Raw genomic sequence first — 123,920 nt, 5'->3', positions numbered from 1 at the left:
AGATAAAGAAGTGGTAACTGTTTGTCTGCTTGGCTGCCGTCCATTTCTAACTCTTCTGTCTGGAAGGATGAGCGATCAAACATTTTAATCATACAGCAAAAGCACCCTCCCACGAGGTCTCCTCCAAAAAGAATGCATTTTATCTTCTTCTTTAAAAAAAACATCAACTCGTTATTATTATCTGAAGGCGAAACTTTCTCTTCCCTAGCTGGCTGAAAAGCAGCTTCTATCCCAGGGCAGTAACTCTACTGAATTCTACTGTATAGTGCAATATTCATGCAACATCAGGGTTTTCTTTTTTCTTTTTCTTTTCTTTTAAAAACACCTTCATTGAAAATTTAAAACATTAAAATACAAACACAATACCAATATTTAAAATGAAAGTGTTGTGTATATTATAATCCATTTTGACAGTTGCTTACATTTCAATTGTTATTCCAGTGCATATTTTACACTCCCATTTGTTCTTTTGTATATATCTCTACCTTTCTTAATTATACATTCCTTATTTATTCCATTGCTTATTTCTATCGTTTATCCAACGGTACCAACTTTCCCATGCTGTGTAATAAACGGAGTCTTCCTTCTCTTTTAATTCTAATGAAAGTTTGTCCATTTCCGCGCAATCGAAAATCTTTTGGATAATATCAGGGGTCTTCAGTTCAATGTATAGAATGTTTATTTGTGTTTATTTTCATGGTCATAAGGTACACTAAAGACGGTGTTTAATTCCATTGTATAAGGTGCAATGACAATCAAGTAAAGTAAATTAAACTAAAAACACAACTAACCACATCCTAGGGAGCCTGGCATAACTAACTGGAGGATAGGTTGGGTACATTGCTGTGATGGTACAATTCTAAATTAAGAGGTGTGGAGTTTATAAGCAGCCTGGCCTCACTTGCTCTCTGCCCTTTACACTGTAACAGCTCCAAAGCATTTCTGAGGGTGCACAACCGGTCTCCCTTAATGCCCTTAAAAACAGCGCCACAGAATGATACCCATTTTATAGATGAAGAACAGAGGAAGGAAAGCAAAATTTGCAAAGGAACCAGTCTGGGTTTAATTTTTAGTTTACTTTATGGTCACTGCACCTCGTACAACGAAATTAAATGCCATCTTTCGTGCACATTATTACCAGGGGTGGGCTGGTAAGGGGTTCTCTGCCAGGTGGCTGGGTGGGCGTGGCCATGGGTGGGCGTGGCCAGCCAGGAGTGGGATTTGAGGGTTCTCCCAGCTGCGCAGAATCTTAGCTAGGGGCTCCCCCGAACCCCTGCAAACCCCCAGCAGCCCACCCCTGTTTATAACTATAAAAATAAAACACAAACACACCTCCTTCGCATTCTATACAATTGAATTGAAAACCTCTGATATTGCATTAATAGTGCACTGTGCCAGTGGGTCGCCAACCAGTGGCAGCCAGGGATCACTGGTGGTCCGCGAGAAAATTTCAGTAGTCCACAGAGAAATGTCACCCCCAAAGCAATTAATCCAGGCTGTGTGGGAACACAAGGCTGCGCTGCCCACCTGGCCTGCGTCACTTGCATTGTGAACAGCATGAGGTAGTGAGGGGAGGGGGGGCAAAGGGCAGGGGGGGGACTTGCCCCACTTGCCCCACTTGCCCCAAGTGCCTGGCCTGGCCACCAGGCTGCTTCTTTCCGCTTCTTTCTTCTTCTGCTTTTGGCTGCACGCAAGGAAAGCAGCAAAAGTCTTTCTTTCTCTCCCCCTGCCAGAAATGAGTCTTTGGGACCCTGCAAGGCCTCCTGCTCCAAGAGGCTGAGCTGGCAAAGATTCATTCCTGGCGGAGTTTGGGGGAGAGAAAGAAAGACTTCTGCTGCTCCTGCTGCTTTCCTTGCATGAAGCCAAAAGTCTCCCTCTCTCCCTCTCTCCCCCCACCCCCGAGAATGGAGCTGGAGATGGTATCCTGCAATCCAAAATAAAGAATGATTGGTTGGGAGGAAAACGGGATGTGGAATTTTCCTGCAGACTTTTTTGGGGGATTTTCCACAGGGTCTCTGGTCCGCGGGATTTAAAATTATGAGTTTGGTGGCCCTTGAGGTCCAAAAGGTTGGCGACCCCTGCACTATACAGTAGAATTCAATAGAGTTACTGCTCTGGGATAGAAGCTGTTTAGTGGTTAAAGCACCAGACTAGAGACCACGATAATTGTGAGTTCTAGTCCCTTTTTAAGCATGAAAGCCAGCTGGGTGCCAATCACTGGGAGACAGTGAGCTCTAGTCCCACATTAAGCATCAAAGCTAGTTGCTCAGTCACCCCAAAGTTGCTCCTGGACTTACGTCACCACGGAGCGCAAAATTTCCCTTGCCAAGCCCAGAAGTGAGTTGTGGTTTGTGAAGTGAGTTTTGTCCCATTTTACAACCTTTCTTACCATGGTTGTTAAGTGAATCATTGCAGTTGTGAAGTAAGTAACGGGGGTTCTTAAGTGAATCTGGTTTGTCAAAAGGTCGCAAAAGGAGACAATGCAACCGTCATAAAAATACGATTTCAGTTGCCAAGCATCTGAATTTTGATCCTGTGATCACGGGGATGTGGGAATGGTCGTAAGTGTGAAAAATGGTCCTTTGCAAACCAAGGACAGCTTGAATTAAAACTCATTTCATCCATTGGACTTGCGCTCTTTTTTTTTTAACAATTATTTTTTATGTTTTGTATACAATAAATCCATTCCATTTCAACCGTGCATCGATTAGGTACATTTTCATGTGCTTACAGATTATAATTAATAATGTTCTTATCAGTATAACAAAACAACAATGATCGCATTTTCATATAACTAATATCCAATGTATCTGTTTTACAACCTCTTCTTATTACTTTATATATGCATCTAATCCATTTTATTTTATTTTCTAAGCATTGGTAAAACAAACCCCATTCCTTATAGTACTCAAAGTCTTCTTTTTCTTTAATTTCCAATGTTAATCTGTTCATTTCTGCACATTCAAATACTTTTTCAATTACTTTTCCCTCTATTGGTATCTTGTCAACTTTTCCAATTCTGAGCAATTACAATTCTAGCTGCATACATGTATGATTATTATTATTTTTTCTTTACTATAACCTTCAGGTACCATTCCTAATAAAAATATTTCCAGTTTCAAATCTATATGTTGTTTGATCATTTTTTTCCAACCATGTGTAAATTTTTGTCCAGTATCTTTTAGCTTCTATGCAAGACCACCACATATGGTGCTATGTTCCTGGTGTCTGATGACACTTCCAGAATTTAGTTGATTTATCTTTAAACACTTTCGCTAGTTTTGCTGCTGCTAAGTGCCATCCATAAAACATCTTATACAACTTTCCTTTATATGCTGTCGACATTGTTAATTTATAATTCCTGTCCCAGGACTGGTGCTCTTTAATCAGGCCTTGGTCTCCTGGGTTGGGCGATAAAAAAAAAATAATCCATTTACATGTGCAAGGAAATAAAAAAAGTAAAATAAAAAAGAACAGTGTCCTGAAACCAAGATGCCCTGGATATTGGAGAAAGTATCCAAAAATTAATTTTTAACAAGGACCGCAGTAAGTTTTTGGCTCCCGAGACGGGGAAGTAGAGGCTGAATCAATAGGAGGCGGGATTAATATGTAACTGAAGAATAAAGCAATTGACTTTGAATTTTGTTGGCCCGCACCCAATCACCCCTAAGATAGACGGAAATCCAAGGAGCTCCAATTTCACATCAGGTCCAAAAATTGAGAGGCCCCAAGTGGGAGGGAAACATTTCTCCTTTCCTCTCCCCCAGATGGGTCCATTGCCCACCGGATTCGACAGGTAAACCACGACTTACAACAACTTGTTTAGTGACCGTTTCCAAAGTTACAACGCTGTCACTGTAAAAAAAGGTGACTTAGGACCGTTTTCCCCACTTAGGACTGTTGTGGTATCCCCATGTGATCCCCTTTTGTGACCTTCTGTTTGTATGGTAAGAAAAATCCACCCAGTTGCTATGAAAGGGAGCTGAGAAGAAGCCAAGTCCCCTTTCCCTTCAAGGACCCCCAAAGGCAGAGAAGCAATGGAGGTGGAATTCCCTCCTAGGAGGAAATGCAGACGGACACTCCATCACTGGAAGTTTTTAAGGAGAGATTGGACAACCCTTTGTTTGAATTAGCATAGAGTTTCCTGCCTGAGCAGGGGGGCTGGACTAGAAGACCTCCGAGGTCCCTCCCAAGCTCTGTTATTCTGTATTTCCCTAGGCTTTAAAATCAAAAGTGAACACGGTTTGTTGGTTCGGAAATCCCAACTTTCTTCTGGTTTCAAATTCCCAACGGAGGCAGGCTGGGTGTCCATGGCTCTCTTAGGCCCCGAGGTTCCCAATTTGGACCATTTTGAAGACCTATGGACTTCAATTCCCAGAATTCCTCAACCCAAATATGGCTGGGAAATTCTGGGAATTGAAGTCCAGGTGTCCTAAAGTGGCCAAGATAGGGAATCCCTGTCTTAAGGATAACTGAGATCCATTTGCAAACTTATGGGTAAGGCAGGAATAGTTTCAGTTTTAGTTTTAATTTTAATTTTACAGCTTAAAGATCCTCCCCACCCACAGAAAAGGGGGAGGGAGAAGGAAGATGGGGGGAGGAGCCAGTTGGGGCAACCTGTGTTTTTTTTTGGGGGGGGGAGGTCAAAACCTTCCAATCTAGAAACGGGCCGTTCCGCCTGCGAAAAGTGGAAGGGGGGAAGGGGCGTTTCGGCTTCAAGATCAAAGCTTGCCTATTCTCTTTATCCCCTGCGCACGTTTCTTTATTCTTATTTTAGGGAGGGAATAAAACAAACAAGTCCCGGACGGTTGACCGCCCCCCCTCCTCCCCAAGACGGGGGCTGCAGGTTGGGGAAACCCCCGTGGGGGATGCTGGGGGGTGGAAAGGAGGGAGGGGCTCCAGAAACTGCACACCTGCACACCTGCAGTTCCCCAAACGCGCATCTCTCCGTCCCTCACGCGTCCACCGGTCTCTTCCTAAGGAAGGCTAAGGAAAATAAAAATAAAAATGAAAGCAATGGAGAGGGGGAACCCAGAGGACATCTCCTCTCTCCTCCTGCCCCCCGCATCTTTCCAGCGCTGAGGGGGAGGGATGCTCAATCCCGACTCGCTTAAAGCTTTCTGGTTTTGCTCCGCAGAATAGATAGAATAGAATAGAATGATGGCATGTACAATAGAATAGAACAGAATAGAAAATAGGCATAGAATAGATTAGAATAGAACAGGGAATAGAATAGCATAGAATACAATAGGGAATAGAATAGAATAGAATAGAATAGAATAGGAATAGAATAGAATAGAATAGAATAGAATAGAATAGAATAGAATAGAATAGAATAGAACAGAATAGAAAATAGGCATAGAATAGATTAGAATAGAATAGGGAATAGAATAGCATAGAATACAATAGGGAATAGAATAGAATAGAATAGAATAGAATAGAATAGAATAGAATAGAATAGAATAGAATAGAATAGAATAGAATAGAATAGAATAGAATAGAATAGAATAGAATAGAATAGAATAGGCATAGAATAGATTAGAGTAGAACAGGGAATAGAATAGCATAGAATAGAATAGAATAGAATAGAATAGAATAGAATAGAATAGAATAGAATAGAATAGAATAGAATAGAATAGAATAGAATAGAACAGAATAGAAAATAGGCATAGAATAGATTAGAATAGAACAGGGAATAGAATAGCATAGAATACAATAGGGAATAGAATAGAATAGAATAGAATAGAATAGAATAGAATAGAATAGAATAGAATAGAATAGAATAGCATAGAATAGAATAGAAAATAGGAATAGAATAGATTAGAATAGAACAGGGAATAGAATAGCATAGCATAGAATAGGAATAGAATAGAATAGAATAGAAATAGAATAGAATAGGAATAGAATAGATTAGAATAGAACAGGGAATAGAATAGCATAGCATAGAATAGGGAATAGAATAGAATAGGGAATAAAATAGAATAGGGAATAGAATAGAATAGAATAGAATAGAATAGAATAGAATAGAATAGCATAGGGAATAGAATAGAATAGAATAGGGAATAAAATAGAATAAAATAGAATAGGGAACAGAATAGAACAGAATAGGGAATAAAATAGAATAAAATAGAATAGGGAAGAGAATAGGGAATAGAATAGAAAATAGAACAGAATAGAATAGAATAGAATAGAATAGAACAGAACAGAATAGAATACTTTATTGGCCAAGTGTGGAATTTGTCTTGGTGTGGAATAGCTGGCTTTGCGCGGGTTGTGTCCTCCGCAGCCCGGCGCGACCCACGCGTGGCTGGAGGGCGCGCGTGGGAAAGCATTCCTCCCACCCACCCACCCCCAGGGGAAAAAAACACTCCCCCACCCGAGTCTGGCCGCCAAGTGCCACCGCCGCCTCGTAACCATGGCGTTTTCTCCTCCGCCTAGCTAAGCAGCAGGTGGGCTCCTGAAGGGTGCGACAGCGGGTGTGTATCTGTGCGTGTGTGCGTGTGTGTGGGGGAGGGAAACCTGCCCCGCACCCTCATACCTCCCTCTTTCCCCGCGAAGAGGCGGCTGCTCTCGTTCGCCGTCGCGGCTGCGGAGGACCGCGGGAGGGGAGAGAAGGAAGAGAGAAATTGGGGGAGGCGGGGGGGGAGAAGAGGCCGCGTCTCCCCGCATCTTGACGCAAAGTAGTTGGGGCAGTTCGCAAGGCGCGTACTTCGCCTCCCCACCCTTCTCTCTCTCCTGCCCTACCCCCTTTTTACGCTCTTTTTGGGGCGAGTGTGCCCGCGTGTGTTTGTGTGCCACCTTGGTGCAGCGCCCAGGGGCGTGTGCGTATGTGTGTGTGTGTTGCTCTCTCTTCTTTCTCTCTCTCTCCCCTCCCTCCCTTTTCTACCTCCCTTCCTTCTGTTCCTCTTTCCTTCCTTCCCTCCTTCCTCCCCTCCCTTTTCTACCTTCCTTCCTTCCATTCCTCCCTCCCTCCCTTCCTATCATTCCTCCTTCCTTCCTTCCTTCCTTCCTTCCCTCCCTCCCTTTTTTCTACCTTCCTTCCTTCCATTCCTCCCTCCCTCCCTCCCTCCCTTCCTTTTCTACCTTCCTTCCATTCCTCCCTCCCTCCCTTCCTATCATTCCTCCTTCCTTCGTTCCTTCCTTCCTTCCTTCCTTCCTTCCTTCCCTCCCTCCCTTTTCTACCTCCTTCCTTCCATTCCTCCCTCCCTCCCTCCCTCCCTTCCATTCCTTCCTTCCATTCCTTCCTTCCTTCCTTCCATTCCTCCCTCCCTTCCATTCCTCCTTCCTTCCTTCCTTCCTTCCTTGATTTTCTTCCGTCTCCTTTGCCACAACAACCCCGCGACCCCTGGCGCTGCGTTTGCAGCAAACCCCACACGCCCCGCTCGCGCTGGAGCTGCCTGCTGCTGTGGGAATCGAGCAGGGTGGAGCGTGCCCTGGGTGGGTGGGTGGAGGAAAGAAGGAAGGAAGGAGGAAGGAAGGAAGGAGGCGCCTCGCCTGGGACAGGAGGAGGGCGCCCCCCCCCCATCGCCACCCTATGGCGGCGCGCCTCTCCCCCAGGGATCTCTCCAGCGCATCCTCTTCCATCTCCCCTTTCCACCCCCGCCCCGAAATCTCCTCCCCCCATGCCCTCCGCCTGCCCCCGCCTGCCCCAAATTCCCCAGCGGACCCAACCCTGTTTGGGCGATTCCCCCCCCCACATATACCCCGCCCGCCCCCCAAAAACACTCAAACCGAGCCAAGCCTTTGCAGCAGCAGCTCTTTGGCTTAAAACGAAAGGCGGGGAGGGAGGGAGGGAGGGAGGGAGGGAGGGAGAGGGAGAAAGGGAAAGGGAGTGAAAGTGAATCCGAGCCGCTTTCGCTTCCGAAACCGCCGCGTTCGACCCCGGCCGCCCTTTGATCTCAAGCCTCTCGGTTCTGCAAAATAAAAGACGATACAATAAAATACAACAAAATAAAACGCGGATGCCAAGCGGGCGGCCCGCTGCCCTGCACCTTCCTCTCCTCCCGGGGAAGCGGGGCGGCCGCGCTGGAGAGGAGGAGGAGGAGGAGGAGGAGGAGAAGGCTGTCGGATCACCTGACGGCCCTTCCTGGAAAAATTCCCTCGCCTTGCCCGGGGAAAAGGCAGGCTGCAGTGCGCCCTCTTGGGTTATATTTTGCTTTCTCGCTTTCTCGCTTTCCTCCCTTCTTCCGCCCCCCCTCTCCTTTTGGTGTTTGTGTGTGTGTGTGTGTGTGTGTGTGTGTGTTGAGGAGCGGGGGGTGGGTGGGTGGGAAAGAAAAACCCCACCAGGTTCTTCTCTTCTCCAGCTTCTCTTTCCCCTTCGCTGCTGCGCTTTGCCTCCTGCTGCTCCGGGGTGGGTCGGTTGGGTGGGTATTTGGAAGGGGTGGGGAGAGCAGGGAGGGAGGGGGGTGGGGGAACCGGGGAGTGGGAGGGGGGAGGAAAGGAGGGGACTGGCAACTCTTCGGCTTGTCTGGGAAAAGGCGAGCGGCTCGCAGACAGGTGATGGACGCCGGGCCGGCTCGCGCCTCCTTCTCCTCCTCTTCCTCTTCCTCCTCTCTGCTCGCCTTTGACTTCGTCGCCCTCCCGGCCAAGATGTAGAACTGACCGCTTCGTCGCTTCGTCCAGAAAGCCCGAAGCAGCTGCAGCGGCAACAGAAGAGGCGGCGGAAGCGCTGGTGGCACCTCGGGAAGGCGAGGAAGGAAAGAGGGAAGAGTCCGGTGGGGGCGTCCGGCTTGCCGAAGCGCCTTCCTTCCCTTCGTTTTCCCCCCTCTCCCCTTTCTCTTTTTTTGCCCCCTTTGGCTTCGGAAGCGCGGAAAGAGCTCCAAGGGGACCAGCCGCCTCCCCCCCCGCCCCCCAGCCCTCTGCAAGGAGACACACACACACACACACACACACACACGCGCGGAGCCAACCGCCGAGAGACCTTTTTAGATGCCCTAGGAGGGACTTCAAGGAGGAGCGCCCTCTGTCCAGAGTTCGAGCCCGGAGGACAACTGCCCCCACCCCGGTCCTCCGCCCAGCGCCGGTGGTGGCTCCTCGGCCCCCCTCCCTCGAGGGATGGTTGTTATTTTCCCAACCCAAGGAGGCGGGGGAGTGCGCCTCCTGCGCTGCACCGTTGAGTCGTTTGGCCGGCCGAAGTGATGAGCCCGCAATGAGGATCATCGGCGCAGCATTCTGGGTTATAGGCTTTTGCTACCTCGTGTTGGCAGAGGTAGGTGCACACCTGGGCAAGGAAGGTGGGAGGCGGGAGAGAAAGAGAGAGAGAGAGAGAGAGGGAAAGGAGAGGAAGGAAAGGCAGAAGGTTTTCCCCCCCTCCCCTTTTTAAATTCTCCAACTGATTCCAAAAACCAATTTTTTTCCCCCCTTCATCTTTGGTATTCTTCCTTCTTTCCTTCTCTCTCCTCCTCTTCCTCCCTCGACCTGTCTGTACCTTTCACCTGCACCCCCTCCTGTGCGTGGGTTTGGCTTCACCTTGGACCCTCAGGAGGTGGGGGGAGAGAAGAAGAGGGGCTCCCTTCCCCAAATTGCCCCCCCCCCCCGCAAGACCGAAGGGATGGCGCGTGGGAAGGCAGCCCTTTTTCCTCGCGCGGCTAAACTGCCCTTGCCCCCAAACAGCGTGGGCTCTCTTCCTCGTCCGCCCCCCACAGGAGCACCTAGGTCGGTTGAATTCCCCAGCCCGTCCCTTTACCCTGCCTCGTGTCTCCTGTGGCGCGCGTGCAGACGTGCAAGGAATGGGGCGGGTGTGTGTGTGTGGTGTGTGTGTGTGTGGCGGGGAAGAGGGGAGCTAAAAACGCGCCTTGCGGGGCGAGCCAGCCTCTGGCGTGTGCGGTTTTTGCATATGTGTGTGTGTGTGTGTGTGTGTGTGTGTTTTTGCAAAAACGCAACGCCGGCCTGGCCGGAGAGGGTAATAATTGGATGGGAAAGGCGAGAAACGCGTGGGCTTAAAAACCAGCCAACTTCCTGCTCCTGGGAGAAACTACCCCACGGAAAATAACATTTCTACATTTCTAAAATAGGAGAAGGAAGCAATTTACAGTAAGAACGCTGCCCCTTCGGAGATGCCACCGCGTGTTTAATTCCACCCCCCCCCTTCAAACTCCTCTGCTCTGAAAATTCACTTTATAAGGTTATCCACAGAGACAGGGAGGTTGGGGGAAGGAAAGGAGACCCAATTGTATATCCCAGCTTGACTTTGGCACGTTTGGCTTAGAAGTTAAGGACTTTTGTCTTTTGAAAGGCGCTTGTTTCCTCTCTCTCACGCCCCCACCCCCAGGGACCGCGTTCAGACGACCCGCTCAACCCAGGTGCGTTTCCACAGTAAGGGGGTAAAGAGGTCTCTCCTTGCAGGAGCGAGTTGGGTGGCGAAGGAGAATCGTAGTTAGTTGTTTTTTTTTCTTTTTTTCAGCAGCCGGAGGGGGAAGTTGGGGTAAAGGAGGGCAGTTGCCCGGCCGGGGCTCTCGCCTCTTATCTGGTTAGCTTGTGGCTCGGGGCGTTTGAAAGGTAGAAACTGGGTTAGTTTGAAGGAAGCTGGTTCGGGTGGGTGTGTGCGTAGCTGCGAAGGTAACCCTTTGGGATTGCTGGGTATAATCTCTGCTTTTGCGGGGGAGCCTGGGAGAATAAGAACGTAAGAAACGGAGCCTAACGGTGGGATTTACACCCGCCTCCTCCGCTTCCTCTTTGCCTTCCTCCCCCCATCCTCAAATTGGAGAGTCGTTTCTGGTAGCCAGTGCGCAGCGTGGGAATTCAGTGGCCCAAAAGAAGGGAGTATATTGTCCAAGCAGGAGTTTTCTGGCTCTTAAGAAGGGTGCTGGGGGGAAATAAAAACGAGGCGCTTTGTGTGTGTGTGTGTGTGTGTATGTGTGTGCTGATTTTCAACCTGTAGGATTCGGGCCCGCCCACCCACTCGGGGAAATTTTGGGAGAAAAGTGGGAAGCCAGAGCCAGGAATAATGATAATAATAATAATAATAATAATAATAATAATAATAATAATAATAATAATAATAATAATAATAATAATAATAATAATAATAATAATAATAATAATAATAATAATAATAATTAATTTGCAGGCGGAAACTTGCAAGTTTCTTTTATTTTCTTGCAAGTTTCCTGCTTATTGCAAAGAAGAAGAAAAAAGAAAGTTGCCTTGGGTCAAAGCTTTCCTTACGCCTAACAATGGGACAAAGGAGAGGGAAAAAAGAAATTCTGGGTTCTTTTATCTCATTCATGTAGAACAAACTCCATAAAGTCCAGGGAATTCTTTTCTTTAAAAAAAAAGATGAGCTGGAAAAGAAGGTTGCAAGCACTTTTTTTCCGGGAGGGAGAGTGGAGAGGAGGAAGCAGCCTGTGGAATGGTACTGACAATTGTGCTATGGCATATTTCAACTTGATCTCTAGTCTCTCTGTCTCTCGCTCTGTCTTTCTGTCTCCGGCTCTCTCTGTATGTCTGTCTGTCTCTGTCTGTCTGTCTGTCTTTCTCTGTCTCTCTCTCTCTCTGTCTCTCTCTGCTCTCTCTGTATATCTGTCTCTCCCTCTCCCTCTCTCCTTCCCTCTGTCCCTCCCTCCTTCTCTCATGCCCCCTCTCTCATAGCTTTAGGAAGGTTGGTTTCAGGTACTTAACCCCCTCCCCCAAGACAACCCCTGGAAGGCAAACCATAAATGGGATGGTTTTGTAATTGTAATGGGATGGTGGGCCCAAACAGCCCCCCTCCTGGTGATATTATGGATGTTTTTAAAGCACAGCCTGCTCCATTTTTTTTTTTAAAAAAACAACCATCTCAAACTCTCCAACTTTCCCAAAGATTTGAGCCACTGAAGGAATGCTAATCCCTTCTTCCAAGATACCAGCTCCCCCCCCCCCCCCCACACACATGATAAAGGGAGATAAATAAATAAATGAAAAGGACAGAATTCTCCCATATCACAGTGTGGGGGGGAGGGGGGGAGGAGAAGGAACGGATGTTAATGGTGGGTTGCAGGGTGTTGGGGGAAAAAAAAGAATTTTTTAAAAACAACAACATTGCAGTCCTTCCTTTCTCCATTGTTCCTGAGCACCTGGAGACGGAAGCCGGGAGCGGATCCAAGATTCCGCTTCAGAGTGGATCAAGATCTGCTCCAGAGGTGATTTGGAGAAAGGCTTGACTTGGAGATCTGGTGGTCTGAGTGGCTAGACATCAAGATCTGGCCTGGACATGGTTTGGAGAAAGAATCCCTAGAGATCTGGTGACCTGATTGGTTAGAAGGTCAAGATCTGGTCCAGAGATGGTTTAGAGCAGGGGTGTCCAACCTTGGCAACTTTAAGACTTGTGGACTTCAACTCCCAGAATGGAGTGGAGAAAGATCGAGATCTAACCGACTAGGGATCTGCACCAGAGGTGATTTGGAGAAAGAATAACTAGAGATCTGGTGATCTGACTGACTTGAGGTCAAGATCAGGTCTGGACATGGTTTGGAGAAAGAATCCCTAGAGATCTGGTGACCTGATTGGCTAGAGGTCAAGAGATGGTTTAGAGCAGGGGTGTCCAACCTTGGCAACTTTAAGACTTGTGGACTTCAACTCCCAGAATTCCTCAGCCAGCTTTGCTGGCTGAGGAATTCTGGGAGTTGAAGTCCACAAATCTTAAAGTTGCCAAGGTTGGACACCCCTGGTTTAGAGAAAGACTCACTAGCGATCTCGAGTTCTGACTGATTAGGGATCTGCTCCGGAGGGGATCTGGGGAAAAAACCTGACTAACCGGAGGGCCTTGTTCTCTCTTTCTCCTCTCTTTCCAAAGGAAGCAGAGATCCCTCAAGAGTTGATCGAAAAGCTGGCCCACAGCGAGATTCACAGCATACGGGATTTGCAGCGTCTCCTGGAAATTGATTCCGTAGGTAAATTATTCCCTTGCATTTCTTCCTATATCCCAACCAAAACGTGTGTGTGTGTGTGTGTGTGTGTGTGTGTGGTGGGGGGTGGTGGTTACCAAGAGAGAGGGGGGGTGGACTCCTCTTGGCAAATGGCCTGCCAAGAGCCAGTTTTAGAAATGCAAAAACCCAGGCCTGCCAGTTGGGGAAGGGACAGGGAGAAAAATCCACAATGGATTGGGGAGGGGGCTTCATTCTTTCTCCTTTGGGGAAGGGAAAGGGGTTTAGGAGGAGGAGGAGAGACTGAGTTTGGCTCCACCCCCCACACAACTTCCCAAGCCACCAGAAAGGGTTTGTTTCCCCCCCACTCCCTCCCTAGGGGGCTGTCCACTTGTGTATGATATTCCTTTAATTCCGGTTTAAAATCTATTTGTGAAAACCACACAGAACCGAAGGACCTCCTCCTTCCACTTCTTGCACATTTGCCTGGGCCTTTTTTTTTTCTGGTTTGGTGGCAGGTTTTTATGGGTGGAAAAATACAGCCTTCCTCTCTCTTCCATTGCCTCGCACCTGTCCCCTTTGCTAGTAGGTGAGAATTCAGGGATACAAGCTGCCACTGGCTGTGGAAGTTCCACCGTTCTGGGTTATGCATAGCCCTTGATTGCGTTTGACATCCAAATGGCTCTGGTTTGTAGTGACCCCCTCATGGGGAAAACACTCCCCCCATTATTTTATGAATTGTATTGCCTTGTTTTCTAGGTGGGTGCATTACCTTTTCACAAAAGTATTTACTGTGTGTCAGTTGGGGTGTTTGTCTCTCCCATCATTCTCTTTTTATGGTTTTAAAATATGGGATATTGTCATGCCCTTGGTAGAATTGGACTCTGAGGGAGAGGAGGAACAGCCAACAGGGAGTGAAGCTGTGGCTCCGGAGGTTGTAGAGGAGGCTGGGGAAGGGCTGAGCAGTCAGAGGAGGGCCCAGGCTCGTCCCCTCTCCATCCTAGGGCACGCAGGGAAGAGAGGATAAGGGAGAGACGTGGTCTCCTCGGGAGGAGAGAGCTTTGATCCTCTTCATGGGCTGCAGCTGTGACAACTGAATAAGAGGATGGACATGCGTACGGGCGAGTGCTGGAAACAAAGCATGGAAATATCTCTAGTTTATTGTTCCTCTCTGAGTTTGGCGTCCTTCCCAGTGCGTTACTTCCCAGTAAGTCCTCCAGCCCTTATCTTGCCTGGTTTGTGTTGCTTTTTTCCTTCTTTGTGTAACTGTTTGTGTGGGAGGTTTTTGCCTTCCATCAAGAATATGCAGAGCTTGGAAACAAAGTGAAGGAATAAAAGGAGCTTCACCTGTTTTCTGTGACTGTGTTTGTTTTGTATTCCACCCTGGGTCATCATAGATATACAGTTGATTCCCTTTGTTGAGTTCAGGAGTACATTACTCCTGCCAAGGGAGGCTGTGTACGCTCCCATTTTACAGATAATGGATTGAGGCAGAGTTTTCAGAGAAATTTTGAAACGAGGCTTTGAAATTTTACTGGTACGTCTTACTGATTAAAAAGACAAGTCAAAAAGTTTGTCACTTTGCATTGGGACACACCTGGACTAAGTACTTGCTTTTTGGAGAGATTATTAACCCTGGAGGTTCCAAAGCTTGCCTCCAGAAATTGTGGGTGCTCCAACACTGGAAGATTGGATGATCATTTGCCTGAAATTGGTATTGGGTTTCATGCTTGGGCGGGGAGGGGGTTGGACTAGAAGACCTCCAAGGTCCCTTCCGACTCTGTTATTCTGTTGTGATTCTGCTTTCCAGTTCAGTGGGGACCTGTTTCTGGGTAAAACATGAGTAGAATTGCACTGTTGGGTTGTTTGATGAATGCCAAGTGGAAGTGTGAAACGTCCAACAAACATTGCACTGAAATTGACTTGCCCTGTTGACATTGACTTTGAAATTGACTTGCCCTGTTGATTGAGATGCTCAATTGAAATTGACTCGCCCTATTGAATTGACTTTGAAATTGACTTGCCCTGTTGATTGAGATGCTCAATTGAAATTGACTCGCCCTATTGAATTGAATTGCCCTGTGACATTGAGTTGTTGTATCGAAATTGACTTTTCCTGTTGACATTGAGTTGCCCTGTTGAAATTGACTTGCCATGTTGGTATTGACTTTCTCTATTGAAATTGACTTGCCTTGTTGAAATTGACTTGCCCTATTGAAATTGACTTGTCCTGTTGACATTGACTTGCCCTTATTGAATTGACTTTGAAATTGACTTGCCCTGGTGACATTGACTTGCTCTATTGAAATTGACTTGCCCTGTTGACATTGATTTGCCTTGTTGAAATTGACTTGCCGTCTTGTTGACATTGACTTATTTTTTTATGCTATGAGAAATCTAATCTACAGCTCTGCAAAGTAAATGTCTTGAATTCTCTTTGGTCCTACAGTTTGGGAGGGGAGAGGAAGTCATTCAGCACTGTCTCTCCAGAACAGGTGACTTTATTTGATGGGGTGTGCCTATTTCAACACAGGAGGGGGACATTTATCTGGGGACATCCAAAACAGATGGGAGTTTTTCCAAAGCTATCCTGTTCAGAAAAACAGGTGGTGCCATTCACCCTGTCCCCCCTATTTTCGGCGGGTGCCTTCCCTCGCCAACTCTGCTGTGGAGACAGGCCCTTTAAAAAACAGAAGACGACTTTTCTGGTTCGGTGGGTATTAGAAACCCCTCCCCCGGATTATAACTCCAGCCACAAACATCACCAAGCTCTTGTCAGTTTTAAAAACCTTCCTCTGGTTGGGGCTATGCCAAACTCTATTTAGGAATGAAGTCCCGCCTAAAACGAGACTGGTGTCTTTGGTTTGCTGCAAAGCGAAAAGGGAAAACAAATAAATTCTTCCTTTCCACTTGGACCAAAAAAACAAAAACAAAACAAAAAACACCAACCCTCCCCCAACCAGCTCCCAAACAATTAGCCCTGCCCATCTTGCTATTGCTTTTTAATAGCCCAAGGTTATTTTCTGAATCATTAGACTGACGAATGCTTCAAAGGACCGTCCTCGCCTGTTATTAAATGTGATCTCTGCAGATTTTTTTTGCCAGAATTGACTCAAAGCGAGCATCTGTAGCGTTGGGGAGAGAAGATAGCTTTGTTTATTTGTTGTTGTTATTATTATTATTATTTTGCAAAGGTAGGAAAGAAATAACTGCGGTTTCCTTCCAACTCTTTTCTCCCCGCTCTCTTGTCTTTCTCTCTTTCTCTCCCTCCTTTTTTTTTTTTTTTTGTAAGAAGGGAAGTTTCTACCCATCTCCTATCCTGAGCCAAGAATCTAGCAAGTTGTTGCTTGCTGGCTGCTTAGAAGCAGAGCCATTCCATCAAAACAAAGACAGCCCGGTTGTTCTGCTTGTTGTTATTGTTATTATTATTATTATTATTTTAAAAAAAGAAGAATTACAAGGAGCCTTTGAAAGTTTGAACTCTTGATTTCATCAGGCTCTCTCCTTTTTTTTTTTTTGAAGGTGGAGGGGGGAGTGACTTTCATTTGGCCTGCCCAAGGCTGAATTCATCGGGGAGATTTTGTTGTGTGCTGTTTTTGTGTGTGTGTGTGTGTGTGTGTTTTCTCTCTCCCCCTTTTCATTTTGGTGGAATTGCACAAGGTGGTACGGCAAGCAGGCAAAGGCTTCTCTGAGCTGTTTCTTTTCCTTTTCTTTATCTCTTTGAGAGGGAGGGGGCAGCAGCGTGTGACTCTGCAAGGGGGGGGGGAACTCAACCCTGAAACAACCCCCCCCCCCACACACTTGTGGTCTCTCAAACGCGCCAATGAAAAATGTCATTCGGCCTGTCCTGTCCCTTCTAAAGGAAAACTTGTTATGGATCCACGCAGGCTGTTTAAATTAATCGAAAAGGAAATCTGCTTGCAAGTGTTAGATGTGTTAGTGTGGGACTTGTCCCCTTGGGGAGGCTGGTGGCCTTGGCAAGTCATTCACACAGGCCCACAGGCCCTAAAGAAAGTTGCTCACTTAATCTTAGCAGGCCTTGAAGAGCTAATCAAGGTCAGAGCTGGCTGAATTTTGGACAGGAGAAGCCCCTGGTTTTGCTCCCAAAGAAACCAGAGTGATAAATCACTTTTTCTGCCAAGAAAAATGCCCTGGACTTTTATGCAAGGGCAGCATGTTTCTTGAGCTCGCTTCTTTTCTTGCAAACCCAAGCTTGTTTCGTGACCCAAACTAGCCAATATCATCACCTAGCACTGGCGGTGTGGCCTAGTTTGGGACAAGCAAGCTCAAAAGAGCACCAAGGAAGCCCTCGTGTCAACCCTGAGCTACAAAGATTCTTCTTTATTAGTAGCACCGTGTTTGCTCTCCTTTCGTAATGCTAGTGTGTCAGGTTAGATTTATTTTGTTTCCGTGTGTTTGCTTGCTTGCTTTTTCCATGCTGCAGCTCACAGTTTCTGTATGGAATGCTTTAGCCAGCCCTTTTCAAGGTGGACTCTATGCTGGTCAGTGGGGGGGTCTTCCTGGATTGCCCACCTAGGCTTCGCCCCCGGATAATTTTGGTTTCAACCCCTTCTAACTTTGGCAGAATGGACAGAGCGCTACAATTCTTGCTGGAGGCTCATTCTCCTTGGTGAAATTTTTGGCGAACCCCGTATGCTCAACCTTCTCTTCAAGTTGCCAGTAGAACATGGATCTTTCTTAGTCATGGGGGTTGGCTTTGCAATGGGGTGTGGAGTCAGGATCGGCCAATTGTTCATTCTGTTTTTCTGCACTTCCTCCTCCCAAAGGAAGACTTTTGAGATATTCAGTCCGGATGAGTATCAACAGATGTTTACCTACGGGGAGAACGATAGGTTTAGGTTAGGACTTTAACAGGTGGCATTTCTGGACTGAGAAGGACTGGACCAGCCCTGCTGTTGGATAGGTTGAGTCAACAATTAAGGAGCTCAGGATGATGTTGGTGGAGATGTTGCTCTGATTGAAGTACAGTGTGGCCTCTTGGAGTAAAGACCACGTGTTGCATGGAAGAACTAGTCATAATCTGAATATCCACTGAAGGTGAGCTGGGAGCCTCTCACCACCTTATCCCTTCATATAAATTAACCAATGAAGTTGGCTAAAGCTGGAATGATGTTGGGCTTATTGGATTATGCTCCGATGTTGCCATACTTCACACAGTGCACCAGAGGGGTGTTTGGGTGTGCCATAGGTCTATGGTCATGAGAAGTGGCAATGAGGATGTTTATTGAGTGCATCGTTTGGATAATCAAATTGTACTCCCAATGTCTGATGCAAGCATATTTATGTCATTGTGCATTGTCCTTCCTGTAGACATCTGTGGCTTTTATGGGCCTTTAAGTGAAGCTCCATCAAATCAAGATCTGTAGTTGTCCACACTGTTCTCTGCAATACGTTGTTTGGAAGCAATTGGTATGGGCTTCAGCAAGATGTTCTGATCCACGCCCTTTTCCAACAAATCAAACACAATCCAAAGTGAACAGAAACCTTGTAATGCTTCTGCAAAATAATTAGCTGTGATAAGCACAAGCCTTGCCAAACTGTGCGAGACTTGCCAAAAGATAACAGACAAGAAATAATTTGCAATACAAGAATCTTCAAATACAAACTCAGGATACTGGAATGTCCATGAGGCTGAGTTTCAAAACATCTTTGCTTCCTGCAAAGTATGTTTGTTTCACAGCTGGTTTTTATCTTCTTGAAGGAGGGGCCATTACCTTGCAGCCTTACTCCCGAGTCGCCCTTCCTGTTGTAACTGCTCTTTCCTACAAGCAATCCTGCACGCATGTGCACTTGGCACGGGCTCCTCGGGAACCTCCTCATCACTGCTGCCAGCCCCCACAATCTCTGAAGGCAGCAGTCCACTTCCTAATGGTCCTGGCCCCTCATCTGAGTCCTCACTCTCCTCAGCCATCCACACCTGCTTCTGGCTAAGCACAACACAAGAACAATATTGTCAATCAAAGAATATATATGTACAGTAGCTCAAAGTTGCACTGTGGAGCCCTTGGTGTTCTCCAAGCTTGGTGGTTTGCCTGCAGATGTTTCATGACCCAACTAGATAATTGGACTAATTCCACCCAAAGCTGCATTATGTAAACAGAGAGCAAACTCCACACTCAGCAGCCCTGATGGTGTTACCTAGCTGGGGAATGAAATGTCTGCAAGAAAACAAGCAAGCACAGAGAGCAGCAAACCTGACACAATATCGTCGATTTGATTGTTGAGAGCTTAAGAGAGGGAACACCAGTGTACAACTGACAGGTGAGATAAGGAAGATTTAGCGAATTCACGATTAACTACAAACTTAACCGAGTTGGGGGAATACCTCCTGCAGACTTTAATGTGATCTGGAGACGATTTGGCTATGGGGAGAAGGTCGCTTTGCTTCAAACCTTCTTTTGTGAAGGAGGTCAACCCCTGCAGAAGTTTGGCTGACACCCGATCCCAAACATCATTGCTGTCTGGTGGTTGGTTGATGAGAGGCACCCAGGAGGCCCACCAACAGCAGAGTTGATACCTTTTGGGCCAACAACACATCACTCAATCATCATTGAAAAGGATCTCTGTGCAGGTTGGAGTTGATGTTGGCTAGGGTTGAGTGTGTGATTTTTTTCCTGACTGCAGTGTTTCATCAGCCACGTCAAACTCTTCGCCTCTCTCACCCTTGAGAGGCAGTGAGTGATGACCTCATCTGTATGGACTAGCTCTCTTCATTGCTTCTTTTGACATGGAGCTAAATAGATGGCTAAGAGAGACTGTCCTGGGTAAGGGATACATTATACTGTCTGGCAGAGTTTGAAGTTGGATGTCAGAAAGCTGAAGTGTCTATTGATAGACACGTGCTTGTAATTTATTGGCCTGGTTCCTGCAACGGTCTAGGCCAGAAACTCCATTTAACAAAGCACAGTAGAGGTAATTCTTGACCTACAACCATTCATTTCGCTATCCTTTCTTTCTTTCTTTCTTTCTTTCTTTCTTTCTTTCTTTCTTTCTTTCTTTCTTTCTTTCTTTCTTTCTTTCTTTCTTTCTTTCTTTCTTTCTTTCTTTCTTCTCATTCCTTCCTCATTCCTTCCTTTCTTTCTCATTCCTTCCTCCTTTCTTTCTCCTTCCTTCCTTCCTTTTTCTTCTGTCTGTTTTTCTCATTCCTTCCTCCTTTCTTTCTTTTTCTTTCTCTCATCCTTCCTTCTTCCCTCCCTCCCTCCTTTCTTTCTTTCTTTCTTTCTTTCTTTCTTTCTTTCTTTCTTTCTTTCTTTCTTTCTTTCTTTCTTTCTTTCTTTCTTTCTTTCTTTCTTTCTTTCTTTCTTGGCTGCTGTTGAGGGCAGAACCTCACCGTTTTCACATCTTCCCCAGAAATCTTTTAAGCTGTTGATGTATCCACATTTCCCCTGTGAAGATCCAGCTTTGTACTTTCAATAGATGTGGATCATTCTTGGTGTCTTCCACCTCTGTTAATTGTTACATCCTTCTTTTAAGATCTTCTATTTTCCTTCCAGCTGTCTTTCAGAAGCTCAAGATAGCACAAGGGGCAGGAGATTCTTCCTTTAATTTGTCCCATAAAAATCCTTTGATTAAGGTTGGGTTGAGAAGTTATGGCCAACCTAAAGCTATCTATCTGGCTTTATGCTCATGAGGAGCTTCCCAGGGTCTGGTGTTATTTCCTTAATCATTGTATCATACCAACCTTCCAACATGTTGATACCATCAGTATCTGTTTATCCTTCATCTGCAGTGTTAAATAATATCATTGCCTTCTTTGTGTTGGTCAGTGTTTTTTTTTCTCTCTCTCTCCCTTGAAAGCCTCATTGTATGGGTGGCCATCAATTGGCTGTTGTGAGAAAGGGGTTGATGGTCACAGCTAACAAAGATGCTCATAATGTTTGGAGCTTAGATTCAATAGCGTATTCAAAGGTTTGGAAGGCTACCATTCTGCAGAAGCTGCTCTACTTCCATCTTCTCTTTCCGCTGTTTTGCTATTGGCTAGTCTGTTTCCCTCCTTCTTGTGACACCCTGATAGTCAATCCAATGGTACCCAGAAGGCTTTGGATCAGAGTTCTCCGACCTTGGCAACTTTAAAACTTGTGGACTTCAACTCCCAGAGTTCCTCAGCCAGAAAATTCTGGGAGTTGAAGTCCACAAGTCTTAAAGTTGCCAAGGTTGGTGACCTAGATCATCTTTGCTGAAACTCAGGTTAGACTGGCATCACATGATAAACCTAGCTAAAAACATGGTCCTGTTTTTGTGTCCATTACTTTGTGGGAATCGGCCATTGTCTTCCCATCCTTTGTGAACCCAATCATCCCTTTAAGACATTGTATGGATATGTGAGGTGAACATAGGAACTGTGGTTCTTCAATCCAGATTTTGAGGGTTGTATGAAACCAGCAGGAGCTGATGGAGTGGTTCTTTCACTAAAAGAGACATCAAGGGAATCGTTAAAGGATCAAAACTATTTCAGAGCTCTGGACCATTTAATTACCTCCATCCCACCCTCAAACAGGCCTGGAATGCTGGGTCCTAGTATGTGATTTTTAATAAATGGGAGAATTCAGGCAAAAGGGAGAAATTTCCCCGTGATCCTTCAGCAAGCAAGAAGTCAGATCTTCACTTGTGTTTGGTTTATCGTTGTCAACTGTCCAGAATTTCATCCTTTCGGCAATGGGCCAGAACGGAAGTTGTAAATGCATCCTTAACAACTCTGCTTGCTGTTCACAGTGGTTTCCTACTGTAGTTTAAAACAACAATTATCGCATCTATTCTTGAGATGGGATTGCTTTTCCATGCTTGACTGGAACCTTTTTAACAACTTGAAGAAACTCCTTTCCTTCAGAAATGGAAAGGATGCTGACCATTGCTTCATTTTACCCAGAGTCCTTTAGACACACACCCTTGCAAAGGATTTGAGCACATTTATGGAGTTCACTTTAGACAAGTGTTTTTCAACCTCAACAACTTTAAGATGGGTGGACTCACAACTCTGGGAATTTTGGCTGGGAAATCCACCCAGCTTCTGCTGAGAAATTCTAGATACTTTTCACAAAAGTGGGCAATTCAAATGTGAACCTAGTTTTGCTAAAAACCCAATTTGGACATCAAGAACCATCTGGCTGGTGCGGCTCTCACAAAGTGGCTTTTTGTCTACCAGAGTAGACCTTCTCCAAATAGAGTTTTTAAACATTTCCTTATTAGTTTTGCATGGACACCTGAGAAATTGGAACCCATTGCTTCTTTTCTGCTACTCCTAGTCCTCAGTACAATTTTTCTGTCAAATCAATGATGGCGGGATTTCATTTAAATGGGGTCAAGATGAAAAGAGAAAAAAATGGAATCCTTCCTGAAGACCTTCAGAAGTTCACCAGTAGGAGCAGAGAGTTGTGGTGTAGTTGAAGTCTCGAATGAAACTCAACTTTTGTGGACCTCATGGATCCATCCAAGGAGAACTTCTTGACAACCCATGCAGAATTGATTTGTCACCATGAAGTCTATTTTGGAATGCTTTCTGATCCCTCAACTTCATCTCTAGCCCTAGAATTTTTCTGGTTGTATTCTATCCAGGTTTGAACTAGATCAGTATTTTTAGAATGAACCAATGTTTTGTCAAGATGCTTCAGCAGTTGAGAGTCAATTGTTATCGCTTCTCTTGAAATTTTGCCTCTTCAGAGAGATGCAGGAATTGTGCTGTAGGTGTGGGAAGGACCTTGAAAGACTGGGCATAGAGATGTTGTCCAGAGAAGGGAGCGTCCAGCCTGCAGATGCAAAATGGGAAGAGGAAAAAGGTTCAGAAGAAACCAACCTAGTTTCTTAGGCTGTAAAGGAGATGGTGGCTCTTTTTAGACCTCTACGAGTCTGTCAATGTAGCTTTACTATAAAGTAGAATGGATTTATATAGTTGCATTTCTTGTCTGGTCTACTTGGTAAGACTGACAATTTTGTGTTTGTTGTTCCTATTATTTAAGCCCAAACTCCTTGATGCTACACAAATAAGCTTCCTTCTGGCTATTTTAATCAGTTTCATCCTTTGGAGTTCATGCGTTTGCAGAGATTTGGGATTTGGAACCCAGAATTGGGGAAGGACGGATATGAGTCTATGCATTATTTTTTAAAGCCCGTTCAGAAATGTGAGCTGATGTGAGCAGGTTGTGTTTGTCGGAGTCTCGGTGAAAGATATGTAGGAAAGTTGGATAGGGTTCTTGCTTTAGGTTTGACTGAATTCCTCGAAGATAGAAAAAGTTAGTTGAATTTCTTAACTCTTAAAGCTTCTAGTGGTATAATGCTTCCTAATATTATTTTGGAAATGGTTACTATAGGAATGTAGCTTGCCCATGGTTCTGATGAACTTGGGAAGGTTCAACCCTCAACAAGAGTGAATTCAATCTCTCCCTTGTATTGCAAATTTCTCTGGCCTTGGTTTGCTTCCCAAATTTTGCTCAATTTCAGTTTTTCTGAGTCTGCAATGAAATCTGGATTTTGCAAGCGTAACAATGGTGGATGAAAGGTTAGCTGATTATGACAGCTTGAAAGGCATCTTTCAAAGGGTTCTTAAGGATCAACTATCATCAAAGAAGGATCTATATGGAAACATCTGTTGAGTTCAATAACTGTGACCTCAAACTCAACCATGAATGAGCAGCAGCTACGAGATCCATGAGTCACTAGGGTATCAAACAGGAGTGTAGATCCCACCCATCAGTGAGCTCATGCTTTGAAAAAGAAATTATATATAATCTAAGGAAGAAAGTACTTTTTTAAAAAGGAAAACACAGTCCCTGTGGCAAAGTTGATCAATGGCCACCATCTCCAGAAGACAACTTGTGGAGGGTGTGTACAGTGGGGGGAGGGGGGGAAGACACACCTAACAGTTTATACTAGGCAGTAGAGCATCAAGAGTGATAACACGACACTCTTACCATGGAATATACACTGTATTTGAGATCATGACCTTTTGGAGAAAGAGTTCAATCAAGATTAGATAAATTGAGCTTCTAGAGCAATGTTCCTCAACCCTGGCAAGATTGAGATGTGTGGACTTCAACTCCCAGAATTCCTCAGTCAGCATGTGGGTTTCAACTGTTGACTGGAAAATTCTAGGAGTTGAAGTCCACAAATCTTACTGTTGCCAAGGTTGAGTTGTCAAGATTGAGAAACACAGTTCTAGAGAGTTTAGATATCAGGAACCATAAGTTGCTCCTTTTCTCTGTGGTCCTGATGGTGATAGTCCTTTCTCTCTGCATACAATGTAAGGAGATATGGATGGATGGATGGATATTCCTAGATCCTAGTTCAAGGGTCTTGAAACTTGGCAAATTTAAGACTTGTGGACTTCAACTCCCAGAATTCCTGAGCTAACATGACTGGAGGAGGGATTCTGGGAGCTGAAGTCCACAAGTCTTAAAGAGGTCAAGTTTGAAGACTCCTGTCCTAGATCCTATTGGGGCTCCTGAAAATCTTCAGTAATACCATCAAAGATATCCAGAAATGGTAGCCAATGTGAAATTACTTTATGGAGCAGGAGAGGAATTATTAAATACCTTTTTCATGACTCTAAACTGCTCAAAGTCTGCAGGCCTGGAACCCCACAAGAAATGTCATTCAAATGCCAACATAAATAAAATCCTATTAACTCTCACATAGTTGTAATTTAATATCAATGCACATGAAATCTTGGCTACAGTTTGTCCTTGGGAATTCTACAGCTGAGGGAAGTGCATGAACATTCAAAGGTGGAACACGAAGAATTATGTGTTCTAACTTGAAAGAGAGTAATAAAATAGGTGTCATGGAACAGTGGTTGACAGCCATCGGTGTGCGTATCGCAGCTGGGATCCAAAAGCTAGTTAGGCGAGATGCAGACCTCTGGAACAAGCCCTGATCAACAGGATGAACCCCAATGCATCATTATGCTTAATGATGCTGGGAAGTCAATTGCTCCTCCTAATGATCCCCCCATGGATAGCTACAGACTTTAGCTAAGGGTTTAAACATTGCTCAGAATCAATGATTATTGCAATACAAGTGCCTGCCAACAGGTAAAAACCACCTTCCGGAGAAGAAGCGGTGCCACCAACTTCTTCCATGCTGCAGTTGGAAGACGGGAGATAGGAAAAGGTTGAGAAAAGTTGGGCCTTTTTTTCAGGGCTGGACGGCTGGGGGTTCGCAGGGGTTTGGGAGAGTCCCCTAGCTAAGATTCTGTGCAGTTTGGAGAACCCACAAAACCCAATCCTGCCCCTCCCAGGAGTCCCTACGTGGTCCGTTTTGCATGCAGGTAAGTGCAGGGCGTGTGCGGAGGCTCAGAGAGGGCGAAAAACGGGCCTCCAGGAAGTTCGGGAAGGCTGGAAATGGGTCCGTTTCCAGCTTCCAGAGAGCCTCCGGAGCCCAGGGAGGACAAAAACCCCACCATGGTGCAGGAGGCTGACTAGGCCATGGCCTCCTGCACCACGGCGGGAGGAAGGGTGTTTTTGTCTTTCCCGGGCTCCGGAGGCTTTCCTCAATCCTCTGAGAGGGCAAAAACAGCCTCTCTGGGCTCCAGAGGCTCTATGGAAGTCTGAAACGGGCCCATTTTGGCCTTCCAGAACTTCCGGGAAGCCTATTTTTCACCCTCCCAGAGGCTCGAAGAAAGCCTCCGGAGCCCGTGGAAGACAAAAACACCCCCTCCTCCTGCCGTGGTGCAGGAGGCCGACTAGGCCACGCCCACCCAGCCACCAGGCAGAGAACCCATTGCTCAAATGTTTGAAGGCCACCCCTGCCTTCCTTGCTAGCCAGGAGAGAGAAAGCAAAGGAGAGAGGCATTTGGCCGACTCTTTGTGTACAGGGCAAACAAAAGTCTATTGAGCGGCTGAAGGATGGGTCATCTACAGCTGTGGGAATTGTGTAGCTGTTTCATTGTGCTTGGGTATATTTTAAAGCTGTATTTGTTGCGCGCCGGGGAGAATAAGCTGAAGGAAAACACACAGGGGGGCTCACAATATAGCTTTTGAAAAACGGGTGAGCAAACCCAAAAAAACCACAGGGTTTTTTTCTCTATTAAAAAAATATATATCCTGCGTTTACCTAGTTTTAAGCTTCACTTCAGTGCCCTACAATTCGGTGTAAGCAGAAAGTACCTAGCTCTGGTCACCCCTATGGCAACTCCTAATGCAAGCGGGACTTGAGAGATGCTTGAAGGGATGATGAGCAATACTTTGACTCTTGCACTCTTCAGGATTAAAGACCCACCAGTTCAAGCCTGAGTGGCAGACGTTCACTTCCATGGATATGTATTATTTATTCCACAAACTTTGCTCTGGGTTTCGCTTTTGCTAAATGTTGCCAGACGTCCCTCCAGCCTTCTGCATGACAGGGCGCTTTGTAAAATGATGTGCCTCTCTAGCAGAAGGCCACTTCTCTGGACTTTCTCTGTCAGACCCAAGGTGCAGACCCGTTTGCAAAGTTTCTTTGGGAGAATATCAGAATAGAAATGGAATAGGAATAGAAGTAGAATAGAAATAGAAATATAGAACAGAACAGAACAGAACAGAATAGAATAGAATAGAATAGAATAGAATAGAATAGAATAGAATAGGAGAAAGAAAAAGAGAAGAGAACAGTATAGAATAGGAACAGAATAGAATATAGAATAGAATAGAATAAAATAGGAGAAAGAAAAGAGAACAGTATAGAATAGGAATAGGATAGAATAAAATAGGAAAAAGAAAAGAGAAGAGAACAGTATAGAATAGGAATAGAATAGAATAGAATATACAATAGAATATACAATAGAATGTAGAATAAAGAATAGAATAGAATAGAATAGAATAGGAGAAAGAAAAGAGAACAGTATAGAATAGGAATAGGATAGAATAGAATAGGAAAAAGAGAAGAGAAGAGAACAGTATAGAATAGGAATAGAATAGGAATAGGAATAGAATATAGAATAGAATAGAATATACAATAGAATGCAGAATAAAGAATATAATATAATAGAATAGAATAGAACAGAACAGAACAGAACAGAACAGAATAGAATAGAACAGAATAGAACAGAACAGAATAGAGAATAGCATAGCATAGCAGGAAGGGACCTTGGAGGTCTTCTAGTCCAATCCCCTGCTTAGGCAGGAAACCAGAGGTGGTATTCAGTTGGTTCTGATCAGTTCTGGAGAACTAGTAGCAGAAATTTTGAGTCGTTTGGAGAACCGGCCAATCCCACCTCTGACTGGCCCCGCCGACCCCATCTCTTCTCTGCCTCCCATCGAGTCCCAGCTGATCGGCTGGGTCTCCTTTGGTTACCCTGCACAGGAGAACGGAGCTGGAAAGCAGGTTAGCAGGGTGGGGAGGGAAGTGAGGATTTTGCAGTCTCCTTCCCCTGCCACGCCCACCAAGCCACGCCCACAGAACCAGTTGTAAAAACAATTTGAATCCCACCACTGCAGGAAACCCTACACCACTTCAGGCCAATGGTTATCCAGTCTTTTTAGGGATTTAATGTTATTAGCGGCTCTGCAAGATAATAAGAGAGAGAAAACCTCCACAAATCATTTTAGCTGTGTTTGCAAGGGCACGGTGGAACAAACTGGCTGAGCCATTCAGTGCTTTGTTGAAAATATTGATCATGCCGTAGTGAATCAAAGATTTAAGAGATTCTCCTCATTAGCTCGTTCCTGGGAGATTCATAGATATTTCGATTCTTACGCTTTTCCAGGACTGTTAACAGAGGAAGGCATTACTTCATGATTTTCCGCCTTTTTACTGGAGGAATCAATTCAATGGATTATGGTCTCAGTAAATATTTGTGTATAATAAAAATACGACAGTGGGATTTCTTTGTCTTGTTATATTTTGGTGGAGACTAATAAGGCATCCACAGATGGTTGGAAAGGAAGGCCCTTTGAGTTGTGGTCTCCATCTCAGGCCTCTAGAGCCAAAAATGTAATTTTTTTTTAAAAAAATGATGAAGTTGCAATTTGGTAGCAGTTTGAATGGTTCCCACCAGTTGTTTGATTCCAAGCTGCAGGTGAAAAATTCAGAACTAACTGCAGGCACTAACGATAAGGCCGGATTTTGCTTAGATAGTAAGAGGGTACCAATAGAAGAGAATATTTTAGCTTTAGTTGAATTGTGGGGTCCTTGGTGCTCTCTTGGTGCTTCTGGAGGTTTACTTTTCATGACCCAACACGGTTTGCCTACGGGGCATATAAACAAGAACACTCAGGAACACTGATGATGTTGCCTAGGTGGGTCATGAAATGTCTGCGAGAAAACAACCAAGCTCAGAGAGCACCAAGAGCTCGTTCTCCTCCTCTTTGCAAGCCTCACTTCCTTCTAGCACTGATGATTTTATCTAGTTGGGTAATGAAACCAAGTTCAGAGAGCACCAAGTATTCCATAGTGAGATGGGTGACATATAACTTGAATAAAACAATAAAATGTTCATGTGTCCTCTGCCCCTTCCTTCCTTCCCTCCCTTTCCTCTCTCCCTCCCTCCCTTCCTTTCCTCTCTCTCTCTTTTTCCTCTCCCATTCTTTTCTCCCTCCCTCTCTTTTCCTTCCTCACTCCCTCCTTCCCCTTTCCTTCCTTCCTTCCTTCCTTCCTTCCTTCCTTCCTTCCTTCCTTCCTTCCTTCCTTCCTTCCTTCCTTCCTTCCTTCCTTCCTTCCTTCCTTCCTTCCCTGCCTCCCTACCTCTCTTTCCTCTCTCCGGCCCTTCCCTGCCTCCCTCCCTTCCTTTCCTTTCTCCCTCCCTTTCCTCTCTACCTCCCGTTTCCTTCCTCCCTCCCTCCTTCCCTTTTCCTTCCTTCCTTCCTTCCTTCCTTCCTTCCTTTCCTTCCCTTTCCTTTCTCCCTCCCTTCCTTTCTTCTCTCTCTCTCTTTTCTCCCACCCTCTCCCTTTCCTCTCTCCCTCTCTTTTCCTTCCTCACTCCCTCCTTCCCTTTTCCTTCCTTCCTTCCTTCCTTCCTTCCTTCCTTCCTTCCTTCCTTCCTTCCTTGCCTCCCTACCTCTCTCTTTCCTCTCTCCGGCCCTTCCCTCCCTCCCTTCCTTCCTCTCTCCCTCCCTTTCTCCCTCCCTTTCCTCTCTCCCTCCTGTTTCCTTCCTTCCTCCCTCCTTCCCTTTTCCTTCCTTCCTTCCTTCCTTCCTTCCTTCCTTCCTTCCTTCCTTCCTTCCTTCCTTCCTTCCTTCCTGCCTCCCTGCCTCTCTTTCCTCCCTCCCTTTTCCTTCCTTCCTCCCTACTTCCTCCCCTTTTCTTCCTTCCTCCCCCCTTCCCTCCCCCTGATCTTGCAGTGCTTTTTAAATCACGACAATGAGTATCATAATATCAGACTTTTGGAACTAATTTATTGTAGTGGCTGTTTAAGCTTGTGCTAAACAACAGTGGAATTTTATGCTTCTCGGTATCCTGCTTGGAGCATCCAAATGCATTTAGATAGCCGGAAGGGCTGACAAACCCAACCAGACCAAACATGGTTTTTTGCGTCGAATTCTTGAACTGCACAGACGATTCCGAAGAGGGTAGCCTGACATGTCCTTCAGTTTTACAGACGCGGCTTCAGAAAGATAATTTATATAGTATGTTTTTTATGGTCGTAATCCACGAGCGTATAAAAATCTTTGGGAGACTAATCATATCCACACATTCACCATTTTAGCCAGGCCTATTTAGAAGCCTGAAACTATAATCAAAGAACAATTGTCATTGCAGTGGAATTTGGTCTGACTTCATTGTATATGCCAGACGCCTTCAAACATCCCCATAGCAAAACGGCTATAGGTCAAGGCCACGACAGTTACAATTACTGGAGTATTTCTCTCCATGTGACACTCTGACTCAAAAAGTAGGGAGAAGCGGGCATTTTTCTGCTGAGATCCAAGCGTATTCCTGGCCCCAAATCTTAAGCCACGTTTCTGTATTGTAGCTTATTTCATTCATGCTGGCCAGGGAATTCTGGGAGTTGAAGTCCACACGTCTTCAAGTGGCCAAGGTTGAGAAGCACTGGTTGGGTTTGGTTTGGGTTTTAATGTATTTGGGTTTGCTCAAGAAGCTGGCTTAAAAAAAAAAAAGAAATATAATGAGTTCAAACTGATCTGTGGGCTCTGTTGAGCCACAGTGGCGCAGTGCTCAGAGTGCAGTACTGCAGGCTACTTCTGCTGCCTGCTGGCTGCTGCAATTTCGCAGTTCGAATCTCACCAGGCTCAAGGTTGACTCAGCCTTCCATCCTTCCAAGATGGGTAAAACGAGGACCCAGATTGTTGGGGGCAAGAGGCTGACTCTGTAAACTGCTTAGAGAGGGCTGGAAAGCACTGTGAAGCAGTATATAAGTCTGCTATTGCTTGGGAAGGGAAGGGAAGGGAAGGGAAGGGAAGGGGAAGGAAGGAAGGAAGGAAGGAAGGAAGGAAGTCAGGCAGGCAGGCAGGCAGGCAGGCAGGCATAGTGGCAGAATGGTTAGAATGCAGTGTTTCAGGCTAACTCTGCCCACTGCCAGGAGTTTGATCAAGATTGACTCAGCCTTCCATCCTTCCAAGGTCAGTAAAACTGAGGACCCAGATTGTTGAGGGCAAGAGGCTGACTCTGTAAACAGCTGTAAAGCACCACGAAGCTGTATATAAGTCTAATATGCTCAAAATTAAAGGCTGGCTGAACCACAGCCGTAATTGAAAAATGATCATCAGAGTGCCTTTAAAAAAAAAAGAAAAAAGCTGGAATCATGCTGATGTAAAGAAATAGGGATCCAAGATCCATGAGGACAAAGTTCTACCATGTATTGCACAATGTTATAGGTAACCTCAGTTCAAATATTTCATGAAGTTATTGTATAGCCAAGGAGCGACTTTACACTTCTACGTTTGGTGCCTTATATGTTGACAGGAGTAGGAGGGATGGTGGCTTGCTTGCTAGCTAGTTGCTGCAGAAGAATAGAATAGAATAACAGAATAACAGAGTCGGAAGGGACCTTGGAGGTCTTCTAGTCCAATCCACTGCTCAAACTCATTTTCAGACAAATGGTTATCCAATCTCTTCTTAAAAACTTCCAGTGTTGGAGCATCCACAACCTCTGGAGGCAAGTTGTTCCACTGATTCATTGTTCTAACTGTCAGGAAATTTCTCCTGAGTTCTAAGTTGCTTCTCTTCTTGATTAGTTTCCATCCGTTGCTTCTTGTCCTTCCTTCAGGTGCTTTGGAGAATAGCTTGACTCCCTCTTCTTTGGGGCAGCCCCTCAAATACTGGAACACGGCTATTATATCACTCCATGTCCTTCTTTTCATTAACTAGATCAGAGGTCTGCAACCTTAAACACTCACAGAGCCATTTGAACCTGTTTCCCACAGAAAAGAAAACACCGAGAGCCACAAAACCTGAGTGGGCGTGGTCAAGTCAATATCACTCCCACCCAGTCACATGACCCCGCCACGCCTACCCAGGTTTTGTGGCTCCTGGTGTTTTCTTTGGAAAGTGGGTCTCCCTCCCTCCCTCCCATTTCTGTTTTTTGAGTTTTACCTTCTCAGGCTAGGTGAGGAGTGACTGATAGGGAAGGGCGAGTGGCGGGGCCAGCCAGTGGTGGGATCACTCAACAGGGAGCTACAGCGGAGGGCCCAAAGAGCCACATGTGGCTCCAGAGCTCCAGGTTGCTGACACCTGAACTAGACATAGCCAATTCCTGCACTCATTCTTTTTATGTTTAACCTCCAGTCTCCTAATCATCTTTGTGGTTCTTCTTCATTCTAGAATAGAATTCTTTATAGAATAGAATAGAATTCTTTATAGAATAGAATAGAATTCTTTATAGAATAGAATAGAATTCTTTATAGAATAGAATAGAATTATTTATAGAATAGAATAGAATTATTTATAGAATAGAATAGAATTATTTATTGGCCAAGTGTGTTTGGACACCCAAGGAATTTGTCTCTGATGCATAAGCTCTCTGTGTACATACAAGCCACAAGTGATAATCATGATCATAATCATCAGATACAATCTTCATAAATCATAAAATACCGACATAAAGTAATAGTGATAAGATATTAAATAAAAGCAATCAACACAAATCATAAGATACAAACAACAAAGTGATAGTTGGAAGAAGCTAAGGAAACAGGTAACAGGAAAGATAAGAAGGATAATAGTAATAAAGACCTTTAGAAATGGATAGACGAACATTTACAATTAAAGAAGAAGAAATTGAATATTTCTTGATATGGGACTTACTTCACCAATGGTTAGATAATAAAAAAAGGAAGTTAGAAATATGGAGATATAAAAAGGACTAATGTTATGAAGGAGATTTGTTAAAGTAGATAAGTAAAACTTTATCATTATTATAGAATTAATATGATTGTGATGAATACTTTTATAAATATTTTGATTATGATTTCTTAAAAACAATTGTACCCAGACAACACACTGTTCGATTGAAATTGAATTTTTACATGTTATATAAATAAAACAAATAATTAAAAAAAATAGTAGTAAAGCCCTACTACGTGATTAGATATCCTTAGGCATAAGACAATACTGTGGGAATTATGTCTTTAGCAGAGTGATGGCGTGGGGGAAAATTGTCTTTGTGTCTAGTTCAGGGGTGTCCAACCTTGGCAACTTTAAGACTTGTGGACTTCAACTCCCAGAATTCCTCAGCCAGCAAAGCTAGCTGAGGAATTCTGGGAGTTGAAGTCCACAAGTCTTAAAGTTGCCAAGGTTGGACACCCCTGGTCTAGTTGTTCTGGCATGCAATTCCCTACAGCAGGGGTCTTCAAACTTGACAGCTTTAAGACTTGTGTTGTTGTGGTTTGCCGGCAGCAGGTTGCGGACGGCTGAGGTCTCGGAGAGCGAGGACTCAGATGAGGGGCCTGCGTGGGATGCAGGGATGGGGCCAGAACCATCAGGGAGTGGAGTGCTGCCTTCGGAGATTGTGGAGGCTGGCCGCAGTGAGGAAGAGTTCCCCGAGGAGCCTGTGCCCAGTGCACGTGCGCGCAGGGCTGCTTGAAGGAAAGAGCAGCTGCAGCAGCATGGGTGACTCGGGAGTAAGGCTGTAAGGTAATGGCCCCTCCCTTAAGAGATAAAAGCCAGCTGAGAAACCGGAGTTCTTTGCAGGAAGCAAAGAAGTTTTTGCACTCAAGCTTGGTGGACGTTCCGAAGTTCTTGGTTGGTGTTTGGAGACTCTTTGTGTTTGAACTATTTCTTGGCAACTTTATCTAGTGTTCTTGGCAGCCTTGCACAACCTTGGCAAGGCTCGTTCTTATCAGAGACAATTAGTTTGAATCAGCCTTTTAACCGAGAAGGAACGGAATTAGCAAAGAATCATTAAAAGGTTTTGCTGTTGCCTCTGTTTTGTGTTTGTTTCCTTGGAACAAGGTTTGGGTCAGAACATGTGGACTTCCACTCTCAGAATTCCTCCTCCACAGTCATGATAGCTCAGGAATTGTGGGAGTTGAAGTTCACAAGTCTTAAACTTGTCAAGTTTGGAGACCCTCGCCCTATAGTATGGTCTTGAGAGAAGAAGTTGAAGTAGTTTATGTCCAGGATGTGAGGGTTCTGTAGATATTTTCACGGCCCTCTTCCTGGATCATGCAGTATGCAGGTCCTCAATGGAAGGCAAGCATGGGAAAATTAAGTTAATATTTTGGTCTGGGTCCAATTAGTTGCCATATCTCACACTACCTATGGTGACAACTCCACATGTCTCCAGATGCTTGGCAACTGTGAATCAATTGCCAAGCATCTGAATTTTGATCACATGACCATGCAACGGTCATAAACGTGAAAAACAGCGATAAGTCTGCTTTTTTCAGTGTCCTTGTAACCCGGAAGAGTCCCTCAATGAACTATTGTAAGTCAACCTGTAGCCTTATTCACTCTTCTTGCAGAGAATGCTTTAATTGCTGCCATAGCATTTCAGGGCATCTCGACAAATGATCCAAAGTTCGTACTACTTGATAGGTGTGGTACTGCGGTGGAATGATAAAATTGCTTGCTCCTTCTGGAGGTTGTTTTTGATCTGCTTTGTAAAGGCTTGAAGCAGCCAATCCATTTTTGGCCCGAGGCCCTTTTGAAAGTCCAAAGTTCACGGGCTGATACTATAAAATACTGAATCAGGGGAATTGCTGTAATTGGTGAGATAGCACCATGTGTAAAAGGTGATTTCTCCCCCACCTTCTGATCCAGAATGGGGGCCATTCATGAAAGGGACCCGTGACCTCTTCTGGAGTTCTAGAAGGAACAGATCTAGACTTACTCAAGCTTGGTGGGACATTATGAAAATTCCAAGGATCTTTTTGTGATAGTTCACAGGAAGAAGAAAGAAAAACAGGCTAAAACATTTGAAGAACGGGTTGCAGGAATTGGGTTGGTCTTGTTGAAAGAACAGAAGGACTAGGAGGGACATGATAGCAGCCTCCCAATATTTGAGGGGCTGCCCCAAAGAAGAGGGAGTCAAGCTATTCTCCAAAGCACCAGAAGGCAAGAAAAGAAGCAATGGGTGGAAACTCATCAAGGAGAGAAGCAACTTAGAACTAAGGAGAAATTTCCTGATAGTTAGAACAATTAATCAGTGGAACAACTTGCCTCCAGAAGTTGTGTGTGCTCCAACACTGGAGGTTTTTAAAAATATATTGGAAAACCATTTGTCTGAAGTAGTGTAGGGTTTCCTGCTTAGGCAGGGAGTTGGACTAGAAGACCTCCAAGGTCCCTTCCAACTCTGTTACTCGATTCCATTCTTTTACCTAAGGCTGTGCATTGTATTTTTCATCGTTGTATTTTATTTATATACTGTTTTTTAACATGATAACCTGCCCAAAGTTAGCTTGTGGTAAGATGGGCAGGCAATAAATTTAATAAACGATAACAAATAAATAATAATCAACCAGAATCCAGCTTGAGAAATAGTAGTGGAGGCTTTTAAGAAGAGATTGGACAACCATTTGCCTGAAACAGTGTAGAGTCTTCTCCTTAAACAAGGTGTTATACTAGAAGGCCTCCAAGATCCAGCTCTGTTATTCTATTATCTAGATAACTTTAGGACTCTAATTTAGCAGTATAATTATTTGACTGTATAGTTTTCATTGATGGCTAAGATCTATCCTTGAATATTTTGCCTTGTTTTAAAATAAAGAATCAGTTAAAAGGAAGTTGAATAATTTGTTTAAAGAGCTTTCGTTTTTGTTCTTATTTTTGTCCTAACTCTGTCTATGTCTTGGTCTCAGCCCAATTTGGGGGTTGCTTCCTTTTTCGAGGATTACCTGTACTTGGCAAAATATCTAGCGGGCAAGGTGAACCCTACACTGCAGTGTGACTTGGGAAGGACACAGCTACTTCACACTTGAAGGCAGACAGTTTCTCCCCTTGTTGAGAATTTGGATGGAAAGTTATGGTTTTTTTTTTAGGTTTGTTGGGAGTTGATGCTAGACTTTAACACCCTAGGAAGAACTTCCAAGTTCTAAGAACTGTTCAGGTAAGAAGGGAGGCATTTCTCTACTGATGTGATTTAATGGCGATGCGGCCAAAGTGAAATTAGATAGCATAATCCAGAAGTAGAAGACAGTATTTGGGAATAGAGGATGATGAAAAGATTTCATTTACAATCACGCTTGTCAACCATGCAAGGTAGGTCCAGGTAGGAAACACAACCAGTTACTAGCTCTATCCGTTATTGTAAGGTTGAATTTGTAGGAGAAGTAGTGGCAGAATTTGGAGTCAAAAGAGGGACCAGCCTAGAATCTGTTCGTAGCCACAAACAATTTAAATCCAACTCATTTTGAATTCTGTGGATCCTTATCTAACTCCTAGCAGGGGCTAATCATTAGTTAACAAAATCTTGCCAATCTGAAAATCTTTCTCTCCTCCTTTCCTTTTATTTTTTTGGCAACTGGAGAGGGTCCTTTCTGAAATGTTTCCCACGCCCCCCTCCCCCGACTCTCCTTCCTTTGACCGAGATATCGTTTACATGCCAGTTGTCCAGTCTGTGGCTTTCCCTCCTGACTTCAAAGATCATTCTTACATACCATTACATGCTAGAATAAATTTGGCTTCTTGGGAAAAAACAGCCCAAATGTTCTATTTGCAGGACCCGAAATGTCTATTGCAAGCTAAGCAGAATACTCCCTGGTGCTGATGATAGCCTGTAGTCTGAGGATGACGGCGAATAAGACTTCACCCTCCGACTACAGACTGTATCCAATACTTGCCTGCAGTTGGGTGTCAAACAATATGATATGGATTTCTGTGCCAGACAAGAGTTAAATTAGACCCACTATTATTCTGTGCTTCTCGGATTCTAGAGAGCTAGTTTGGTCTAAAGGCACCATGCTAGAAAGTGGCTGAGTGGGAGTTCTAGTTCTGCTTTAGCCATGAAAGCCAGCTGGGTGTCTTTGGGCCAATCACCAGGAGACGGTGAGTTCTAGTCCCGCCTCAGGCATGAAAGGCAGCTGGGTGACTTTGGGCCAATCACCAGGAGACGGGGAGTTCTAGTCCCGCCTTAGTCATGAAAGCCGACTGGGTGACTTTGGGTCAATCCCCAGGAGACGGTGAGTTCTAGTTTTGCTTTAGCCATGAAAGCCATTTGGGTGACTTTGGGCCAATTGCCAGGAGACAATGAGTTCTAGTCCCACCTTGGCCTTAGCCTTGAAACCCGGCTAGGTGACTTTGGGCCAGTCACTCTGTCTCAGCCCAACCTACCTCACTGGGTTGTTGTTGTGTGGAAAATAGGAGGAATTTGTTTGAATTCCTCCAACGTTCAAGGCAACTGGGCCTTTGTCATTCTGCCTTGTTTTGACAGCATCTGGCCCTCTTCCCAAACTCCTTGCTGTGTCACGCTCTCTTTCCTTTTCCGTGCTTTTTGAGGCCGAGTCTGACTGTTCTTTGCATTGTTTGTGTTATGAGATTATTGTACCAATCGGCCTCCTGGGCACCGGGGAAGCGATCAGACCGTGCAAACCTTCATCATCATATGAATTTGCTTTGGAGAATTGTGAAGTTCTGTTCTAGAATTCAAGTGTCAAAAAAACCCCCAAAAGGCTTCTTGCCACCTGCAATATTGCTATGAAGATTCCCATGGTGACACTTCGGCCAAGGATGGGATTCCAGCAGGACAAACGCTCAGGGGAGAAAGTAGGGCTGAGGAAGTTCTCCGAAAGGGAGAGAAGAAACATTGGAAAGGATGAAGGAGAGAACAAGACGTGCGTAGACGGGATGGTCCAAGAATGGTTTTCAAGGACGGAAAATTATGGCGATGCGGTGAATGCGCTTGAGATGGGCCAGTTTTTACGATGTTTCCTTCTCTTGTTTTGTGCTTTAATTCCTTTGGCTTAGTGCTTTTCTGTTCTTCGCATAATGTTGTTTTGATTGATCATATGCCAATGAGCCAGGGTTGATCAATGTGGAAGTTATTTGCTCCCAATGGTGCCCCCATCATCACGGTAATTGAATTCATCCACCTTGTTGCTCCTTTCCTTCCTTCCTTCCTTCCTTCCTTCCTTCCTTCCTTCCTTCCTTCCTTCCTTTCCTCCTCTCCTCCCTCCCTCCCCCCTCCTCTCCTCCCTCCCTCCCTCCCTCATCCATCCATCTTTTCTCCTTCCTTCCTTCCTCCCTCCCTCCCTCGTTTCCTCCCTCCCTCATCCATCCAGCTTCCCTCCTCCCTCCCTCATCCATCCATCTTCTCTCCTCCCTTTCTCCCTCCCTCCCATTCCTTCTTCCCCCTCTTCCCCCTCTCTCCCTCCCTCCCTCCATCCATCTTCTTTCCTCCCTCCCTCCCTTCCTCATCCATCCACCTTCTCTCCTTCCTTTCTCCCTCCCTCCCATTCCTTCTTCCCCCCTCTTCTCCCTCTCTCCCTCTTTCATCCATCCATCTTCTCTCCTCCCTCCCTCTCTCCCTCCCTCCCTCATCCATCCATCTTCTCTCCTTCCTTCCTTCCTTCCTTCCTTCCTTCCTTCCTTCCTTCCTTCCTTCCTCCCTCCCTCCCTCCCTCCCTCCCTCCCTCCTCTCCAATTTTCTTGACAACAATATAAAATTCCTTTGCTGCTGTCTTCTTTCAAGGTCAGCTTGACTCCAGATTCTAGCTCATCTGCGGAGTCCTGGCAGCGCTATGTCCTTGAATCTGTTCTTTTGGAGGTACAAATATTCCATCAGGACCAGAATTCCCATTCCCAAGCGAGATCGTCGTTAAGTGGCTTGCAGCCTGTCTTTTTCAATGCAGTTGTTAAACGAATCGCTGCAGTCGTTCAGTGAGTCACATAGTCGTTAAGCGAATCTGGATTGCCCCATTGACTAGGCTTGTTGGAAGCCATCTGAGAAGGTTGCAGGTGGTAATCCCATCACCCTGATCAAACACCACAATGGTTGTAAATGCACGGCAATTTTTGATCATGTGACCATGAGGATGCTGCAACGGTTGTAAGCACGAGGACCAGTTGTAAGTCACCTTTTTTTTTTCCGGGTCCTACATTTGAATGAATGGTTTTACGTCCAGGATTACTTTCAGCTGGGCTGCAGGTCACAAAAACTACAATGACAAAGCGAAAAATATTGTCACACTTACTGTTGTAGTTCGCCAGCAGCCTGCACAGACGGCAGTGGAATCGGACACTGGGAAAGAACGGGGATCAGTCCAGGAGCCTGGAGAGGACTTGGTTGAGGGTCCTGCATCCAATGCAGAGATGGGGCCAGGACCATCTGGGAGTGGGGTGCAACCTCCCAAGCCTCCGAAGTCTGGCAGCAGTGAGGCAGAGGAACAAGGGGAGCCTGTTCCCAGTGTGTGTGTGCACAGAGCTGCCAGAAGGCAAGAGTAACTGAAACAAAAGGGGTGACTCAGGAGTAAGGCTGGGAGGCGATTGCCCCTCCACTAAGGGATAAAGGAAGTGCAAAGTTAGAGAAACCTTTGCAGGAAGCAATGTTGTTCGCTCTGTTCGGATTAAACCTTGAAGCTCTGTGTGGACTTTGTACTTCATTTGGCTTTTTACAGTTAATTTGGCACTTTAGTTGTTGACAGCAATTCAAAGGAGAGAAAGGTGTGTGCTTATCTCGAGGAACTGTTGGGACTCATTATGGGCTGGGAATGAACATGGTTGTTGAAATAAAACAAGAGTTGTTTGGACTAAGCGTGTGCTTAATTAGGGTCTCAGGAAGCTTTGGGTCAGAACACTTACCTGTCTGTCCAGGTGGACATCTTTGGAAGCATCTTACAATTTGGAAATCGAGCCCAAATCATACCAGAAAATGAGAGCTTTGTTGTCATTCTCTGATATGATACGAGTGCCTAGTTTTCTATCTTGTTCTCATGGTTCTTTGATTGACGTGGCTGTTTCAGGTGCCTTTTTTTTTTTTTTTTTTGGAAAGCTCATTGTTCAATGTAAAAGTTGTTTGTTCTGGAATGGAGAGGCAGCCAAGGCAACTCCAACAGGTTGGGGCGTGTTTTCATTTTGTTCCTGGCTTTTGAAAAAGAAAAAAGAAAAAGAAAGAAAGAAAAATTATGAACAGAGGCTGCATTGTCACGACGCTGATGGAAAGGTGCAATCATCGCGTATATTTTTTAAGACTTTCAAGAAGATAGCATGTATGAAATGGCGGTAATTAAACATCATAAGTCTAGGCCCTCAGGCTGTGGATCTCCACATTTCTGAGGGGAGATTTTACTGGCTTTGAAAGGCTGCTTTCTTATTTATTTCTTCCACCGATCGGGGTACGTTTCTTCCAAGGCCGCATACGTGACTTGTTCTCTTGCCATTTTGATTTCGCGATCCAATTCAGGCTGAGAGAGAGAGAGAGAGTAACAAAGAAAAACTGGGATGAGAGATTGAAAAAAAACCAACCCACCAACTAACCAGGGAGAGCATTTAAATTGAGAATCTCCGTAGACATTTAAAATGGGGAGTTTTATTGCCTCAGAAATCACATCTGACTGACTTGAGCTGGCAGTGGGAGGCCAGGAAAAGCTACGAGGTTTAGCTTAGACCCAATAAAGACACAAGTTGGCAAGCTAAATCAAAGGCAGAAGACTTATTTTTCTGCCGTTGAGACTAAGAACAAAACCAATGGGTCCATATTTTAAGGAAAGAAAAGGGCGATTTGGCCTGGGGTTTTGGTAGAACTTCCTGGACGAGACAAGCAGTTCATAATAATAATAATTGCCTCAAAGGAGGGAGGACTTTCCCAGTCTACAGCTTTCAGAATCTGCCACCTGTTGTGAATGCTGAAGTAATGTTGGCTTTATCTCTTTAGCAAAGAGCTTGTCTTGATGCTATTCAAGGTATCTTCCAGCACATTCTCAGACCTTCTCTGGTGTCTGTTAGAACGACAATGTTAGTAGGTCGGCATCTATGGAAAAGCTTTGCTTCGCTGCCGCCCCCTTCTTTCTTTTATTGAAAACTTTAGGACTTCATCTATTTTTTTGTGACTAGAAAGATTAGTGCAAAAGGGGATAATAAATATTCAAATTCTCCAAATCTGAAGAGTGCCATAAACAAGATGCCCAAGAAGGAATTCTTTGTATGTTCTTGCTTCACATTTTGCCCCCTGTATCAAAAGTAAAATGAATTGCAGACTGTTATTAAGATTTATTTGAAGGTCATCCAGTGTTATCCTTAAATGATAGTTCTCAAGCAGGGATATGATTTGGTTTATTGTCTTTGGGGAGGCTCAAAGAAACATGAAATGCCAAGTCATTCTTGGTTCATCCAGCACATTAGTGCCAACACGAACTGAAGTAGGTTCTCTTGAGTTTTGGGCAGGAGTTGCTCCAGACTCCAACTCCAGATGGTCAGGAGTTGAAGCTGTAGCATGGAGCTGTGGACACCATTCCACCCCGGTCCATATTTTGATCATTCACTCTCCTTTCAACTTCTCCAAAGTGTGTCGTAATATTTAAAGCAAACTAGGATGCTCTCCAGATGTATCAACATCAACACTCAGAATTTTGGAACCTACAGATCCAAAGTCAATTGCTTTGTAGTGGCAGATTAGGATTTTGGAGTGGGGGTGGGGTCTCAAAGGCATTTCATGCAAGGTTTTTTTGCACCAGGAAAGAATCAGCTGTAGGCCCAGTTGTGTCCTGGGAGGGTACACACCAACTGTGGTCTATCTGACACCACAAAAGATCTGGTGGTTTTAGGTCCAGGTTATGAAGAGCTTGTGGCTAGTTCCAATTCTTTGCTTCATCCCACCATCTGACTCCTTCTTCTGCCACCCTAGAAGTTCAGCCCTTGAGGTTCAGCCAAGCAGCCAGATCAATGCAAATAAAAACAACCCCACATTTGGCTTAACCTGCTTTTGAGGAATTCGGAGTAGAGGTTGTGGTAATGGGAGTGTGCAATCAGCCTCACCTGCCTCATAAAGTCTTCTGAAAAGAACATTAAAGGCAGAAACTGTGCCAATTATTATCATATAATAAAAGTTAACTACTTGTGGTTGGATTTTGCAATAGTTATGTACCTCTAAGCATACGAGATGTCCAGAGTTATTTGAGGACGCGTTTCTTTCTTTCACATCTCATGGATATTCTCATTTAAAGCCTGTAATTGGCCCAGACCAAGGAAACAACCAAGTTTAAAGAGCGTGAAAGGTCCATGACCATCCTCCTCCATCCCACAAACCCCACTTCTTTCTAGAACTGATGGTGTTCTCTAGTTGGGCAATGAAACATTTATAAGAGAAACAACCAAGCTCAGAGAGCACTGTGGATTCTGTGATGAACATGTAATTGGTAAAATGGAAACATTTGTTGAGAAACTGTGGGTTGGACAAAAAAGCTCTTTGCAACTCTTTCTTTAAGAATCATCCTTTGAAGGTGAAACACTTTGAAGGTGAGCTGTCCAAGGTTTAACCTCAATTGGAAAAAAAACTTGAACCTGTGATGGTTTCTCTCTCTCTCTTAGCCATATCTCTGATTTCTATTAGCCATTTGGGTGATTTTGAGCCAATTACCAGGAGACTGTGAGTTCTAGTCCGTTAAGCATGAAAGCCAGCTGGGTAACTTTTGGCCAATCTCCAGGAGATGGGGAGTTGTAGTTCCTCCTTAAGTATGAAAGCCGATTGTGTGACTGTTGGCCAATCGACAGGAGTGGGTGAGTTGTAGTTCCGCCTTCAGTATGAAAGCTAGCTGGATTTCACCAGGAGATGGGGGAATTATAGTTCTGCCTTCAGCACGAAAGCTGACTGGGTGAACTTTGGGCCAATCACCAGGAGAAAGTGAGTTCTAGTCCCACTTTGGGCATGAAAGCTGGTTGGATGATTTTGGGCCAGTCGCTCTCTCTCAGCCCAACTTGTTATAGAAATCCAAATAACAAGCAAATGAACATTCATTGAAAATGAGGACGATTTCCCCCCTATCCATGGTACGGACAGAAATTCTGCCTCTTTAGTAAACCCAATATCATCTTCCCGTGGCATGGGCATATGTGAGTGTGAGTGAGTGATGGAGATCAAGATCCTAATCTAACTTAAACATAGTCTGCACCAAAGCCAAAAGGGATAACAAAAATCTGACCTCTCTGATAAAATACCTAAAATATGAGAAAAGTGCTGAAATGGTTTCATACAATGCCACCAAATCCAGCTGTACGGAGACGTGAATGCAAATACTTTTGTCGAAAATTCCTGTCGAAACAAGTCTTGATTGTTACTTGACTCCCAAATATTTTCAGACTGGTTTCTCTTGGGAGGCAGCTTCAAAGTCGTCTCTTGCAGATACTACTTGTGTGCGAGATAAATCTCCGAGCCATGATTTGCACAAGACCCCTACCTCTGAAACAGTCTTCAAAATGTGTTGCCAAATGTTTTAACGACAGGGGAATATTGTAGACTGTTGAATGGAAGAAGTATAAATGCACGAACTCAGTTCATACTCAGTTTGCAACAGTCCCAAAACCTTTTCCATAGCTTTGGTGCAGCTGGGTTGGTGCATCTTCTGATACAAGGCAAGGTCTTGTTTTTCTCAGCGGGCTGGAAGAACTTATGATTAAAGGGGGCAAAATTTGTGGCCATATAAGAGAAAGTCTTGTGTTCACAGCAGGCTGTTTTCTGTCCTGTCTCATGCACAGAGGTGGATTTGTGGCTGTGCAGATGCAGATAGATAATTCCACAAAACATCCATAACAAAGTGCATTTATTGGTACATCAGGTATCTTCATAACTCACATTTGTGACGAAGCTCTTCTACAATGACCAATCCTTTGTATATCAGCATTGCAGGTAAAATATGGCTCTTTTCCTAACCCATCACATAGTGGTAAGCTGCTTATCAGTTCATGAGTCCAGGCAAGAATGGAGGAAAACCTCCCTCAACCCCTCAAGGGTCAATTTAGTGACCAATCAGGATTACAGATGTAGCCACGTGACAGGAACTACATTTCCCAGGATACCTTTAACTACATTTACCATGATGCATTCTCTTAAGGGGACAGCTCACAATTCCTAAGTAACTAACCAATTCCCATAGACCGACTGGCACAGCAAAGGCTGGAAGAACTTCTTACAAACTAGAGGGGCAAAGTTTGTGATCAAGGAAAGGAAGAAGGTTTTCTCATCACCTGATTGATATTGTGCATGGTACTTAGGTCTTAGATCAGGCCTTCTCCTTGGAGACACTGAATCAAAGAGGTGGGAATTGGGTATAACAGAGAAGACAATTCATGATGTGGGATTGACAATTTTTTTCCAGTAGGGGGAGATGAGATGGTTGGTGGGACACTGGGCTGAAGCACATCCTTGATGAAACCCATGCTAAAATTGGGTGGATGCTACAGTTCTCCCCACTTCTCATATTCTCTGTGACGTCTCCTTCTCTCCCAATCTTCCTCTTTTGGACAGACTGCAGGAAGGGCAAAAGTCATGTTCACAAGGATCTCAAAAGAGATGTCATCATTTTGGAAGCTCATCGAGAACGTATCCAAATGTATCAGAGCCATATCTAAGGGCCTTCAGCAAGGGTCTTCAAACTTGGCAAGTTTAAGACTTGTGGACTTCAACTCCCAAAATCCCTCCTCCAGTCATGTTAGCTCAGGAATTCTGGGACTTAAAGTCCACAAGTCTTAAACTTGCCAAGTTTGAAGACCCTTGCTATAGATGAGAGAGATGAGAGATGGATGGATGGATGAGTAGACAGACAGAGATGGATGGATAGATGATATAGATAGATGAGAGATAGGTATAGATAGATATAGATGATAGATAGATACGGTAGATAAATCGTAGATGATATATAGATGTAGATGATATAGATCAAGGGTCTTCATACTTGGCAAGTTTAAGACTTGTTGGACTTCAGCTCCCAGAATTCCTGAGCTAACATGACTGGAGGAGGGATTCTGGGAGTTGAAGTCCACAAGTCTTAAAGCTGTCAAGTTTGAAGACCCCTGGCCTACAGGAAGACCATCTTAGTTTTGCTTGAAAAATGTTGCTGCTTTTAGTGTTGCTACAAAAGTTCTAGCATTGTAAACAATAATAAGAGATTTTTTTTCAATGGCCCATCTGAAAAGCAATCATTTACAGAATAATTATTACTTAAAAAAAAAGTAGAATTCGTGATGCTGGGTTTCAACCACCATTCATGATCCTGGAAGAAAGAACCAGGAAGTCAAAATATTGATTCCCCGTGGAGAAAAAAGCTGGCTAAAGAACTGAATGTTGGTTAAATGACACTTTTTTCGAATACCCCAAGAAAGTAATCCTTCATCTGAAATCCTGAAAATTTGACGTCTTTTTTTTGTGTTTGTGTGTGTTTGTGTTTGTGTGTGTGTTTTAGGTTATGATGATACAGCAGAAACCAATCTAATCTCTCGCCCCATCCACTCAGCCAAGCTGTTGCAAGACAACCACCCTAGAACTATTCGCAGAAAAAGAAGCGTTGGTAAGAATTTTATTTTTTTTAAATGCACCAAGGTGCAGGGAGTAAATCTTTGGAAGGACTTTAGTGGCTGGTGTAGAATTTAATTTTTTTTAAAAAAAAGCATAAGAGAGGAAATTATTTTACAAACAAATAGAAAAGAGAGTGCATGCTATTGTGTTTTTATTCTTCTTCTTCAGTAGTTCGGTCATCTTCCAGGGTTATAATATCCTTGAAAAATGCCTGACATTCAATTTTCATGTTCCTGCATGCTCCTGGTGAAATCTGAGCGAGAGAATGTGGTGCTGATAGTTCTTTCAGTTCACTGATTTGCAACTAACTGGGGTTCTTCAAAAAATGAACGGAATAACAAGACTTCCCTCTTGCAAGAGGGAGTGTTTGCTGACCCTTCCCGTGACTCATGGCTCACTTTCCCTTCCATTGGGAAAAGGCAGATTTTCTGCTTCCCTGGGTCCTCTTGTCAGATCTCAGTTCTCTCAGAGTGTGTTCCATAATTCTTCATTCCTTGGGGACTCTACCTGTTGTACCTCCGTCTGGGTTCCATGCTTGCCTACTTTTTAAGCAGAATGTAGAGTCTGTGTTGAGAATATAGGCAATTCCCGACTTATAGCCACCATTCAGTCAGAATTTCCATTGCTAAATTGATAAGTGAGTTGCATCCGATAATACAACATTACGAGGAGGAAGAGGATAGATCTAGTTTAATGAGAAGGAGGACAAGGGGTGTGTGTGACATGATAGCAATGCTCCAATATCTCGGGGGCTGCCACATAGAAGAGGGAGTCAAGCTATTCTCCAAAGACAGCAATGGATGGAAACTAATGAAGGAAAGAACCTAGAAATAAGAATATTTTTTTTCTGACAATTAAAAAATATTAATCAGGGGAACGACTTGCCTCCAGAAGTTGTGGATGCTTCAACACTGGAGGTTCTTAAGAAAAGATTGGACAACCATTTGCCTGAAATCATCGAGGGTTTCCTGCCTGAGCAGGGGGTTGGACTAGAAGACTTCCAAGGTCCCTTCCAACTCTGTTAATGTGTTAGATGATTAGGAAGACGAGGAATACGAACAGCCTTTGTATACCTCCTTTCTTCTGTAAAACTGCAGGGCATCCGTTTGATTGTCCTCTAGATTTACCTTCAAAAGAAACCTATGGGATGAATTGGGCTGAGAAAGAGCATCTTTGGTGATCAAGTGGAAACTTGAATCTGGCTCTTCCCAGGCCAAGACCAATATCTTCCATGATTCTTTCCAATTTTAGGAACTGGTTCAGCCACCTATTTACGTCAAATCCATTCACTGCCAAAATATACTATGATGAGAATCCCATCTCGGGGAATGAATTGCCACCAGAGTTGAAAAAAAAATAGTAGTAACAGAGAAGTAACAGAGTAGTAAAGTCGAATATAGTTGGGTGCAAAAAGAAGGGAAATTACTATAAATATATATATATTTCCAGATCTTTTGCTGTTGCTCATATAAGTTGGGGTTTTGTTCTTACCCTAGTTTGTGAAGCAGCCTATGAAGGGATGGAACAGGACAGAAGTTTCCTGGATTGAATATAAGAGAAGAACAGACAGAGCTGGAGGGCAGAGTTAAATGAGTCATCAGCCTAGAGTCCTTGCGTTGCCACAAATGATTCAATTCCAACCCCTTCTGAATTCAGTTAACCTTTTTCTGGTGCCAATTTAGCACTGAACTGTAGTTGACCAGATTCTTGTCTATAGGCATGAGCAATAAATATTGTGAGGTGCAACTTAATATGGGGTCCTGATTCTTTGCACCTGACTTAAATCGATAAAATAGGAACATGGGCACCCAGTACCAAATAGCTATCTGGTTCATCTGAATTTTCCCTGCCTTTCTTCAAGAACTCTGGCCAGTTTTTGGCAAATGAACCATGGAGCAGAACTGAACCCATGGCATTCTGTATGCAAAGCAAGTGTTCTATTATGAGCCATGGTGGTGCAGTGGCTAGAATGTAGAACTGCAGGCTACTTCTGCTGACTGCTGGCTGCCTGCAGTTCGGCAGTTCGATTCTGACTGTCTCAAGGTTGACTCAGCCTCCCATCCTTCCAAAGTTGATAAATTATTGGGGGCGATACGCTGACCTGTAAACCTGCTTAGAGAGAGAGAGAGATGTAAAAGCACTGTGAAGCTGTATATAAGTCTATTGCTATTCTTGAGTCCCAACTCCACATCACTCTTCTCATTTCACCTTTCTACAGAGGAAGCCATTCCTGCAGTCTGCAAGACGCGGACGGTGATCTACGAGATCCCTCGGAGTCAAATTGACCCGACTTCTGCCAACTTCCTGATATGGCCTCCCTGTGTGGAAGTGAAGCGGTGCACCGGATGTTGCAACACCAGCAGTGTGAAGTGCCAACCCTCACGGATACACCACAGAAATGTCAAGGTGAGGGGAAGCAGAGTGCTGTCTTATTGGGGCTGGGTATCCCACATCTGTCCTTTGAAAGAATAGCCTGAGCGCCATCCAGAGTAGCAACCCTTCACATTTTCAACATGGGCAGCTGTTGGGAAGCTCCCAGCTAGGCAGGAAGGAGGAGTCAAGCAGGGAACTAGCTTTGAATCCTTGCACAGCTGCAAGCGGCATAAGCCTGAATGTCCCCTCCAAGTTCCACGAAACCTTATCTTTTTGTTCCCAGAGAAGGCAAGTGTCATGGGTGGCATACAAGATAATTAATTAATTAATTAATTAATTGGGTTCCCCAAAACTCCATGGGGCAAATTAGGGGGAAAAAATGTCACTGCAATGAATCTCAGTGAAATCGCAGGTTTTTAATTCACGAATGCAATTGTTCCATCTAACCAGTGGTGTGATTCAAATTTTTTTTTTTACTACTGGTTCTGTTGGCGTGGCATGGTGGGTGTGGTGTGGCTTGGTGGGTGTGGCAGGGGAAGGATACTGCAAAATCCCCCTTCCCTCCCCACCCCACTAACCTGCTTTCCAGCTCCATTCTCCTGTGCAGGGCAACCAAAGGAGACCCAGCCGATCAGCTGGGACTCAGTGGGAGGCAGAGAAGAGATGGAGGTGGGGCGGTCAGAGGCAGGATTTCCCGGTCCTTCAAACTACTCAAAATTTCTGCTATCGGTTCTCCAGAACTGGTCAGAACCTACTGAATACCACCTCTGCATCTAAATGCTTAAAAAAAGGCAATTGGGAGGCAATTTTTGCTGGGGCATGGGGTGTGCAGCATTCTTTTGGGGGGCTTCCCACTAGCCCTGGTTTCTGGGTGCCATGGCTTCATAATCCGTGTGCTTCTCCCTTTTCTGCGCTAGCCCTTTGCAACATGTGAATGCAAACAGAAGGGCTAAACAGGAAACACCTTAAACACACAACCTGGGAGCGAGATAAGGTGGCTATTGTGTACTCGAGTGGCCAGTTTTGACTTCCTTGAGGTCAACCGCATTTCAAATTCGTTCTCGAGAATCTTTGCTTTCCTTTCTTGGCGGTTTCTTTTTGTAGGAAACCAGCTGCCTCTGTCGTTTTTCTGGGTGGAATTCAAATAGAAGTGTTTGGACAGCAGACTGAAGAACGTTCAACCCCTTCTGGGGGTTGTTTCTGGGAATAAATGAAGAATTAGGTTGTGCAGATTAATTGTGCATGAGTGTGTGTGTGTGTGTATGTGTGGGTGTTATGTGTTTGAGGTGGTGCTTTGCACCTCCTGGAGTTAGTTATAACCGGGGTGGGATTCTACCAGTTCACACCTATTCTCTAGAACCTGTTGTTAATATTCTAAGCAGTTCAGAGAACCGGTTGTTAGAAAAAAATACTGGCCTAATCCTGTAAGGAAGGCAGGAAGGAAACATTCTGGTGTTGCTTACAGAAACTGCCTCTCCATTAACCCTTATTACATTCTTGGCAGGACTAGACTGCCTGTCACAGGAGTTTTCCCCCCCCTCCTTTACTGGTACTTTGCTTGTGTGGAGTGACCATTCAAAGTTACAATGGCACTGAAAAAAGTGACTTATGACCATTTTTCACAGTTACGACTGTTGCAGCATCCCCACAGTCATGAGAGGCCAGGCGAGGAGATGCATGCCTTGATGTGAGTGATATTGAGTTGGCCACACCCAGCCAATAACATGACTACCAAGCCATATCCACCCAGTCACATGACCACCAAGCCACGCTCACCACCTAAGCCACACCCACAGAACTGGTTGTTAAAAATTTTTGAATCCCATCCCTGATTATAACCAGTGGTAGAATTCAGCCAGTTCGCACCAGTTCGAGAGAAACGGTTGTTAGCATTCTGAGCACTGTGCCGCTGTGGCTCATATCTCATTATCTAGAGTGCTAGATAAGAGTGAACAGAATTCAAGCTGGACTTACAGACCGCTTGTGGCAACTTAAGGAGTCCAGGTTGATGCCTTGCTTGACTCCACCCAGGCTCTGTCTGAATTTCTCCGACACTCAGTCGGGATAGCAGATGCTGAAGAAAGCTACTACACGAATTAATTTGATTGGCAGCTGTCTCAGTCTGTCCAAGCATTCCCAGACACTTCTAGCTTTAAACTAGGATAGCTGTAAACGGGAAAGGCGGTTTTTAACTGGTTGAGGACCTTGAGGACATCCAATGGGATTTAGATGTTTTTCCTCCCCCCTCCAGACTTCTCTGACGTTGTAGCGATGGTAGCACATTTTTGGAGACCCTTTGCTCTATGGTTGCAAATAGCTCTTTAGAAAATAGCTATGGGGGAGGGGAGGCTGGGTGCATGTTTTGCAGGCAAAGGATTCCACGTTCCATCCTAAGGTCTTCAGATGGCGCTGGGAGGTAGTCTGAAACCCTCAAGAATGTCTACTATTTATGGCTGATCATGCTGGACCAGATAAGCCTATAGTTAGCTTCATTTTTTTTTTACTACCAGTTCTGTGGACTTGGCTTGGTGGGCATGGCTTGGCTTGGTGGGCATGGCTTGGCGAGTGTGGCAGGGGAAGGATAGACTGCAAAATCTCCATTCCCTCCCCAGCCCACTAGCCTGCTTTCCAGCTCCATTCTCCTCTGCAGGGCAACCAAAGAAGACCCAGCCAATCAGCTGGGACTCAATGGGAGGCGGAGCATAGATGGGGCGGGGCCAGTCAGAGGTGGGATTGGCCGGTTCTCCGAACTACTCAAAATTTTTGCTACCGGTTCTGTAGAACCGGTCAGAACCGGCTGAATGCCACCTCTGGTTAGCTTGCTATGAAGCATCTTCTTGCGTTCTTCACTTGAGTGTCTCTCATCTGCTTTTCTGTGGATGCCTGATTTCTGTTCCTAATAAGAGGAGAAATGGCATTTTCTAAGAAAAGATTGCTTGGATGTCCTTCTCGGGGCTGTTTTTAGAAGCAAGCTTCTGCCCAGCGTATGAGAATTGATCTTAGTTTACTCTAAGTCACTGCCTGGAAAAAAAAAAATAACAATAGCATGCTTGCAAAAGGTCTTGAGAAAAATCCTCCCTCGGCTTAATGTTAATTAAAAAAGGAGAAGTGAAATGAGAGGGGTGTGTTTTTCGTCAGAGTTGTGACCTTTCTGTCACACCAGTGACTTCCAAAAGAAAATCCATGTTTCTTTCTTCAGTGACTTAAACGTTCTTCTCCCTTTCTCCTCGTCTTTGATATAATTAATTGTTTCACATGCTCTTTGGAATTCCAGTGGGTTTTTTTTGGGGGGGGGGGGGATGAATGAGCTCTGTGTCCCATAATCCTGAAGATTCTCTTGCTGCTCATGCAGAAAGCGGTCAAGATTTCTATTTTGCTTCTTCCCAGAAGAGCGTGGAAAGCTTGCCTTGTTCTATTTCCACTGGTTTTCAAGTTTATATTTAAACCCCTTCTACTTATTTAATTTGATAACCGAAAGCAGAAGGCCCTCTGTTTCTTAGGTTGTTGTTTTTTTGTGGACAAGATGGGGAGACAATTGGTCAGTCCTCAGTGGACTTCCCGTGAGTTAGGAAGCTGGAGAAGAAAAGCTGCTAGGCCAAAGGAAGAGGTGGAAACCTTCAGACTTGATGTCCAAAACAAAGTTTATAACACCTTTATTCCATCAAATGGACAAGGAGGAGGAGGAGGAGGGAAGGGAAGAAGAAAATGATGATGAAGAAGAAGATGAAGAAGAAGAAGGGAGGAGGAGGAGGAAAAGAAGAAGGGAGGAGGAGGAGGAGAAGAAGGGAAGAGAGAGAAGGAGAGGAAGACAAAGAGGTAAGAAGAGGAAGAAGAGGAATAGGAAGGAAAAGAGGAAGAACCTTCTTTTTTTGCATTCTTCTTTTACTCTCTAAGACCAGGAGAATGACAAGTAGGGGAAGGTTGAGAAATACAGATTTGGGCAAGATTGGGAATGGGCTAATAAGGGTGAAAAACCCATCTAGAGTGAAAAATACGATTCATGCAATTCCCCCCAACATGGACTGATACGCAGAGCCATCTCTCGTCTAAATCAATGCAGCCTTTTTCTTCTTCTTTTTTTATAAGTTGGACCAGTCGAATGGAAATGCTTTTATTCTCCTAAGATTTTAAGTGGGCAATTTGTGGTTGTGGCTTTTGGTGTTATTTTTAGGAACTGTTTTTCTTCGGTTTTGTTGCTGGCGTTTTTGAGCCTCTCCCCTGCCTTCCTCCGGAACTTCTGAATAGATGCTAGACGAAATGATTCATCCGAATTCTTCTTAAGTTCTCTTCCCCTTTCTAGGGATGCCAGATGGTTTACATTTTAACCTTCCCTGGAACAAAGACACTTGTAACCGTTGACCGTTGTCCAACTATTGACGTTGAACAGCATTGATTCAAGGATAGGGGATATAAAGCTGACATCGCACCAGAAATCTAAGGGTTAGCTGTGATGGAGGATGGTGGCAACCAAGTTTGATGGAATCATAGAATGATTCCATTCTGTGGAAAGGGACCTTGGACCTTGGTCTTCTAGTCCAAACCCCCATCCAAAGTATCCTGGACAACTGGTTGTCCAATCTTTTCTTGAAAACCTCCAGTGATGGAGCATCCACAACTCCAGGAGGGTAGCTATTCCATTGATTAATCATTCTTGCCATTAGGAAATTCCTTCTTTTTTCCATGTTGGATCTGTCTGATGAGTTTCCATCCATTGTTTCTTGTCCTGCCCTTGGAGGATAAATCAACCCCTCTTCCCTATGACAGCCCTTCAAATATTGGAAAACTGCTAGTGGAGTTGTCGTCTCCTCCTCCTCCTCCTGTTCTTCTTGATCTTGATCTTCTTCTTCTTCTTCTTCTTCTTCTTCTTCTTCTTCTTCTTCTTCTTCTTCTTCTTCTTCTTCTTCTTCTTCTTCTTCTTCTTCTTCTTCTTCCTCCTCCTCCTCCTCCTCCTCCTCCTCCTCCTCCTCTCTTTTCTTCTTCCTCTTCTTCTACTTCCTCTTCTTCTTCCGCCTCCACCCTCCTCCTCCTCCTCTTTGTTTTCCTCCACTTCCTCCTCCTTTTCTTCCTCCTCTTCCTCCTATATCTGGTGGAGATCCAAGTCTCCTAGTTCTACATCCAACAGGTCTTGGCAATGAAGATCTTAATAGCTAAATTAATGTCTACTCTCTATTTTCCCAATTGTCTTTGAGTAACCAGATCCCTCTACAATTTCCCCATCCAGCATATGATTCCAATGCTGTCTTTGGTCCTGCTTTTTTGAGAGGAGAGACGAGCGCTGTAAATCCCTCCGCTTTTCCAAACATCTCCATCAGTTAATTCCTTTCTCCCCAAAAATGTAATCCAACCACCCTTTCTCGAGATGCATTAGGCAAACAAGCTGGGCTGCTCAGCTGTTCCTTTTGTGCCTCTCTGGCTTTGTGTTGTCTATTTAAACCCCAACAGAATGTTGAAACTTTGGCCCTCTGACCCCTGCCAACCTTTTGGAATGGCCGAGTTCAATTGACTGTCATTCCCATCGTGCTGTGGTTAATCCGCTCTAGTCTTCCAGCAAGAAAATATCTTTGTAAAGAAGGGCAGGCCAGTTCTAAAAGGTCCTTCCTTAGTAAGTAGGGAGAGCTAGTTTCTTGGGAAGAAGGCAATGTTTCAGCATCCGAAGGCCCTCCAGTTGTGTGCAACTCCCAGGAATGGTTTCACAGCCAAGGAAAAGATTAAGGAAACCATAAGACTCAGCAGAAGAAAAACTAGGACCAATAAAGGAGAATATTTGCAGCTCAGGGTTGAAATCAGGAGTCCTTGGTGCTCTCTGAGCTTGGGTGCTTTCTTGCAGATGTTTCATGACCCAACTGGGTAACATCATCAGTGCTAGAAGAGAATTGCATGGGGAGGGGACGAGGAGGGGGAGGACTGTGGGTCCTCAGTGATCTCTGAGCTTGGTTGTTTTCTTGCAGACATTTCATTACCCAACTAGGTAACATCATCAGTGCTAGAAGGGAGAAGAGTTTGCTTCTTGTTTATATGTTCCCTGTCAAGACAAGCCACTAGTGTGTAACAAAAGAGCAAACCCCCCCCCCCTTTATAGCACTGATGATATTACCTAGTTGGGTAATGAACCGTCTTCAAGAAAACAACCAAGCTCAGAGCACCAAGGGCCCTTCAAAAATTAGGAACCCTCTACAACATAAATGTAAGGACAGCTGCTATGTAGAACAAAGAGACACCAATTAGCAGTCAGAAGACAGGATCAAAGCACCTTAATTTCGTGACACATGGACAGATTTCACTATAGTTTCAACCAGGCAACTCTGAGCATTCTAGACCAAGCCAAATCCAAAACCTCTAGAGAATTCCTGGAGAAGGAGGGCATTCAAGATGTACTTGCAGACTAAATATGCATAACATAACATACTCTTTGCTGCTTGCTTTCTGGGCCGCCGTTCAAGCATGTTTTCCTATAAGATATTTAGAATACTGTTATAGTCAGTGGCTTTGCATGGGAGTTGGTCAATGTTGTGAGAAAAAAAATGCCGGCATTACAACCTCATTGGATTGCAATTTATTTCAAGCGTTGCAACCTTCTGTGTGGATTGACTGCATCACTGAACATGTGATGATAGACCAAGAGTGTTACATTTCACATCAGACTCTCTTGTCTGGTGTGAAAGTTGTTTTATTACCTCTGGGGTTCAGTCTGGATCTTCGTTGGCCAAGGTCTTGATTTGTGTTTTGTTGTAAATGAGACAACTGAGTCATCCTTTGATGTTGGATGACTCAGAGTGGCACTAGATTCCTTTCCTTCTCTATTTTCGTATTGTCAGACTTTGACAGAGAAAGCAGGGGATGGGTGTCAAAGCTTCACTGACAGGTCAGTCATTCTAACCAAATACCAGTCTACCCAAAATTACCAGTTTGGAAAGGGATGCAAATAGCAATAACAAAAGGACTTAGACTTATATACCACTTTACAGTGCTTTACAGCTCTCTCTCTGTGGTTTACAGAATCAGCTTATCACCCCTAACCATCTGGGTCCTTGTTTTACCCACCTTGGGAGGATGGAAGGCTGAGTCATCCTTCAGCCAGTCAGGATAGAACTCCAGGCAGTGGGCAGACTTAGCCTGCAATAATGCATTCTAACCATTGCACCACGATGGCTTTTCTTTCTTTCTTTCTTTCTTTCTTTCTTTCTTTCTTTCTTTCTTTCTTTCTTTCTTTCTTTCTTTCTTTCCTTCCTTCCTTCCTTCCTTCCTTCCTTCCTTCCTTCCTTCCTTCCTTCCTTCCTTCCTTCCTTTCTTTCTTTCTTTCTTTCTTTCTTTCTTTCTTTCTTTCTTTCTTTCTTCCTTCCTTCCTTCCTTCCTTCCTTCCTTCCTTCCTTCCTTCCTTCCTTCCTTCCTTCCTTCCTTCCTTCCTTTCTTTCTTTCTTTCTTTCTTTCTTTCTTTCTTTCTTTCTTTCTTTCTTTCTTTCTTTCTTTCTTTCTTTCTTTCCTCCCTCCCTCCCTCCCTCCCTCCCTCCCCAAGCAATAGCAGACTTATATACCGCTTCACAGAGCTTTGCAGCCACCTCTGATGGTTTACAGAATCAGCCTCTTGCCCCCAACAATGTGGGCCCTCGTTTTACCCACCGTGGAAGGATGGAAGGCTGAGTCAACCTTTGAACTCCTGGCAGTGGGCAGAGTTACCCTGCAATTCTGCATTCTAACCACTGTGCCATCATGTCTCTTTGTGTCCCTGGTGATCGAAAGGGCAAGCACTTTATGCCCTTAGAGAAGTTGGTTTCTCAACAGTTGCAAAATTTCTGGATGACCTTCCAGTTTGAGTTCTAGGGAAGCTGCTTCTCTTTCAGATGGCTAGACTTGGTGACTTTTAATTAGTTCCCCAGTCTGTCTTTTGAGGCAACTCTGCTTCTGTCTGCATGGCCAATTATGAGAAAAATATTGCCTCAACAGAGTGGGAGTCATCCTGGCCTTCCGGTTTGTGTAATTCTATAAGGATGTATAAACATGGAAAGGAATAGAAGGGTATGTAGGAATGGCCTTGAGAGGAAGAAGAGCCACAAGCTAGACCAGAGGTCTGCAAACTTGCAACTTTAAGACTTGTGCACTTCCAGGATTCTGGAAGTTGAAATCCACAAGTCTTAAAGTTGCCAACTTTGGAGACCTCTGGACAAGACAATAATTAGATAAGAGGCAACTGAGCCCACAGAAGGAATTGAAGCATGGCAGAAGAGACCCTCCCTAGTATCTTGGACCCTATAGGTGAGGGGGGAAAAAGGTTTCATATTTGCTTTCTTTCAGAGTTGCAAGATGGGTGTAAGCTCTTCAAAACAGTCTGGACAAGAAGCACACCCAGGAATACTAGCTCTAGTCTTTAATGTAAGGTTTACGTGATCAGAATTTTGCAATATGCCAATCTGGTAAACTAACCAGGAATGGTATGTGGGAATCACCTCAGGAGACAGGAGAAAGAGCCATAAATAAGACAATGGTCAGATAAGAGACAACTTAGCCCAGGGAAGGTATTAGGACACAGTAAACATCTCAAAAGAAACCCTCCCTAATTTCTTGGATGTAAAGGTGGAGAGTGGAGAAGACGTATTTTCAGACTTGCAAGAATCTGTTCCTGTAACCTTACAATAAAATTAGAGTTGGTACTTATGGGTGGACTTCTTGCCTGGAGGACTACCTCACAAGGCTGACAAAGAGTGTGTGTAGATGTATCAATGAACCCACAATCCACCTGGGTCAGCAAAGAAATAGACGGCTTTCCTCTTTAGTTTTCAATTTTTATTTATGCCTGTGAAGTCTATTGAGCAGTCGGCTGAAAGTGTCTTAGGGTGTATTTTGCAACATTAAATGTGACTCTGGGTTGATTCAAGGCATGTTGGATGCCTACAAAACTGGATCTAAGAATGAAACTTCTTATTGGCATAAGGACAAGATGGATCTTACAGTTTTCATCCCAAAAAAGAAAGAAAGATTGCAAATCCATGACTTGTGTGACAGTGTTACAAATTCTTTGATTTTCAAAATACATCCACCCAAAGCTGGCAAACAGTCTATCACACAAGTCCACATTTCAGGATAGTAAATGCTGGTCCCTTTGCCATTTGTTTTTTTTTTTTTAAAAAAATCTTTTTTTCAAGTGTATCTTGCTTGCCAAAATACTCCAGCTGCAAGGAACACTTTAAAAACAGCTTCACTTGAACCAGGGAAGTTGTGCTAAGCTACAAAGTCAAACCTGAGCAACAATTGGCTAAATGCCACCCACGTTCATAAACGCCCGCCAAGTTATCTTGGAGAATATCCGGCTGATGAATGATCCCTTCCTTTTCCAGAACATTATGCCAACAAGCTCTTTGTAATAGAAGGGTGAGGGAGAGTTTGGGGGTAAAACAGAGGCTTTACAAGATCCCAAGTCCAAGTTAGAAAAATTCCACTTAAAAATCCAAGAAGCCCTTTTATTGGTGGTGACACAACAACTCTGTGAAGTGATGGTTCTTTTTTCCTTGCTTTGAATCTTTAAGCTCATTCTCAAAGAAGTTATTTTGGAGGCAGTTTCCTCATAGCAGTGCTCCAATTCTTGTTCTTGGCTACTGTTTGGCTAACAAGCTTCTGAATATTATTATTGTGTTTTCGTCCACTTCTAGGTGGCCAAAGTGGAATATGTTAGAAGAAAACCCAAATTAAAGGAAGTTCTGGTGAAGTTAGAAGAGCACATGGAATGCACTTGTACAATGTCAAATTCCAATCCAGATTTTCGAGAAGAAGAAACAGGTAGGTTGGAGTAGATTAAGAGACTGAAGTTGACGGGTGTTGGATGTGACAGGGTTTTCTGACGTTCTCTAGGAGTCTTGAGCATTAAGCATCTGGAAACGAGAAACATGCTTGTGATAACCACAGCAATGGAAAATAGTTCATGTTACTTAAATCTACACGTTATGAATCTTAGCATAGGGGGATACGTCTTTTTCAAGACTAATAAGTCTTAATCCTGGGCCTTTTGAGAAGGATTTTGACAAACTAGAATGGCACCAAAAAGATGGATAGGGATGGGGAAATTAAACTTTTCAAGGAAAGACAAAGGAATTGGGGCATGAGAATGCAGAATTTGGGTTTGGTGTTCTCTTAGTGGTATCCCAAAGATTTGAAGGATGGGGAGGAGCTGGTATTTAATAATTTTTATATATTGATTGATATTAAAAGTGGGCTGGTGGGTTGTCTTTCTCCTGCACTTTCTTTTTATTGTTCTGTTACGATTACTGATGTTATTATTTTTCATGTGCCTTATACATTTTATAACGTTTTGGGCAGATTTCAAGGTTTCTGATGAAGCACTAAAACTGACTCCCAATCTTTTGTTTCGAGAGTACAATCAAACCCAGCTGAGATATGTCAGATAAAATAACTTTAAATCCATTTATTCGCATGTCAGGAGGATTAAAATTAACCCCTGGGATTATCTGATATTAACTGCAGATAACCATGGGTGCCTCTTTCATCCCATGTTTAGGATCACACACCATGAATCTTGGCATGGTGGATATGTCTTCTCTAAAGCTTGTAAGTCTTGTGTTCAATTCTGCACCCTTTGAGAAGAGCTTAAGATAGAATTGAACGGACACCAACAAGATGGATGTGGATGGGGAAATGAAACTTTTCAAGGAACGATGAAGGAATTGGCATGAGGAGGTAGAGTTAGGATTTGATGTCCTCTCAATGGTGTCCATAGAAGAAGTCCATGATTTGTTTGCCGTGGTCCTCAAAGAAGAACATGGAATACAGGCACTAAGAATCCCCCAAATTCGATCTGGATGTTAGGAAAATCCTTCTAGAACAGACCAACAGTGAACAATGTAGAGAGGTGATATTCTCTCCTTCATTAGATACATTAATTTGAATTTCTACAGTGAGGAAGCAAGTAGCTAAGGACCTCATTAGCTCTTTCTAACTCTGATTTTGAAAAACTCTGTAAAAAATGATTTGTTCCAATGGTTCTTCTCTGAGAAGAGTTCATTTTATTCCTTTGCTTCCATAAATGCATGGCCTTTGTGGCTTATTTGTTTAATATACCAATGCTGCCATTATGTCAACAGGCAGACGTAGGAAAAAAGGTAAAAAACGACGGAAATGGTTAAAACCCTCCTTAAAATGGAGCTCATGACCAGGTATGATCCATATACAGAAACTGCCTTTAAGATCACAACCAATAGAAAAACAAACAAAATTGGGCTATTATTCTTCCCTTATTTGATAATTATTTAAGATTCCGGGCGTTGGCTGTTGCCGGGAGCGATCCAGCAATCAAATGTGATTGGCTAAGCTCAATCTTTTCTCCTTGAAGCTACATCTGCAGATGTTCCATTCTGAGGTGGCTATCCTTGATGCTTTAAAAATGATTGATGTGGAGGCTAATCAATGCTGATATGTAATTATTGTTGATTTGGAAGGATCAGTTGGTTCTTGAGAACTCTACGGACGGATGTCAAATTTTTCTTTTGTTGGAGATATTTTGCAGTGGCTAGATTGCTAGCCTGTGGGTTTCTGCATGTTTTTTTAAGTAATCCTTTTTAACCAAAAGAAAGCTAGGTAGAAAACTGACATGCCACAGAATAAATCCACAGTCTTGGGAAGATGTAGTCATTTGTAAAAACGGGTCCATCAAGGCTCCATCCCTAATTCGAAAAATGACGATGGCTAGTGAGCGTTACTCAGTGAAGGCCCATTTCCCTAAAATATGGGCCTAATTAAACGGGAGTTGTTGAATGTTCTCTTAGGAGGGAGTGCTAGGTAACCTTCTGATTTGGGAGCATTTTGGCCTTCGTGATGGGAAGTCCATGAGATGCCCTCAACATTTCAAATCCGCCCCCCTGGCCCAGCCGCGGGACCCTACCTGTTCCACTACCGGGTCGGTGATCATCTGCACAGCTTTCCCCACACCAGCTGAGACCTGCAGAGCCAATCATCTGAGAGGATAAAGGAGAGAAAAGCACAGAGGCAGGTGGGCGGGCCGATCATGCGCTTTTCTCTTCTTTCTCCTATCAGCTGATCATCAGAGGTGTTTTTTTTTTAACTATCGGTTTGGCTGAACTACCGGTTCAGGTGAACTGGGCCAAACCGGTAGCATACCCCCCACTGTCTTGATCCCCCACTTTCTCTGCCTCATCATCTGGACTTCCAACCTTATGACGGCCTTCAGATTTCAGTTCTCAAGTCAGGGGAATGAAGCTGCCAGCTTTATGAGCAACTTATATTTGGAGCATGGAAACAGGCCCAGAACTGATGGATAGGAATCTCTTTTTTTCCTAGAGATTTGAAACCCACTTGGATATAGAAGGTGGTCTTTGTTATATGTCCTTGGAGGCCCCAGCATCGAACTTGGGACCTTGTTAACTTTCCCTTGGGGAGGAGGAAGGGGAAGAGAAAACCGTTCGCCTGAGTTGAGCTCCCCCAGAAGTATCTATTTTGGAGACCAAGAAATTAATTCCATAGAACCACCACTTTGGAGTTTGTATTTTTGGAGGAAGTATAGTTTGTGGAACCAGTTCTGTTTTGTTGGTTATAAAATTTATTTTATTTTATTTATTTATTTGAAGCTGATGGTCTTTAGCTTGATTTATGATCTCCAGCAAATAATGATTTGATTCAACAATTCTTTAATTACGGATGTCTTTCTTTCTTTCTTTCTTTCTTTCTTTCTTTCTTTCTTTCTTTCTTTCTTTCTTTCTTTCTTTCTTTCTTTCTTTCTTTCTTTCTGTCTCTCTCTCTCTCTCTCTCTCTCTCTCTCTCTCTCTCTCTCTCTCTTTCTTTTTCTTTTTCTTTTACAGATGTCAGGTGAAAATAAGCTAGAAAAGATTTCTTTCCGGGACTCGAATGTACAGGATCTGTTACATTCCTGAACCTACGCTGTATGGTGCTTTCTGGATAAATACTTCACTCATCTTCCTATCCGGGGGGGAAAACTGGTTGATAGAGAGAGAGAGAGAGAGAAAAAAAAAGAGAGAGAGAGAGAGAGAGAGAGAAGAGGGGGGAGGGAGGGAGAGAGAAACACACAATGACACACACAGACATACACACTCACTTCACCAGAACACAAGAGACAAATGTATAGTTGTTTAAATATGACATCGCAGGAAGTACTGTAGCAGTCTGCAAAATAATACGACGTTTCCCTATCCATGAAATCGAGAAACAGTGACGTGAATGGAATGAGAAGAAGATGAGGATGAACAATGAACACTACGTGGACAGCAGACTTCCTAAAAAAAAACTGTCAATGGTGCTTTTATTTTATTCCCCTCTTGTCTGTTTTATTTTTCTCGAGAAATGTGCCCGAGGCCAAGATGCTGACGGACAGATTCAAACGGAGTTTGGAGACACATACACACACACACATACACACAAACAACAATGGCACAATGATGACAACCACCAAGAACAGGAATGTATCAAATGCCAGGGCAGAATCTAGAGTGGGTTTTTTTATTTTATTTTAATTTTAATTTTTTTTTGGCTTGGTGATTTAAAAGTCTATTAAAAAAATCCATCTGGGGCGCCTTAAGTGTTCGTTTTATTTGGGGTTGTGTTTTTTTTTTTTTTTTTACACCATCAAGTTATTGAGCTTTTCTTTTTATTCTTTTGCCTAGCATTTTATTATCTCTCTCTTTTTTTGTTTTGGACTACATTTACCAATAATCCGATATAAGAGACTGGTGTAGCGGCAATGAAATGGGATCATGCAAGACTTTGGCGTTTTTATTTCTCCTAGCAGGGGGTGCAGACTAATGAAATGTATTAAAATAAAAATGGTATACCTATGCATAATTTTCTAAATGTTTCTTGGTTTGTCTACCCTTTTTTCCTTTCTCCCCTGGCCTCTTCCTTTTTCACAATATATTATTTAAAGCAAGTATTTGGGTTTCCCCCCCTCCTCTCCTTTGCCCTTCAAAGAGTTGCTGAAGCAAGATGGTGGACAGGCTTCATTGGATTATATCATGGTTGCCATCTTTTCTTGGAGAGTATAGCCAAGAAATGATGGACAAACTGCTGGGAAGTTTCCTAACAGTTAGAACAATTAACCAGTGGAATGGCTTCCCTCCAGAAGTTGCAAATGCTCCAACACTGGAGTTTTTAAAGAAGAGATTGGACAACCATTTGTTTGGAATGTGTAGGGTTTCCTGTTTGGGAAGGGGGTTGGAGTAGAAGACTTCCAAGATCTGTTATATTCTGTTAACTGGAAGGTATTAGTTTGTGATCACTTACTATAAATCATATTTACTTAAATTTCATGGCTCAAAAGCAGAGCCCAGTCATGAGAAAACTTCAAGATTATTGGACGAAGAATGCTAATCCTTACCCTCTAGAGAACGCAAAGTTGTGTCTTCAAATGAATGTTTAATTCTCAACGGGGTGCAGAGGTTCCATAAATTCCTTGGTTTTCTTGAAGATGCAGAGTTGGAGTATAATTTTTAAGAATGTCGACAAAAGGCTTGGTGTGGGTAAGCGAGCACTAGGTTAAATGCAAGTAAAACCAAACCAAACCTTTGTGGAAAAAACCAACTCATTTTGCTGATGTCATCTGTTTCAGTGGTGTGAGATGTACAAAATTCTTCTTGTTACTCCTACTGTATTGATATCGCTGTGGCCTGGAACACCTTGCTGGAAAACATAAAATTCTTTATTTTTGGTATTAAACAAAGAGAAAAAAAATGCTTTATGTGTATTCAAAAAAATTAGTGTTTTCTTTTTTGGAGGGGGGTATGTGTGTTAAATGTGATGTTTGTATTTTTTAATCTAAAATGAATGGTTTTCTATACCCAAGAAATCCTGTTTTGTTTTTTTGAGCCAGAATATTAAAAAAAAGAAAAAAAGAATGAGATTGGGATATGCATTTTATGGACATATTTTTCTAGCAGAGATAGCTCATCTCATTTAAAGTATATTTATTTTATTAGGAAAAGGAGAAAGATGTAAGTATGGTGTCCTATATTTCCAAAGGAGGAGAAATGGGTTGGTTGTATGTGAGAATATCTCATCCAATGGTGGTGGATCTTCCATGACCTGCTTTCCACCATCACTGGTTGAGATCCTTCCATCAAGGACAGAAATGGGGTCGAGTCTTAGTCCAGTTCAATGGGCCTTGAGTTCCTTTCTCGTTGATTTTGGCTCGGATAGCTGAAGGTCAACTTTCCTCTGAAAATATAGGACTCAATAATATAGTGATAGCCCAGCTTGCCAGCTTGTTTTTAATTTGTCGGATGACCTTCCTTGACTTGGGTTACTGTGTATGGCACTGTAAAGAAGAAACCTCTAGGGGGGTTCTTCTGTTAGACCCTTTCAGCTAAAATAGCTTCAGAGTTTGATCAGGTTGGGCAAAAGGGTTGTGGTGGTAGAAAGGGAAGGAGAAAGAGATGTTTTTTTGACCAGGAATTCATGACAGAACAAGACCTCTGCAAAGAACCTGTCTCCTGGTAGCTACCATCATGGTTGTGCAGATAACAGAAGAAGTCCATAGTCCATGAGATCATGTTTCTGGGAGTTAACCATAGGGGACTTTGGCTCAATCCAGGATGCAGGAATAATAAAAGTGTTTAATTGAAGACTTCCTGTGCAATAGGACCTACGCTGTACAGTAAAGGTTAACATCCTATCTCATAATCCTCAGAATTCTTGGCTTAACTTCCCTGTGTCCTTTTTTGTACTGGAGAAGGCCGAGAAATAAGCAGAACCAGTGCAGGATGGTGCTTAATGGAGTTTGACTTGGTCTTGGGAATCTGGAACAAAGTCCTTGGCCATCCAGGGAGCTCACAGTGTGGCTAGGACCTCATCTTTCTTTCTCTCTCATCCCAGTCTACCTCGTGGGGATAAAATGAAAGGAGATGTCCCTTTAGACTCTTCTTGAGGAAAGTCAATGAATAAAGCTGAATTAAACATGGAGAGTTGAGATGCCTAGAATAGTCAGGGAAACCTCAAACCTTCCCATTATTGCAAAGAGGGCCATGGAGAACTCAAATATGGAATTTATAGACGGGAGTTGTGTTTTTCTCTTCCTCTCCTGCTCCTGATAACTTTATTATCATTGTGTTGGTTGTATGAAATCTTACCAAAACAGTTCCAAAGAAACCAATCCCAACATCTATGTCTGAACAGGTTTCTGTTTCCAATTTGTGCGTTCGGATGTGGATGTGTTTTTATGTGTCCAATGTTAAACGAACTCCATGTCCTTCCATGGACGGCAATATGACTGACGTTACCTTGATTTTATTCTTGATCAACATTGGATTTGGTTGCTGGTTTAAATTATTATTATTTGCCTCTCTTGGTGTTAAAATCGATCAAACAAACTTGGGTACTCACACGCTTATTAAAATAATTGGAATGAAAAGGAAGTTTTCCTTTTGATGATTGCTTAGATTTCAAAGTCCCATTCATTCAAAATCTGGATGTATTGAGAAAGGAAAATACCTTACTAAAAATATCTGTGGGTGTTTTCCTATAAGTGTAACTCTCAGTGTTCTGTATGTGCTATGTGAACAAGGAAAAACTATAAAAATGAATTTATATATTTATGGTTGAAATGGTGATGTTACTTTGAACTTGATTTCGCTCCCCTCGAAAAACACAACAAAACAAAACCTTCCACACACTCATTAAAAAAAAAAAATACAGGAGGCCAAAGGTTTAGAAAAATATCAATTTATCTCAAGTGAAATTTAAAATCAAATCAAGGTTGCTCATAATTTTATAGTCCATTAATTCTGGTTAGAGGGAGAAGAAAGGAAAGAAGGGGAGAAGGAAGGAAGGGAGGAAATTGGGAACGAAGAAAGGAAATGGGGAAGGGAGGAAGGGGAGAAGGAAGGGAGAAAGGGGAGAAGGGAGGGAAGGAGAAAAGGAAGGGAGAAAAAGAAGGAAGGAAGAAAGGAAGGAAGGAAGGAAGAAAAGGATCCTGTATTCTCCCATTAGAGACAATCCCTGGGAACACCAGTGATTCATTCAAAACACTCTAATTATGCAAAAGCAATGGGAAACTCTGGGTACATCCATATAAGATCTTTTCACTGCCCCCTCAGATCAATTCCAAATTTGGCTGGGTAATTCTGGGGGTTGAAGTCCACCCATCTTCAATTTCTATGGGGATTCTCCATTATCCTGGTCAAGATTGTCCCAACAGCGCTTTCCCAAAAGGCAACTGGACTTCCCTGGGTTTTTTTTCCTTTGAAAACCAAGTTCTGAAGAAGCTTCTTGGATGAGAAGCAAAACGTTTCCAATGAGTTTAAAAAAAACCCAAGCTCTGGTTCTAGGTGAGGCTACAGCCATACCGACACCTTTGGCTGCCCCTTACCTCCCCCAAACAAAACCAGGGTAGCTTTTTAGCTGAAGAACCCAACTCAAAACACGGAATGAAATGAAACCAATACCGTCTTTCACTCAAGGAGACTTCCCTCGATAAAATAAACCTTTTGTGATAGGTCCTTTTGCCCAATTAGCCCGGAGACCAATCTGGCATCTTGCTTTCTTTGGTTTCCTGGGCTGGAATGAAAATCTATACTTGTACATCTGGCATGGCTTGTGTGAAATAAGAATTCAGTTCCCAGGAGCCTGGCTGGGCCAGGCCCGGAGGTTTCATATTACGATGCTAACTTCTAACAATTTTTGGCCAGCTCTGCTGTTTCTTGATAATTTCACGCAATGCTCAGGGGATTGAAGGGATTGGTGCATTCGGCGATAGAGAGTTTCTCACAGTGAGGCTATCCTTCACGACTCTTTTTGCCCCCCCTCCCTCTCAACCCACCCCCCAAAATTGGGATGGGCAATTGACCTCCTGCAGGCTTTCTCATTGCGATGCTGCTGTGAAGAGAGGACGTTCTAAAATCTGTTTGTTGGTTTTTCTAATTGGCATTTGTAGACGTCCCAGAAATATGCAACTTCTCATATGGACACCTAAGGCAAAGCCTGAGAGGCCCTGGGTCCAAATGTCCTCAGACTTGGGGATACCCATCATCCTAGGCCATTGATGACTGTTGATGGGACATCTGGACAGCGTGAAATGTTACCTTGGCAAAGTCTTAAAAACACCTTGGTGAAGGACACAGTGGTGTCCTTAGCTATATTTTTAAGGCAGTTCAAATTAATATAAAGGTTTATTGCAAGCTTAAGCTCTCTGCTTGGTCTTGGGAATCTGGAACCAAGTCCTCACCCAACCATGAAGCTCACAGTCTGGCTACAAGCCCGTCTTTCTTTCTGTCTCAATCCAGTGTACCTTGTGGGAATAAAATTAAATATGAACTACTAGCAGTCAAAGCAAATTGGCGGTAGATAAAAGTCAAAGAAGAGATGGTTGTCCTATTCTGCAAAGCAGCAGAAGGCAGGACAAGAAGTAATGGATGAAAACTAATCAAGGAAAGAAGCAAGTAAGACTTGAGGCTAATGACCCTTGGGCTCAGCCTGGTCATTTCCTATTTCTTCCTTGGAGAGCACTGTCCTACCTATTCAGATAGTCCTGCTGATTTAAAAAAAAATGCATGCAGGGGTATCTGGATTTGTGTGGATTTAATAAGTATCAAGTTGGCATCTACAGTTGTAAACGTAATAGTTCTCAAGTTACAATTTACAATGTTTAGCAACCATTCAAAGTTACAATGGCACCGGAAAAGGTGACTTACAACCTATCCTCATATTTATACAGCTATTGCATCATCACCAAGGTCACATGATCAACATCCAGGTGCTTGCAACCAAGGTGTATTTACGATGGTTGCAGTGTCCCACAGCTAGTGGAAGGAACCTTGTCAGCTGGAATTTCTACTATCAAAATAGACGTATCTCCACGTTACAGATGCATTATTTTACCATTATATCTTGCAATGCTCATTCACTCTTCCCCTGGTTTTAAATATAAAACAGTAATATAATGAAGGTTTAGCTGCTGCCTAATTCATATATAGCTGCACTTTATGCAACAATAGGCAAAAATAATAATACTAGAATTATAATCTCTAGGACTTCCAATAACTGATACCTTGCATCCTCCGTTGAGTTATTTTGTCCCAGTTCCTCACTCAGGGCAGTTTTTAGAAAGGTGAATGAACTTTCCAAATGATTAAGCTGCCTGCCAGTAAAAGAAATTACATTCTTTTGCAAATATGGACAGCGTGAGATGGAATGGGGAAAAAAACAGACTTGCTTTATCAGAACTTGCAGCTGTCTTCAGGTAATTAGATTTTCATGGTTTCAGTGTTGAATACGTTCCATCAGGATTCTACGGTTTTGTTCTCTGGTGTCTGTGAAAATAGGCTTTGTACACAAGTGTCTGTGTTTCTAACATGTCTTTCCATATATATGGATTATCTATCTATCTATCTATCTATCTATCTATCTATCTATCTATCTATCTATCTATCTATCTATCTATCTATCATCTATTTATCTCTTACATCATCATTATCTTCTTCCTCCTCCATTATTGATTCTATCTATCTATCTATCTATCTATCTATCTATCTATCTATCTATCTATCTATCATCTATCTAATCTATCTAGCTATCTAGCTATTTATCATCTATGAAAATGTATATGGCTACCCAATTTACTCTCAGTGACTTTGGGTGGTTTACAAGAATAAAAACACAATATAAATTCAATAAAACAGCATTAACCCTCACCACGTTGGCAACAACAATCAAACAGTCAATTGACGGGCTCCATCTCATTGTTGTTAGTTGTGAAGTCATGTCTGACCCATCACAACTCCATGGACAACATTCCTCCAGGCCTTCCTGTCCTCTACCATCCACTGGAGTCCCTTTAAGCTCACGCCGACTGCTTCAGTGACTCCACCCAGCCCCACTCCTCCTCCTCTCCTGTCCTCCTCCTCCTCCTCCTCCTCCTCCTCCTCCTCCTCCTCCTCCTCCTCCTCCTCCTCCTCCTCCTCCTCCTCCTCCTCCTCCTCCTCCTCCTCCTCCTCCTCCTGTCCTCAGTCGTTCCCAGAATTAGGCTCTTCTCCAGCAAAGAGAAGTTTTCATGAGGTGGCCAAAGTCCTTGAGTTTCATCTTCAGAATCTGGCCTTCTAAAGAGCAGCCAGGGTTGATCTCCTCTAGGACTGACCGATTGGATGGCCTTGTAGTCCAAGGGACTCACCTGGATTAGCAATGGAAATTTTGATCCCAGCTGCAGTGATACATCAAGGACCGCCTGCATCACATTTTCACCCACAAAGCCTTTTTAACTTTCAAGTTTACGGTCAAGATTTGGCTTCCTTGTTCTATCTCTGAAATAGCTTCTGCAGGCATCTGTTTTATCCCTCTTCCATCTGTTCCATCTTGCAGCTTAACTGCTCGTTTGAGTAAATGGGGGTGGTTTCCATGACTGTCCAAACACTCATATTTTTTGGGGGGTGTGTGCTGCTGTTAACAGCAGGATTTGCAGCCTGTCTAAAGGAAAATATTGCAAACAGGTAAGACATATACGGAGTAGAGCCATGATATTGCAGCATGCAGAAAACACACGAAAACAGAGGACAAAAATCAGAAGACTTTATTATTATTATTTTTTAAATTAATTTTGAAAAGCATGAGAGGCAGCTCTTTCACTGAATTCCCAAGCAAAATTTCCTCTCCTGGAGTTGCCCCGCATGTAAACGGTTTCCCACGCCTGCGATTAATTTTGGACAGCGAAGAATAGTAGCCTATTATTAGAATCCTAGCTATAATTGAAAGGGTGGAGTTAAACTTGGACGGTGGCTGCCTTTGCAGAAAGTTCCATCTGAGGTTGTAGAAAAATGGTAGTTTTCATGGAGACACCCAGCTAACTCAGATTAAGCGATTTGTAAGCTGGAACCTTTACAAGACCTTAATGTGATGGGACCGAGATATGAGGCTAGAAGCTGCTGAAGATAGCATTCACCTATTAGAAATACATCATTGTTGGCTTCTCAGTTCTATTGTTCTCCCCCTTGACAATAGAGGAAGACCATTGGATGACAAATCAAAAGCTCTTCTATATTCAGGATACTGTAGGCCAATGTTTTCAGCCTTGGCCATGTGCAGGGATGTGGACTTCAACTGTCCAAATCCTTATCAATGGCCACGGTGGCTGTAGAATTCTATGGGTTGAAGTCCACAAAACTTCAACATGGTCAAGCTTGGGAAACCTTGCTCTATGCTCAAATGGAGCCCTGTTATTGGTTGAACACCCCATGGTAGATCAGTGATGTTGACTCTCAAGTAACCTGTCTCCAAATTTTTCTTCCAGTAAAAGGTTTGGGGAACAAAGACCAATCAGCAGAGATTTGGGTAATCTCTGCTGATCCAATGGCTCCAACCCAACATCTGATTGGTCTGTCTTAATAGCAAAATATCCATTGGCTTCTTGTGATTGTCCTGTCTTGACAAGACAATATCCATTGGCTTCTTGTGATTGTCCTGTCTTGACAACATAATATCCATTGGCTTCTTGTGATTGTCCTGTCTTGACAACACAATATCCATTGGCTTCTTGTGATTGTCCTGTCTTGACAAGACAATATCCATTGGCTTCTTGTGATTGTCCTGTCTTGACAACACAATATCCATTGGCTTCTTGTGATTGTCCTGTCTTGACAACACAATATTCATTGGCTTCTTGTGATTGTCCTGTCTTGACAACACAATATCCATTGGCTTCTTGTGATTGTCCTGTCTTGACAACATAATATCCATTGGCTTCTTGTGATTGTCCTGTTTTGACAACACAATATCCATTGGCTTCTTGTGATTGTCCTGTCTTGACAACACAATATCCATTGGCTTCTTGTGATTGTCCTGTCTTGACAACACAATATCCATTGGCTTTTTGTGATTGTCCTCTCTTGACATCACAATATCCATTGGCTTCTTGTGATTGTCCTCTCTTGACATCACAATATCCATTGGCTTCTTGTGATTGTCCTGTCTTGACAACACAATATCCATTGGCTTCTTGTGATTGTCCTGTCTTGACAACACAATATCCATTGGCTTTTTGTGATTGTCCTCTCTTGACATCACAATATCCATTGGCTTCTTGTGATTGTCCTCTCTTGACATCACAATATCCATTGGCTTCTTGTGATTGTCCTGTCTTGACAACACAATATCCATTGGCTTCTTGTGATTGTCCTGTCTTGACAACAAACTATTCATTGGCTTCTTGTGATTGTCCTGTCTTGACAACACAATATCCATTGGCTTCTTGTGATTGTCCTGTCTTGACAACATAATATCCATTGGCTTCTTGTGATTGTCCTGTTTTGACAACACAATATCCATTGGCTTCTTGTGATTGTCCTGTCTTGACAACACAATATCCATTGGCTTCTTGTGATTGTCCTGTCTTGACAACACAATATCCATTGGCTTTTTGTGATTGTCCTCTCTGACATCACAATATCCATTGGCTTCTTGTGATTGTCCTCTCTTGACATCACAATATCCATTGGCTTCTTGTGATTGTCCTGTCTTGACAACACAATATCCATTGGCTTCTTGTGATTGTCCTGTCTTGACAACACAATATCCATTCGCTTTTTGTGATTGTCCTCTCTTGACATCACAATATCCATTGGCTTCTTGTGATTGTCCTCTCTTGACATTACAATATCCATTGGCTTCTTGTGATTGTCCTGTCTTGACAACACAATATCCATTGGCTTCTTGTGATTGTCCTGTCTTGACAACAAACTATTCATTGGTTTCTTTCAAGTTTCTCCAAACTTGAGAGCAGGAGAAGACTTAATGGACAACTTCTGAAGGCAAGCTGTTCCACAATTAATTGCTCAAATTGTCAGGAAATTTCTTCAGAGTTGCTTCTCTTCTTGATTAGCTTTCATTTCCTGACCGTAAGAACAATTGGTCAGTGGAATGGCTTATCTCCAGAAGTTGTGGGTGCTCCAACCTCCATCTCTATTCTGGAGGTTTTCAAGGAAAAAAAGAATTGGACCAGACAATCACTTGTCTGAAATGGTGTAGGGTCTCCTGCAGGAGGTTGAATTAGAAGATCTCCACAGCTGCTCCCTTCCAGCTCTGATATTCTGTCATTCTTTGCTTCTTCCCCAGCTGGTAGTGAGATGATAAATCTGCAGAGATGGAAAAGCAGGACTTCTTTGTAGAATCATGGGCCTTTTCCCCATTTATTTGTTTTGCTCCAGCGGGTCAGCCTTGGCAAAGCGCTGCAGCAAAGACGTAAATGGAAGAGTCTTTGTGGTTCCTTAGCAACAGGTTGCCACTCTTTGAACAACTTGTTTAAATACACAGAGGGCCGGTCGCCTTTCAAGTATCAATGGCAGCAATTTCTTCATCTAAGTTGGCTTTTCATGCTCTCCCGCTTCCTAGCTCTTTTCTTAGCGGACTGAAGGCTAAAACATACAAAGAACGGTTGCTGGAATTGGGTCTGACTGGTTTAATGAAAAGAAGGTCTACGGGTGACATGATAGCAGGGTACCAATATTCCAGGGGTTGCCACAAAGGAGAGGGAGTCAAGCTGTTCTCCAAAGCACCAAAAGGTAGGAGAAGAAGCAATGGGTGGAAGTGAATCAAGGAGAGAAGCAACCTGGAATTAAAGAGAAATGTCCTAACAGTGAGGACAATTAACCAGTTGGAACAAGTTGCCTCCAGAAGTTGTGAAGGTTCCAACATTGGAGGTTTTTAAGAAGAAATTGGACAACCATTTCTCTGGAATGGTATAAGATCTCCTGCCTGAGGAGGTGGTTGGACTAGAAGACCTCCAAGGTCCCTCCCAGCTTCTATTCTATTCTATTCTATTCTATTCTATTCTATTCTATTCTATTCTGTTCTGTTCTATTCTATTCTATTCTATTCTATTCTATTCTATATTCTATATTCTATATTCTATATTCTATATTCTATATTCTATATTCTATATTCTATATTCTATATCTACTCTACTCTACTCTACTCTACTCTACTCTACTCTACTCTATTCTATTCTATATTCTACTCTACTCTATTGTACTCTACTTTCTATTCTATTCTATTCTATTCTATTCTATTCTATTCTATTCTATTCTATTCTATTCTATTCTATTCTATTCTATTCCATTCCATTCCATTCCAAGTTCTAAAAATTCTAATCTCATCTTAAAACCCTCCAGTGATAGAGCACCTGCAACTTATGACGGCAAAGTCTTTCCACTGGTTAGGATGGTTTGGGCCAGAGGTGGTATTCAGCAGGTTCTGACCAGTTCTGGAGAAGCGGTAGTGGAAATTTTGAGTAGTTCAGAATCCCACCTCTGACTGGCCCCTCCCCCACCTATTCTCTGCCTCCCGAGTCCCAGCTGATTGGCTGGGTCTTCTTTTGCTGCCTTGCAGAGGAGAACAGAACTGGAAAGCAGGTTAGTTGGGTTGGGGAGAGAATGGAGATTTAATGGTATCCTTCCGCTTCCACGCCCATCAAGCTACACCCACAGAACCGGTAGTAAAATAATTTGAATCCCACCACTCGTTTGGGCAGGTTGTTTCTTCATAGACTTCCTAGGACATAACCCGTTCATTGTGTGTGTGTGTGTGTGTGTGTGTGTGTGTGTGTGTGTTATCCTTGGAAAGTCAGGAGACGCCATGGACTTACAAGCAAGCTCTCTGCCTTTAGGATCTAGCAAAATCCTCTCCTCCAGAGTGGAAGAGAAAACAAAAGACATTCCACTCAGTGCAGACAGGCTGTTATTTCCGATAATCTATCTCATTATGGTTGCCTAGAGGCAAGAATTTTGCAGTGTTTATGTTTTGTTTTGGAAAATAAAGAGTTTTATGATCTTCACCCAGCTCGTAATGCTCTCCTTATTACTCCGCAGCCCTTGATGATAATTTGCAACTCACACACCCATCCAGGCTTATCTTTCTGCCGTTGTCAGCATTTCATTCCTTCAGGTCCACACCCTGTCCATCCCTGGCCCTTGGTTCTTCTCGGCATATTTCTTCCAGACCTGAAGATAGAGAGTCGTTTTTTTCCCCCTTCCTTTGAATTATATCAGCACAACTAACATTCCCATGGCAACCTGTTTTTGTTTTTCTAAGGGATTTTTGCATATTGGGGGATTATGATTTGGAAGGGAGGGAGGGAGAGAGGGAGGAATGTAGGAAAGAAAAGAGGAAGGAGATGAGGAAATGAGAGAGAAAGGAAAGAAGGGAGAAAAGAAGTAAAGAAGGAAGGAAGGAGACAAGTGGAGGAAAATGAGGGGATAGAAGAAGGAAGGGGGGGAGGGAAGGAGGAAGACCCGGAGGCAGAGAAGGAGGGAGGGAGGAAAATAGGAAAGAAAAGAAGAAGATGGAAATGAGGGAGGAAGAAAAAAAGGGAGGAAGGGAGGAAGGAAGGAGACAAGTGGAGAGAAATGGAAGGGGATAGAAAATGAATGAATGAATGAGATGAAATGAGAGAGGGAAGGAAGGAAGGAAAGGAGATGAAAGAGGGAAGAAGGAAGGGAGGGAGGAAGGAAGGAATGGAGATGAAATGAGAGAGGGAAGGGAGGAAGGAAGGAAGGAAGGAAGGAAGGAAGGAAGGAAGGAAGGAAGGAAGGAAGGAAGGAAAGGAGATGAGAGGGAAGAAGGAAGGAGGGAGGAAGGAAGGAATGGAGATGAAATGAGAGAGGGAGGGAGGAAGGAAGGAAGGAAGGAAAGGAGATGAAATGAGAGAGGGAAGGAAGGAAGGAAAGGAGATGAGAGAGGGAAGAAAGAAGGGAGGGAGGGAGGAAGGGAGGAAGGAAAGGAGATGAAATGAGAGAGGGAAGGAAGGAAGGAAGAAAGGAAAAGAGGTGAGAGAGGGAGGAAGGAAGGAAGGAAGCAAAGGAGATGAAATGAGAGAGGGAAGGAAGGAAGGAAGGAAGGAAGGAAGGAAGGAAGGAAGGAAGGAAGGAAGGAAGGAAGGAAGGAAAGGAGATGAGAGAGGGAAGGAGGAAGGGAGGAAGGAAAGAAAGGAGATGAAATGAGAGAGGGAGGAAGGAAGGCAAGGAAAGAAGGAAATGTAAGAATAAAGCTAATCCAACCATCAATCTAGCTGGTGTCTCTGGAAATAAATCAGCCCAAATAAATCTACTCATTGATTGGACAGACACGCTGTCGTTGTCCCCTTGTGCCCACATCCCGAAATTGTGTTTGTCGTGTGCTTGATTAGCAGCCAAGCCACTTGAGTGAAGAGGCACATTGTTTACCGAACAGCCACTATTGAGTTTTGCATGATCTGCTCCCTTGGATGTCGGGGTCCTTCACTTCAACTGTCGCTGCCTGAAAAGCCACTTGGCTGCTTGGGTACCTGTCTTGAGTGCTGTCACGTTGAAGGGCCCTGTGACTTCCGAGCGTGTGTGTGTGTGTGTGTCCGTGTCCACGTATGCATGCAAGAGAGAGAATTTTGTGGAAAGCAACCAAGCTCCAGGCAACTCACCTGATTTTCAGGGTATCAAAACCTCTCAGTGTTTCGGCAGCACGAACAACATGCTGAACTTCATGTTCTCTTGAGAACATTATATTATATTACAGCACACTCTTGGAGCTACTGAGATAACCAGTCTAGAAAAAAGGAGAAATTTTCTGACAGTGAGAACAATCAACGGATGGAAAAGCTTGTCTTCAGAAGTTGTGGGGGCTTCTTTACAACTGGAAGCTGTCAGGAAGAGAATGGAGTAACAGACTAAGAGTTGGAAGGGACCTTGTAGGTCAGTGGTCACCAACCAGTGGGCTGGGGACCACTGGTGGTCCGCGAGAAAATGTTGGTGGTCCACAGAGAAATGTCACTCCCAAAGCAATTAACCCAGGCTGTGCGGGAACACAAGGCTGTGCTGCCCACATGGCCCGTCGCTCGCATTGCGAACAACACAAGGTAGTGAGGGGAGGGGGAGAAGGGCAGAGGGGGGGGGGGACTTGCCCCACGTGCCCCATGCACCTGGCCTGGCCACTGGGCTGCTTCTTTCCACTTCTTTCTTCTTCTGCTTTTGGCTACACGCAAGGAAAGCAGCACAAGTCTTTCTTTCTCTCCCCCAAACTCTGCCAGAAATGAGTCTTTGGGACCCTGCAAGGCCTCCTGCTCCAAGAGGCTACACCGGTGTAACAAGTCTCATAAAGACTCATTTCTGGTGGAGTTTGGGGGAGAGAAAGAAAGACTTCTGTAGCTCCTGCTGCTTTCCTTGCACGAAGCCAAAAGTCTCTCTCTCTCTCTCTCCTCCTGAGAACGGAGCTGGAGACAGTATCCTGCGATCCCAAATAACGAATGATCGATTGGTAGGAAAACGGGGTGGGGGATTTTCCTGCAGACTTTTTGGGGGATTTTCCCAGGGTCTCTGATCCACGGGATTTAAAGTTATGAGTTTGGTGGTCCCTGAGGTCCAAAAGGTTGGCGACCCCTGTTGTAGGTCATCTAGTCCAGGGTCACCAACCTTTCAGACCTCGAGGACCACTAAATCCATCATTTAAAAACCTGCGGACCACTAATATGATCTGCCTAATGCCCGGCTGGGTGGGCGTGGCTTGGTGGTCATGTGACTGGGTGGGCATGGCCAACCTGATATCACTCACATCAAGGGGCATCTCACTGGCCTTTACTCACCCCTCCCCTCCCAGCCACTCCTCCCCTCCCCACCCCGTCTCCTCAGGGCCCCAATCGGAAGTGGTAGTTGGAGCTTGGCAGCCACTATCAGAAAGAGTTTGCCAAACAGCTGGCTCAGTTCAAATTGGATCTGGCCGAGAAGGAGGCTCAGCAGAAGCACCTCACTGAGGACTACAAGCATAGGCTTTCCAAGCAGAGGGAAGGCCTGCAGGAGTGCAGGGCCAGGTACCAGCACCTGGAGGCTCAGCAGGCTGAGATAGTTAGCCACTTCCAGGCCATGATGCCGTCCCACTGGAACGAGGCCCTCCAGCTCTTCGCCATCAGCGAATTCGCCATTAGTGCCATATAACAAATGCACTATAAATAAAAATAAAATTAAAAAAGGGGGAGGACATGGTGGCTCAGGGGCTAAGACACTCAGCTTGTTGATCAGAAAAGTCGGCAGTTCGACGGTTCGAATCCCTAGCGCCGCGTAACGGAGGGAGCTCCCGTTCCTGTCCCAGCTGCTGCCCAACCTAGCAGTTCGAAAACATGTAAAAATGAAGTAGAAAAATAGGGGCCACTTTGGTGGGAAAGGAACAGTTTTCCGTGCGCCTTCGGCATTCAGTCATGCCGGCCACATGACCATGGAGACGTCTCCGGACAGCGCTGGCTCTTCGGCTTTGTCATGGAGATGAGCACCAACTCCTAGATCCAGGAACGACTAGCATGGATGCGCAAGGGGAACCTTTACCTTCACCTTTAAAAAACACAAATAATTTTTCTGTGGACCCCCCTAAATTTTCTCGCAGACCACCAGTGGTCCATGGATCACCAGTTGGTGACCACTGATCTAGTCCAACCTCTCCCGCCCCATGCCGAAGCAGGAGACAATACGCTATTTCTGACAGATCTCCAGTTCTCTTCTTGAAAGCTTCCAGGAATGAACTTCCGAAGGAAAGCTGTTTTCCATCGGTTGATTGTTCTTCTAAAGTAGTGTCTAAATTCTAGTGTAGTCACATCAAAATGAATACTACGCAGTTTTCAGTCACTGGCTAAGAACACAGAAAGCAACACTTTTTTTCCAAATTAGTGCATGCAAAGAGGACTTTTCCCCCTCCAGGACGGACAAATTAAAATAATCAAAATCCCAGACTGAACTTTTTTTTAAAAGGTTACTGTAGGGAATTTACAGATTTTTCCAAAATGCCAAAGCAAACACTGCTATATCAAAGGTTATGTTTGGGGAGAGGGAAATGGAGATTTCTCTGAGGAGCAGCTAATAGCATATTTCATATTTCTTATTGCTTATTTGAGGGAGGGCTGGAAGACTGCGGAGCGGGAGGAGGTGCCTGTAAACTTTTCAATTTTTTTTATTATTATCAAAAAACGGTTTAAGGATTGCAGTGGGCTGGTCCTGGTTTAGCCTGTGTGGTCTGGTGTAGAACATTACATCACTGCACTGTATATATGAGCCGGTTGCCAAACACCCAAATTTTGATTGTGGGGATGCTGCGATTATGGCAATAGGAAGAATACAGTAGAATAATAGGGCTGGAAATCTGAATCTCTGGGCATATTTTCCTTTAAAAAAAAAAAAGAAAGATAATATGTTTCTGTAGAGCAATATGTTTTTTTTTTTTTACAAACATAATTGTCTTTGATTCCTATTTGGGCCGGGGGTTGGACTAGATGACCCACAAGGTCCCTTCCAACTCTGTTTTTCTGTTATGTTCTGACCTTGGAGGTCCACCCCACTGCCTAAGGAAGAATCCTTATATCAATCTGGACAAATGGTTGTGCACAAAGAAACAGCCGTGTTGGATCATAGACTAAGTCTATGCTAGCAACATTTTGCTTCCCAACTGCCCAGGCAAGTCCTTGACTTATGGTTGTACAACTGGGACCCGAATTTTCTGGGGAAGGCAATTGCTAAACGAGTAATTCCTGGTTGTTATTGTAAGTCACGTTTCTCAGTGCTCTTGCAACTTCAAATGGTTGTGGAATGAATGGCTGTGGGCCAAGGACTGTATTTCGCAACGTTATCTCCTTACTCTTCTTGGTCTCCTTTGAACAGAATAGAGTTGGAAGGGACCTTGTAGGTCATCTAGTCCAACCCCCCTGCCCAAGCAGGAGACCCTACACCATTTCTGACAGATGGCAGTCCAATCTCTTCTTGAAAGCCTCCAGGGATGAATCTCCCACAACTTCCAAAGGCAACTTCTGTTCCATGGGTTGATGGTTCTCATGTCAGGAAATTCCTCCTTATTTCCAGGTTGAATCTCTCCTTGTTCAGTTTCCACCCATTATTCCTTGTCTGGCCTTCAGGTACTTAGGAAAATAGCTTGACCCCTTCCTCCTCTCTGGGGCAGCCCCTCAAATACTAGGAGACTGCTGTCATGTCTCCCCTGGTCCTTCTCTTCCCTAGACTAGACAGACCCAGTTCCTGCAACCATTCTTCGTATGTTTTAGCCTCCAGTCCCCTAATTATCCTGGTTGCTCTTCTCTACACTCTTTCTAGAATGTCAACCTCTTTTTCTACAGTGTGATGACCAAAACTGGATGCAGTACTCTAGGTGGGATTCTCAGGTGCTTCTCCTGAAGGACGCTTCTTTAGAAGGTTATCAATTTACTCTTATACATTGATTTAACAACATTGAGGAGGACCAAAAGTTCTTCAAGAGAGGCAACCTATTGGAGCAATCTTCTGTTTCCAACTTCACTGAATCCAAGGGAGCCCACTTGCCTGAAAAGGGTTTCTGAATCATCAGACAGACGTAAACATGACTGTCTGGATAACCATGAGTGAAGAACCCTCAAATATTGGAACACTGCTATCTCTCCCCCCAGCTTTTTAAAAGAGGCTTCTGGCTAATTCGGGAATTTGAAAGATAATGCATGCTTTCAAACCTATCGGTGTGTCCAAAAGAGAGCGATTCCAACTCTCTCAGGCCAAGAAAGGCTTTAAAAGAAGACAGATAGCTTAAAAAAAAACCTGGCTGCAAGTGGACAGAAACAACACAGGACACGAGTGCTCTTGACACGGCGTGGGGATTTATTTCCACCCAGCTCTTTGTCGAGAGGACGGAAAAAAACCCGGCGGGGAAGAATCTCAGGCCAGTAGACGTTCTCCTTCCAAAACTCATTTCTCACGAAGCGAAAAGCAAGTGACATTTGAAAAGGGTAACCGGCCAATGATGTCCCTGGCCTCTTTGGAGAGGACGGGGGTGGGGGGTGTCTTTCAACATCAGCTCCGATGAATTTTGGCTATTAAGAGAAAAGGTCAGCGGCTTCTGTCGGTAAACATGGTTGTTTTGAAAAGCATGGCAGAGCTCTCCAGATACCTGCTGAGAAGAACTGCACCACGCCTCTTGTGGTTCAGGCCCTCTGTTCTGCCTGGTTTGTGATTAGAGAAGGGGGTTCACAGGGGTTCGGGCCCTAGAGCCCCCTAGCTAAGATTCTGTGCAGTTCAAAGAAGCCCCCCGAATCCTACTCCTGGCTCACTTCACCCCGCCCCTCCCAGGGGTCCCCACGTGGCCCGTTTTGGATGCAGGTAAGGGCAGGGCATGCACGGAGGCTCGGGGAGGGAGAAAAATGGGCCTCCCGGAAGTTCGAAAAGGCCAGAAATGGGCCCGTTTCTGGCTTCCAGAAAGCCTCCGGAGCCCGGGGAGGCCGCTTTCGCTCTCCTGAAGGCTCAAGGAAAGCCTCAGGAGCCCGGGGAGGGTAAAAACACCCCCCTCCCTGCCGTAGAGCAGTAGGCCGACTAGGCCACGCCCACCAATGCCACGCCCACCCAGCAACCGGGCAGAGAACCCATTGCTACAATTTTTTGAAGGCCTCCCCTGGATTAGACACCATCTTTCTGGGCTCCTCACTCCCCCAGAGTATGCAATAGCATCGCTCGGACGAATGAATGAGTTGGGTGTTGCCATGTTAAGTTTCCATCGGGTCTTGCATCATCCATAATGCATTGGGGAGTAGTTGGGCATTAAAGAGGTCTTTTTAAGGGACTCCAGGGGTTATTTACGAGACCCACCCCTTTGGGAAAGCTGTCCTAAGCGGCATCTCTCTGCTTCTCTGCTCCCAAGATCATAGAAACCGTGGTCTACAAGTTATGTAGGTCTAGAGCTAAGTCCTTGACTTAGGACCACAATCGAGCCCAACATCACTGGTAAGCAAGACAGTCGCTTAAGTGAGCCTCGTCCCATTTTACAACCTTTCTTGTCACCCTTGTTAAATGAATAACTTCAAATGGTCACTGCACAAACCGTTGTAAGTCGAGGACTATCAATGCACAATCTAAGACCAACCTTGGCCACTTGAAGCCTTGTGGACTTCAACTCCCCGAAGTCCACAAGGCTTCAAGTTGCCAAGGTTGGACATCCCTATCTTGAGATGCCTTCTGCAGTCAAGCAGCTCCTTTTTCCAGAATTCCACTTTATTTGCACACTATTTTCCCTCAACGGCAAGCATGCCAGCTTTCTCTCCAACCCTGGAAGAAAATAAAAGTGAGACAAAAATAACATCCCATTTTTCGACCACATTACCATATAAGGCCTTTTAAGGGTTTTAAAGATTTCTTTCAGGCCCCCCCCCTCCCCCCCCCCAGTTCAAATGAGATGACTTAAGGAGCCACATCCTCCCACATTGATAAATAGACCACGGTGGTCAGTCCGTCTCTGTGAACATAAATAATAAGCCTGGTTATTATTGATAAACATGTTATCCTTAAAAACTTCAGCTGGAAGAGAGTAAAAGACACTGCAGATATTTCAAAAACCGTAAAAGGACAGTCAAACGATAGGAAGAGGTTGTAGACTTTCTACGAGTTAATTACAATACCAGATTGTAAACAGAGAAGTTTAACTTCACAGTTGATTAACCTGTAAATGATTTTTTCATAGATAGATAGATAGAGAGAGAGAGAGAGAGAGAGATAGAGACAGAGATAGATGATACACATAGACATAGATGATAGATAGATAGATACTGCTAGATGATCTATCTATCATCTATCTATCTATCATCTATCTATCATCTATCTATCTATCTATCTATCTATCTATCTATCTATCTATCTATCTATCTATCTATCTATCTATCAATTCATCTATCTATCTACTATCTATCTATCTATCTATCTATCTATCTATCTATCTATCTATCTATCTATCTATCTATCATCTATCTATCTATCTATCTATCTATCATTTCACTCTATCTATCATCTATCTATCTATCTATCTATCTATCTATCTATCTATCTATCTATCTATCTATCTATCTATCTATCTATCTATCTATCCATAATGTATGGTAGGTCAGATTGGGTTGCAAATAGACGTGAAAGTTTATAAATCTTGGACCTGTTTGGCAAGGTGGAAAGTTATTCTTGCTGCAATATATTTGACGGAATACAGCTGGGAGGGCAGGTAATGTGTGCTTTTTTTAATCCTCTGGCTGAGTTTTCCCCACCCTCCAGATAAATCTGACTATCTACAACGTGCATCAAAAATTGTGAGAATTACTGGGTGAGCTGCAGAATGCTGCTTAATGGAAGAAGCCAATTACATCTTCGGATAGGGACATATTTTTGGTGCACAGGCCTACATACGGACCCATGAATTAACCTCCCTTCTACAGACAGCTGGGACTCTTTTTCTTACTTACCTATAAAAGGATTGAAAGAGACCCTGGAGGTCCAACTCCCTTCTTGAGCAGGAAATCCTATACCATTTGAGACAAAATGGCTGTCTAGTTTCTTTGCAGAGACCTGCAGTGTTGGAGCACCCACAATTTCTGAAGGCAAGCTGTTCCGTTAGTTGTTCTCACTATCAGGCAATTCCTCCTTAGTTCTAGGTTGCTTCTGTACGTTGAGTAGTTTCCATCCGCTGCTTCTTGCCCCATCTTCTGGTGCTTTGGAGAATAGAACAGCAGAGTTGGGAGGGACTTTGGAGGTCCTCTAGTCCAACACCCTTCTGGAGGGAAGCCATTCCATTGGTTGATTGCTCTCACCATTAGGAAATATCTCCTTATTTGTAGGTTGCTTCTCTCCTTGATTAGTTTCTATCCATTGCTTCTTGCCAGTCTTCAGGTGCTTTGTGGAATAGCTTAACTCCCTCTTCTTTGGGGCAGCCCCTGAGATATTGGAATGTTATTGCTATAATGTCACCCCCTAGTCCTTCTCTTCCTTAGACTAGACCAGGAGTAGTAGAGCAACCAGGATGATTAGGGGACTGGAGACTAAAACATATGAAGAACGGTTGCAGGAACTGGGCCTGGCTAGTCTAGGGAAGAGAAGGACCAGGAGAGACAGGAGAGCAGCCTTCCAATATCTGGGGGCTGCCACAGAGAGGAGGAAGGGGGTCAAGCTATTTTCCAAAGCACCCAAAGGCCAGACAAGGAATAATGGATAGAAACTGAACAAGGAGAGATTCAACCTGGAAATAAGGAGAAATTTTCTGACAGTGAGAACAATCAACCAATGGAACAGAAGTTGCCCTCGGAAGTTGTGGGAGCGCCATCACTTGAGACTTTCAAGAAGAGATTGGACTACCATTTGTCAGAAATGGTGGAGGGTCTCCTACTTGGGCGGGGGGTTGGACTAGATGACCTACAAGGTCCCTTCCAACTCTGATTATCTGTATCTGTAACTTGGCTCTTTTATCACTTATGGACTTCAACTCCCAGATTTCCTGAGTGAGCCATCAAAGGTTCCCCATCCCTGGCCTACTGGTTTTTCCAGTTGTGGGGGAAATCAATTTTTGACTGGAATGGGACTGTTTAATATACAAATACAAATTTAATATACAAATATCTCAAGGGTTGCCACAAAGAAGAGGGAGTCAAGCTAAATATGTCCTACATTTGTATATTAAACAGTCCCATTCAAGTCAAAAACTGATTTCCCCTACAGATGAAAAACCAGTAGGCCAGGGATGGAGAACCTTTTATGGCTCACTCAGGAATTCTGGGAGTTGAAGTCCATAAGTGATAAAAGAGCCAAGTTTCCCTACTCCTGGATTAGACATACCAAATTCCTGCCACTATTTCTCCTTAGTTCCAGGTTGCTTCTCTCCTTGATTATTTTCCACCCATTGCTTCTTGTCCTGCCCTCAGGTGCCTTGGAGAATAGCTTGACTCCCTCTTCTTTGGGGCAGCCCCTGAGATATTGGAAGAATGCTATCATGTCACCCCTAGTCCTTCTTTTCATCAAACTAGACATACCCAATTTTTGCAACCCCGTTATTCACATGTTTTAGCCTCCAGTCTCCTAATCATCTTGGTTGCTCTTCTCTGCACTCTTTCTAATATCTCCTGGTGGCAGGAAAGAGACTTGCTTTACCTAGAAATCAAGCAAATTGAATCAAGATGACTGACTTTTAAATTAACCTCAGTGGCATTTCTCCCATAAATGCAATCTCTGCAGGACACCAGAGAGGCTAATGTAAAGGGAACAGGACACTCCTCCCCTCCTGCTATATTAGTTATAGCAAGTGATGCCTTCTTCCCGGTTCTTTTTCCGTTTTTTTTTCCCCTTGGAGGACAAAATGAGATGTCCATCACCATGAAATTGCTACCTGCAGATATAATTTTTTTTTTTTGCAGCACCAGAAAATAACAGACAGATGCAATCCATTTTCACACTATTCAATGTTAGCACACATCGCTTGTGGCTGGGCAAACTTCGACGATCCTAATGCAGTTTGGGAAAAAAAACAAAAAACCAGGCAGCTTAAAAAAAAAAAATCCATTTTCCATGGGCTCCGAGCACATTCACATATGCGGCCCAAATTGAGACGCAACTATCTCCTGGCTGCCAGAAAATGTAGCTGAAGAAAAAGCTATTAAGTAAAATGTCAGCCTGGGAGCACAAGAAAGTTATTTTTCTCGCTCTTTCCATTCTACTCCCCTCCTTTTTTTTTTTTTTTTGATTAATCTGAAAGAAAAAAATAAATATAATTATCAATTTCAGGCCTTAGCAGAATGGGAGGGAGCATTTCCCAATTATAACACAGTCCAATTTGCTTGTCTGAGTTTTGGGTTTACACCTGGAGTCCGTGAGAACATTTATTTAGTTATTTACATCCGGCCTTTCTTAACTTTACAAATAACTCAAGGTGATGAACACAGCCAACACACTTCTTCCTTTTCTTTTCCCCAAAACAACCATCCCATGAGGTGGATTGGGCTGAGAGAGAGTGACTGGTAAAAGGTCACCCAGATGGCTTTGATGGTTAAGGAGGGGACTAGAACTCACGGACTCGTATTGATTGGCTCAGTCACCCAGCTGTCTTTCATGCCTAAGGCGGGACTAGAACTCACCATCTCCTGGTGATTGTCCCAAAGTCAGCCAGCCGCAGAGATGGTATTCAGCAGGTTCTGACCAGTTCTGGAGAACCGGCAGCGGAAATTTTGAGTAGTTTGGAGAACCAGCAAATCCCACCTCTGACTGGCCCTGCCAACTCCATCTATTCTCTGCCTCCTGAGTCCCAGCTGATCGGCTGGGTCTTCTTTGGTTGCCCTGCACAGGAGAATGGAGCTGGAAAGCAGGTTAGTGGGGTGGGGAGGGAAGGGGGATTTTACAGTATCCTTTCCCTGCCACATCCACAGAACTGGTAGTAAAATAATTTGAATCCCACTACTGGCCAGCCAGCTTTCTTGCCTAAGGCAGGACTAGAATTCACCATCTTCTGGTGATTGCCCCCAAAATCACCCAGCTGGCTTTCATGGTTAAGGCAAGAGTAGAACCCATATCTGCATTAAAGATGACTTTGTGGGGTCCCCTCAGGGAGGATATCTGTATGACCATTGTCCCTACACAAATCAATGACAGGGGTCTTCATGAGGAGTGGGGGTAAGTCGGAAGTTCCTGGAGATGTTGTAGAACAGAGGTCTCCAACCTTGGCAACTTTAAGACTTGTGGACTTCAACTCCCATAATTCCTCAGCTGGCTGAAGAATTATGGGAGTTGAAGTCCACAAGTCTTAAAGTTGCCAAGGTTGGAGACCTCTGTTGTAGAAGAACATGCAAAGGAGTTCTTTGAACCAATGGAAGTTTGAGCTGTGAGGAACAAACATTTAAAACGTTGACCATCGCTTCTCCAATATGGTTTGAATTTCAGCAATGAATGCTCCTTAATGAATTTACCTTAGGAAAGCTGTAAGGCTACCCAGTCAGGTGACCAACAATATAAAAAGACTCTGATACTATTCACACGCCATGTTTATTTATCATCAATTTCTAAAATTGCCCATCTTACTCACAGAGGGACAGCATGTACAAAGAAAACATTGAAAAACACAAAAACTTACATCACATTAAAAAGAGTCAAGCCATGTTCAACATTGAATGAAAAGGTGGGCAGGAGGACTTTTGGGGTATGAATGATCAAAAAAATCAATCAATAAAAATGGTGGCCACTTCTTTTATTTTAAAAAAAACACGTGTGGGGCGTTGTGTGTTTTTGGGGTCTGCTTGGTCTTTCTTGGCCCTGAATTTGCCTAAAATTCTCAGGGCGGTCCTCTTCTCAAACCCTTTCTATTAAGCAAATGCTTCTTCTTCTTCTTCTTCTTCTTCTTCTTCTTCTTCTTCTTCTTCTTCTTCTTCTTCTTCTTCTTCTTCTTCTTCTTCTTCTTCTTCTTCTTCTTCTTCTTCTTCTTCTTCTTCTTCTTCTTCTTCTTCTTCTTCTTCTTCTTCTTCTCCTCCTCCTCCTCCTCCTCCTCCTCCTCCTCCTCCTCCTCCTCCTCCTCCTCCTCCTCCTCCTCCTCCTCCTCCTCCTGGCTTTCTCCTCCTGTATATAATTCCTCAGCAAAAAGCCTCGTGTGTTCTTTCTTTCTTTCTTTCTTTCTTTCTTTCTTTCTTTCTTTCTTTCTTTCTTTCTTTCTTTCTTTCTTTCTTTCTTTCTTTCTTTCTTTCTTGTTTTTCAAACTCTTTGCTGGATTAGAGCTTCTACTCAGCGTTGTTTTGTTGCGGGAGGAGGAGAAGGAATGCTTGCCCAGAGATGCCTCCGCTCCCTTTACTCAAAAAAAAAAATAAAAAAAAAAATGCCTTGCTCCAAAACTAAATGGAGGCCTCTTTGGGTCTTTCTTCTCTATAAATTGCCTTCCCTGCCCTCACTTTAGCCTCACAAAACAAACATTAGTTCCTATCGCCTAGTCAGGATGAGAACGCTGAAGGAGAAGGAACTCAAACACTCATTTCTCTTGCTAAACCAACAATGTAAAAACCTTTAATCTTTTCTGCTGATGAGAGGAAAGAATCAGGGGGTGTTTATCCCCCCCCTTTCTTTCGTTTTTGCTTGCCAATGTTAAGTAGCAGGTTGCTTGGACGGCTCCCACCGGCCGTTTCCAGCTCCGGCTCCTTCAAACATCACTTCGCCATTAGCCCTGCGTTAGTAGTAAACATTTCCTTATTTTTCCTGGCACATCAGGAAAAAAAGCCCACCCAAGTTTAGCTGAGAGTCAGAGCCGGTTCTGCGGTAGCGTCTTCTGATCCTGCAGAGGAAAACAGAGACCGAGGTTAGGATGAGGTTGGCTTCTGCTGGTCTTCTGGGCTTCAACAACAACAACCCCATAAGACGTGTTCTCTTGAAGGCCCATCTCACCTAGGTTCGGTTTCAGAAGTGGCCAGCCAGATGTTTTGGTCAGTTCAAAAAGACAAGGAAGAGGGTGACCATCTGTTCCCCGTGTTGCTTACTTAGCAGAGACCATGTCAAATTGGGTAGCTGTGATTTAGGAGGCTGCTGACAGCTGAAAAACCAACAGACATTGAAAGGTTTGGCCTTCGGTGAAGCTGCTCAATCTCTTTCAAAGTTTTTTAAGATGGGTGACCGGCCTTGGCAGAAAACTTTACAGTTTGACTTCGAGTTGGGTGTATTATAGAAACAAAACAAGCTTTGGAAAACTTAATCCGTGAGGCATAATTCATGGTATGACTTGGGACTCAATCTGAGGACCATCTAAGGGGTTCTTCAGATGTTGCAGAAGGAACCAAGACCTAGACCTTCACTGCATGGAGTCAATGAAATCAGGGGTGGGATCCAAATTTCTTAACAACCGATTCTGTGGGCATGACCTAATTTGTGGGTGTGGCTAGGTGGTCATGTGACTGGGGTGGGCGTGGCTTGCTGATTTGGGTGTGACTTGGTGGTCACGTGACTGGCTGGGCATGGCTTGTATGCAAATATTGTAAATATTTATGTAACTATTTAATTTTTTATTAAAAAAAGAGCAACTTTTATCCAAAATCAGGCAAAGCGGATTGAGCTGCTTGTAGAATCACAGATTCACTCAGAGATCTACCTTTCTGCAATCTGCTGCCTGAGTCTGCACTGAAAAATAGAAGCTTCAGTCCTAAGGAAGGCTCAGCTCTGCTCTCAGGCCACTTCTCCCTCCCCCATCCCCCTGAATACCACCCTTGACTGGGCCTCAGGGAAGCCTCCTGGGAGAAGGTGAAGCAGTACAAGCGCAATTTAGATTAGCTAGAAAGCAAGTAATCCATTGATTTCTAGCTAATCTAAATCGCATGGCACAGCTGATTATCGGGGGGGAAGGAAAAATAGCAACTTACCAAAAATTAGGCAAAGGCACAATGTAGGCAAGTTGGATGGTGCACATATGAGATAAGGAGTGACTGGGTGGGGCGGGGCGGGGCCAGCCAGTGGCGCGATTTGCCAGTTCTCCAAACGGTGCAGAATTGTAACAACCGGTTCTATGGAACCGGTCTGTACCGGTAGAATCCCACCCGTGAATGAAATGCGGCAAATCTGACTTAACCATCGTCTCATTTAGCAACAGAAATTTGGGCTTTAGTTGCGGTCTTATGTTGAGGATGACCTGTATAGCTGAAGTTCATGAGGTCTAGAAACGGTGAACCAAAATGTTGGATTTAGTCTACCACCTTGTGCAGGATGGAGGGTGGCGGGAAGCTTCCTTGGAGAAATTTGAAATTATTCTATCCTCCTTCTCGTCCTTCAGAAATCAAAGATGATTCAGAGGCCGAGCTGATCCACATGGAGTCTAATTTAGTCACTGGTATAACTATTTGCTAACGTGTTTATAGAAACTGATACCCTTCTCTTGCCACTCCCTGTCCAAATGCCGACTCAGTTCAAAATGTGTCTCCTCGCTGTCGGTCTGAAATGGACTCTGCCAACAGATGCTCTTCTTTGGTGGTTGCATCTCTGCCCACCACTCGCGTGAGACGGAGACCAGCTGGCAAAGTTTGTAGTCAGTGATTTACCCACACACACACACCAAACCTCCAAGGGAAGCTGCACTTCATTCAGGGGAAGAGTGTAAGCTTTTTTTTACAGCTGAGATGGCGTGTTTGGCTTCTACCTCCTTGAACCCTGCCCTTTCCTGCATTTGGCTGTTTTCAAAAACAGCTTGAGCCCAATGATTCTGTTCACGCCTTAGTTTAAATCTATAGTCCTATCAAATAATTTTCTCGGGAGTCAGTCCTTTCTGTCTATCTTTTATCTATCATCTATCTTTGTCTTTCTCTCTCTCTCTCCCTCTCTTTCTGTCTCTCTCTCTCTCTTTCTCTGCATCTCTGTATATCTCTCTCTCTCATCTGTTATTGATCTATCTATGTATCTATCTATCTATGTATCCATCTATCTATGTATCTATCTATCTATGTATCTATCTATCTATGTATCTATGTATCTATGTATCTATCTATCTATGTATCCATCTATCTATGTATCTATCTATCTATGTATCTATCTATCTATCTATCTATCTATCTATCTATCTATCATCTATCATCATCATCTCCCTCCTTCTCACTATTATCTATAATTTCTCTCTCTCTCTCTATCTATCTATCTATCTATCTATCTATCTATCTATCTATCTATCTATATCTATCTCTCTATCATCATCTATCATCATCTCTCTCCTTTTCACTATTATCTATCCTCTATCTATCTATCTATCTATCTATCTATCTATCTATCTATCTATCTCTATCTATATATCTTATCTATCTATCTCTATCTCTCTATCATCATCTATTATCATCTCTCTCCTTCTCACTATTATCTATCTATCTATCTATCTATCTATCTATCTATCTATCTATCTATCTATCTATCTATCTATTTATCTATCTATCCATCCATCCATCCATCTTATCTATCTTCTATTTCTATTATCACTATCTGCCATCCATCTAATCTGTCTGTCCATCCAATTAACCATTCATCCAACTATTCACCCACCCACCCATCCATCCATCCGTCTTTCTTTCTTTTTAATCTCTCTTCTGTCTGTCTGTCTGCCTGCCTGCCTGTCTATCTTTGTTCTTTTAAGAAGTTTTTATTCATTTATTCATAAAATTTATTGGCCGCCCATCTTACCATTTGGGTGACATTTCTTTTTAATACCTGCAATTGATCATTAACATAGGATATCTGGTCTTTTACAACAGTCATGGGGGTGCAGTGGTTAGAATGCAGTCCTGCAGGCTACTTCTGCTGACTGCCAGCTGCCTGCAATTCGGCAGTTTGAGTCTCACCGACTCAAGGTTGACTCAGCCTTCCGTCTTACCGAGGTGGGTAAAATGAGCACCCAGATTGTTTGGGGCAAGAGGCTGAAAAGCCCTTAGAGAGGACTGTGAAGCGGTACGTATATAAGTCTAAGTGCTATTGCTATTCCCTCGCAGGTTCTTGGCTTGGCTGGGTGCTACTGACAACTGGGTATATAATTTCACCTCCTCCGTCTTGTGCTGCAAGGAATACAGAAATCCTGTACAGTCTATTTTGGGAAGAGTCTGATCTTTTTAACTTCAAAACTCAAAATAGTTGCAGCATGGGTGTGGGGGGAAGCAACTCCCTAAGAGGGAGAAAAAAAACTTGGCAAACTCTGCTGCTTTTTGCTCTTATTCAGGCCCGATGAGCACTAGCTTCTATTTTGAATGGCAGTGTTTAAAGATAGACTTGACCTATTAAGACATCGTGGAATCCCCTGTCAACGATATGCTGTTTCAGCATTCCAAAGACCATCTCATGAACAGATGGAGGCCTGGTGGAAAAGAAAAGGGGCAGAGATGGTCAAAAGGAAGGGAAAGAGGTGGTGGAGTCTGCTCCAAGACTTGCAAAAGAAGTCTCGTGAGAAAAAAATGTCACCTTTAATCTGCAAGTTCCTTGCAAGACAGCCCCAAGAGATTAGGCCAGTGTTTCTGAACCTTGGCACTTGAAGATGTGTGGACTTCAATCTTTGCAACTTGAACATGTATGGATTTCAACCTTGGCCACTTGAAGATGCATGGACCTTGGCAATCTGAAGATGTGCGGACTTCAACCTTGGCATCTGGAAGCTGTGTGGACCTCAACCTTGGCCACTTGAGGACATGTGGCCTTCCAACTCCAAGAATTCCACAGTTGGCTGGGGTATTCTGAAGTCCCCATGTCCTCCAGCGGCCAAGGTAGAGAAACTCTGGCCTAGGTTCATGCAGCAAAAGAGAGGATGGATGTCATGGATGTGAATTAAGAAGAATTAAACCCAGGAGGACTTGACATAGTGCATACGAAGTCCAACCTTTTGATGGAGCTTCTTACTTAGCCCAAATGGCAGGTCCCATTGGCAAAGCGGGGGAAGGATCAAAAGAGAGAAGAATTCGCCGAAGATTGGAAGAAGTAATCCAGTTCCTCTATTCATTTTACACCTCCAGCTTCTGGATCAAACTATGTTGGGTCTCCCCATTTACCCTTCAAGTCCTTAGCTATTACCAGGTGTGGCTTAGAGCCTCCTCTTCATCTAAGCCTGGATCCCAGCCATGTCTGAGTCACCCTCAAAAGAATTTTCCCGCTCCCTCTGATGTTTACAAAGACTTTGGGAAACTACTGTCTTGGGAACAGTGTCCTCTTAAGTAGCTTTCCCATAAAAGAAATCCCACAGATGTGACTTTACGTTCCTTTCATTTGTTGTCGATGCTACAAACACTGACGGCTTTGTGCTTTGTGACTTGAAAGCGAGAGAACGAGCATTTTCCCCCCCTCCTTGTTTCCCAATTAAACCATCGACAGTAGCAGGCGGGCTCGCCCCCTTCCTTTCTGCAGCGCACAATCCAGCTCGCTTGGAAGACTGCTGAGAGTTGTCTAACCAGGGCTTAAAAACCTTGAGCACGACCATTAATTCTAATCTGTCATTCTTTGGCTGCTTAATTTATATGTCTGCTGGATGACTCGGGGGTTCAGGAATGCTTTAGAAGCTCTAGACCCCGCACAGATGACAGAAATGAAATGTGTGCGTAAGGGTTCGTGCGAGTTTGAAGTAGGCTTTGCTCTCAATGAAAAGTCATTGACTGACCAAAACCAGCGGTGAGGGTCATTCCATTGACTTTGGGTCAAAGCCAAGGTCATGCAATGTGAAGAGATTAACTGAAGAGTCTAGAACAAAAAGTTTTTTTTTACATCTTTTGGACACTTGGACAAAGCTGTAGACCAGGAGTGCCCAACCTTGGCAATTTTCAGATTTGTGGACTTCAACTCCCAAAAATTCCCCCGACACTCTTTCTATAAACTATTTATCAACAATTTTGCATTCTGGAAATGTAGTTGTGGTTTTTTTTTTGGTAACCATAGTCATTGGAATGCCGAAAAACATACTTATATATTCTTGCTCCGCCTCATAATGGAAAGGCAATGAAATTCACACAGTCCAACTTTTCATCCCATCTTTAGTTTAGCCCAAAACACAGTAGATGGTGGAAACAATTCAGCTCTGCTTTGTTCAGACAATAGTTGAAATATTTCCCAAGTTTTAGTTACCAGATGTTCAGAAGGACATCTTTGACTGCATCACAAGGAAAATTAAAAAAAGAAACTATCAAAAAGCTTAGAGAATAAACTTTTTAAGGAGAAGTGGAAGGAATTGGGTACGTTTAGTGGTAGGAAGAAGTTTATGTTGCCCTATAGATGGCCGGATCCACAGATTTGAAGAACCATCAGATGGTAGATGTGGAGGAAACATATTTTATATTGTTGTATGAATATGGGAATTTTTCAGATCTTAGAGTTTCAACTCCCAGAATCCTCAAGAATAGCTACTTTTGGCTGGAAGATTCTGGGAGTTGGTGTGGTCCGGTCCAAATATTTAAAGGGTGATAAGATGGAAGGTGGAAGAAATGCATTCTCCACTGTTACACAAATACGGCAGCTTTCCAAATCTAGGATTTTCAACTCTTTGGATTCTCAGGAATGGCCACATTTGGCTGGGAGGTTCTGGGAGTTGGAGTTCACACATCCCATGGCAGAGAACGTTGGTCCATAGGCAAGGCACGAAGAATGAGGATTGGAAACCTAAGAAGAATAAGAATGGAACAATAACTCTTGTGTCATGGAACAGATTTCTAGAGAAGATGGCCGTTTCCATTGTCAGTGGTTTTTGAGTAGCGTGTGGATGGCTATTGATGTGCTATATGGCTGTGTTTGCATTGTACTCTTAACTTGCTCCTTAACAAAGTTAAGTGCTCACTTGGTTAGATTTAACATCATTTTTTGTGTGTGTATCTGTGCATGGGCCTTTGCATTTTGGATGCATGCCACCTATTTTCTTTTATAGTTCAATCTGCTGTGCAAATGTTGATTTGTTAACCTGAGTACGTGAGTTGCATGATCACCTAGTTTTCTCCCTCCCCTCTCTCTCCTCCCTTCCCTTTTGCTGTAGTAGAAAAATATGTCTTGTTATGTCTCACTGCTACTCACCTTCTGCATGTTGAGATGGTTTATAAGCTCCTCAACTTCTATCTCAATGGATCCCAGGTTCCATTCTGTATTTCTGGCTGGGGGCATCTATTTTGAGAGGTAGACTTGTCCTTGGTCCACATGTATAAGTAGGATACATTTGCTGTTTCATTTCATTGAGGAGAAGTGAAGTGAAGGACACCATTGCTGAAAGCGGTCCTCCACCCAAAAAGCTAGGTTTTCCATTAACCAAGTGGAGGTATCTGAATGTTCTTCTCTTAGATCACCAGAAATGTTACTATGATGAGGTTCCTTGGGATTCTTCCTTGAGATTAAGTTGCTGAAGCTAAATAGAGTGCAGACAGATATGGACTTTGTAAAAGGTTGTCCATTATGGTTGCAAACCAAGTTGAGGTTCCAGCTTGGCTGGGGGAGAAATACTGTATTTCTCTCCCCCATTCTCAGACATATTGCTTGGCTTCAGACAGCATGCTAAACTCCCAAGGTAGGTGAAGAACTCCTGTGTGCCCAGAACAGATGATACTCCATGAAATATGGTGGTTGAAACTGATGGTCTGGCTTACACTATCTACTAAAGTAATGGTTGGGTTTCCACAACACGTTGAACCATGAAGAAGCAATTCCATTTGAACTCGGACTAGCATATTGTGTGAATATAGGTCTTAAGCATTGAATATCTTCCATCTCCACTTAGATCAGGTCCACATGTGAAGGTCTAATTAAACTGATTTATTGCTACTTGTGCCTAAGCACAGGAATCTTCTCAACTAACTGTTAGCACCTGCTCGGAGTTAGATATGAGTCAATGGAATTCAAGGCAGGTTGGACTTAGTCTGCTTGTGGCTACTAGGCATTCTAGGCTGATTCCTCTTTTAACTCCATCCTGAGGTTCTACCACTCCTTCTCCTACATCGACAACTCATGAGACAACTTTTGGAAGGTCTTGTGGGCTTCATCCAAGCTTGAGACATGTTCTCAGGATTTTGCATGTGGCCTTCTTCAGACTGACCTCAGCATGTTCTCCTTCCCTTTACTCCAGAAGTTTGCTAGGTTGCATCCAGGGGCAATCGATCTGCCTGCCCGCCTTGAAAGGGGATCCGCCAATTTGGAATACATGGATTGCTGTCTTCAGCCTTAGGCCTTGGGAGAGGATGTATGAGTCACCAGCTCCTGAGGATGGTTGGCAGTTCTAGGGAACATTAGGTGAGGAAGCTTGAGTCACTTGAACTTCCTCTTCTCTTCCAATTAAGCAATGTTCGATGTCGGCCTCGAGTCATCCTGGCAATGAGAACAATTGCCTTCTTCCATGCAGGAAAGGGTAAATCAAGCCTTGACTAGATTCAGTCAACCCCAGGCGGCTCATTAAGCACATCTGAAGCTTGCAATATGGCATCCTGTCAACCAGGAATTCCAACATGGACGAGAGAGAAAAAGACTTTGGGCTTACATTTAAGGTTATGAGGATAGAGGTGGGGAAGATATCCACAAGTGTATGCTGATGGCGGGCTCTTTTGACCTACACCAATACAACTGGAAGAAGCTTTATTGCAGACCATTGGCTACAGTACAAAGAGCTGAAGAAGCAACGAATTGTCTCAGCAAGAGTTGCTGCCAAGTGTCCAGTGCAAGGGCTGCACAACCACGATCAAGAGTGAGTTTGAGGGCAAAATCCATTCTTGTGTTCCACCAACTGGGAAGAAAATTCCCTCAAATGCAATAGGGCCACCATACTTCACTCTAAACGAAGCAGAGTAATGCACATGAGCTGGATTGTCCCATCTCACCCCATGTGGTTGAGGTCACATAAAATGCTTTAGAGTGAACCAGACTTTATGTCAAGAGGATGTGACATCATTTGTTTGGCTCCTTGAGGAAGACATTTCTGTTTTATTTGAGATGGAACGCAGAAGATAAGAGTTCCCTTTCTTCAGCTTTCTGGTCGTTCTTTACCAAGAAGACTGTCAACACTTCCTTGATGATGGCAAACTAGCTCAACCAGTCTCAGTGGGATTTGGTAGCTCTGGTCCAATATGCATTGGAAAACTCCAAGTAGTAGTTTATCTTTTCTGGAAGGAGAAGAAGCATCAAGAAACATCTAAAACCTTCTTTCTAAATAATTTCATTCTACTGTACTTTACAAATTATTATTGAAGTTGAAGGTGATTTACCTCTGTCTATCTCCATCTCCTCCATCATCTCCTTCATCTCCATCAGTTCCATCATCTCCATCAGTCCTACCATCTGCACCTCCATTTCTATCCTTCTTCATCTTCTCCATCGTTCTATCTCCATCATTATCTTCTTCATCTCCATTTCTCTATCTCCATCTCTATCACCTCTATCTTCATCATCATCTCCATCTCTCTATCTCCATCTCTATCACCTCTATCTCTATAGCTCCAGACACACAGACACACAGACACATATGTGTACAATGCATACTTGTTCCATGAGAGTAAATATTTAGTTTTGTTTTTAATCATTTTTCGGAATGGCTTTAGAAAATTAAGAACCCCATTGGCTTGATTGGCTTCGATTAGGAAGCACTTTTTGATATGTTGCTGAATCTTTTGCTTTGACATGGGACCTTCCAACTTTCGGCATGTGGCTGCCCCCTCAAGCCATTCCCAAATCATCTAATCTTTACAGCTGCATGTAACATCACGTTTTCTTCACTGGATTGGAAGCGTTGGAAGACAGCAAAGAACAAGGAGGTGGAGAGGAGGAGGTTGGGAGAGAATGAAAGGCCTATCCCTTAATTAAGAAAACCAACACATCAGACTGTTGGGTAATTATGGCTTTAACTGCAGCTCTCACACAAGGGACTTGAACCAGGCAGTGTTTTATAAGGGTAAGTTAATTAATATTTATATATTACCTGGAATGTGCAACACGACCAAGAACACACTTAAAACAGGGTTATAAAAGAGTGAAGATCTGAAGTGGTTTTCACACCTTCTCAGCAAGTTTTATTCTCTTTCTTGAGCTGTTTGATGCAATGAATGCTGTTTTGGGGGGTGGTTGGATGCCCCTTTTGCGATGTCAATGGACTCCTTTGACAATGAGGCCTTGCAACTTCTCAGTATCTCTCTCCTCTCACTCTCTTACAGGAGGTTTTCCCAATCTTCATAATACCCACTCATGAAAAGACCCTTTCTCATCACTAGTTCTTCACTCATGGTTCTCCAGACAGTCATGTTTATATCTGTCTGCTGATTCAGACCGCCTTTGCGGACATGTGGGCTCCCTTAGATTCAGTGAAGTTGGAAAAAGAAGGTTGCTCCAATAGGCTGCCTCTCTCGAAGAACTTTGGGTCCTCCTCAGTGTTATTAAATCAATTTATAAGAGTAAATTGATATTCTAAAGAAGAGTCCTTCAGGAGAAGCAACTGAGAACCACACCTAGAATACCGCATCCAGTTTTGGTCATCACACTATAGAAAAAGATGTTGAGGCTCTAGAACAAGGGTCTTCAAACTTGGCAAGTTTAAGACTTGTGGACTTCAACTCCCAGAATTCCTGAGCTAACATGACTGGAGGAGGAATTCTGGGAGTTGAAGTCCACAAGTCTTAAAGCTGTCATGTTTGAAGACCCCTGCTCTAGAAAGAGTGCAAAGAAGAACAACCAGGATGATTAGGGGACTGGAGGCTAAAACATACAACGAAAGGTGGCAGGAACTGGGCTTGGCTAGTCTAGTGAAGAGAAGGACCAGGGGAGACAGGATAGCAGTCTTCCAATATTTAAGAGGCTGCCACAGAGAGGAGGGGGAGTCAAGTTATTTTCAAATGAAAGAAAGAAGGAAGGAAGGAAGGAAGGAAGGAAGGAAGGAAGGAAGGAAGGAAGGAAGGAAGGAAGGAAGGAAGGAAGGAAGGAAGGAAGGAAGAAAAATGAAGGAAGAAAGAGAGAGATAAAGAAGGAAGGAAGGAAGGAAGGAAGGAAGGAAGGAAGGAAGGAAGAAAGGAAGGAAAATAAAAGAAAGAAAGAAAGAGAGAGAAGACATGTCTAGTTTAAGGGAAAAAGGATGGGGTGACATGAGAGCAGTCTTCCAATATCTCAGGGGCTGCCACAGAGAGAAGGAGGGAGTCATGTTATTTTCCAAAAGGAAGGAAGGAAGGAAGGAAGGAAGGAAGGAAGGAAGGAAGGAAGGAAGGAAGGAAGGAAGGAAGGAAGGAAGTACACCGAGCAAACCATGGGTAGACAGTAGACATGTCTAGTTTAAGGAAAAGAAGGGATGGGATGACATGATAGCAGTCTTCCAATATCTCAGGGCTGCCCCAAAGTAGAGGAGTCAAGCTACTTTCCAAAGCACTTGAAGGCCAGACAAGGAATAATGGATGGAAACTGAACAAGGAGAGATTCAACCTGGAAATAAGGAGAAATTTTCTAATGGAACAAGCAACCAATGGAACAGAAGTTGTCTTCGGAAGTTGTGGGAGCTTCATCCCTGGAGGCTTTCAAGAAGAGATTGGACTGCCCTGTCAGAAATGATGTAGGGTTTCCTGCTTGGGTGGGGAAGTTCGACTAGATGATCTACAAGGTCCCTTCCAACTCTGTTAATCTGTCTGTGTATCTTGAGCTTGGATGCCTTGATAAATAGACCCTCTGGAGACCTCTGGCCCAAGACAATTCACTAATGGCCTAGATTTGTTCTCTCCTCAGTTCTTCTGGTTCTGTTGACTTCACTCTCAAGATCAAAGTCTTCAGGTTCACTTCCCCTCCCCAAGGAAGATAGCCTTTCCTTATATTAGATTTGCCACATCTTTCTGGAAGAGTCACAAAAGAAGATGAAAAGATCTGAGAACGTCCTTGATCATTTGACAGCTGACATTTTGGTGGTTCCAATTCGTTCCCGTACCCGTTGCCTCCTTTGGGTGCCCTTAAACACAGTGTCTTTCTTGTGCTTAGGCGCAACCATTGAGTAAATTTCTCAAACCACTAATTACAGGGAACGAAATCTAGTCTCTTTCATCCTGGGAGCTACACGGCTGCTGGAAGGAATCAAAAGGGAAAACATGAGGCATTGAAATGCTCCAACAGCTTGCTGATGTCTGTTGGCATCGAGAGCGATAGCTTTTCTTCTTCTTTTTTCTTCTTTGTGCAAATTTCCAGAGGAGCTAAGTGCAACAGAAACAAAAAAACAAAGCTTACTTTTTCACTTCTGGCAACAATTAGAGAAAGAGTTATCCACTTGATTTTTTTTTTTCCTGGTATGACGATCCACAATCTCTGGAGAAGCATCGAAGTCTTTGATTCTAAGAGACACTGATTTGTGTTACTGTCTCTAGTTACCTTGGCAGGTAATTGTGGCGGATAATTATGGCCAAAATTACTTGGATGTTGGGCCAGTCTTTCAACTTGAACTATTATGTGGCAACTTATCCTAGATTTCATCTTAGCTTCTTATTTCCTCCCCCACAGGAAATATCTTCTAGTCAATCTAGCACTCATCATTACAAGACCAGTAGCAAACCATCGATGGAGATTGTTAAGGAAAGTTTTTCTATTTCTCTAGTGTTGCTATTTAGTTGTGCGTTTGATTTCTGGAGGGGCTGAAAATCAAATATGGGAAAAACAACCATAGATTTGAAACCAACTTTGCCCTGAAGGCAGATGAGATTAGCAGACAGAGTCAAAGAGTAAGCAGTAAGTTAAATACGTGTTGGACAAAGCAAGAAAACACAACAGGATCTCAAAATGGAGGACAAAATTCTGTGCAAACTCCAAGCTGAAACTAGTGAATAATTTAAAACTTTCAAAATGGTTATTTTTTTTAAAGAAAAGCTGTGTTGTAATTATGAATGATAACTGAATCATTTTAAGAAATTGCATTGCTCGTTTTTTTTACTTTTGCAATGTGTTTTGAAGGCCTTGTTAAAAAAAGCAAAGGAACCAAGGTGACCATTGACTTAAAGCTGAAGAGACCATCAAATAGCTTGAAGCTTAGTAGATCCACCATTGTATCTTCTCTATCTCCTAAGGTTGTCCAAAAGGTAAAACATAGAGAAGACATGACACTTCACTGTCTTCAACTTCAACTCTAGAAATACAATGAGTCACATTATTTAAAAGCAAGCCAAGATATTTCAAAGTATGTAGAGCACAGCTGGAAAATGAAAAGGTCCCACTGAAATCAACAGATATAGTTAAGCATCCGTTCCCGTGATATTTTTAAACATTGATCATCTCAGATTTATGGATCTCAACATCGAGAAGATCATCATTCATGCACATATCTCCTTGCTCCTTGGCCCAAGGAGCTTGTGAAGCAGAGATGAGTGTTTAAGGCAATCCCAGAGGCAATTTTTAACAGTGTGATGAGTTATTGCAGATTTCTGACCACCATATTCATGGCTCTTGATGGCCATCCAAAGAACCAAGCTAAGATACAGGTTGCTCAGGTGGCTGAACCCTCAAACAATGCCCAACTCCAAGCCCAGGTCCACCTCAAACTAATTCCTTGATTTTTCTTCAACTAGGTTAACAAAACAGCAAGAAGCAACATGACGAGGACAAGAAACATGGCCTTCAAACCATCTCTTTGCAAGCTTGGTAAGACCTCACAGCCTCCTTCCTAAATTCAAGCCAGGGTGCTTCCACCCACTTGGTTAATTTGCTGTTAGCAAGCCTGGCCTTGTGGTGGGGTTAATGATTCACTTATTGAGCTGATTGGCTTTTTCATATCAGTTCGCCCAACCAATCGGGTGCTGAAACTGGACAGTTTATTTGTTCAGCCATTGACTTTTGGAGGTGGTAACTAAGAAGCTTAAGAGCTCAGGCGTCCAAAAAATTCCGGAGATGCTTTCCTTGGCTCATTAAAGGAGAACTGTTTGGGAGTTGACAAATGAGAAGATGATGGAGGGCAATTAGCAAAGCAGAATAATGTGCTGCCTTATCTGTAAGCAATGAGCGGGGGGAGGCAAGAATTCAGTGGGCAGGTTAAAACCATGGACTTCTGACAATGAGTAACTTTTGTCTCTGGAAAGTGATTAGCACTCTGTGCTTCCTGCCCAGTTATAAACACACCTATTTAGGTGGAATTCCATCACCGATTTATGGCTGAAAGGAAGCTAAAGGGAAGCCCATTCTTCTTCTCCGCACTCAGAAGCTGCAATGCATGTCCGTGAGTGCAACACACATTCCAAACCACACAATTAGACCTGATTTTGTTGTTGTTGTTGTTTTGAAAGGGTGGGATTGTGTTGCTTCCTCCTGTCACCTGCTGGGCCAACACATCAACGTTCACACTGATTGCTAGGCGGTAGCCACCCCTGATAGACTCTTATTTATGTCCTTGATGTTCACCAGAGGAGGACAACTTAAGATCCTAGAAGGCATATATGGCCACTGAAAGCCTTAAGCTCCACCCGGAGTTCTCTGAATATTGTTAAGATGGTTAAATAGGTGGCAAGGTCAATGGGCTAATTAGAATAGAATAGAATTGAATTCTTTATTGGCCAAGTGTGATTGGACACACAAGGAATTTGTCTTGGTGCAACTGCTCTCAGTGTACATAAAAGAAAAGATACATTCGTCACTATGAACTCTTTCCACACAGTCTCCATTGATATATAGTAGGAGAGGCTCTGCTTTGCATCTTCTGAAGTCTATAATCAATTATTTGGTCTTTTTGATGTTCAGGGTGAGGTTATGACTCTTTTGCAACCTTCCAAACAAGCAAAAGTCGAAACGGGGAAGGCAAATTCACTTCACAGCCAACTTAATCATTGCAAGTGATTCACTCAATGACTGTGGCAAGAGGTAATAAAATGGGGCCAATTTCACTTGACCCATGTCTCATTCAGCAAGAGAAATGTTGTGGCTCAGTTTGTGGCCATAAGTCGGAGACTATCTGTCTCCATGGAGATCGTTGCAATTCAAAATAGTTTTGGATTCGGCCCAACTGGCTTTGGAGGGTGTGTTACGTCAAACGTATCGCACAAGGAATGTACAGCATCGACATGAAAGGAACAGGCAGCTGCAGAAATTCAAGATGATAGAAACGGCCATCCCAGATTTCCTCCTTAAAAAAACTGGGGGAGAAGGCAAATAAATTCTTCCAGCTTATAATTTAATGCAAATTTCTTTAACTCATGCTTCCCCTATTTTTTATATTTTCTGGGAGATTAGTGTGACCGTTGATATGTATGCGCTTTTCCAGATGTTAATTTTCCAAAATAACGAAATACAACGATGCAGTAGTTAGGGAAAATGTGGCCCTAGTCTAAAGCATGTCATACTGAAAATATGTACATTATTTTGGTGGAAAGTTGGTGAAAAGGTACAACACAGGGGAGGGGGAAGAATGGCTACATACGTTGGGTGGCGGGGAGGACATCCTAAAAAAATATACATAAATTTGAAATGCAGAATTACCGGTCAAGAAATTCGGGCAGAAATGAGATGGGATGAACTTAAGGCTAGAAAACAAATCCTTGAAATTATATATATATATTTTAAAAAACTCTTCTTTGGGTTTGTCATTGATGTGATGGCAGGTTGTTGTGATGGCAACCAATCAATGGGCAAAGTTTCTTTCTTGATAAATAAAATAGTTCTTCATCGGTAGTTTGTGAGAAGCAGAGCGAAGGGGAGATTGGTTGGGGAAACCCGATATTTTTCTTCGCTGAAATAGGATTATCTCTCTTTGCATACTGATTTCGTGAAAATGGGGAAATAGGTCGTGTTGTAAAGACGAACAAATGCAGCAATACACAAAAGAATACATGTAATATAGTGAATATCGGAGTGAACCCTGTGGCTTCTTTGGGACAAATATGTCTCCTTCAGAATAACGGAGTTGGAAGGGACCTTGGAGGTCTTCTAGTCCAGCCCCCTGCTCAAGCAGGAGACCCTATATCAGTGGTGGCTAACCTTTTTGGACTCCTGTGCCAAAAATTGTGCACACGCTTGCGTGCGCGCACTCACATGTAAGCACCCAGAAGACAACGTGTGCGTCCTCCACGTGCCCTGCACATGCATGCACAATCCTCCCCATGCCCCCCCAGGACACCCCCTTACCTGCACTGTACCTCCCAGCTGATTTTCGGCCTGTTTGAGGCCTTTTTCGGCCTTCCAGAGGCTTGAGGGAAACTTCTGCAGCCTTTGCAGGCCGAAAAATGGGCCTGTTTTGTTACTTCTGGTATTTCCAGAAATAGAGGAAGTGATGAAACGGGCCTATTTTTCGGCCTGCAAAGGCTTTCCTCAAGCCTCTGGGAGGCCGAAAAAGGCCTCAAACAAGCTGAAAATCAACTGTGAGACGCACGCAGGCGCAGTGAGGTAAGTTTGCCTGCGGCTCACGTACCAGCACAAATGGCTCTGCCACAAGTTCACCATCACGGCCCTATATCATTCCAGGCAGGTGGCTCTCCAGTCTCTTCTTAAAAACCTCCAGTGATGGAGCACCCACAACTTCTAGTGGCAAGCTGTTCTACTGGTTTATTGTCCTCACTGTTAGGAAGTGTCTCCTTAATTCCAGGTTGCTTCTCTCTTGGATTAGTTTCCAACTATTGTTTCCTGTCCTGCCTTCAGGTGCTTTGGGGAATAGGTTGACTCCCTCTTCTTTGGGGCAGCCCTTCAAATATTGGCAGACTCCTATCATAGGTTGGCATGATCCATAGGACCCAAGAATTTGGCAATAATCCTGCCTAAATAAGACCAGGTCTAAACTGAAGCCTCTTGGTTTAGTTCAGTAATTCATTTGTTCGGTTAGAGACTTAGTATAACACATTTCCTCTCCATGGACCCAATGAAGCCCAAAAAAAAGGTCCAAATTTAGCAAAGCCCCAACCCCTAAAATGTCACCCACCCTTCCTTTCAAGAAAAATGAAATCTTGGTTTCATTAGGCTTAGTTCTGTGGGAAGAAATATCCATCTGGTTCAGTTCCAAGCTGGGAGAAAGACACTGGAAACATGGAGGCTGAAGATGGTTTAATGATGAAGCAGAAGCCTATGGATTCTGGGCAGCTGACCCCATGGAGTTGAGAGTTGGGGAGTGGGGGCATTTATACCTTCTCTTGGGCTTTGCAATTGAGCTTCCTGTTCTTGTGCAAGAACATCTCTTCTATTGGTTGTTGTCAGACTCCCATGGGGCCATGTACAAATCTTAGGAGTTTGTCTGAGCCAAGTTTGGTTGAAGTTTGAACTGCTGGGGGTGGTGCACCTGAGATGATGCAATGAAGGGGCTTTGGGCAATTCCTATTGTGGCTGAGGGCTACTCCTACGTGGATCTTGGGTGAGGGTATTTGCTTAGGAATAGAGCTAGCTGTCTCTCTATCTCTTAAGTGCTGACATCTGCTGAGGGCTATTAAGAAAGGTGGAGGACTGTGCTTTCTATCTGCAAGAGCATATTTCTCCCTTTAGGGAAATGTAATATTCTGCTTTTTTAATATTTCTGAAAACCTTTCATTCTTCTAGGAGAGGGGTGGGTGTTAACTTTCTACCATTCCTTTATTCTGTATTTCCTTTTCCTCTTGATTTTCGTCTTCAGTTCATGGTGGGCTCCCCTTTTTGGTTCCTTAGCTCTGCTTCATACCTTGATCCTCAGGTATGACTCCTGTGTTCCTCATTCTTCCTCCTGTTCAAAGAAGGGCCTCTGGGTGAATTCCTGACCTTGACAGATGATACAGTCGCATCACAAAGGGCTCTTGATTTGCCCACCCAACCAAACGTTCCTGAGAGGCGTCTTGCTTGCAACTCTTGTGATTCTCAGTGAAGCATGTCACATCTGTCTCAGTTCCCCCCCCCCAACCTTCTCTTTTCTTGCTCCATTTATTTTTGTTCCCCTCGGATTTCTCACAGCCTTTAAACTTAGTGACAGAAATTCTATTCTGGTGTGATGGATCTTCTAAGGTCTAGGAACCTTCCTCCCTCCCTTCCTCCCTTCCTTCCTTCCTGCCATTAAGGCCTATCTGCCACTGCAAATTAAGCTCTTCAGAACTTCATTCGCAGGGCCATATATCACCATAGAATCGGCAAACTGAGCTGTATTAAAAACAGATTTTTTTTTTCCCTAAAGGACATTTGGAAACCCAAATCATGGAGACACCCAATGTCATTGTCCCTGCAATGCATCCTGGGATTGTCAGGCCTTTTATTGCTTGTGGTGAAAGATGAGATGGGGGAACACAAACACCCACCCACTCATCAGTCCAATTAATCAATACTGCTCAGATAATACTACTCAACTGAAGCTAAATCTGTTTAGGTTGGTTTCTGAAGACTCTGGTGGCATACACCATTTTCATCTCTGAGGTCTTTCTGTTCTTTACCCCCGCTACTATACGTGATCCCAGCTCAGATTCCTTGTAGAATCAAACTATGATGTCATTGGGATGGATCACCCATTAAGAAGCAACACATCCCCCATATCCTAGAAAAGAATAAAAATTTAGAAGAATGCAACTGTGCAACGTGTCCGTTAGAGATGAAGGAACTCTACCAACATGTACTTAGAAATAGACTGGAGGCTACAAGATCTGGCAACAACAAGACAAACCATGAGTAGGGATGAAGGACATGTAAAGCTTAAGCAAGATATAACTCTACAGGGGCAAAATGACACGCAAGCTAAGGCGAGGTGCAACTCCATAGACAAATGGACATGTAGACTAAATACAAGAAAGGGCACCAAAAAAGGTAATAGCTTTGTGAAATGTTACTTTCCTATTTCTGGAAATCAGCTGTATAAAAGATGGTGTTACGGTGTTTCTTCAGGGCCTCAACTTTCAGATTGGACTTTCAGTTTTTTGTAAAGCTGTAGGCGAAGAAGCTGTTGGAAATCAGGACGTTGCTTAAGTAAACATTCAGATTTCTTAAGGTGCTAGACAGAAATGATCTCACCAATTTTATCATCATAATTTGTAAGATACCGCAATGACTATCCCTGTCAATGTACCGCAATGATTATCCCTCAGAGAAGGAAGCCTTGAAGTCTTGAAGTCACAAAACTTAGGTTATCGCCAAAGGCTTAGTCAGTTTCTTCTAGATCTTCACTCAGTGGAGGTTGACCTCTTTTGTGGGCGGGAAGTCCTAGGATCAAAACTCATCATCTCCAGATAGGGCTGGAAAACATCCTTCCTGAAACTCTGCACAAAACTTTCCACCAGTCTTGTCTGAAATGAGCTAGTATCTCAGTGCCTGGGGAATTCTGGAAGTTGAAGTCCTACGCTTCTTCAAGTTGTTGAGGTTGAAAGTTGAGGATGTCTCTAGAGATAGCAACGATAGTCTGGGTCCCTAGTTTTATAAGAAAAAAACAACAACAACCAAGGACCAAGAAGAACCAAGATTGCTTGGTAGACTTCTTTTAAGCTTGGAAATGAAAGGCAGCAAATGCTTGTGTTGGTAAAGACACACAGAACTGGGCAGCAATTCAAAAAGATAGGGAATTATGTTGGAGGAAGAGACAGGAAATGTGTTGCTATGCTCATCATGTGTTGCTGTTATTAAAGCACAGATAAAGATGTGAAAGGACACCTTTATCTATTTTATTGCCACCACAATGAAGAAGCAGAATTTGGGTAGCTTCGTTGCAAGAAAGGAAATATTAAAGGTAAATATTCCCCTTGCACATACGTGCTAGTTGTTTCCAGCTCTAGGTGGCAGTGCACAACTCCGTTACAAAGCCGAAGAGCCAAGCGCTGTCCAAAGACGTCTCTGTGGTCATGTGGCCGGCATGACTAAACATCCAAGGCGCATGGAGGAACGCTGTTCCCTTCCCACCAAAGGGATCCCTATTTTTCTACTTGCATTTCTTTTACATGCTTTCGAACTGCTAGGTTGGCAGAAGCTGGGACAAGGAACGGGAGCTCACTCCGATACGCGGCGGTAGGGATTCGAACCGCCGCACTGCCGACCTTTCTGATCGACAAGCTCAGTGTCTAAACCACTGAGCCACCGCATCCTAAGGAAATAGTAACCTCGTGCAAATCGGAAGCCTGAAATTTGGGAAGTGAGTGGGTGGGATGATAGCCTGTGAAAATGGCAACATTATGATTTGAAAGATATCTGTTTTTCCTCCACTGGTAGAGAAGAACCAAACTCACAGACCTCCCAAATGGGAACATCGCAGAATAATAGAGTTGGAGGGTACTTTGGAGGTCTTTAAGTCCAACTTCCTGCTCAAATAGAACTCTATCATTCTGCACAACTGGCTGTCCAGTCTTTTCTTAAAAACCTCCAGTGACGGAGCACCCATAATTCCACTGATTCATTGCTCTCCCTGTTAGGAAATGTTATTTCTAGCTTGGATCTCTCCTTGATTAGCTTCCATCCATTGCTATTTGTTCCACCCTCGGGTGCTCTGGAGAATTTAGAGAATTTGGAGAATGATTTATAAGAGGACAGAAGAAAAATAATAATCAGGTATTATTTTTAAAACGATCGATTGGATGAAAACCATTCCTCCCAAGAAAAAAAGCTCATTTTTTCAATAAGGCATTAGAAATGTCAAACAAGGCAGCTCGCCGCGTTCAAAACTAAGATCTATATTGACCTCTTCAATTGGAAAATAAATGACTGGAGTTTCCCCGGTGTTAAGGTATTTTTTTTTTTTTTATATTCTTTTCCTCCTGCTGGAGGATTAAATTTATTTGAAAACATGCCTCTTCTTGTCTCCCCACCTGTTTCTTTCCACATACCTCTCGGGGAGTCCGGAGATTATCAAAACTTTCATTGTCTTTTCCTGCCTGTCAATTTTTTTGCTCCTAAAATAGCTCTCATTTATATGTTCTCACTCCTGCTGTTTGACTCCATCCTTCCTGGAGATCTCGGGAGAAAACATTTTCTCTGGGTTGATGGAGTGGGAGGTGGAAATTGCTATGCGAGGAGAAAACCGCAGGTTATCAAAATAATATGCCAGTGTAAAAGCTGGGGGAAGTGGAGTGTGGAATCAGGAAGTGGTGTCGAGAGTTGGAGAAGTTTGATCCCAGCCAAGAAGATGACCTCTGCAAGGTGGGAGAGGGATGACCTACATCCCTTGTTCCTTTTTTTTTCACACCCCTCCGGACCCCTTTCCTAACAGTTGCATGGAGCTCTGGCACCGTTTATGGAGAGTTTCAGTCCTTCAGGTCACAGTTGTCCCAAATAGGCTTTTCTTTAAAAAGGCAACTGGACTTTCCTTGTTCTTCCTTTGAAGACATTTCGCTTCTCATCCGTGAAGCTTCTTCAGTTCTGACGGAATGAGGGAGAATGGAAGGATTTGTATTCCTTGCAGTCATCTGGCCGTTAGCACTCTCTCTGAGAGAGTCATGGAGGCCTCTTGGAGGTTTCAGGTGACCCCGAGGACCACAGCTAAACCTCTAAGTGGCCTCCATGACTCTCAGAGAGAGTGCTAATGAGCAGATGACTGCAAGGAATACAAATCCTTCCATTCCCCCCCACATTCCGTCAGAACTGAAGAAGCTTCTCGGGTGAGAAGTGAGATGTCTTCAAGCAAAAACAAAGAAAGTCCAGTTGCCCTTTGCAAAAGAGCCCCTTTGGGTGAGGTCTAGCCCGTTTCCAGCATTTGAACACCTTTTTGACTCAGGAAGCACCCCAAAACCGAATCCAACGAGAAAGACCCCACAAGACAAACCTTGTTACAGCCTCAAATATGGGGTACAATGTAGACTATCCTCCTGATGGTGCACCCTGGGCTAAATAGTCATGACTAAATAGTCTACACCAGGGTGTCAAACTCAAGGCCCATGGGCTGGATGCGGCCCACAGGGATCTGGCCTAGGAACAGCAAAGGACTGGCCCGTGGTGCCTCTGCCAATGAAAACGGAGCTCGGGGGGTGGAGTGTTTTTGCTGCTGGAGCAGTGGTGGGATTCAATTTTTTTTTTACTACCAGTTCTGTGGGCGTGGCTTGGTGGGCATGGCAGGGGAAGGATACTGTGAAATCTCCATTCCCTCCCCATTCCTTGGGGAAGGTTATTGCAAAATCCCCATTCCCTCTCCAACCCGCTAACCTGCTTTCCAGCTTCGTTCTCCTGTGCAGGGCAACCAAAGAAGACCCAGCCAATCAGCTGGGACTTGGGAGGCAGAGAAGAGATGGGGGCGGGGCCAGTGGTGGGATTCAAATTTTTTTACTACCAGTTCTGTGGGTGTGGCTTGGTGGGCATGGCTTGGTGGGCGTGGCAGGGGAAGGTTACTGCAAAATCCCCCTTCCCTCCCCACCCCACTAACCTGCTTTCTAGCTCTGTTCTCCTGTGCAGGGCAACCAAAGGAGACCCAGCCGATCAGGTAGGACTCAATGGGAGGCAGAGAATAGATGGGGTTGGTGGGTCCAGTCAGAGGTGGCATTTGCCGGTTCTCTGAACGACTCAAAATTTCCGCTACCGGTTCTCCAGAACCAGTCAGAACCGGTTGAATACCACCTCTGTGGTGGAGGTCTGCAGGATTTGAGCATGCAAGATGGGACATTTTGCATTTGAGCATGCAAGATGGGACAGGAAGGGAGAAAGGGAAAGAGGAAAGACAAAGAAGGAAAGACGAGAAGAGAGCAAGGAAGGAAAAATAAGGAAAGAGGGGAAGGCAGAAGAAAGGAGAAGGAAGAGAGAAGGAAAAAGAAGGGAAGGAAGGAAGGAGATTATAATGAGAATGAGGGAAGGTTTCTGGGCCTGCCTTAGCACTTGGCCACCATGTACCCTGACATGAGTCCCGTGTCATGCCCACCCCAGCCACGCCCACCCCAGCCCTCCAAGGTCAAACACAACCCTGATGTAGCCCTCAGAAATCAAGTTTGACATCCCTGGTCTACACCCTCAGACTGCTGGGCCTGGCAAGGATCTCCTGGCACGAAACAGCAGCACGAATACCAAAAATAAAAACAACGGTTCATGCCGTGTTTTGTTACACTGTGTGAAATAAATAAATCCTCCAATCTCTCCACAACGTTCAGGATAGACCTTGGCCAATGAGAGACCGTGTCTTGTAGGGCTGCAATCCTTCAGGCGTGAGTTCTAGAGGAGCCTTCGAAATCTGGAGCAAGAAAGGTGACTTTCCTTGGTGCCCTTTCTTTCGTTGGTCAACGGAGCTGCCATAATTTGATCTCAGAGCTGAAAATGACAGCGCGTCAATTTCCACACTCCCATTCCATTTCCGGGCACATTTTGGGAGTGGGGCAGTAATTGAAAAAAGGGGATTAAAACCCATATATTCTGAAGGTTGAGTTCCTGTGTTCATTGAATCCGGATGTTGAAAAGCTCCATTGCCAATTCTCAACAGAGGAGAAAGTGAGTTGAAGAACAATAGCTTTTGTATAAGCTTGGCCAATGTTCGGCTTACAACAACTTTTTACAGAGCTTTTGCAAGGAGCTATAATAATTTTTAAGACATTTTTCAGGCACCCATCCAGCTCAAATAGGTGGTTTATCTGGTAATATTACTACATGATCTGGTAGAAACATCTGTCTTTCCACTGTAACTAGGAGAAGGAGAGAAAGAGTTTTCTTAAATTAAATTAAATTAAATTAAATTAAATTAAATTAAATAGACCTAGAAAACCAAGAACTACGCCGCCTTTGGTCCGATCTAAGTATAGTATATAGAATTATACATTGCAATGTCCTACCTGTCAATGAATACTTCAGCTTCAACCATAACAACACACGAGCACACAATAGATACAAACTCAAGGTTAATTGCACCAAACTTGATTGCAGGAAATACGACTTCAGCCACAGAGTGGTCAATGTCTGGAATACTCTACCTGACTCTTTGGTTTCTTCCCCCAACCCCAAAAACTTTAACCTTAGACTGTCTACTATTGACCTCACCCCTTTCCTAAGAGGTCTGTAGGGGGCGTGCAGAAGCACACCAAAGTGCCTACCGTCCCTGTCCTATTGTTTCTTTTATTTTTCTTATATGTACCCATTTCATGTATTCATAACTGTGTTTATACTTATACCTGTTATCTTATAATCGCTTGACAAAATAAAATAAATAAATAAAAAATAAAAAAATAAATAAAAAGGAGATGAATAATTTGTAAACAATCCAGGAGAAAATGGTAAAGAAGAACTTGCCAATTGAAGAAGATAATAACAGAATAATTGAGTTGGAAATGGACCTTGGAGGTCTTTTAGTCCAACTTTCTGCTCAATCAGGAAACCCTGTGCCACAGATGGCTGGAGAATTCTGGGAGTTGAAGTCCACAACTCTTAAAGTTGCCAAGTTTGGGGACCCCTGCCCTATGCCATTTCAAGTCAAATGCTCATCCACTCTCTTCCTGAAAGCCTCCAGTGTTGGAGCACTGACAACTTCTGGAGACAAGTTGTTCCACTAATGAATGAATATGGTGAAGTTAAGTCAAAAGAGGTGTGATCTTTTGGATCCTACAACACAGAGAGACTTTGATTATTACTTCCCCTCTCTCTCCCTCTCCTTCGCTCCTTTACATTTTGCATTTTGCTCACCCAGGCAAATCATGTAAATATAACCCATCCTTGATTATACCGTTTTTTTCAGGAAAGGTGCCAAAATTTGGATCTGCTTGGAGCAGGGTTGACTTGCTTGTAGGGGCCTGTAACCTGGATAATGTCTAATTGAAACTGGATGTGCTTAGAGATATACTCAGCTGTTAAGAACCCCTGGCTTGCCAACATCTTCTTCATTACACATGGGGAAAAAAATAGGAATTAAGTGCCATTCCTTGTGTTCTATTTGCTCACACACAGGAGAAAAAAAAAAACCCGCTTTGACAGACAATGAAACCCAGGTCTCTTTTATTGCTGTTGCTCTCTGGTTAGTTGAGATCTTTTCAGTTTGGATTTCTTGCTATGGGGAGATGACATCTAAGAGAAAGAGGGCCTTGGAGCTACACTAAAATTGGCATCCTATCCCCGGCAGATTTTCATTATCCTAGGGTTGGGTTGGGTCTTGTCCTGCAAGGCATGAAGGGTGGTGAGATCCAAGGATGCTGAAAGGGAGAAGTTCAGTCACCATGGCAACGCGGAGATGATGTATGGTGCAGTGAGGTGTGGGGCCAATGACTATTAGCTCTCAATGATGATGATCTCACTGCTGTCATTGGGAGTGGACTACTTACCCTGCCAGCATCAGAATTGTACTGCCTTATTGGGAAGCACCTGTGGACATCTTTAGCCTTGGTTAGATGAGATAAGAAGAATCTGATTAAATAGGAATTTGGAGTATACATTCCCATGTCCAGATCGAAAAGGCAGGTATTGTCTACCAAGAAGGACCCCAGATTGTTTGTGTGGCTGGACTAGGTTGAATTGTGTTTATAACTTTATAAAGCCTTAGTTAGGACCACATGTGGAATACTGCATCCAGCTTTGGTCACCACAATATAAAAAAAAAGATGTTGAGACTCTGGAAAGAGTGCAGAGAAGTGCAACAAAAGTTGATTAGGGGACTGGAGGATAAAACACACAAAGAATGGTTGCAGGAATTGGGTATGTCTACTCTAGTGAAAAGAAGGACTAGAGATGATGTGATAGCAGTGTTCAAATATCTCAGGGGCTGCTACAGAGAAGAGGGAGTCAAGCTATTCTCCAAAGCACAAGAAGGCAGGACAAGAAGCAATGGATGGAAAGTAATCAAGGAGAGAAGCAACTTAGAACTAAGGTGAAATTTCCTGACAGTTAGAACAATTAATCAGTGGAACAACTTGCCTCCAGAAGTTGTAAATGCTCCAACACTGGAAGTTTTAAAAAAAGATGTTGGATAACCATTTGTCTGAAATTAGAAGACCACCAAAGTCCCTTCCAACTCTGTTGTTCTGTTAAATGCTAGATTCCCAGGAAGAAATCTCAGTTAGCTGTAGGGTTTCTGACAGCAACATATTGTGGGATCCTTGGTGCACTCTGAACTTGGTGGTTTCCTTGCAGACATTTCATGACCAAACTAGGTAACATCATCAGTGCTTCTAGAGAGCACCAAGGATTCCACAGTTCAACCCTGAGCTACAACTCGCAGATTGGCTTTTGGTATGTATGCCATGTTCTCCTCTTGCTTAACAGCTGCTACTAGCAGTTGTAAGGTTAGTGCAATTTTCCACAGGTCTATTTTTAAGACGATCCCTGCTGTCCTGTAACAACTTAAGCATCCTGCCTGGAAAAATCAGGTGTTCACAGTTTCCCAGGGATGGTATTTCTAACTGCTCTGGATATATTTAGAGGGGAAACTACCTGCAGATGGTGGAAAACAATTTAGAAGCCACTGTCTTTGAAAAAAAAAACCCCGAGACCGTTAAAACTGGTATGATCTCAGCCTTTCATTCTGGAAGGCCTGGAATTCTAACGGAAGATGAGGAAGTCGGTTTTTCTGAAACGGGATGGGAAGGAAACCACAAATAATTTCAGGCCCTAATAAAACCTGCAGTGTCATGCTAATGTCTTTGTCCTTCTCCCTTTTAACTTCCTTGCACTGGGAGGTGATGCCAAGTTTGCAATTAGCAAAAAGGATTCTAGAAACTGGGTGGAGGGACATGAAAACATCTCAAATGCCAGTCAAGAACAACATCTGTTCGTGCTTCATCAGCTTCAGTTAGTGAAGAAAAATCTGCCACCACATGTGCAATTATAGAACATAGAATAATAGAATTGGAAAGGACCTTGGAGGTCTTCAACTCCCTGCACATGGAGGAAGCCCCATACCAGTTTAGACAAGTGGCCGTCCAGTCTCTTCTTGAAAGCCTCCAGTGATGGAGCACCCATAACTTCTGAAGGCAAGTTCTTCCACTGGTTGATTGTTCTCACTATTAGGAAATTTCTCCTTAGTTCTAGGTTGCTTCTCTCCTTGGTTAGTCTCCATCCATTGTTTCTCATCTTGCCTTTTGGTGCTTTGGAAAATAGTTTGACCCCTTGTTGACTGGAGAAGTCTTATGACCAAATTTGGAAACATCATAAAGATGCAAGCAAGTTTTGCTCCATAGATCAGATGACTTCACACAACATTTTTCTCCCCGTTGGTGAAACTTATCTATCTAAATATAACCAAGCACAAGTTTGGTCCTTTTTAATTTCCACCGGGACTGATGAAGCTAAATCAGATTATTTTGATATTATTGAGATATTTCAGGTGAAGACCCAGACAAGGCAAGTGAGATAATGAAATAAGTAGTTGTACTTACATTGTTGAAAAGCTACATCACTGTTTGTGCCTTGTTGACTGGATGTCAAAGCCATGCAAAGCTCTGAAGAGGTTCTTCATTTCAACATGAAGGGTTCATATGAAGGACTTTTGAAATGACTGTTTTTATTATCACAGTTACTATGGTTATTTTGCCCATGGCTTGAAACAAAGAAGAAGAAGAAAAAATCTGTCTTACACTGAAGATTCTCTTCTTGATGCAAGCAGATGTTTCTGCTGCCCACTGTGTCTCAACATCTGACATCATGATGACAAGGAAAAATATTGCATCCAGGCAAGATAATATATAACCATGCAATCTTAGAGCAGACAGAATGCTCCAATTATTTTATTCTGTCATAAGTGATGAAAATGATGACTGTCCTTGGAGAACAGTTTCCAAGACATCTGTGGCACTCAAAACTGACCTGTTCTCAGAGGAAGAAAATGGAGACCTTGACTTGAAACTTCTGTGAAGTTGTGAAATTCCACGATGTTTTCTCTTCACAGAGTAAGCAGTGAGTGAGAGGGCCTAAAAGCTATTCATAGTGATAATAACCATAATAACCACAATGATCGTTTTTTCTAGTTTGAATCAGGGGTCTTCTACAAAGTGTACTGCAAGACAGAAAGAGCATATTTTCGGGGCCACAAATGAGAGGCTGGGTTGATTTTTTTTCAATAAACCATGTAAGAAGCGTCTGTGGCGCAGTGGTTAGAGTGCAGTACCGCAAGCTACTTCTGCAGCCAGCTGCCTACAATTTGGCAGTTCAAATCCCACCAGGCTCAAGGTTGACTCAGCTTTCCATCCTTCTGAGGTGGGTAAAATGAGGACCCAGATTGTTGGGGGCAATAAGCTGACTCTGTAAACCGCTTAGAGAGGGCTATAAAGCGGTATATAAGTCTAAGTGCTAGTATTTGTTTTCTTGGCTGTCCATCACACATTCTCAGGAGTCTTCTCTTGAGACCAAAGTCCAAAAATGTCAATACTCATCTTATCTCTTCAATGGACATCCCATTAGACATAATCAGACCATCAAAACATTGAAGCAATGTAGAAATGGATGTTTTGTGTGAATGGGTGCCCACCTGCCTCATTTCCTTCCAGGCGAGCTTTCCCAAGGCAGCTGTTTTGTGGAGGCCATCTTCTCACACCTATTTTATGATACCCTTCACAAAATGCCACCCACATCCCAATTGTGCCCGATCATCGCAATAAGAACAGCAGCAACAGAATTGAGAAGGTCAGAGGTGTCTTGGGTCAGGTTGGAATGCCAATGGTGTCTCTCCACCTCCAAGGTATACTAGAGTGGAATTCAAGAAGGCCTCAGGTGGCTCCATCAGGTCACGCAGGTGTTAAGTTTGCCAAATTCTTGTCTGTTTGGTCATTAAATTTTACAGCCTGAACACAGATATTTCTACTAATGGAGTCCAGCTAATCTCCTGAGCTGTTTTGAAGAGAATTGGTTCATGATCTTTCCATGAAGGGTCAAATACATTGCCACTTAGCTTTTGTGCTTTGTTATTGTTGCTGATCTGGCACTTAAAAGGATCATGAGAACTTCTGCACAGCTTCCTCCTACACAAAGGCTGGTGTGAAGAAACCATTTGTGCATTGAGACCTAAGATGCCTTTCCTCGTTGGACACAGAAAAGGCACAATCGCACGTGGGGGTATGTGTGTGGAAGGGGGAAAGGCTTCTATTTGTGACTGTAAAAAATTGAATTACGTGTCCAGGATCTTAATTTCCTAATAAATAAAGAGATCCAAATTGGATTAAACTCTGCAAATGGATTGAAATATGTCCAGAGTCAAGTTAACTCCTAGTAAATATTTCTTGCTCATTTAATGTCAAGATTTACCATTTTGCTATATGGTAGGATCAAACCAGATCTTTAGTGATGTTTTCTCTTTTCATTTTTGAAAAGAATTATTTACATTTTCATTTAAAGATTCTTCTTCTTCTTCTTCTTCTTCTTCTTCTTCTTCTTCTTCTTCTTCTTCTTCTTCTTCTTCTTCTTCTTCTTCTTCTTCTTCTTCTTCTTCTTCTTCTTCTTCTTCTTCTTCTTCTTCTTCTCCTCCTCTCCTCCTCCTCCTCCTCCTCCTCCTCCTCCTCCTCCTCCTCCTCCTCCTCCTCCTCCTCCTCCTCCTCCTCCTCCTCTTTCCTATCTCCTTTCTTTTCAGGCTGGCTGAAAAATACCCAGTGTTTCTTTAAAGCTCCAGATGTTTAAAAGGTTGCTAGTCTTTTGCTGTTCAACACTGTTCATTTGTTCATTTAAACCCTGCCAAGCATTACAGAAACATATCACATCTGGAGAGCTATCAGCTTCTTAAATCACCCTTTTTTATGTAGGTGGCAAAAGCAATTGCAGAATAAAGAGAGAGTGAAGTAAACAAAAAACTCTTTTCTTCAGTTCTCTTAGCAATTGACACAATATGGTTGCCATAACAATGTTGGAAGAAATATCCTTCTGGGTTCAGTTCCAAGTGGGGAGAAAGACACTGGAAGCATGGAGGCTGTTTGGAAAGATGGTTTAATGGTGAACAGGATCACATGCCTTGGAGCTTGTGGGCGAAGAAAAGGGAAGAGATGCTGAGAGTGCCTGGGTTTTATACCCTCTCTGGCTTTGAACTTCCTGGAGCACAGGAAGAATATCCAGATTGGTTGCTGTGAGAGGTCATAGCTAACTTTGTAGGCTGTCTGTGTGCTAAGTTTGGTTGAAACGTAATGGGTGATGCAATGAAGGGCAATTAAATGCCTCTCATTGAAGGAGGTAGATCTTTGTTGTGTAGTATCCTCACTATCCGAGTCTGCTGCCTACTCTGCTGGCCGCTGGCGGGCCTCAACACTGCTTCTTCTCTGGTCCTTGAGTGGTCATTATCAATAGTCCATCTTCTTTATATTTTATTCACTTGTCCTCTCAGACCAAAGAGTTTTGGGTGTTAATTTTAGTAGTAGACAATATAGATCGCTCAGGGTAGAAGTGTTGAGCTTTTGAGTTTCTTGAATCATTTGCTACAGATATGATTTCTGAATTATAAAATACCTCCTGGATGATCTTAATGAACAGAAAATGACAAAAAAGAGAGCTATCCTGATAATGAATCTTATTGGCCATTTTTTTCTCTCTGAGAACATTCATGAGACATCCAGGAATTTAAAATTACTAAAAGAACACAATTAGCCAAATTAGAATTCAGTAGGCACCACAATATATGTTTGAGGTACTTTGGTGACCACAGGATCTGCTTTGTCAAGACTTAAAGACAGAAGAAGTGTAATCTTGTTCTTAAATTAGATCTTTCGACTCTTTCTTTCTTTCCTCTGTTTCCTCTTTTAATTCAGGATAGAAAAGCGTACCCCAAATGGACAATTTATTATTATTTTTTGTCTTCAACTTAATAGCACATTTAAGGAAACAAGTATTTATCCCATATTGTTTTGTCCTGTCTTAATTTTTTGGTCCAGAATGAGTCATCCAAGTTGAATCATGAGCCTTATCTTACTACAAGGGTGGCCTGACCCTAAAAAACCCACAACTTTAAGTCTGATTTCCCTTTGGACGCGAGGAGGATGTATGTTGGATGAAATCAGCTCTGTTGACTCATTTCTTCAAAGTTCTGTTGATGACCTCTGCTATCTTGGGGTGCTGTGGAGAGCAGTTTTAAACGTTGGATTTTCCATGCAAGCAGCTGTTGACATGAGAACAGAATCAACTGGAATTGCGGTTCAGGCTGGCATGAAATGGTGTGAGGTTCTTTTCTACGATTTGTTAAGACATATGTGAAGGACATTGTTGGTGGATCTGAAGCAACCTCCTTGCTCAAGTCAATGTTTGGGTGTTAGTTCATACTTTAAGAGGAAGGGAGGGAATAAAAAAAATGATAAGAGTACCTGGGCTTATGAGACTCCTAAGTCAATCAGACTGGCTAAACTGGTGTTTCTAAGCAGGGTTCCATAATTGAAATGGATCGCACCATTTTCTGGGATGGAGATGGAGGTGGAGGTAGGTGTGGAGGTGGAGATAGAGATGGACATGGACATGGAGGTGGAAATGGAGATGGAGATGAAGATGGAGAGGTGGAGATGGAGGTGGAGGTGGAGATAAAGATGGAGGTGGACATGGAGGTGGAAATGGAGATGGAGATAGAGATGGAGATGAAGATGGAGAGATGGAGGTGGAGGTGGAGATGAAGGTGGAGATAAAGATGGAGGTGGACATGGAGGTGGAAATGGAGATGGAGATGGAGATGAAGATGGAGAGATAGAGATGAAGATGGAGAGATGGAGGTGGAGGTGGAGATGAAGGTGGAGATAAAGATGGAGGTGGACATGGAGGTAGAAATGGAGATAGAGGTAGACTTGGAGATGAAGATGGAGAGATGGAGATAGAGGTGCAGGTAGAGATGAAGGTGGAGGTGGAGATGGACTTGGAGGTAGAGATGGAGACATGGAGATGGAACCAGAAATATATTGGATCTATAAACTTTGATAGCATACCCTGGGCCACATTTTAACCTTTGATTTAAGGCAATTTGTGCCCTAGGATAATTTTCAGAGGTCTATGTATTGGTGAAAGAGTGCTCCCTTGTATATCCACCCACCCACAACCTTGTGTGATAATTAGTTGAAGTCAAGAAATTACTATTTAATTTAAGTTACTATTTAAGCCTCACCTTTAACTCTTTAAACTTAAGTCGAGCACCTGCTGGGAGTTTAAGAAACCAATGATTATTGTAAACCATATCAAGATATGATGTGATGATATAGGTATGTATATTTTGGAGGAGCACAGACTTGAGAGTGGGGTTTTTTTTGGCTCCCTGAGAGCTGTCAAATTTTACTGAGATCAAAGGCCTGCAGATATATCCGGTCACAGCAAAGCAACATTTCAGACCACAATTTAAACTGAACATCATTTTTAGAAATAAAATGAAAGACTCCAGAGCCAGAATAAATAAAGGGAAACCTCCTGGCTTATATAGGTGTCTCTCATGTTCTCAGAAAGATCATCTAATAGACAGATCATCCGTGCTAGGAAAAACAGTTTATGCCAGAGTGGTGTAGAAAAAGCTGGCACATTTTCCTCCTTGCTAGTTCTCATTCAATTTGATGAGATAGTTGGCTTTTCAGGTTTCTTTTCAAGAAACTATTTAAAAATAACTTTTAAGTAATAAAGTCCCTGAGGTAACGTGACCCCTGGCCGTATCATGGATGTCTACCTTTTATTGACCGCGGAAGAAGTTTATGGATTCATAAAACTTGGCCTGTTGTTATGATTTCATCAATATCTAAGGGGCTGCTACAAAGAAGAGGGGAGGTCAAGTTATTCTCCAAGGCTCCAGAAGACAGAAGAAGAAGCAATGGATGGAAACTAATCAAGGAGAGAAAAGCAACCACTCTGATGCTAAGGAGTTCTACTCCCCCTCCCCACCTGAAAAGAAATCTCTTCCAAATGCAAAACTCAAGCAGAGGAGAGGAGTTTCAGTTTCAGTTTCACAGCACCAAGCAGCTTTAGTACAGAACAGTTGAGTTAATCCACGCCCAGGCTCTTTGCTGTCTCCTTCTTGCTCACATAGCAAATACTCTTTCACTTTCCAAACAGTCCTCAACTCTCTCGCACACTGACAGGACGCTAGCCAGATGAATACTGACGGATGCTGGTAGGCAGAGGCAGAATTTTTCTCCTCTTATTTTCCTCTCCAAAAAGTAAGCCTGGCCACATAGTTTTGTAGCGAAGCATGGGTATCGAGATAGTGTGTGTGTGTGTGTGTGTGTGTGTGTGTGTGTGTGTATAAAAAGGGGGTCAGGTCACCCTCCATTTTTCTCTCTGCCGATCTCTCTATCCCTCTTCCCATCTGCTGGTCTGTCTGTCCATTCTCCATCCATCTATCAGTCTCCATTTCAACGTTGCTGTATAGAAAAATCCGCAAGTCGATTTGTCATCGTTCAATGCTTTGTCTCTTTGCTTTCTGGCAACAAACTTCACATGCTGAAAGATACTTTAGCAGAAAATGTTGGGAACGCTCCACTTGGGGGGGGGGATTAACCCCCCCCACACACACACACAAAAATGCTACACAAATCATGAAGGCTTTTTAGCCACATTGATATATTTACCACTTGCTCGTTCTGTTGAACTTCTTGATGTGATTTCACTTGGCAGTTGGGTCTTTCCTTTAGCTGAGGAACAGTTTGGCACGGAGGTTGTTATGCAAACCCATTTTGGAAGTTTTGCCAAGTTAGCTGGCATCTCAGCCTCTGCTTAGGAGATCAGGTGGAATATATATATTTGCTCGAATGCTAAAAGGTTGAGCAAATGGACCTGCAGAGGGGACATTTTCCTCTGCCTCTCTCTCTCTCTCTCTCTCTCTCTTTCAATTTTTTTTTAAGATTAAAGAGGTTTCAATTTATCCTTGCTATAGTTATGAGCCAGGTTGTGGATCAGGAAAAAAAAAAGACTTAACAGTTTGTTTGTTTTTTTAAAAAAAGATGGTGTCGCTAGACGTTCACTTTTGAGACAGGCCATGGCTTGGTGGGTGTGGCAGGGGAAGATACTGAAAAAATCCCCATTCCCTCCCCACCCCACTAACCTGCTTTCCAGCTCCGTTCTCCTGTGCAGGGCAACCAAAGAAGACCCAGCCAATCATCTGGGACTTGGGAGGCGGAGAATAGATGGGGGCGGGGCCAGTCAGAGGCGGCATTTGCTGGTTCTCTGAACCACTGAAAATGTCCACTCCCAGTTCTCCAGAACTGGTCAGAACCTGCTGAATATCACCTCTCTTGCTAAAAAGACCAGCTTTCTGACTTCCCAAACCGATTTCCAATTTGTTTCAGCTCCGTAACTCAGAAGTCCCCAACATCTCTCTCTTATTCAGCGCACTCACAAAAATGAATTCGAGTAGAAAAGTGAAGTTGAAATGAGTTATATTAAGAAGCCATTCTAGTGATTTTAGGGGGGGATATTTTAAAATAGACATGTTTTAAAATATACAGTTGATTATGTTTAAAGTTGGGGAATTAATTATCAAATTAGATAGATTGATGGGATATACCATGTGGATCCTAAATATATTGGTTCTTATTTTTACCCTCTTTAGACTGTATATCATATAATTGGCTTAGGGAAAATTAAGGATAATAATGATGTGTAAAGTTAAATAAAATAGGTGGTAAGCTGAAAAAAGGAAATAATAGGGGATAAAGAACTGCAAATTTATATTTGGATGAAATATTGATATTGAATTAATGGATTGAAATATGAAATGGAAAATTACTTAAAGATGAGTGAAATGAATAATGATATGTGATGATATTATATAAGATTGGTGGAAATGAAAGTATGATTATATACAAGTGTTATAATCTGGAATCACATTGCTCACATAAAGAGATGTGTAAAAATAAAAAAATAAAAAAAACTTTTTGGAAAAATAAAATGAATTCGAGTCAGCGGGGCATCAAATCAAATTGTAAAACAGATGAAGAAGAAGAAGAAAATATTCCTCGCCTGCCTGTTTTATCTGCAGCCAAGAAGGATATTGCTTTACATTTTTGTGAAATAAAATGGCATAGCTCACTGTTGCCCTGCAGCGCCGAGATGGCGCACAGCTTCTCCTTTAAAACACTCATTAATTTCTGATCTTAACTTGATTAGGCCAGGGCTGAACATGACAATCCGAGGTGTTGGCTTTTGTTCTTTGGTGCTGACATCTTTCACAGGAGAACGGAATGACATATTTTTGGGGTGGCTTTGAGGTCTTCTAGTCAAACCCCCTTGCTAAGGAAGGGGACCCTCTACCATTCCAGACAAATGGTGGTTCAATCTCTTCTTAAAAGCCTCCCGTGATGGAGCAACCACAACTTCTGAAGGCAAGTCGTTCCACTGGTTGATTGTTCTCACTGTCAGAAAGTTTCTCCTTAGTTCTAAGTTGGTTTTCTCCTTAATTGGAGAAAGAGCTTGACCCCCCTCCTCTCTGTGGCAGCCCCTGAAATATTGGAATCTTTAAGTCTTTAGATTGTGAAGATTTGGATTTAGAAGTTGTGAATTCTCCAGCCCTGGACATTTTTGAAAAGATGTTGGATAACCATTTGTCTGAAGTGGTGTAGGACTTCCTGCCCTAGGCAGGGGGTTGGACTAGAAGACCTACAAGGTCCCTTCCAACTCTGCTATTCTATTCTATTCTATTCTATTCTATTCTATTCTATTCTATTCTATTCTATTCTATTCTATTCTATTCTATTCTATTCTATTCTATTCTATTCCAATCTATTCTACTCTACTCTACTCTACTCTATTCTAATTCCAATATATTCTACTCTACTCTACTCTACTCTACTTTATTCTACTCTACTCTACTCTATTCCAATCTATTCTATTCTACTCTACTCTACTCTACTCTATTCCAATCTATTCTACTCTACTCTACTCTATTCCAATCTATTCTATTCCAATCTAGTCTAGTCTAGTCTAGTCTAGTCTAGTCTAGTCTAGTCTACTCTACTCTATTCTATTCTATTCTATTCTATTCTATTCTATTCTACTCTATTCTGTTCTGTTCTATTCTATTCTATTCTATTCTCGTTAAAACTCTCTCATCGGCAAAAGATTTGTCATTCCTGCCTCACTTCCCTAAATTCATGTAGATATCTAAGTAGCCCCAAATAGCTCAAATTTCCACTTGCCATATCTGTATAAAGCAGTTCAATGGAATGGCTGTGGAAAGTCAATATCCAAAAGATTTTGGGAATCCTACCTGATTACCAGTTGATGGTGGGGTAGTCTACAGAATGGAACAGCCCCTGAAATCAAAAGAAGAGGCTTAGTATTTCTTTTGTTTTTCTTCGGGAAATGCTAAAGGGTATAGCTGATCTTGGTCCTAACACCTTCAAAGATCCACTGGTCAGTTTTGGTCTCTTCAAAAGCTGATGATCCCTGAAATTCAATCCGGGCTTTCTTCCTTCTGGTTAATTTTGTTAAATCAATTAGTCTGTGGTTGGAAGGCAGGCTGTAGATTTTGTAAAGTCGCTTTTTCCTCTTTTCCAAAGGTGAAATGTTTGCAGTGGTAAGGTTAATCTTTCATGTTCAGTGTGTGTGTGTGTGTGTGTGTGTGTGTGTGTCCATTTAGACCGGATTAGTCAGGCCAAATGGATAATAACTCTTTGTAGGTATTAGGACTTAAGGGTCTCTCCATTAGAAAGGCCAAGAGGAAGAAAGAGAGAGAGAGAGAGAGAGAGAGAGAAGAGAAAGAAAGAAAGGGAACACCCCACTCTCTTTTTCACTAGAGCTTGTTTCAAAGATTAGCTGTGGGGAAAAACCACTTAGTGCAAACATCCATAAACTCCTCAAGAGGGAAGGGCTTGCAAAGAGGCCAATGCAGCCTTGGGTTCTCTTCACACGTAGAAAGCCCTGGTGATCGTGTTGTCAAAGGCATCCTTTTGCAATCATGGGATTCGGGCAAATCTTGATGTTTAGGTCGTTTGTGTCATGACATGTATCCCAGTGTGCAGATCACTTACCTTCTCTTGCTCAAAGGCCCCCACCTCAACATAGAGATGTCTGTGCCCAGAGATGCAGGAGGAGGAAGAGGAGTAAAATTTTTTTTTTTGAATCCCACCACTGATCGGAAGGGAATCGAAATCAAAACAAGATCAATACGACAACTTGTCATCTTCATGCATGATTGCAATGCCGGCAGCCTGACTTGGTTTGTTAGAGTCCAATCAACAGCTCAGAAAGAACCCTGCTAATTTCAGATTTCCTCTCCCCACCTCACCCAGCTAAAAGAAACCTCAGTTTTTCTCTCTCTTTCTCTGCTTCACAAGTGACCTCTGCTTTTTCCTGTAGGGCATCACACATTTGGGCCCATTGCAGCTCCTGTAATTTCCCCCTTTGATTCTTGCCAATGGAGTGTTCAAACGCCAGGGAAGTTTTACAAGCAGACTTCCCTCCACAAGCCGCAGTGATTAACTTGGCTTCACAAGGAACCTTTTCTTTGGCTGGGCTGGATGGAGGACTCGGGACAGGCTGGCGGGCTGTCCTGCTTCACCTCTGAAAGTCTGGTCAGAAATTTTCCTCTCCAAGAGGAGATACCTCAAGGGGTTTCATTACAGCAGGTCAGGAAAGCAAGGAAGGGAAAAAGGAAGGGAGGGAGGAGCGAGGGAGGACAGATGAAAATGAGAGGGAAAGAAGGAAAGGAAGAAAGGAAGGAAAGGAAGAAGGGAGGAAGGAAGAAAGGAAGAAAGGGAGGGATGACGGGAGCATGAAGTGAGGAAGGAGATAGAAAGAAATGAAGGAATGGAAGGAAGGAAGTAAGGAAGGAAGGAAGGAAGGAAGGAAGGAAGGAAGGAAGGAAGGACAAAATAAAGAAATGAAGGGGTGGGATGGATGGATGGATGGATGGATGGATAGGGAAAAGAAGGAAGGAAAGGAAGGAAGGAGAGAGGAGGGAAGAAAGGACAGATGAAAATGAGAGGGAAGGAAGGAAAGGAAGAAAGGAAGGAAAGGAAGAAGGGAGGGAGGGAGGAAGGAAGAAAGGGAGGGACGAAGGGAGCATGAAGTGAGGAAGGAAATAGAAAGAAATGAAGGAATGGAAGGAAGGAAGGACAAAATAAAGAAATGAAGGGGTGGGATGGATGGATGGATGGATGGATGGATAGGGGAAGGAAAAGAAGGAAGGAAGGAAGGAAGGAAGAAAGGAAGGAAGGAAGCAAGAAAGGGAGTGAGTAAGTGAGCATGGAGTGAGGAAAGGAAGATAGAAAGAAATGAAGAAAGGGAAGGAAGGAAGAATGAAATAAAGGCATGAAGGGGTGGGATGGATGGATGGATGGAGGAAGGAAAGAAGGAAGGAAGGAAGAGACAAAACAGATTGTAAACGGCTTCATTCCAACTATGATAAGTACAAAATTCATCACCTCCTGATACCTCTTCTAATCCCATGTGGCCATGAGCAAACTAGAGCTATTTCCTGACAAAAGCTGCCAAAATCCCAGAGGAAGAACCAGATTTTCCCACAATGCTCTCCCCCCCCCTCTCCAAAAAAATTCCTCAGTACATTTTGCCTGATCTCAGTCTGCCTTGGGCGGTGGGAGTCCTGCCCAATGCTCTATCCTGGACTCTGGAAAACCCCTCCCTCCGCCCTTCTTCTCTTCCCTTCTGTCTGCAACCTCCCACGAAGCTAGGAGCCATCGGATGCCAACGGAGGTTTAATTACTCCCAACGCCGAGCAGCCCTCCGAGCTTTGACAGGCCCAGAGTGCCGAATAGTGATCCTTAGCTATTTGTCCCCCCCCCCACAACCCTCCTAAATGTCAGCTCTCCACCGTCCTCACCCTCTTCCCAACCCACCGGCGTATGTAAGATCAAATAAGTCGGTTTCTAGATGGTAAAAATGCCCGGCAGGCATAGAAAACAGATCTACAAGCAGGTGTGTTGCCTTGACAGGCTCCGCGCCCTTCTTCTGGGCTGATAACTGGGATGATGAAGATAGCCGCTTACAACCCGGGAAGGAGTTTTCGTTCTCCTTGGGGGACAAGGGATTAATGCCTTCAGTGAGGTCAGTTCGGCTGTTTTCTGAACGTTCCTCGGAGGGGTGATGAGTGCAAGGAAGGAGAATATGTGTGGCTCAGGGTTGAAACGAGGGGTCCTTGGTGCTCTCTGGGCTTGGTGGTTTTCTTGCAGGTGTTTCATTACCCAACTAGGTAACATCGTCAGTGCTAGAAGGGAGTGGGGCTTGCAGAGAGGAGGAGGAGGAGGAGGAGGACGGTAGGGTCTTTGGTGCTATCTGAGCCTGCATGTTTTCTTGCAGACCTTTCATTACCCAACTAGGTAACATCGTCAGTGCTAGAAGGGAGTGGGGCTTGCAGAGAGGAGGAGGAGGAGGAGGAGGAGGAGGAGGAGGAGGAGGAGGAGGAGGAGGAGGAGGACGGTGGGGTTTTTGGTGCTATCTGAGCCTGCATGTTTTCTTGCAGACCTTTCATTACCCAACTAGGTAACATCGTCAGTGCTAGAAGGGAGTGAGGCTTGCAGAGAGGAAGAGGAGGAGGAGGAGGAGGAGGAGGAGGAGGAGGAGGAGGAGGAGGAGGAGGAGGAGGAGGAGGAGGAGGTGGAGGACGGTGGGGTCTTTGGTGCTATCTGAGCCTGCATGTTTTCTTGCAGACCTTTCATTACCCAACTAGATAACATCACCAATGCTAGAATGGAGTGGAGTTTGCAGAGAAGAGGAGGGGGAGGAGGAGGAAGAGGAGGAGGACTGTGGGGTTCTTGGTGCTCTCTGAGCTTGCTTGTTTTCTTGCAGACCTTTCATTACCCAACTAAGTCACATCATCAGGGCTAGAAGGGAGACAGGGAGCAAATGCCAGGTCCTACGACTGGCTGGAGTTTGCCAAGTGACCTTCTACATCAAGTGATGTTTCTCAACCAGAGAACTTGCAGATATATGGAATTCAGTTCCCAGAATTCCCTTGTCCTTCCTGATCATGTTGGGAGTTGAAGTCCTTCACGTCTGCAAGTTGCCTAGTAGGAAACACCACTAAAGGATTGCTCTTTTTATACACCGAGG

General features: G+C 43.6%; 1 protein-coding gene and 1 long non-coding RNA gene across 3 annotated transcripts in view; both read left to right on the top strand.

The window, feature by feature from the left end:
• The first annotated feature begins 8,490 nt into the window (after positions 1 to 8,490).
• PDGFA (platelet derived growth factor subunit A) lies at positions 8,491 to 63,599 on the top strand. Of its 2 annotated transcripts, XM_087942198.1 has the most exons (7): positions 8,491 to 9,208; positions 12,773 to 12,869; positions 44,555 to 44,659; positions 46,886 to 47,073; positions 56,682 to 56,808; positions 58,128 to 58,199; positions 59,859 to 63,599. In XM_087942198.1, the coding sequence occupies exons 1-6, from the start codon at positions 9,149 to 9,151 to the stop codon at positions 58,193 to 58,195; spliced, it is 645 nt and encodes a 214-aa protein (XP_087798324.1). In that variant the 5' UTR covers positions 8,491 to 9,148; the 3' UTR covers positions 58,196 to 58,199; positions 59,859 to 63,599. The 2 variants fall into 2 exon arrangements, with proteins under 2 accessions (XP_087798324.1, XP_087798325.1); XM_087942199.1 differs by lacking the exon at positions 58,128 to 58,199.
• A 34,735-nt stretch (positions 63,600 to 98,334) lies between these two features.
• LOC148129660 (uncharacterized) overlaps positions 98,335 to 123,920 on the top strand; it is a 33,470-nt gene continuing 7,884 nt past the window's right edge. Inside the window, exons 1-2 of the long non-coding RNA XR_015745212.1 lie at positions 98,335 to 98,406; positions 121,209 to 121,423. This is a non-coding gene — a long non-coding RNA (uncharacterized LOC148129660). The remainder of the gene's footprint in view (positions 98,407 to 121,208; positions 121,424 to 123,920) is intronic.

This window comes from Notechis scutatus, chromosome 12 (genome assembly GCF_049901735.1).
Source record: "Notechis scutatus isolate UNSWTSFEM ecotype Mainland chromosome 12, rNotScu1.2, whole genome shotgun sequence".
Taxonomy (NCBI): domain Eukaryota; kingdom Metazoa; phylum Chordata; class Lepidosauria; order Squamata; family Elapidae; genus Notechis; species Notechis scutatus.
Note: the sequence above shows the minus strand (reverse complement) of the source record. Positions and strands in the feature narration are given on the sequence as shown.

Bases quoted from the DNA above. Each gene is read 5' to 3' on its own strand.
- PDGFA (XM_087942198.1), top strand. From the start codon at position 9,149: ATGAGGATCATCGGCGCAGCATTCTGGGTTATAGGCTTTTGCTACCTC. The intron at 12,870-44,554 runs GTAAATTATTCC...TGTGTGTTTTAG, and splicing joins CCTGGAAATTGATTCCGTAG to GTTATGATGATACAGCAGAA. The intron at 56,809-58,127 runs GTAGGTTGGAGT...TTATGTCAACAG, and splicing joins TTTTCGAGAAGAAGAAACAG to GCAGACGTAGGAAAAAAGGT.